Here is a 123,043-nt window from a genome sequence, read left to right on the forward strand (position 1 = left end):
TAAAATCTTTATAAATAAATCAAAAATTTTATATAGAAATGTTATACATTCGTACAGTGCAGTATATAAGTTTATAATTAAAACTTTTAATCGATTCTGTAGATAAACAAAACACTAAATTTTGCTGGAAATCTATTTAAAAGATTCCAGTTTAAAACAGAAATAAATATTTGTTAATATGACATAAAAGTTCGACGATATCTGTAGAACTATATTTATTAGCAGAAGGTTAGGAGTTTATCGAGGGATGACTAACTGCCGTGACGGATAATAGTACAAAGTTTACAATAGTTGAAGTTTTATGGGAAAGAGGGCGCCATTGATTCGAATTTATGCAACTTTCGTTACGAGGGAGGCGTGTTTGTTCACACACGCAACTATCTGGATATAATGTAAATGGAAGAAGATAATTTACCATCTTCGTCGTTAATTTTACCGGCTCCCAAGAGAAAGATAAATAAGAAAATATGGCCTTACTTCATTATTGTGATTTACATCTTGATCATTATACTGTCTCTCGCCCAGACGTTACATGTGGATAGTCTGCAAAAGAAAAATCAAGGAAATTGCCCACTATTCGGCCATCCCGAAGTGGAAAAGCTGAAAAATGATTCCTTCCGTTTTAATACAGACGAAAACGGAGAATTCAAATGGGGATCGGTCAGTTATTGCAAATTTTCCTTTTTTACGGCCGCATTTTCCACCTTAATGGCTTTTATATGGTGCTGGTTTTTCTTTTATTCTCAATGCGATCACGCTTTAGGAGAGGAAAACTTTGGCAGGTAAGATGTCAATCTCTGAAAATTTTACTCAATAATACGAAGAAAACGAACGGTCGTTCCGATAATAACTGTATCGCGTGATAATGCTTATCGTTCACCTGTTAGATTTTAAGATTTCCATGTTTTTCCTCCAACAACGATTTACATTTAACGAATTATTTAAAAAGTGTGTAGGGATTTTTTAAAAATGTTTTTAATATAAAAATAACTGCAATAACTTTAAAAATAACCAATGTGATAAACATTGATTCGTTCTGAAATATAAAACTTTCAATATAAAAAGTTTTGTTCTATGAAAAACTTTTCAAATTTTTTATATTGTTATATTACAAAAAGATAAGATTGTTTTCATTTTTAGAAAAATTTTATTTTTGTTTTTACAAAATAATAATAATAATATTGAATGATGTTGCTGTTTTATACAAGTTTAATTGCAACGTCACAGTTGTTTTTAAAATTCATTTAATATTGTGCAGAGTCATAATTCTACATTTTTCCTATGATTAGAACAATTAAATATAAAAAGTCACTTGTTCCGTGATAATTTAAATGGATATTATATATACAGTATTTGATGTTTAAAAAACGATTTTAAAACTTGTATAAATTTATACTTTATATTGATGGTATAAATTAAATTATAGCCAGACCTTAAATTATTTTATTATAATTATTTATTTGTCTCCTATTGATTTTTCTTATCAAGAAGAGTTCCGAGTTTCTATTTAGACGGAATCAATTGTTATCTACGGAAGGACATTGAATAAAAATGATAATTCCGAACTTCATACACTACATTAAACCTGTTTTGAGGGAAAAAAACAATTATTGTTTGTAATTTCACGCATTTTTGATTTCGTAACAATACACAGTCAAACGTTCGTTTCTCGTTTCGTATTATAAATTTACTTCATTAAAAACTTCATATAATATTTTTATTAAATAATATAAATATATGCGATATAAAAATAAGTCAACTTCCGGGAAACGATTAACTATCGCTAGATTAAAACAACTACACAAGCAGAAAGTGTTTCAAATATAGTAGCATCGTCGTCATTTAAGACAAAGCGCAACAGCCCTGTTCCAAATTAGAAATGTAGTTTGCTTGGAATGAGACTTGCACCGTTTTTATGACGTCTCGTTCACGTTAATCAACGAAGTATTTTCGATATTATACGGCTTTTGCTAAAAGCTTCCGACATTTTACATTAAAAAAAAAATATTGCACGTACGATTAAAATTATTATTAAATTATTACGTACAGTACATTAAAATTATTATTATACGATGATTAATCTACGTATTAAATTATTCACGTTGTTATATAAATAAAACATTTGACAAAATTTATATAAATGCACATCAAAATGATGTAAATAATTCTGTAGATGTTCGATCGTAATTCTGTAAAAGGCCATAAGACTGTGTTGTTGATTCGAGAAACATCTGTGATAATTTTTTTCTTACTCTCTTTTTTAATGCCCTGTTAATACATCTCGGATTACACATAAATGTTTTTATTGATAATCTCTTAAAGTCAAATTATTGTTTATAGCTTCGCAGTGCCAGAAAATTTAAATATACTTCTATTGACTGAAGTTTCCTCCTAGAAAATCCACAGGTTCTAATTATTTAATCGTTAAGATAATGATGATGATGATAATACAGATTCGTTTAGTTTTTTTTATAAGGAAAAAGTAGTATTTTTCTTTTTTCTTTTATGGAAACCTTTAACAAAATATAAACCGCAAAAACTTTAAAAAAACTCAAGGCTAATTGGATAAAATGTCACGTCGGATAGAGTATTAAGTAAAAAAGTGTTGATAAAGCTATCGTTCTAAATAGATTCTGTATATTAAGAAAATACGCGAGGAATTTCCTCTACTAACGAATGATTATATTTCAGGGATAATGAGCAGCGATGCCTATTGTTGCCGGCCAACATATCTGCCCTCGTCATGTCTTTTTTATGTCTGGCACAAACTGCCGTTATCGTACGGGGAATTACGCAGTTTTGCGACCGTCTATCCGAGACTCCTGTTAAAAGGCAAATACAACCTTATATCATTACAATTATAACGAAAAAAAGACGAATTCCTTTAATTTATGGATTGCTTCTTTCTACAGTTGTCAAAGTGCCAGTGACTTCACCTGGGAGCATGTCCAAAATGGATTTTTTACAACTTTTCCATTTTTATTGGTAAGCGAATTTTTATTTTTAATTATTTAAAATAGAAAGTTGTCTGAAGAGAAAAGATAAATTAAATAAAACGTAATAAGACAATTTGATGTAGTGGCATGATTATATATATATAAAAAAATTCTCTTCCATATTTAAATTTTAATAATGAATAAAAAATTGTAGTATTCTCGAATTCGTATTAGAAGAATGTGGAGGTGTAATGTATGAATTTACATATTTAAATACTGATTAAATCGAAATAAAAATAATGTAGTTTTTCATTTTAAAAATCAATATATTAATATATATATTCTATTATTTATTTAACAATATATTTTTTCCTCTTATTTTCAAATGAACAACTACATTTTCCCTCCAAAAATTTCTTTCAGTGTCAGATTTTCTCCAGAATTACCGATAAATATTTCAATAATAATTGAGATTTTTTATTCAAATTTTTTAAAGAAAACATTTATTAATTATATAAAACGCGTATTGCTTATAATGATTTTCTTTTCTTTGTTCGAAAATTTTAAGAAATGGAACGATTTTGAAGCTGGACTTTTTGTTAATTTTAATAAGGTATAATTTATTTCTGAATATGCAGGGTGTTAAAAAAGCACTCGGCATTTATATGGTAGTTAGCATGCACATACTGAAAAACTTCAGTAAATACATGTCGAAACTCAATCATTTCTGAGATATTAACAATTTTGTATGTGATTGTTTAGTATCACGACTGATTTATTGGTGTGTAAAAAGACAGGATAATGTTGTTAAATCTTTACCTCGATACTTACAGGTGTTGCACATGGTCTCCTCCTATTTCGATACAAGCTTTGCTTTTAGAGTGGAAAATTCCAAGCCTTTATCGCATTATTTATGACAGAAACGATTTAGTTTTCGACTTAGGTTATATTTACTCAGTATGAAGTGTACTATTTACCATACAAATGCTGAATACTTCTTTTTAATTCATGTAGAATAATAATTACTTTAGGTAATTGATGGTTAGAAGTTACTTTCCTAAATAAACAAAGATTCAATATTTAATACTACCGAGACAAAAACTACTATTGGGCCTTATAATACAGAAATAATAATCGATAAATAAAATAATTATAATTAAAAGTCATTTCTAAGAATTATTCTCTTAAAAAATACCATTTAAGAAGTATTAATTGTATTAATAAACTAATTTATTTTTATTTCATTTGTGTTTTCTTTAAAAATGTTCGATAAACGTGAAAAATTACGAAAGTTGAAATGAAGTTAACGGTTTATTTATCATTTTGGTTTATTTTATCGTTTATCTATATATATAAAAACGAATGTATGTCTGTGTGTGTGTGTGTGTGTGTGTGTTTGTCCTTTATGCATTACCACACCATTTATCCGATTGCCATGAAACTTTGGGAAGTTGTTTAATACATTCCCGCGAAGGTTTGTGGCATATGTGAAGATCACCATTTCCCCCCTTTCAAAAATATATTTATATATGGATTAAGGCTTTTATGTCCAACAGATGGCGCTAACTTCAGACGACCTAAGTTTGCTTTTCTGTGAGGCATTATGCTTTTCTGTGAGAATGGACCTAAGCAGATCATTTTCTACCTATCTATATAAATAAAATACAACGTTTGTTTGTTCCTACCGATTCCTTTGAAATTTTGACACAACGTTGCATTCGAATATGCACGTGTTTTTATATAATATACATGTCGAAATTCTCCCTACGGGGGGAGATGGAAGGGATTAAGGCTTACCGTGAAGAACTCGGCTTCTATTTATACTATTTTACATGCGGTTTTTTGCGTTTTTAATTGCGTTTTAATAGGTGACGTCAACAGAATATACACTAAAAAGGGATTTTTCGATATTCCCCAGCGAGGAAAGGGACAGGATTAAGGCTTACTGTGAAGAACTCGGCTTCTATTTATACTATTTTACATGCGGTTTTTTGCGTTTTTAATTGCGTTTTAATAGGTGACGTCAACAGAATATACACTAAAAAGGGATTTTTTGAAATTCCCCCCACGGGAGAAGTGTTACACATTTATAATAGATATATTTTGAGCCACAACAACGCGTGGCCGGGTCAGCTAGTACTGTATAATTTCGACTGTACAATTTATTAAACTGAAGTATATGATTAGCCTATATGGATTTATTTCTTTTCTCTTTGAAATCTTCGTCACTCCAAGACGTTATAACGAGTGTGATTACGGAACGTTACAATCGATAAACTACGCCAGAATGATTTATATTATTGCTTATTCTGTATAAAAACTGACTCGGTGAATAAATAAACCCATAAACAAGCTTAATTATATATACGTATAAGTCTACATATGTTATTGCTATAATTAGAATATAATTACCTCGTTTATAATCGCATTGCCGTGCTTAATATATATGCATAAAGATGAATATAAATTAAATTTTTAACAATATACAGAACAACGACCCCTGAAATGATCGGTATTTCAGGATATTTTAATATATATACATTTTTTTTTCAATTGTTTAAAAGTAGATCACTTAATAGTGGAGAGAATAAAATTATATATAAAATGATTTTATTTGGCTTTTAAAAATAAAATTGTGTGTGTTATAGGTTTACATCAGAATATGTTGTTTAAACATAAAGGTTTAATAAATATGGAATGTGGAATTCATTTGGCAGGACACACAACACATGAAATTGTTTGGGTATCAACTTACAAACGGCTGTTTATTTCTAGTCACGATTCTGAAATATTTAATCGTTTTATTGACATTAAAATTCTCAAATTTCAAAATGCCTTTTTCTATTTTTTTTTTTTAAAAAAAAGCTAATTTAAAGTTTTATTTAAAAAAGCAGATAATAAAAACACATAATTTGCTCGTATATGCATCTTTTTGAGACACGTATGTAAATCTACTTAGATAAAAATCCTCCTTAAATTCTTTTGTTCGAGTTAATAGTATAAACGTAGAGATCATATTGATTTTTCTAACACGCAAGCCTTAATAAAAATGTTATGTTGAAAGGAATTTTATTGAAATCGCCACTTTTACGAACGGAAAAATGAAATCGGAATTTTTCAAAATTTAGAAACAAAACGATGAGGTTTTATATATAATATAATATGGAGAAGTTTGAGATAAAATAAGTAACTTACTTTTATGACACTAAAAGTCAGTCAATATATTTAAAAATTATTCTAAAAAAATCCTCTTTTTGTGTCTTTTTCCCATACAGAGCGAATTGTTAATTAGTAATTTTCGTTCCTTCTTCAATATTATTAATATTAATAAATAAGTATTTAGTATCATTAATCGTTATCAATTTCTTCCGAATATTCCGAATGGAAAAATTGTTTTTAGTTTTATGTTGAATTAACTAATAATTCTCGTTTACTTGATAATAGCAATTATAAGAATTTTTTAAATTATCCTTGGAATTATTCGTATATTTTATTATGTTATAATAATATAAAAAAGGTAACCGCTTAAACTTGCCTTGGGAGTATTTTGTATGATTAAATTGGGGGTTTTCAACCTTTTTCATGTAAAATTATATATAACTTATATAGGCATATATTATGTATAATAAATATTATATATATACATTATTTCTTAAATAATTTTTTTGAAAGTTTTGAAAATGACAGTGGAAATATTTTCAAGAATTTTTAAATGATTGTATTTACTAAATAATTAAACATTAAAATATTACATAAAATATTTGCTCATCGATCCTTTTTCAAACCATCATCGACCCCATTGGGAAACTATTATCTAGATTCAAACTTGTGTAAAATATGTAAATGAAAACTTAATTTCAAATGTGTGTGTTTTCATACATCATAAACGATTTCCCTGCCAACGTTAAAAATGATATCAGATTTTATATATTGCGGCCGAGGCGGTTAAAGCATTAGCCTACCTCTTTGGAGGTCCGAGAATGAATCTCGTCGGGTCGAAGAGCCCCAGAGATTTTTCGGAATTGGTCTGTCCGGGTATGTTGGGCCCCACCCCACCTGGTAGCTCCTGTAAGCCTGGCCAAATCCATGATATGGTAATTAAAAGGCACTCGTAGTGCCCACAGGACGGAAAGAGTAAAAAATCCAGCAACGAGTTGCTTAGCTTTTTCGGCAATATTTGGTGGCGCCATCTGTTACGATATTTTTAACTACTATAAAATGACAAACAGTTGAAGTTTGAGGATGGGATGGGTTTTATAACAAGAAAAAATTGTAAATACGAATAACGAGTAAAATCGTCATTAAGTCCGACCCTCCGACCCTACAGGAGATACACACGACCCCCATTATCTCCCCACCTCGTCGACCTTTAACCACCAAAATTTGACAGCATCAATCCCCCTAATAAACAAACCAACCTACAAAATTTGAGAACTTTTCGAAAGCACAGGAGTTGTTAAGCTTCAAACAAGGTGAACAAAATCGTGTCCATGCACACACACACCTACCTCCTTATATACCAGGCATGGGCAAATGCAGCTCTTTTTCAGTTACATGCGGCTCTTGCTAAAAGTGTTAATTTCTGTTTTTTATTATTATGTTTACAATTTTATTTTTATAATTTTGTGAAAATATGTTTATTAAAAAAATTCAATATTTGTTTTATATTATATTTATATTATATAATAAAATCGCGCGCATTACCATACTATCCGCCACGACAGTTCAGAACTGCGGCTCCCATGCATTTTGCAAAACCTACATTGCGGCTCCCACTGAACTCTTGCTTGCCCAACTCTGTTATATACAGAAAAAACAGAATTTTTTTGCATTTCTCGACGTCCGTTACAAGGTCCCATGAGTGCAAAAATGTAGAAATCTGGGGTGGGGTCATTTTTTGACCGATTGCCTGCCTGACATATAACAGCCGGGAAAGTAAAAAATAACTCGCTGTTGGTACTACTGACATCAAAATACAGGAAAAAGTAATGCGCTATAAAATTTAAAATATTTTATTTAATTATTTTATTGTACCTGATATCTCTAGTACTGACATCAAATGTAAATATAATCTATAAAATAATATGTAAGGATGCGAATGTGGTAATTTCCAACCTCTATCTTATCTCACCCAACTCTCTATTGAACGAATTTGAAAGTACTGCGTTTCCTTGAATTCTATGTAATTCTGATATAGATTACGAAGTTTCAACATTTTACGTCGAATAAAGCTAAAAATACAGTCACTCGAAAAATGTAAAAGCCATCCTGTATCATTATCTTCTGTCAAACTAGAGTAGAGTTTCTCCTTAGATTTGAAAGAAAGTTTTACATAAAATGGGATATGCCATTAGTTGGATTAATTTGCTGTTCGTCACGTAGAACTACCCTATATTAGATGAATACGAACATAAGATTACTAAGCCTATAAAATTGTAAGATAATCAATAGACGTCTAGTAATTGTCTCAAAAAATAGTTCATAAAAATTTTATCTCGTATTTTTGTTTTTTTTTATAGAAAGAAATAACTATACTGTATTTAAAATTACAAAAAATTAAAAGAAACAAGCAATTATTTTATTGTGACATCGTCACAATGCCGGGCTGCAGGTTTTAATCATATTCTTAATTTATTTAAAAATATATGTTCACCACCTCAAATTAGTAGTATCATACTTTTCCTGTTAACACAGAATCGTGCCAGTTATTAGCTACTTCCTTCCAGGGGAAACTTTTTGAATTAAAATAACATGACTTCCGGTCTAAATCCAAAGTTCGTATATAGTTAACCTGGGCTTCCTTCCTTGAGGTTTCCGTATCTGGTTTCGAATTTCATTTATCTAACACCATTCTCGAGATTAAGGAAAGACGGACAGACAGACAGACGACAGTGGGAATTTATAGGTCTACAATTTTTTCAAATTGCAGCCCAATAAGATGTGTAAATTTATTCACAGAAATCAGCTGTTATGAATTGTTATATGGATCGACCATACGTCGATCCATATATCAATTCTCCTGTGATACAGAAGAAAACATCAAATGATTAGAAGAATCATTTACGAAAGAATTATTGATGAAAAAGTTCTGAAAATTTTGCAAGTTATAATTAACTTCTCTTGTCTTCTCTTGTGTTGTAGAGGTGAAGATTATGGCAAAGGTTCGTTACTTTTCAACTACGATTTCCCAATACCTATCGTCTATCGATATCAATGTATGACGATGATGCACTGGATTGGCAAAGGCTCCCAGTTTGTTGCATATATATGACTAAAGGACTCAGCAAAGCTTGAGTAAATATATTGGCCAATATTAACTGACAAAAAGCTCATCAATTAACCAAATAGCTAAAAATGAACCGCTTCCCACAATATAGGAGTACTACTGTCCTGAAAGGAGCCGTACCCGTATATAGCAGCAGCAAGACTTCGATGGGGCGAGAAACCTCCAAGAAACAACGGCCTTAGAAGTTTGTCTTCCGAGATCCATCGTTCTTTGGAGATTTCTTGTTCTAAGTTCCGGGTAAAACCTTTCAATACGTGTGAGTCGAATTGTGTAGGTTAGCGGGTTAGCCTACCCTCTTAACTTCTCGTAGGAAAGCGAAATCTCTTATTTTATGGAGGTTGAAAGTTAGACTATTAGAAATATACTGACACTATTCTTAAGAGTATTTTCGTCATTATTCTAAATTAATTTTTTTCAGAAACGTTTTTGATGCCAGTTAAGGTAATGGCTCTGTTATTTGACGGCCGGATGGTCGAGCGGTTAAGATGGCAGCCTACCGCTCTGGAGGACCCGGATCAAATCCGAACGGGTCGAAAAATCCCCAGGAATTTTTCGGGGATGGTCCGTCCGGATATGTCGGGCCCCGTCCCTTATCACCCAGCCGCCCCATTGTGGCCTGGCCGAACTCATAATGAGCTTGCTAAAAGAGGCCCTCTTAGTGTTCACAGGGGGGAAAGAGTTTAAAAAAAGAAGGCTCTGTTTATTTTCGACGGAAAGTATGTATCGCAGTTTAAATTTCCCGTTGTATTATACAGTCAAACCTATTTTTGTGCGGTCTTTTTCTGTGCGATTTTTATTTGTGCGATTTGTTTTGTGCAGTTTTTTTGTGCGGTATATGAAAATTTCAATCAAATTGGAACATAATTGACTCCTGTAAAATTTTTAAAAACTCTATTGGTTGTTTTCTATGACATCAGCAGGTTTTTTTCATTTTTTATTCAGTAAAATTTTTTTCTCATACGTTTATTTCGGTTCCCTCTTATTTTAATAGCATAAAAACCATAAATATTATGTTATATTTGAACAGATGCGGTAAGTTAGCTCCCCTCCAGCTTTAGACTGCAGGTGTGAAATTTCATGCCTTGTTAAATGAAATAACACTTCCTGCAGCTATATTTATCAAATAAAATCATTATTTAACGATTATTTTTAACTTTTTAATGTTAGATTCGTATTTAAGTGGAAATAATTAATTAATATAAAAATTAAAATTCTTAGAGGATTTTTTCCCCATTAGGTGTTGCAGAAAAAGGCCCAAGGAGTTAAAAAAGCAATTCCTAGTTATTTCGTACGGTTTCGAGTTATTTTCTACGTGAGACTTTTTTTATGCGGTCCCTATTCACCGCATAAAAAAAATATTTTTTAAATTGTGTTGCGAAAACTATTTTTTATAGCCACTCGTGAAGTTTCGCGCGATTTTTTTTTATGCATTTTCTTTTATGCGGTCCCTATCCCCCGCATAAAAACAGGTTTGACTGTAATTAGTTGTTTGATTAATCAATGTAATGAAGACTTACTAAATTATTCTATTTTTTATTTTCTAGCTTTTGCAGGGATTTGTCTCTGGAGAAATATCAAAGTATGAATTTAGATGTTATTAATATATCGTCTATTTAAATGTTTTTACTCGTCTGTAATTCTTGTAGACATTTTATTTAAAATTGCTCGAATGAAAGGTGTTGAATGTATCAGTCAGCATTAAAATGAGTAAACCCGATCCATTTCGTATTCTAGTGAAAATTTTTGTGTAATCAACGGCTATCCTTTCGAACACACGCTTATTTGTATAGTGCAGCTGTGTCTCGATTTTCAGGAATTCAGAAAGTTTTTAAAACCTATATTCGGTATATCTTAGGCCTTCGAATTATCACTAAAGTTTCGGTTCTTTAAAGAAAATTTTCAATGTAATAACTGATGCTGTGTTTGCTTTCATTTCCTGTAATATATTGAAGATTGCTACTTATGCAGCTTATAGAAACATCGTTCTAGTTTTTAACTTTTCATTTTGTAGTTCGCTTATATAGTTATACTAGCGACAGATTAAACGGCAGCCGAGCAGAGTTGGATTTGATTACATTGGATTGATAAATTAAGGAAACACAACACTTGGGCGATCTGCCAAGGAGGGTGCCTCCCGGGAGGACTTCCTATGGGAAACTGGCCCTACTTAAGTGTTAGACACGTGAAGAAAACAGAAAATTCTGCTGTATGATGTAGGTCTAATAAACCTGAATTTTGAGTTTGAGTTAGGGTTACTCATTATCTGGAATCTGTCTTATTCACGTTTCCGGACTCGTGCTAATTGTTAGGCCTATCATTTACGGACTAATTTAAAATACTTTATTATGGCTTAGGTATAAAAGTCGACAAGTCATCAATTTATTATGTTATTTTAATTATTTTTAAATAAATGATTAAAAACTGATTAAATATTAAAGTTTATTAAGATTTGGGTTCCAACTTTTTACATACATGACTCCAAAGTAAAGTATACAGTATGGTACTCCCATCAATAGCCAGTAACAGTGGCGGATCCAGAAAAAATGACATCATAGTAGTACAAATAATTACATTACTACTTTGTATCCCCCGAAAATGTTCATATCTCTACATGGACTAATTGCCATTTCTAAGAACTAAAAACAAATCTTTAAATTATATTAAACAAAAACATTTTTGAGTATATTAAATTAATTGGTATAGGTCGAAACTCGTATTGTCCGAAAAACAACAGAGGGGCGCGTCATGGTCAGTGATGTAAATGAACCAATACTGCTTTTTCGTGAACATTACGTAACATTACCACTTATTAAAAAATATACCGTATTAAATTTTTAATCTTACTTGTAAATCTGATATTTTTAATGGATTAAATAAATAATTTTATCGATTACTAGCTGACCCGGCCACACGTTGTTGTGGCTCAAAATGTATCTATTATAAATGTGTAACACTTCCCCCGTGGGGGAAATTTCAAAAAATCCCTTTTTAGTGTATATTCTGTTGACGTCACCTATTAAAACGCAATTAAAAACGCAAAAAAACGCATGTAAAATAGTATAAATAGAAGCCGAGTTCTTCACGGTAAGCCTTAATTCTGTCCCTTTCCCCGCTGGGGAATATCGAAAAATCCCTTTTTAGTGTATATTCTGTTGACGTCACCTATTAAAACGCAATTAAAAACGCAAAAAACCGCATGTAAAATAGTATAAATAGAAGCCGAGTTCTTCACGGTAAGCCTTAATTCTGTCCCTTTCCCCGCTGGGGAATATCGAAAAATCCCTTTTTAGTGTATATTCTGTTGACGTCACCTATTAAAACGCAATTAAAAACGCAAAAAACCGCAGTTAAACCCACATAAATAGAAGCCGAGTTCTTCACGGTAAGCCTTAATTCTGTCCCTTTCCCCGCTGGGGAATATCGAAAAATCCCTTTTTAGTGTATATTTTGTTGACGTCACCTATTAAAACGCAATTAAAAACGCAAAAAACCGCATGTAAAATAGTATAAATAGAAGCCGAGTTCTTCACGGTAAGCCTTAATTCTGTCCCTTTCCCCGCTGGGGAATATCGAAAAATCCCTTTTTAGTGTATATTCTGTTGACGTCACCTATTAAAACGCAATTAAAAACGCAAAAAACCGCATGTAAAATAGTATAAATAGAAGCCGAGTTCTTCACGGTAAGCCTTAATCCCGTCCATCTCCCCCCGTAGGGGGAATTTCGACATGTATATTATATAAAAACACGTGCATATTCGAATGCAACGTTGTGTCAAAATTTCAAAGGAATCGGTAGGAACAAACAAACGTTGTATTTTATTTATATAGATAGGTAGAAAATGATCTGCTTAGGTCCATTCTTACAGAAAAGCATAATGCTTCACAGAAAAGCAAACTTTAGGTCGTCGGAAGTTAGCGCCATCTGTTGGACATAAAAGCCTTAATCCATATATAAATATATTTTTGAAAGGGGGGAAATGGTGATCTTCACATATGCCACAAACCTTCGCGGGAATGTATTAAACAACTTCCCAAAGTTTCATGGCAATCGGATAAATAGTGTGGTAATGCATGAAGGACAAACACACACACACACACACACACACACAGACATACATTCGTTTTTATATATATAGATTAAGTTTGAACTTAGATACAAATTTATTTTTTCCCTAATTCTTGAATTCAGCAAAACTTTCGCAATTCTATGTCATGCTCTCCTGACCCTGATGTAGATCGCGATTAGAAACGTGACTAAAACAACGTTAATTGTGAGTATGGTTTGTATACCATTGTTTCGTCAGAAGGGCACGTTAGAATGTTTTCTTCTGACAAAATATCAAAATAAACAATAAATGAATTCGTTATTAAATTTTACACTTTAATTTACGGGTTAAATTGTTTATAATTATTTTTCATGCTAATTTCTTTTTTTAAATTATATATATATATATATTCAAATGCGTAAAATTTTATATCTATGGGCATATTCCTGGTAAAGCGGCCTTAATACAGCTGGACAAGCCAGCCAACGACAGAGCCCGTTTCATTTGAAACGGATTATGTCATTGGTTTGCTTATCAGCTGTATTAAAGCCGCCTTACCAGGCAATGGCCAGTTACTTCCGATGAGTCACATAAGTTTAATATTAAATTAATAGAAAGGAATATGTAGTATCTAAAATATAAATATATTGTAAATTGAATTAAACCCGATGGAAATTACAGTAAAAATTGAAAAATCTGAACCAAAAATTCAAGTTACTAATTCGAAAACGAAGTCTTGTTTTTGGTGTCAAAGCGTCATCAAATCTTGGATGATTGAAATTACGCTCGAATTTGATATGAAATTTTTTGTGTAGTGATAATGATAGCTAATTTGTGAATTATGCATTAGAAGTTAATGAGATTGTGAGCCAAACAAACGGCCACTTTATTACTTTTTTTTTTTATCAATAATTGAATAGTGAATGATTATAATATTACATCAAAATTCATTTTCGTAATTAAATATCTCGTTAGATTATTAGAATATTAAAGACATAGCTTGAATCAACTGCAATCTCCTCATTATTCTGAATTACAAAAGAAGAATTTTTAGTGAGATAAACCTATGTTTATAAAAAGTTTACTTGTAACGTAACATTACAATTTTCGTATTATAGATTCAGTCAAACCTTCGAAAAACGGCCAAGGACGGAAACACAAAAAATGATCGTGGTCGTTATTGGAAGTTCGACTGTAACTATTCATTTGAATACTTTTTAAAAACACTGAGGTATTTTAATTATTATTAGAAAATTTTGTAAACTAATGAATAAATTAATTTTCCCAATCATTTCTTCCGGAATTATGAATAATAATGATTAAAAAAAAGGATTTAGACAGATTGTCCGATGAAACTTAATTATAAACAGTATACAATATCGAATCTCTTAGTTTTAAATAAATTTTAATTAAAATTCATGATATTTTTATTATATTTTAGGATTGCAAAATATCGGTTTACAATTTACAATACCGGTAATGACAAATATGTGTACATTGAAATGAAGTTTTCTATCATCATTTAATTAAAAATTATTGCTCTCGACAGTAAAACTTGGTTATTTATTTATATATTGTTCGAAAATTTCATATTAAATAATTACACTTTTTATCAAAGTAATATTTCCATCGAATAATTGTAATTAAAGGTGATCAGTGACATTTCTTATTCTTTGTGTTGTATGGAACCTGGTTAAAAATGTATATGTTACAGTCAAAACCCGTTTTTAGTTAGAACGCGTTTTAACTAGTTGAAACTAGTTTATACTGGATATCTTTGTTAAAACCCGTTTTGGCTAGTTAAAACTAGTTTTAACTCAAATTCATTTTTGACTAGCAGTAAATTCTAGTTTTAACTAGACAAAACGGGTTTTAACAAAGACATCCAGTATAAACTAGTTAAAATGCATCCTAACTAAAAACTGGTTTTGACTGCAACATACAGAGTGACTCGGGGTAAGATGGTAAGCGTGGGAAGATGCCTACTTTTTGATATTTTCAAACGGTGACGTCAGATATTGTCACGTGTTTGTATGATGAATCGTTGGGCCAATATTGAGTGCGGAGAGCTGTAGTTGGTTACCGTTCATTTTCTACATCCGAGAAGAATAAAAGCAAGATAAGAACAAAGTTTTTGTTGTGAAATGTTCTAGAATCATTTTAAAACTAAAAGTTAAAATAAAATTTATTAAAAATTGCGGAATTAATGTGTGATGTAGTTAAGGTTCTAAAGTTTCCATTGCGATCCCGATCAGACAGGCTAGAACACGTACAACGTAGGCATCTTACCGTGACAAATGGAAAAGATGCCACATTTTTCATGGGGTAACATGCCTATTTTTTGTTAATTGAATTCCAATACGCCTATTTTTAATAAATTTTTGTTTTCTCGTTTTATTGCAGGGTATGCATAGAAATTATATAAGGACTTCTCAAAAAGGTTTTTGGACTGAAAAGAGCTTTCAGCTAGCTATAGAGCATGTTAGAACGGGCGGGAACTTAACAACATTTATACTGTGCTGTTATACTTACTATGAAGTACTTTGTACTACATATGCAATAAATTAAATTTGGTTAAGATATTCGAAAATTAATTTTATGCAATTATATTTGTTATCTTACCCTAATGGCATTTGGCATCTCACCCGGATACTTAGGGTGAGATGCCTAAAATGCCAGACAGTAAAAAAGTCGTCATTGCAAACACAATATACAATTATTTTTCATATACTCCAAAGTTTTATTTGAAAAACATGCTCAAGAATATGATATTTTTGTTAGAGGCCTCCAAAACCCAAATTATCGCTATAATTTCCTTCATAAGCATAAAGTTATGTATAGTGATTCGGGGGGAAGATGCCTAACTTTATTTCCCCCAAACATATTTATGTAGCTAAAATTTTAGTTTTATCTAAAATCAAAACATGTACAGCAGTAAATTAACTAGACAAAACCAAAACCAGCAGGACGGGTAACTTAACTAGACAAAACGGGTTTTGTCTAGTTAATTTACTGCTAAACCCGTTTTGTCTAGTTAAAACTAGAATTTACTGTTAGTCAAAAATGAATTTGAGTTAAAACGGGTTTTAACAAAGACTTCTAGTATAATCTAGTTTCAACTAGTTAAAACGCGTTCTAACTAAAAACGGATTTTGACTGTAACATAGAATTCCATAATTAAATTAGTTAAATGTATAATTAAACTCAAGGAATGCTATTTCGTTCCATTTGTCATCTGATCTTTTTTCGTTCTCTTCTTTTCCGTCTCTCATCCCAAGCTACGTTATATATAGGCTATGGTTATATGTAATTTTTCTTTAAATTTTCGAGAAACAAAGAAAATAAATTTTTTTGATATGTTTAAACAATAAATGAATTCGTTATTAATAAATTAAAGTTTTACATTTTAATTTACAGGTTAAATTGTTTATAATTATAAACCTGTAACATTGCAGTTTTGTCCGAAATTATTCCAATAATTTGGGAAAGTGAATGAGTTTGAATATCATTTAGGATTAAACAATATATGTTATTTAATGTAAATCCATTGTTCTTTCGAATGGCGCAAAATTTTAAAAAAATTATTTCATAATTGTAAGAAAAATCTGAATTTATAAATTACGTAGCATTAGGATAGTATTGACTGTTTTGTTTGAAGCCCGTAAGACAATGAAATGAGCTGTCATTGCATATCTTGCTTATCCAGTCGTTTTAAAAGCCGTTTTAACCGGGTAAACGTGCCCATAGTAAACTTAATATTTACTATTTTGTCTTTTCTTTATTTGAGGAAATCACAGCTTTAATTCTCCTCGGAGTATATATATATTTTTAACTTCTGCTCTGTCCCACATGACCTGGATTCTATCCCAAAGATTCAACATCCCACTAGGTAGTGTTTCATATTGATGGAGTCTTTCTTCTGTTCACTGTAACTAACAGACGTTCAATAGATTAATGTCGACAGACTGAGAAGACCAGTGTTGAAATCTTACACTTTCAGCCAATCTTGGACACTTTTTGCAGTAGGCCCTATGTTTTAGATCGTTATCACGTTAAAATATAATCTGCGACCGATCAAGTTTCTACCACTTTGTTTCCAGCAGCCCATCCTTGAGAATGGATAGATAAAGATCCATTTTGCCATCAATTTTGCACATAAAACCAGAACCCTTGGCTGTCACGAAGTCTAAATTACAGTTCAGAGAATACGTTCTGATCATTCACCAGAACTTTTTAAATCTCCAAGTGGTCGGTTAGGCAACTTTCCTTTCCCGGCAAAAAGATAATGTGTAAAGAAAATTACTTCATGTAAACTGAAGTCAGCTGTGGTTGTTAATTAAGAAAACCATAGAAAAAATTATGATATCAAAATAGAAGCGATCAATAAGAAAAATCGAAAGCCACTGATGTAGCCCTAATATGTATTTTGTCGTTGTTTGGTACTGAGTGAACCACAGTGGCCAGTACTGGGAAATTACCATGTTATAATTTTCTCACTTCTTAATACTTTTTAAAATTTCCTATTTCTTCTTATTACGTGACGTACAGTACACAAATATGATAAGAGATGTAGTAATGTAATAAAATGTTAATTTACTCCGTCCAAAAGCCGGTACAAAGGGCAAAACTTTAAACACTGCACGGATGCAATACAAAATGCACATTCAAATACAACACAAATATATTCTTCCAGATTGCCGTAATTTACAAGTCAGAACTTGGTTGGCTTGCATGCCTTACTTGAACGTTTATACAGTATAAACAATATACAGTTTCGTTCGAGAGTAAAAAGAAAAATAAACAACATACACATATTGAATATGTTTTCCTTTATTTTCTTTTTACTCTTTTCTGTTAATCGAAAGAATAGGAGAGATTAAAAACCTAACAATTTTCTGTTAGATTAAAACCAAACAAAAAAATCTTTTAACTGCGAGGGACAGTATGCATATATAAGATACATATACAGTAGGACACGGTATACGAGGTTTCGAGTTTACGCTATTGGCAATTCGAAAAAATGGAAAAATATGTAGAATAAAAATTCTCAATTGCGCGATAAATCCACGCCATTTTTTAAGATGCATGAAGTCTCGCAGAATCTCTCTTAGTCACGCTCATCCTCGTTCTGGAAAAGCGTTACCGTGACTCATTTCTTTGTTTCGCAATAAAACACTAGGACTTGCATCTATCTTTGTTCTCGCTTGTGTCCGTGTGATATCAGTGTTTCTTTGTGTCATATATGCTAAATACTTTGCACATTTGGCCTCAAAACGCAAAGGTTTTTTCGTTTACCTTTGCGTTTTTCTCTGCTTCAGTGATGCTATTAGCTGATAAGCCAAAGAAAAGCCGAAAAGTTCCTACTTAGAGGAAAAAAAAAATTAAAATTTTACATTTAGTAGGAAAAAGTCTGCTTCGAACATTTTTTTAAAGCATTGTTTTTTTACGATTTGCAGTATCGTGTTATAGTAAAGTCTCGCTTATGTGACCACCTAATAAATTCCCCTTGTAAAGCTACATAAGTTTTAATATTAATCAGGCTCCATGTTGATGGCCACTGGTCACCTCGCTTAAATGATCAAGACAAAGGCGCCCTAAAGTGACATTTAGTTCTATTTACGTGGCCAACAGAACAGGAAAATCCCGCGTTCCTAAATTCAACTTGTTAAAGCATTTTAAACAGAATTTACAGCATTCTAATTAGTTGTGTGTGTCAATTTTTTCATAACCCTCGTTTGTTTAGTTATGGCAACGCAACACTGGGGCGATCTGCCTGGGGGATGCCTTCCGGGAGGTCTTATTAAGGGAAACTGGCCCCTATTTAGTCGTTACAGACGTGGAAAAAACCCGCAAAACTCCACGTGGCCAGCCCGTCCGAGCGAGGCGCAAACCCACGACCGAACTCCCAGTGTTCAGGGAACGAAGACCGCTTGGCCACTGGTGGGCCCATAACCCTCATTTAAGTGGCCACCTAAGTAAGGTGACCACATAAGTGAGATTTTACTGTATTTATTATTTTTATAAATAAGGCAAATAACATATGATAAGTATTTCCTAAACTAACAAACCTAATGAGGTTTGCTATATTAAGTTATAATAAAACAGCGAAGTTATCCATTTTAAAATCACGTCCATATTAGCATCAAAGGTTTTTCTCTACATAATGTCAATTATCGGCGGATTTTATGAAAATTAAAACAAGAATGATTGTTGATATAGTTTTAATTTTGGACTTTGTCACTTTCAATTTAAATGTATTTAAGAATTTTAAGTAAGACTTACTCCTTGTAAGTTCGTATTAGGTTTACTCCTTTGTTTCCAGTGTAATAGTAACTAAATTTAAGAATTCTGACGACTAATATTACATTTTTCGTTTCGAAACTTACAATAAAAGTGTAATATTCCGGAAACTGAAAACTGATATTCTGCCAATAAATATGATTGCAAAGCATTTTCGTACTATAAATGTATTCCTACACAACGCAAACAAATCTTATATGAATTTTAAAATTGATCATTTTTTTCTCAAATATAAACCTACAGTTATCGGCTTTCATTAATTTAAACTTTGAATTTTATGCTTAGATGCTTTCATTAAATTTAACATTGTCAATCCATCACAGTGGTTCGGAGACAGCTCTACATTATTTTACATCATAAACTAACAATATCTAATTGTAGTCACAGAATTGTCTGTAAATTATAATATATAATTTCAACGGTAAAATTGTTTAATTTTGGAACCCCTGGGCATGCAAGGCCGGATTACCCACGTGATCTGTGGATACTGGCCTATCATCAGTATTTACTTTTTAATTTGAATATTCATTATATTTAATTTTATGTTTTAAATAACTATTTAGTATTTAAGTTTTAATATAAAAATTTCTTGAATTCATAGTAATTATTATTAATTTAATTTTTAAAATATTTTTGAAAGGCCGAAAGTTGGCTTGCTACTATATGTTGGGCCATTTTGTTAATTTCCTTTTACCGTTCGATGTATAATTGGTCCCGAAAAGTAAGTTTATTTTTAATTTTTAAAAATAAATTTCATTTGTAATTGTGTTTTATTTCATTACAGCGAAAACAAAGAACAAAATACGTATGAAAACGAGGTGTAATAATTGTGTTAAAGGAAAAGCACAGACTTAAACAAATTTTAACTATAATATATTGTGATCATTATTTATAAACGGAAAAATTTCATGAGCACGTCTCAATATTTTTAAGAAGTGAACAATAATCTGCAATTACACTACATTTTTTTCAACATGATTCTCTTAACTACACGTATTTTATTTTATATAAATTTCAACACTAACATTGTATCAGTTTATTGTTACAATGTCGATAATAAATTATATTAATTTTGTAAAAAAGAGAGCTTCGTGTTTACGTGACGTTTTATTGTATTTAGTCTCCACTTATTTATAATTTGTGTTAAATAGCAATGGCATTTGTAAGTTTATTTCATGTGTTTGTATGTGTGAACGAAACTGTAAAAAATTCTAATCTTTGTAAGAGACTTGGAAAACTGAGCAAAGTCAAAAGAAACATACTTTGAATGTATGAAATACATGACATACTTTCTATTTAAAGTTTTTTGGCAGAAAGTATCTAATTCCTTACATTTACATTATCCAAATTTAAGTCAAATACTAAACCAAAATTTGACTTAAATCAGAATCATGATTTCAGAAAAAGCAAAATTTAGAATTCAATAATATAACCAAATATAACTCAATGATGATCTTCAGTGTATACACTTATAAACAGTAACATAAACATATAATTTATTCTGATATTTAACTATAGAATAAAATGGGTGGACATTCATTTGTTTATAATAATAAATTTTCTATAAAAACCTACCAGTATACACTTGATACAGTTTCTATTCTCTCTTATGAACAAAAAAACGATTTAATGATTTAAATCCTTTTATATTTATCTGAGCTATTTTTAAATGAAAATGAAAATTCAAAGACCATACAGTATACAAAATATTCTGAAATAATATTTTTCTTCAAAAAATGCTATGGTCTAATAATTTAATAAATTATTTTAAAATTGTGTTTATTACAAACATAACATGATATTTAGCATGTAAGCATTAAATTTGTATGGAAAAAACTTTATAGCAAGAAAAATGTGCTTCTCAATTTTGCTCTAAAAAATTAACCCACAAAAATTATAATTCAAAGAATTAGTTTTTGTATGATTTCATACATTACTTTCATTCTTGGATATCCTATAAGTTTGTGGTCACTTACAGCTTACATTATAACCATGTCAAATTTTTCAAGTATTTGGTGGAATTTTGACAGGCCAGTACACTAGGAACTTGTTCCTGATGGCCAGACTGTAAACGGTACAAGCAACATGACAATGCCCCAGCACACATTCCAAGAACAGTCTGAGTCAAGTTGACAAAGCTCAATGGCTTTGAAGTCCTGCCAAATCCAGCATAAAGCCCTGACCTTGCACTGTCAGATTTCCATCTTTCCCAATCATTAGCTCATTTCCTGAAAGGACTGTGCTTTGATTCAGTGGAGGATATTGAAAATGGGATGAGTTTTCGTGGCATCAAAACCAGCAGAATGGTACTGTAGGGGGATCCAAAAATTGGCAGAAAGATAGACTAAAACAATATATAGTAATAAATAAATGAAAGATTTTATTCAAAGAATAATTATTTTTTGTATATAAAAATTTGTTTGACATGTAAGTGATCATGAACTTATGGAACACCCTGACACTGTTGAGCCTCTGATTACAAGTGAGGCTTCAGCAAGCATTGGAAACCTCACTTATGATTTTTCAAGCATGGATGCATCCGAAAAATCTTATTATAGTCTAGATTAGTGCACTGAAAAATAATTTTTTTTGCATATAGCTTGTGTTTACTACAGTTAGTGATTTTTCTGTTTTGTGTGGCTTTTATCTCATTTTACTTAAATTTAACCCAGCTATGGAATCTGAGAAAGATGCAAATGCAATGGTATCAAGCATAAACATCAATCACACATTTAATGTATGTTTAATTCAAGTTTATGGCATTCCTTAGTGGTTTAGAAACATGGAAGGCATATTTTAAGTGGTCCAGAATGTGGTGGTGGTGTTATTACAAGAACTTGGTCAGTTAAGGCTTTGGAATCAAAGTTCTAGAAAATGGGTGGTAAACCTCTTATTTTATGTACTGTACAGTCAAGATCATTTCAAAGTTGACATAGCCTGTTTTTTGAACTTGATAAGATGACGATAAACATCTTATCAATATGTAAAAATTGAATTAACATTAATTTTACTTTTCAGACTTAATTTTTTATTAAATTCAATACATAATATTTTCTTCAAAAGTTTTTTTTTTACAAATTGTAAATTTGTGTTGTATGTCAAAACCATTTCAAAGTTAACATGAAATAAAACATTGAGAAAGAGTCAAATCAGAACTGTTTAGACCACATTTGGCCTGAATTACATGAAGAAGTCGACTTTGCATACTGTTAAATTAATTTATCAATGATATCCTGTCCAATTTCTGACCAAACCTTTATCATAATACAAAGAAGAATTATTTAAGATTTTCTATGGCTAAGGGGAATATAGCTGTCTAATTCGTCCCATAGGTGTTATATTAAATTTAAGTCTGGTGGCTGCAGTGGCCATTCAAAAACTTTGAAATCATTTTTATTGAAATATTTTCTGAGAAGCAATGCTGTATGTTTGGGATCATTGTCTTGTTGAAAGACATATTCACTTTCATCCCCATTTTTCTTGCTGATGCCACTAAATTGTCTTCGAGTATCTGTTTTTAATCTACTGCTTTCATGTGAACATGAATTTGAACAATATTGCCCATTCCAAACCCTGAAATATACCCCCAAACCATTATACAAGGTGAGTGTTTTATTGTTCATACAGTTTTATTTTTATCAAATACAGTGGTGCTTCATATAACGTACTTAATCCGTTTCAGGTGCACGTCCGTTATACGAAACGTATTTTCCCATAGAAATACCTGTTAAAACATCTAATTCATTCTGCAGCATAAAATAACCATACTGTATCATAAAAAAAATGAAAATGGAGCAGTCACCAATTATGCTGGGTAATCAGATGTGAGGAGGAGGTGAAGGAACACTTTCGTCACACACTTTTTACACATTGCAGCAGGTCTCTTTTTATTGTTTTTTAATCAGAGTCAGATTCAGGAGAGGCTACCGGGGCTTGCAGGGTCAACTCCTCTTGTTCCATCCTTTGTTTTTTGGCAGCTGGCTTCTTGAAAAACATATCCAAGGTGGTCTGTTTCTCTCTCTTCTTCAGCACCTGTTTTCCAAAATACCTACATCAAGAAGTTATTCTGAGAAGCCAAGAAGGGTAAAACATCTAAAAATAGTTGATTGTCAATCGCAACGGCAAGAGTGGAAAAATCATTCGCACTTGATCGCAGAAAGTCCATTGCTTGAGTCACATAATGGTCAAACAAAGTCCGTTGTTTGCAGCGTCCGTTATTCAAGGCGTATGTTATACGAGACACCACTGTACTTGATTTTTCTTTCCCCAAACAAATTTTTGTCATTTAGCATCCTCCAACTCTCATTTTGACTCATCACTCCAAATAACATGCTTCCAAAACTTTAGCTTTTGCCAAAAAATTTGTGGACAAGCCCTTAGTCTTTTCTTCTGATTAACTGCGGAGATCATTGGTTTTCTACGAGCCACTCTTCCATGGAGACCCTTTTTATTTAGTCTTCTCTTAATAGTTGAAACACTGGCTACAAGAGTAAGCTGTTCTTTTATTTCTTTAGCTGTTATAAAAAAAGGTTTTGGTGGCCCCATGGTAAATCATTGCATCTTCTCTTGATGTTGTAGCCTTAGAGCAGTGTCCTTGTGGTAAATTTCTCACTGTATTGTTATCTAAATATTTGACCATTATTTTCCCAACACCTTCTCGTGATATTTGATGCTTTTTTGCAATAATAGCAAGAGAACTGCCATTTTGATGCTCATATACAATCTGCACTCTTTCTTGGAGATTCAGTTCTCTCTTCTTTGGCATACTTTATTATTGACAATTCTGGAATTAAATTTTGTGTTATACTCAAATTCAAATTAATTTCTTACTGTACAATGTTTTCTTTGCTGTCAACTTTCAATTGATATAACAATACTTCACTTGTTGCTCTTCAATTGTTTATTGGTGAAACAAACAAACAAATCAGTTATCTATTGTTTTATGCAAATTAGCAAGGTTATTGCAATATGCAAAGTAGTTAACAGACCAAAAATGCATTTTTTTTCCTTAAAATGTTAAAAAAAAACAATTTTTTCAGTTGTCAACTTTGAAATGATCTTGATTGTAAATGCTATTCAACATTTAACTGTTAAACACACACTCACACATTTTGTGTATGTAATCTTCATGCTTTATTTTATTATTATTATTTATTTTTCAAAATATTTTCATTGATACATTAAGAAACTAATTTATTTTATCAAAATCATCAGTTCTTATTGGACATTTTCCTCAAGATAAAAAAGTTTATAACAATAGGATTCTTTTTTGAAACTTCCAATACATCTGAGTTATATAAACACCTTTCCATTCGATTTATAATAATTAATTTAATCTTCAAAATAACTGGAGTAAAAGGTAGTACAATGGCATTCAGACTTAAGATATGATAGTAAAAATAGCATAAAAAACACACACACACTGCATTCAATCCTGCAAGTTAGGCTATCTAAAACAAATAGTAAAATTTGTGATATGTTTAGATTGGAATCCATTCTACTGATAGAAGCCGGGTTTACTTTAATTATAACAACATATATTTTTAAATTCTTTAAAAATACTTCTTACTGAACAAAACACTAGGTTCCACATTCCTTGTATTTTTCTGGAAGCAACATTTGATTGGATTAAATTTTAAAAACAGATAAAGTTTATTGTTTTATTATATCTGAATTATTTAAGGACAACAATGAAAATTAATTTACCAAACAGATGATGCTATGTTTATACATTATATGTAATAGTTATTGTATTTACACATTATGGCTAATTGAACATGCATTTTAGCATTAATCATATATTTCAACTGATATGATGATCAATATTTTTAATATGAAATCAATGACTAAAGCAAAAATATTCAGATTCTAACGCAACAACCTAGTCAGATAACAATAAGCATAATAAGTATTAAGCAAGAATAATATATTTTTTTTATCCATAAAATTCCATCACAATGTAATTTTAACTATTTTAGTTCCTATATTAAATAGATAAAATATAATGCCAAAAAGTCTGATATTAAGCAAGTTTTCTTAAGTATTTTCATTATATTCAGCCCAATTTTGTTATAAAGTTATAAACTAAGTTTAAACTATTTTTTGAGAACTATTTTGAATATATTACTTGACTTGTTATTTAACACTTAAATTATCCAGATACCTTAAAAATTTCAGTTTAAAGAGAATATATAATGTTTTTTTTATCTGTTTTGATTTTATAATAAAATGAAATATTTAAAACAGATCAAATTCATAAATAAATTATTTTTAAAATTTTTAATTATCTATACAGCAAATTACAAAATATTTGAAAAATCACATTGATTCCAATATCTATAATAAAGAATGAAAAACTTATTTCAGAAAATCATCATCATTTATAAAAATATTAAGTTACATGAAAATGATAATTTGAATATTCTTTGATCAGAATTGTAAATTATTTTAAAAATAAATATGCATAATCAATTTTTTCCTTCAAATTTCAAATGTATATTGTATATAAATGTATGTGTATATGCTTTTTTTTTTGTAAAAGAATTTCTTTAGATCATTTATAGTTAGATAAAGGTGTATTTTTTTTCCAGAAAAGTCATTCATATATAAAATTGCATCTCATTATTTTAAGGTACCTTTAATTTTCAACGAAGATCTGGTGTTTCTTGCATTGATTTTTTTATCCGCAATAGTATAGTGGTATACCACTGATCCAATCTGGATATTGAATCGTAATCTTTCACTGCATCTGTAAATCCATCTAGATCTTGTTCTTCCAATTTCTGTATGAGTGTCTAATAAAATTTTAAAAATGGAAGTTTAATTTACACATTAGTAAAAAACTAAGTATGTAATAAGAATATTTTTATACCGTTAACAATTTGCATTCTCTGGAATCAATAAATGAAGGGCACATCTCCTTATATTTATTAAGAGCGTGCTGTTAAATAAAAATATAAAATTGATATTTTATTAATTTTAAAACTGAATTTATAATGAATGCTATACACAATATTCAGTTTGAAAACAAAACAAGTATAGCTGACCCTCATAGTTACAAATAGTCATGATACTAAAAATCTGCGTGTTAAAAATAATTTGTTACATCAAGTCACATCATCATTTGCATTAAAAAAATTATAATAAAAGATTAGAAAATACATATATTTGGTTTTACAAATATTTATTATTAGCCAAAGTATGGTAAACATTTAACTGCTATTTCTACTTAAATTTTTGCCATTTGCACCTGTTTTCAATATGCTCAAAACTGGTTACTTGCACAATTTCTGGATTCTTTAATTGTTAATAATGTACTTTTCACAAGCCCCTATTTTGTTGCCATTTCTGCATTTTATAATTTGACATCCATTCTGTTCAGCATTTCTAACATTTTATTCCAAACTCATTTGACGAATTTTACAATTCATTCTAAAATGTAAGATAAAACAAGTCCTGTGATATAAATCTTAAATTATGTACAGAATATATTGCAATCAACATTGCAAAATGACTTTTAAGAAAAATTGTAAATGTTTTTTAATAGTAGTAAATTCACTCGAAAAGCAGACTGACATTAAAAAGAATAATCAAAACAAAAAGTTGTGCACTTTGAGTTTGGCAAGAAACTAAATTCAGCTAGAATGTATTATTACCAATGGCACTTACATCAAACCAAAACTTCTGAGGTAAAACTTGTTTTGTTATAAATTAATGCCTCAACCTACTCTAAGTCTTCTGATTAGAATTTTGTAGATTAAACAGTAAACCAAAAATTTATTATTAGTTTGTACATGTACATTTTGAAATAAAAATTTTCAAAATGCAAATCATCCTGTATGTTATTTATAAAAAAAAAAATCCTATTTAGAATATTTTATAATCAATCTGATCCAGATTATGTTACAACATTGTTTCTAGTTCAATAGATCCTACTGTATTGACTTTGCTCCAAATTAGAAATTACTTATTATTATTGTTGTAAAAATAAGTTAATGGGTCTTAGGTTAATTTATCGTGCAATAACTTGCTCAGGAATTTAATTAGTTAACAATTAGTGTTCTTTTATATTTCTCATTTTAATAATAATCATAAGAAAAGAATGTTAAGTAAAAAAATTTTTCACAGTAACTACAGAAGTCAGACAAAATTAAAAATAATACAGTAAGACCTTGCTTAACACTGTTTTGGTATTACGCGGTAGTATTGGAATTACCTGAGATCGCACGCAGTGTTGGGATCAAGGCGTAATATCAAATTTTAAAGCTTATTATCTGCGGCGGACATTCCGACAACTGATTGATAAAACAGATGGAGCAGATAAACAATCCATTAGAGATTTTTGGAAAAACTAGAATATCATGGATGCTGTAGACAACATCAATCTTTCCTGGAATGAGGTGACCGAGAAATGTTTTGAAAGGAGTATGGAAGAATGTATGGCCGGAGCTAAGCAAGGATGTTGACACAAGAGAATCCATTGTTGATGTCGACGAAATTGTCAAGCTAGCTAATGAAACAGGGTTGGATAATATAAATGTGCAGGATATTGAAGAATTATTGCAAGTTACAACTGGAGAAAGTTTTTCCAGCGACGATCTTAAAGAATTAGTAGAACAACAGGTGCATGAAGATGACGAAATTAGCATTTCTGAAGATGAGGAACAAAAGGAACTTTCAACAGATTTTCTAAAAAAAAGTTTAGCCAGTATAACGGAAATAATGGATCAGTTTATACAAAATGATTTCAATTTTGATAGAAGTTCAAAGGCAAGACGAAGTGTCATGGATGCGATGTCTTGCTATCGACAACTGCTTGCTGAACGAAACAGGAAAAGGCAAACGACGTTAGATGACTTCTTCACAAAGAAACAAAAGATGTCAAATGAGGAAGAACCTTCCTCATCACAAACATAACTTCTTTACTCAAACTTTTTTTTTATTTTCATGAATGTTTTATGAATAAATTTCGATATTAGCAATAAATAAGTCTATAATTAATGTAATAAAAAAGTATTTAGCAATAAATGTTACAAAATCAAACAAAAAAAAACTGATAAATTTTCCTACTCTCTGTTCTGTTTCACGTATACCGCTTATTTACATGTTAAGATGACTCCATTTAATGCTGTTTTGTTTAGCACACTGTCATCTAGGAACGCATCCCCCGCGTTAAGCGGGGTCTTACTGTAATTGCTAAGTTCAAATTAATTCTGATTAAAGAAAATAATACTATAGAATTCCAGAATATATCAATAATAAAGCAGGTAAACATTTCAAATAATTTTAAATAATACCTGTGCATTTAATAAATCAACACACAAATGACATAAGCAGGCACGAAATAAATACTCTTTTGCACTGTATTTCAATAATGGACTTTCTAGTGAACTGCTGGCAACCTGAAAATTCAAAAATATCATATACATACATATTTGATAACATAAAATTGTAAATTATTTTTAAATTACCTGTTCATAAATTTCAATAGCCTTTTCATACTGTTCTAATTGAGCAGCATACTTAGCCACATTTAATAAACACTTATTTGCAGAACTGTAATGATTTTAAAAATTTTTATAAACTTAAATTATCATAAATATTTTATACTGTTATGCTTAGGGTCTTAAGTAAACAAGAGATTTCAGAGTATAAATTATATAAAATCTTAAAATTATAATTCAAGATTAATTCATTATAAATTCCAAACAGAAATACAAGTTACTTTATCAAAAGCTTGTGATAATCATTTAACACAGAAATTTAGATTTAAAATTTTCCTATTAATTAAACAATAAAAGTTACCCTTTCTCCAAACTTATAAAGCATCTTTTCCCATGGCTGCCACTGCATTTTGCAGTGGCACTAGTAAAATATAAACAATATGGCTATGAATAGAAGATAATGCATGTGGATATCTTTTAAATTTTATTTTAAACAATGGTTCAATATTACTCTGTGCTCCAGTGCAAATATAAATAGGGAGATTATTATAATGAACAGAAAATTCTCTTTTACAAGCTTTTAGTAGAAAGCAAATTAAGAAAAGTATGAGTTTTGAAGTTAAAGATTGGAAAGAAGGTATAACAAGATGATTGTCTGCTCAGCAGTTGAATAAAAAGTTTCTCAGTTTAAGCTTTGACTTATTTGTCCTACTGTATATAAATGACACTTTAAAAAAGATATTACAGTGCTTTAGTTTTATTTCTATTTTCATCATTATTTAAAAATTTTAGTAATTCACAAACCTACTTCCAGCTTTTTATAAAGAAATGTTACTTTTATTCGAGCAGGTTTTTTACATTTTTTTTACAAAGGTAATATTGAAAGCTAAATGTGTGAAGCAGGTTGATTAATTTTTCAATAAATTCCACAACCTTATTTATTTTGATGATAGCAATTTATGTATCAAAACTTGAAAAGACAAAGGTAACATTCCTACATACCTAGAATGACATTTGAATTTAAGCATAATACTTGTGTTTCTTTGTAAGACAGTCTAATTAACAATAATTAACAAATTTTATTACATAGGATCAGGTTTACATGAATTCTTTATAATTCATCATATTAAGTAAAGTTACTTAACAGTTAAATAGATACCTTTTATTTTTGGAGATTTAAGTAGCTTGTTTAGTTAAGATTTACCCTAACAGACTTGCACCAGGTCTCCATAGACCTGATGTATTTTCAATTTAAAAATTTTTTATTTTCTACTTTTCTCAGGAGACAGACATTTTGTAATCTTCTATTGGGGAGATGAGTTATTGTTTAGTGCTATTATCATCTCAGTACTAGAGATGTAAACGTGTTCATACACGTGTTGACCAAAGATGAGTTATGTTACCCTTTGCATGTCATTATGTGATATTTGACTCAAAAAAATTTTATTAGATGAATTAGGTACAAGATTTAGTTATCAGTAATAATTCAAAAACATTTTCATAAATAATTTAAGAATGTTTATCACCTTTGTTTTTTCACCAAAGTGATGTTTCCTTTTCTTATATTACAATTTTCAAAGTTGTTTAATTCACATTTACTTTTACTGTAATGAAGAAAAATATGTTTCTTCTTTGAAATGAAATAATTTATTGATTTTATATCCCATTAATAAACCAATTTTAAACAAATTCAATTTTCAGATCATATATGCCCCAAAGTGAGTTCCACTGGAAAATAATTCAGTTGAGTCCACAAGAGTTAAGTAAATACCTACTTAATTTTTACTAAACCAGGCAATAAGGTAGTTACTTAAATAGCAAACCAAGCCTTTAGATTAATAAGAGACCAACAAATGAAAATTGATAAACCATTTAAGACCATTTTCATTGCCAGAACAGGTAAAAAGTAAAAAATTGTTATATCCATTTGTTACCAATTATCTAGGAGATAAATGTGTAATTCAATTCTCTATTGTAGTTTTAGTAAATGAAAGACTAACAAACTTATGGATTACTATATTGGCTGCCGACAAGATTCACTTGCATCAAGCAGCCATTGATAACTTATTAAGATAAGTAAAAATTATTATGAATGTCATTTGTCAAATGGCAATATGCAAAATCTGTGACAGAAAGCTTAAAATAATTAAATAAAAAATATAGCCCAAAATAGGAGCACCAGCGACAACAGGTGGCTTTACTTCATGGAGAATTATGGTATGCATCACATGCTTGCTTCAGTTAATATCTTAATTTTCTAGGCTTATATGCTATGGTAACTACAAAAAACCTTACACATTATAATATTTATTCTTATCTTTAGTATAGTCTTAAAAAGTTTTATCCACAATTTCATAAACAAGCAAATTTTAACTTCAACAAAATACTGTTATTTGAATAGCATCAACAGATAAACAATCCCTCTTTTCAATGTTCCTACTTTACTCACTAGGCAGCATTAGTGCTTCCTGTAGGTGACAATAGAATTAGTTATTTAATTCATAAGTAGGGTTTGGAATTTTGGACTAAACCTTTACTCCCAGCTAGGCAGCTTAATTTCATAACAGAAGCATCAAACACAAGGCAAGGGTCCTTCAAAACACTTTCAAAGTGTATAAAATTGGCTAATTTTGAATATTTTTGCTTTTTGTTCACTAATTTCAAAAATAAACTCTCAAAATCTTAAATTTTATGCTATGATTGGTTAGAAAAAAATTCTATTAATGTTAATTATAAAAAACAATATTACATGACCCCAACACACAAATTATTCCTGTAGTTAGGCCTATATTTGTGTTGCTGAGTAAAGTATTGAGACTATGGGGAGGGAGTTGTCATTAAGAGCACTATTATAGAAATGGATAGAAGAAGTACATGAAGGGCTGTAGAGAAAATGAAATGTTTCTCAACTGATAAAAAGATAATTTTTTGTAAAGCTTATTCACAAAAGGATCTGAATATCTATTTATTTACAAATAATGTAGTTATTCACATTAGAAGAGGTTAATGTCCAAATCTCAATATTTAACCTCATTTTAAGGGTATTTTAACAAAAATCAATGTTATTGTACATTCAGAAAATGATAACAACTTTGTAAGCTAATAAAGCCATTCAAGTGTTATCCAAAAAATGAATTTCAGAACTGCTTCTAATCATAGTATTACCATGGCAAAAATGTATGACAGCAAAGGATCATTTATTTCAAAGTAATTGTTTTATAATTCATTGTCTACTCTCATAATAAAACTATTGTTATATATTTTTTGGCTTTTATATATACATACACAAATATATAAAGATTTAGATACAGGTAAGATTATACAATATCAATACTGAATTAGTTAAAACAAATGTAATAATTAGTTACCTATTAGATTCTTCTCCACGAAAATAATCTGCAGCCTGTTCATAATGACAAATAGCCTAAAAATAATAAATATCATAAATGACAGGATTATATTATCAGAATATATTCAAACAACTGTTTAATGATAAAAAAAATCAATTTGACCACTAGTAAACTTTATGAATGTGTCATGCAGTATGAGTGCAAAACTTGATTTTTTTTCATTCACAGATAATACATTCATACAAAAATGTGTATAGATTCCACATCAACACCAATATCGGCCATTATACAGATCGATAAAATGACCATTAGCAGTCAATTTGACCATTTCATTTTTCTTAACTTAGAGTTAAGGGCATTATTCACTGTTGACATATCAAAATTTAAAGTGCTAGTGAAGTGTATTTTGTAAATATTTACTATATCCAACTATTGATATGTTTGTGCATGCTTTCCTTCTGTAATTCAATCTATAATAATCCCTTGTTATAATTTATAATAAACTTTGCTCTCCCTCTAGCAATTATTGGCAGAGAATGAAAACATGGAGTAGGGTAATATACAAGAAATCCTTCTTAATTCAAACTCAGAAAGTTCAAAATCCTATTAGTTTGAAATAAGGCTACTTTGAAATTCAAAGTGTAAATTCTGTTTGAACTGTGATATATATATATGTTAACTCCTCATACATTTAGATCAAAGTTTACATGCCTCCATACTTTAAAAAGAAAGACTACAAACAACTCTAATCTGGTCAACATGGCTTTGCTTTTTACATCAACACATTTTTGGGTGTCTCCTTACCCACTGACTACCCTTTTTCTCTTATCTCATAAAATATGGTTGGGTTTCAATTAACTATATATGAACTTCTGGTTTGCATTTGAAGGTCACATTATTTCAATTCAAAAATTTTCCCCTGAAAGGCATAGATGACATAGCTGGAATAGATATATAGATGACAGGCACAGATTATGTAGATGACAGGCACAACTCTGTCGCTAACAGGAAAAGTATGATGTACAGGCACAAGACACTACTAATTTGAGGTAGAGAGCATATATTTTTAAATAAAATAAAAATATGATTAACCTATCTGATGTTCAAATTCTTCTCTGTTGCCTGTGACGCCATGTTGAAATTTTGTTGATGTTAAGTCTAACGAAAAATACACATTTTAAAAAAGTAATCGTGGCTATTTTATCATCCAAAATTATTATTATTTTTTTAAGTTTTCACAAACAAAACAGATATATTAATATATATAAAAACCAAAAGAAAATTATATTTTGGAAGTTAGTTTTAATATAAAAATTATAACGACTAGCAACATCTAGTTCCAAAAACATCAGTTCCAAAAATATACCGATACCATAATAAGATATCTCGGGTCAACCAGTTGAGGTCAGAGGTCACGACCTGAGATATGTCGGGAATAACATGGGATAGGTTAAAAATTGCAGCCTGGCATTGTGACAATGTCACAATAAATAATTGCTTGTTTTATGTAATAAGATTGTACAGATTCATAGATTAATTTTTTTTTTCATTCCTAAACAATATTTGTCTAGAAAACAGTGGCTTATATATTATCTAAGATCTGCAAATTCTTATCTTTTTTACAGAAAATTTTTCAAGTAAATTAAATAATTATAAATTGGTTATTATTAGTTTTTTAAAACTGTGTTACAAATGAAAATATTTAACTTATACATTTTCAGCCTTCTGAATTCTTATAAACTATACAATTGATATAAAATTCTATAAGTTGATTATAACTAAAGATAACTTTTTTCATTGTTTTTGTAAAATTTCATTTGCATTTTATGAAATTAATTCTATGAAATGTTTTAATGATTAAGCATACTGCATAAATAAAAATAAAACAAAGTTTTAATGAACACTTCATAAATATATTTATAAAGTACTATTCTTTATATTTATATCTAATAAATAATTTTATACTAGTGATAGTAATTATAGACGAAAAGTCTTTGTTTTTCTTTTAAATGACAATAACAAGAAATTACTTTCAATTGAATAGAATCATTTAAGTTTGCATTTATTAACAAAATTCTATTTAGGTTTACTTAGGTAAGTAGAAATCAAATATTGTTTAAAAAATATTTAAAATTTTTTAAACTGAAACAGTATTTTTAAATATATTTTTTCATTGTTTTTGTCACAGTGAATTTCAACAAACAAACAAGTAAATAAATATACCTTTTCAATATCAGATAAATCCAATTCATATATTTCAGCAATAGTATTGTGATGCTTGGCAGCAATTGTAAATCTCCCCTTAAATAATTTTAATAAACAATAGCATATTTAAAAAATAATAATAAATTATCATCATCATCAAATTTCTAAAATAATAAAAATTAATTATAGTTACCATATCAGTATAGATTTCAATGGCTTTTAGAAAACAACTTATTGCCTCTGAAAAAAAGACAATTAAAAAGCTAATTATGCAATATGGGAAACAATTATGCTAAATCTATATAGTTCTTAAATATAAGATTAATACAGTGTATTTATGAAAAACAAAATTATGCAAGATAATTCAAGAATATGATATTCAATGAAAACTTAGCACTTACTTTCTATCTGAGTATCATCAATATCTCTAGAATTCAAATTTTTGTGCAGTATTGTAAAACAAATTCTGGATCATCTTGATATTTTTAATTGTTGTAATATGAATACAGAGTTATCAGAACTCTAACTCTTAGATACCTTGTTAAACAAACTCCATGTAAAGTCCAAAAACATTAAATTGGCCAATAAACAATGCATTCTACAATGCTGCACACAAATTTGAGTCTTGAAGAAAAACTGACTGCTCATGAAGAAAATTGGATTTATTTTTACTAAACATAGGCCTTTACTTGAATGTGTTTTAGATCATAATTATTTTATATGCAATGGCAATGTTTCTCTACAAATAAAAGGTATCTTTATGGGCACTTGTGTTGGTTCAAAACTAGCTGAACTATGCACGATAAAAACCAATGATATAATTAAAAATCTTTGCAGTAAAAATATTTAAAAATAGATACATTGATGACTTCTTTGTTATTTACAATAATGACTTAATAAATCCTCAAACAACACTTGACTGTGTCAATAACATCCAAAATAACATTCTTTGACACTGAAAAAAAATAAAGGCATTTTAAACTTTTTAAGTGTTATAATTCAACGATTTCACAATTTCACAACTTTTAGAAAATGCATTACACCTTGTGTTGCTAGAACAGTCATGAATTTCTACTCCAGTGCTTTTATGTATTGTATATTCAAAGAACATATTAATGTATACATTAACAAAATTAAATTACATACAAGCAATATTGTAGACCAGCATAGAGAAATTGAACATATATAGTGCACTTTCCAATTAAATGGCTATCCTAATAGAATAATCAATAAATGGTTTAATAACAACACTGCAAAACACAACTAATTTACATTTGAATGATAATGTAATCAAGTTAATAACTTGATTACATTACCACCATTTTTGAAAAAATACAAAAATTATTGAAACCATGTGGTAACATTGTTATTGTTTAATGTAGGAGCAAAGGCAATATCTTTTAAAAACTAAAGAATAATAATAAAAAAAAAATATTAAATAATAATTTGGTTTATAAGTTTGCTTGTAGTTGTCAACCAAAGTATTATTATGTAGGTGAGACTGATAGAACATTAAAAACTAAAATCAGAGAACATTTACAAGCAGTAAAGTATAATTATTCCAACTATGTAGTTGCCACACACACTGCAATCAAGAAGGTTGCGAGTTCTCACCCAACAGTGTTAAAATTCTTAAGGAAAAAAAAATCATCATCAAAAGAAAACTTTTCAAACATTTAGATATTATTAAAATTAATGAAAACAGAATGAATTTGAATACAGAACTTGTCATTAGTGAGATCTGAAAACCATTATTACAAAAATGAGAAGAGTATATTATATGCACTTCCACCAATTCCCATGGTTTAATAAGACAGTAAAACCTCACTAAGTGGGACACCTGTGATGAGGATCCAAAGTGTCCAAGTTAGTGGGGATGTCCAGGTTAGAGCTGACCATTCCTGCAAACATTTACACACCTACAAGTATATCACATTTACTGAACTTCTGTTTTGCTAAATATAATGAAAGAATGTTATCACAAAATTTAATGACTGAAAATGCATATTAATATAGTGCTGTACATGTTGCATAGTTCAATATAATATCATTAAACCAGCTTGTAAGTATTAGTTGTAATGTAAATTTTAAATAATGTAGTTGAGTACATTATTTAAGATCAAATTAACATCTAAAAAAAACAATCTGCTTTAAATCTGCAATAAATAGAGAAATACTTAAAGATATTCATTTGTACAGTAAACATGTGTTTACTTTTTGCCAAAGAATTCTGTTACATGGGACTTATGAAAATGGTGTGTCAGTCTGGACTTTGTCAGTTTCTTTTATATTTCTCCCCAAATCTCAAATACTAGGTTGACAATGTGCAAATGCATAATGTTCAAGTTCTGCAATATGTATGAGGGCAGACTGATAGTTTTATGCTTTCTGTTCCACTACTACTGATTCCACTTAAGCTGATGCATCATTTGATGTAACATCATTTCCACATGTTTTTGCAATAATATTTTTGAGAATACTCTCTGAATCATCACTGGAACATTCATGAACTTCTAATACATCATCAAAATATCTGATTTTCAGATTTTAAAGGTTAAGTGACTTAAGTGATCTTGGGACCTATTCTGAGTTGTATCGTTAAGCTAAAAACCTAAAAGCTAAAAATATGATAAAAACCAGTTTCTATCGGAACCACATAATTGGCATTTAATCAACTGTGAAAATGCTATTCTGAGCCATATGTTTTGTTCTTGGTTCCAATAGCCATGTGCAATGACTAAGCTTTTCTTATTGATCACTCTCAAGGTGCCGTTAGGAACGTAATGAAAGTAAAAAAAACATGGCAACTTTAGATGTAAGGATATTATTTCACAAGCAATTGGAGATAAAGAAAATTAGCATTGGATGTCCTGAATCTAGGTTTTTTGTCTTTGAGATGTTGCTTTTCAGCTGATTGATATATACTTTAAAGAACTTTGTTGTCTTTTGAAGCCATTACTATTACATTTATGCAATGAATTACAAGAAAAGCTAGAGCCAGGGCCAAATTTACAAGTAAGCTATGTAAGCTGTAGCTTAGGGCCTTGAGTTTAAAGAAGCTCAAAAATTTCTACAAAAAAGAAAATTGAAGTCAAATTTTGTAATAATTTGTTTTTTACAAACCAACAAAATATACTGTGCTTTACTTTTTATTTTGTGTAGTATTTAATTATATTATTAACCAATATTGTTTATATTATATTTCTAGTGATTTTTTCTTTTGAATATAAAATTTATTTGATTTTTATACGTAGCTTTTCTTATCTTTTAATAGCTTTTTTTCCATTGAAAAGTGACGAAAACAAAATTTTTAGTGTTTTCCTTTTTGAATCATACCTTATTTTCTAATATGTTGCAAATACATTTTTAACAATAAAACATTTATGATTAAAATTAATATGTTTATGTTAATTTTCTTTTTTGTATGAACGACTTCTAAAATTGTAAAGGGTTGGTAAGGGGCCTCACACAGTTTCAAGGGCCTCAAAAATGATTAAATTTGACCCTAGCTAGACCTGAAGTGTTTTAACTAATATCTCAAACTGACAAGTTGTAGTTCACTGGCTGCATTATCCCTTCTTTGATAACATTTTAACAAAAAATTAGGCTACAAAATACTAAAAACACTGTCTTCACTTGGAAAACAATGGGTTGCAGTCACATGGAAAAAATACAATGTTTAACTAAACTGTGATTGGTTAAAGCGTAACAGCTACCGATAGCATAGAACCCAGAAGCATCTCAAGCAAACCCCACTTAACGTGGAGCACAGAATAGCAATTTGTCTAATGTTCGTTAATTGCCTTTCGTTAAAGAGACTTATTGAATGTCCCACGAATAGCTCTCCTTGTACTGTAATAACCTGTATACTTTCTATAATGCAATGTTCTGGGGGCGTATCCCGACTGCCGATGCTGCTAGTAACTTTTGTTAAGCACTTCACTTGTGACTATAAGCCTGAAGTTACTAATTTGATAACATGCCGATTTTATTACTAAAGATAATGCAATGTTCTTTGAGTAAACAACTACATGGACACCATGATTTTACTCTTGAACTCCTTTTCTTCCAAATCACTTCCTTTTACAATAACAAAACTAGCATCCATTCTTGGGAACAATGAGAAGTTTTTGCAATTTTGTTCTCAATTGCATCCAAATACAGGTATCCCTCATACAACACACCATTTCTACAAAACAGTTTTGCTCTAGCACAGTTTGAAAATTGGGGAAATGCTCCATAGAAACATCACAATTTTTAAGGGCAAACACCATCATTTGATATTTTTTATTCAAGCAAGCATGCATGTTGTCTCATATGTCCCATGGATTTTAGAATACTAGGGGTGCCGGGATGTCCCCTAGTGGGCATTCTAGCAGCAGCGGTGTCATTCCATGGTATAAATAATAAATTCATATCAATAATAAAATCTTATTACAAATAAAAATATATATAGATACTTATAAATACTATAATAATACGTGATATATATAGATACTTGCAACATGGCAGCCGATGGTTTTTTTTTGTTTTGTTTATTGAGAACTACCCATTTTTGGTTTCTTAATATTTCATTATGTTATTCATTATTCATTATAATATTTGTTTAATAATAAATTCTTATTACAAATAACAATAATAATATAGTGAATTTATTGTTAATTTAAATAATAGCTAGGGACGAAATGCAAGAACACCCCTAGTGGCCATTCTAGGCATTCCATTACAGATTACAGATATACAACAGCACGATCAATGGTTTATATTATTAAACTGAAATTTTTTATGTCATTTCATGCCTTGAATCTGATTTTCTTTAATGAGAACTGATTGCACATTTTTTTCATCCTTTGTCCTAGCTTTCTATTCTAGCTTTCCTATAAACCAGGTGTCATTGACATTGGTGATAGTGGTCTAAATGAAGTCAAAGAACTGTTGCTGTGTTTAGTTTAAAAACTAAACACAGCAACTAAACACAGCATAAACTAAATTACAAGTTACTACATTAATATATTAAATTTTTAAAGATCTCTTAGGAAAATGCAAGCAAATGAAAATATCAGATTTTAAGAAATAAGTAGATAAAAATCATAATGTTGATACTTCAGATTAAGGTCAACGAAATGCTCAGATAATAATGATATTTTGCCAACAAGAAAATGTCCTCATTTAATAATGTTTAGCAGTGAATAAAAAAATTATTAATAATGTGCAATACTTTTGATTGTGGTTGTTAGTTAATTATTGAGTGCTTTAATAACCATGCTTCTCTTTATTATGAAAAGAGAATAGTATATTTTTATTAACTTTGGGAACCTAACTCCATGCTTTGTACTAGTCCATTGTTTCATGTAACACAGATTTGCATAACACAACATATTCTTGGAAGCTACCATTTTATATGAGGGATGTCTATATTCCAATCTTTAGTTGGAATCATTTTGAATTAGGCCTAGCAATAAAATTGTGTGTGTGTGTGTGTGTGTGTGTGTAAAAATGATTTTACTAACATAATGTAACTGCATGGCATTTATCTGATATAATTTAAATATAAAAAAGAAGATAATACTAAAGTCTGCCAAAATGAAAAATAATTTGCTACCATGCAAATCCATTTTACAAAAGTTTTACTATATTTAAAAAAATATACATGTTAAAAAATTATAAACATAGCATTATTATTAAAATATAATTATTTTGTAAATACAGTCGAGTCTGCATAAGTCGACACCCCAAGAGGAAGTGGAAATGTGTCGAGTTATCTGATGTGACGACTAAAGCGAAGTTGGAAAAAACCACAAAACTACAATTAATAAAATACAGTAGTGCATTATACAGTAGTATAGGCTTACAATACATTGTGTCCTCCATTTACAATTACTCTGTAGATGAAAAACTGAAAAATTCATTTAGTGTTGTTTGTTTTGAGCACTTAACTGTCTCGACTTTCTTTTTCAATGATCACGAATGCCTTGAAAACATCATCTTTGCAATTGTCACTTGTTGGCAAGTAATGTCTAAGAATTCTTAATGCCTCTAGCATGAGAAAATGCAAAATTGAATTCTGGTGTGACGTTAATGTAGATTGTATATTTTCTTTTTGTTTATCTGTTATTATTTTATACATAAAATGTTAAGGTATTTTTATTAATATATATATATATATATATATTATAATATTAATATATTATTATATTATTAAATATATGAATTATATATTATAAATAAATCGACTCCCCCTCATAAAAAAAAATGTGTTTGCACCATACGTGCGGAGTGAATTCATTTTTTCAGGAGGAGTGACAACTTATCGGAACGTGGGACAGCAAAAGTATGTCGACTTATCCAGTGGTGACGAGTTAAATAGTGTCAAGTAAACTGGAGTTTTTTAACATTAATGCTTATGTAAGTTGGCCGGGACCACAGAAAGCTGACTACTTAACCGATGGTGTCGACTTATGCAGACTCGACTGTATTAATAGATTAAAGTATTGAAAAATATAAATGAAATATTTTAAAAATGAGTTAAACTGATCAAAAATATTTTGATGAATAAGGCCGCGACTCCACTAGCCGTAAAACAGCCGTAAAACCCCTCGCCGTAAAAGCTTTTAATCACGTGACCTATTTGCGTTTGCGCTTGGATTGCGGTGGAGGTCTGGCTAGCGAAGCTTTTTACGGCGACAGTACTATTATGGTGTATACATGATATATCGATATAAAAACAAAAATTATATTCTACGAGTTTTTTCTGTACTATAATTACAAATGTAGTAAAAGTAATATCTTTACTTTCATATATTGACTTTTATTATTATATTATTAAGATAATATACAGCACTTATAAGCTAAGCTTTTTTATTATATACTCCTCTAAATTGAAGGATTTTCCTTTGGCCGTTCATATCGCGTGTTTTAGGCATCCATTATTATAATTGGGATACCTCTTGTCGTAGATACATGAATACTTTCGGATGTTTTCGATAAATCTTTCCAGATCTTCTAGAGTAGCCACGAGAGAACGTACACAAAAGCTCGTTTTCCGCTGTTTTCGCACTGTGTCACGATGACCTAGATTTCACTGACTTCTGATTGGTGGATGGTACCGGTTTATGGTTGTATTCACTTCGAAAGTTGAACACTGCTCAACTCACTTTTACGTTGGTTTTACGACCTGTTCAGGCATAAAATATCATGGTCACGTGATTAAAAGCTTTTACGGCGAGGGGTTTTACAGCCCTTTTACGGCTAGTGGAGTCGCGGCCTAAGATTACCGAAATAATAAAGAGAATATCCAATAACCAGACACTACTATAATTTACCTGATTTTACATTCAATTTTTATTTATTCTTTAATACTTTTTCAGTTTTACTCAAAAGAGGATGGTGTAAACATGATAACAATGTATCAATAAATTTACCATGTGCTTCAGATTTTCTGTAAGAATTCCCTGCATCTATGTAACAAGTTGCAGCATCATGACGACTTCCACTTTTTAAATGTAGGGCAGCAGCTTCACAAAAAGCATTTCCAGCAGCTAAAATAATTTAAAATCAATAACAATTCAATTTTAAACAATAACAACTCTTAAATTTTATCTGTACTGTTAAATTACACATATAGAATTATACAGAATATATGTAGAGATTCAATAAGTAAAAGAAAACTAAATTTCAATAGCAATGACAAATAATATGATATGAACCACTAGAGCAGTGATTTTCAAACAGGGCTTGCAACAATATTCTAGAGGTGCCACAAAATTTGGTTATATTATAACTATTACATAAAAAAACAACTACAGTAAACTTTAGTTTTCATTTTATGTAATAGAAAAATTAGGAATCATCATCATTTCATATTCACTAAGTTGTATAAAATTTAAAAAATGAAATCAAAGGTGATTGTATTAATGCAAGAAATTGCTAAATTTTTACCCTTAACATGGAAATTTTTATTGAGAAAACAGTTTGTTTGCATAAATATGTTTACATCATTAATTTTGTTATTTTTATTTTCTTTTAAGTGCTTATATATTTAAATAATATTTTATTCAATGTATTAGATACTCGATATTCTATGTGATCTGAAGATGGCTTATAAAGAAAATCAAAAATGTTTGTTTTAATCAAATACTTGTTGCAATAGTAAAGATTTTGTTGTTCTTATGATTGTTTTGTATTAAAAAATATAAAATATGAAGAAAGTCTACATTTTTTTGATAAAAATATAATAATAATTCACAAGTTTAAGGACACATTACTAATGAAATCACAACCAAATGTTCATCTCTCTTTTGTTACATTATTAAAACTATCTTAACAGAAAAATGATGTAAAAAATTGTTGTGTGTACATTAAATAATTTTGTTATTGTTGATTTTTAAAATTCATATTATGAACTATAATAGTTGGTAACAAGTAAAACATGTTTTCTTTTCTGTAATGTATTTTAATCTGATCATCAAGAATATTGTTATTAAATTAACATTAGTAGTAATTTATATTCACATATTTTAAATAATTTTTTTTACTGCATTAAAATAAATATTTGATGAAAAATATTATTTTCCAAAATAATCTTACACTTAAAACTCATTTCAATCCACAATAATATCCTCCAGATCATTAAATATTTTTTAAAATTAAAACTTTCATATTGGAAGTTCACTTTAAAATTAACCAGGATGATCACGAAATTTTTTAATTTTCTTTTTCTCAGTTATGAATGAATGCTCAATGATACTTAACTCAAAGACTTATATTCTTCTTTTGATATATCTTACTTAATAACAAAAATTAGTCAAATCCATGATTGAGAGAATTTATTCCTTTCTTAATGTAGGATAATTCTGCTAATAAATTTTTAAGTATAAAGTAACTTGAAAATGGATTTATTTCATCTTTTAAAAGTCAATTATGGTTAAAAAAATATTTACATTTTATTATGCCTAAAATATCTTCAAGAATATTTTAGAATATATATATTCTAAAATATTCTTGAAGATATTTTAGGCATAATATGTTAGAATATGTTGTATTATTTGTAGTCATAGTTGTGGGGTCAAGTGTAGGGGGAACAAGAGAAAAGAAAATTGAAGACAATAAAACAACACGTCATTTTACTTCTGGGTCCACACTCAAACTCAATCCTTTATTCTTTTTAGTGTTGCCAACCTCATTCCAAAAGGAACAAGATTACCAATGCAAATTATACAAAAATATACAGAAAATTTACAAAAATTTAAAATATGTTTTATTTATATATGAAATAAAACAGTAATAACACAAATAAAATGAAAAAAAGATTATTAAAAGAGGAGAGTAAAAGCTTGAAAACTGAATGGACTAATATATATCATCATATGATATGTAAACTACTTGCATAAAATGTTGCTTATTATTGGAAATTATATTTTTAATTCAAACTGATTTAAATGAATATCTGCTTTTGAAGTAATTGCTTCTTTTTCAACAATTGAAAATTACCAACATAAAACATTGTAATCTGCTATTTATTCCATCTTTTTACAATAGATTTATGGAAAAGCTATAAGTCATGAAAAATTATTTTTGTTGTAACTTTCAACACATCAGTATGAGGTTACTCATGTTGATATATTGAAAAGTTCAACAAAAAGCTTTAAAAATTTCTGAAACCTACATATTATACACTACAGCGAAACCCCCATTAATGGACATTCCCAAATAGCAAATATCTCTACTTAATGGACATTTTTACAATCCCCAGACCCTTCAAATAGGATATCTATTATATTCGCCTCTAATAGCAGACACTAAATAATAGACATTGCTGAATGTAACCAACCTTACAAAAATGCAATGTCCCACCTTCAATATTTTGAAAGAATTAATTATGTACAAAATAATTTTAAACAAAAACAAAGAATTGGTTCAAATACTCTTTCAGATGATGAATTTTGATCATAGACATCAAATAAAGACTGGCTTAAAATAGAAATAGAGAGGAGGACATGTTATAAAAAGTCAAACAATATTCTTTATCTGCTAGAGAAGTTTAATCTGGCTATGATGTCAATCACCATTCATGATTATACATTTTAAATGTTATTAAACTTATGTCTTATTGTTAAATTAAGCTTATGATACCAAAAAACTATAAACTTTTTCAAAGTTATTCATTCATTCGACAAGAACTGTAGTATAGTAGTAATGAAAAAGAAACTTAAGATCATAAATGATGTTGTAAATACGAAAAAACCAAATAGCTCCCCACACTTTAAAGTGGTTGGTAAATTGCTTTCGTAACACAACCTTTGAACTTTTACCAAAAGAAATGCTGTTGTGATAACCATATCTGTCATAACCAGCTTTGTGGTGGCCAAAGTATAATTTTTAATAAATTAGTTACTGAAGAAAGCAAAAATGTTCGAAAAGTTACACCTACTTGATAACTACAAAAAAGATAAATCCCTATATTGATTTTTATTAATCACTTAGATCATAAATGACATTATAAATGTAACAATTCCAAATATATTTCCCACCCATTAAATCCCCATTGAATAGCAAATCACCTTCATAACTTGACATTCGAACAAGATTTTTACAGCTAAAAAAATAAATAATATATTGTATATATATTTTAATTATATATGCAATGTACATTTTTTAGTATGTTCACATTCCTAATGCAAATTTTATGTTTTCATAATCCATTGCATTCTTCACTATATGATGACCAGGTTAAGATACAGTATAACCATCATCACATATCTCTAAATAGAGGACAAACTTCTTGATCCCAACCATGTCTGCTATTTGGAGATTATGCTGTATAAGGTATATCACATTTGGATATAAATTGTGGTCATAGATTTTGGATAATTAGAACCAAACCAATACTTACAACTGAAATCAAACCCAACGTATGTTATTAATCAAATTATACAGCCTGATTCTTATTGAGCTATATCATGGTCAAATTATTTGGTAATTTAATATTTAATTAGCTATAATAATCAAACAATACAGCCTGATAAAAATCTGGCTATGTTTTAATTATTAAAACTAATACTTTTATGTTTTATAAAATTACTATTATTATTAATAAACAACAAAACTAAAACATACAATTATTTATTGTTATATCATCACAATGCTCTCAATTTTAGAATTGTCTTGCCCATGTCTTACTTTTCTGGTTAACAATAGTCATGCCAGTCATATATCTAACTCTGTTCAGAAGAAAATTCTTGAATTGAAATAATGTGACTTCCAGTCCAAACCGGAAGTTCATATATAGTTAATTGGGTCTTCCCGCCTCTAAGCTTTCTGTAACTGGTCTTGACTTTCATCTATCTAACGCCCTTCTTGAGATTAAGGAAGGTCAGACAGACAGAGGCCAGTGGGAATACAGTAGAGAATCATTAATCCAAATCAATTGGGGACTGGGGTTGTTCAGATTAGTGATTTGTTCCGATTACCCATTATGTACAAAAAAATATATTAACCTGTCCGATGTTCAAATTTTTCTCCGTTGCATGTCGCTTCGTGTTGAATTTTCGTCGATTTTAAACCTAACGAAAATTTTTATAATAATAATCGAGGCTATCGTATCGTTAAAAATTATTTCTTCATTTTGTACAAACAAAATAAATATATTGAAGAATATAAAAACATAAAAATTATACTTAAGAAGTAAATCTAGTATCAAAAACGTTTGATTCGGCACGACACAGTCTGACTGAAAATCGTTCCGATTACCGGGGTTCCGATTAACGAGTCTCTACTGTATATGTCTACAATTCTTGAAAATTGCAGCCCAATATGCATCATATTATTTTGTTTAGAACAGCTTAATTATATTTTCAAAATCTATTAACAAGTGTCATTAAATTTAATGTAAAAAATGAAATATTTACTTTTAACTAAAAATTTATTGTATCATACCATTCCATTTTTTAGCCATTTTAAACATGTTTCCTGCACGGATGTATAATTCACATGCTTCTTCAACCTTTGTAGAACCACTGCAAAATAAGTAAAATAATCACTTTGTCAATTATCAAATCCACATTTTTTTATAATTAGATTAGTGTTGCAACAAATAGTATATTTGGCCTCAGGCCAAATAGCCAAATATTCGGACAACCTATTCAGCTTGATTAACGCACGTATGAAAACTGGCACGCAAACCGCATTATGGCAAGGGCCCCGCTCTGTATTGGCACGCCATCACTATGCTTCGCCAATTGTGTTAATTCTTGACAGTTGTAGCGGACAGACAAAAGCATCATGGCAGTATGTGATAAATGATAATATCAAATGTGGATAACAATGAAATGACTTACATGTGTAAATAACGGAAAAAGAACAGAGAAGGACCGTGAAGTGAAAATGTGAAAATAAATATGAAATTGAGTTGATAACATAATCAAACAAGTCGAGGCAGCTTATTGGTGCAAAATTCACGGCTGTCAATGCCAAATAATTGTTCTCATAGATTTTGGAAAGCTAAATGCTTGTAATGAAAGTCAATTAGTGTGGACAGGTGAAAGCCTGGGGCTGTTCAGGCTACCAAGCTGTCTCAAATCTGTGAAATCATAACTGTGACTTATACCGACATCCTATCTGTCTCTTTTCTCTGTTATCACCAGGCTATGAGTCACGTAATTGTAAAATGAGAAATCTACGACGGAAAAGTGATGAATCGAAAGTATCGTGCGCGCACATTATGATGCATGCATAGGCATACGTGGACTAGAGCGATAGAGGAAAGAGAAAGGGAAGAGCAAAGATGAGCACTTAAAAAGAAGGATAGGCAGGGTCAGACCCTCAGATATGTGACAATTCTCGAACAAATAGGTGTGTACATGTGCTGATCTTTGTAATTATAAATTGTGAATACATGTGACTAATATTAGTTTGTTTTTTATTTTGTGCAGGTTATAAGTTATAAATAAATATAAACAAACAACACTAACCTGATAACATTAAATCTAAATACCAAAATGATTAATTTACTGTGTTTTTGTTATTTCTTACTCCTGTTTTTAGGTATTCGGCCGAATAGTGATTAAATATTCGTTGCATCACTAAATTAGATACTTACAATTGACTTTAGATTATACAAAGAATAAAAATAAATAAAAGCTAATTCAAATTTTAAAAAATATCAATAAATAAATAAATAAAAATATATGGAGAAAATAAGATCTCATTAAAAAGAATAATACTTCAAATATAAAAAAAATAAAGTAAAAGGAATGCTTTAATGGAGTAGGAATTGTATTAAAAATGGCTCAAGCATTTTTAAAGTACAGTAAGACCCCACTTAATGTTTATTCAATATAATGTGGTCTGCTCAAAGCCTAAAAAAGAAAAAAAATTTTTTTTAGGCTCAAAATTTACGCCTATTTAAATTATCACAGCATTTTATTGATTCGTATATAATACAATTATTTATGAACATGAACCAATTAAAAAAAAGGTGGCAAAAAGGTGTACTTTTCTTTAAATCTATGTTTGTTTGGTGCAATTTTGGAAAAAATATAACATCATGGATACCATAGGCAATATCGGCTTTGTTTGGCAAGAATTAACTGATAAATGCACAAACGAAATGTGGAAGAAGTTACGGCTGAAGGTATCCAAGAATTCTCAACGAGAAGAGCCTATCGCTGTATCGTTAGGTTGACCAAACTCAACCTAATTGATACAGCAGGACTAGGAGATGTAGACGAGCAGGATATTGAGAAGTTACTGCAGGTTTCTGGTGAGAGCCTTACCAATGACGACCTTCAAGAACTGGCAAAGCAAGGAATTCATATAGAACTGGAAAATAGAGATTCTGAAAACAAAGAACCCAAAAAATTTCTCTATGGTTTCCTTAGTAAAAGTTTGGTAACAATAACCAAAATCATTGAACAAATTGTAGTGAACGATCCAGATTTTAAAAGGAGTGCAAAAGCAAAACAAGGCATTTTGAATGCAATCTTCTGCTACCGACATTTACTTAAGGAAAAAAGCAACAAATGAAACTTCATGACTTCATCGTAAAAAACAAGAATTTCAGAAAAGTCAGGACCTTCATCACAAAAAATGAACTTTACATTTCTGCGTGCATATGTTTATATGTTATTTAAAATATATTATTATACAAATTAATATAAAAATAACTTAAAATTAAAGTAAAATTTGTTTATTTTTGGTTGTGTGTTCCCCTATCCCTATTTATTCTATGTTAAAATAACCTTGTTTAATGTTGTTTCATTTAGCACTTTGTCATCTAGGAACGCATCTCCTACATTAAGTGGGGTCTTACTATATTAGGCTAATTACTTATCAAAATCACACTCAAAATAAAACAAAAAGTTATTTCAGAACAAAAAATTTCAAATCTGTTGCTCCTTTACAACAAAGCAATATTTATCATGATCAAATCATATATAGTAATCAAATATTAGATAAAAATAACCTAAGATTAACCTGACGTAAGACATAAGTTTTAAATTACAAATTCTAAAAATAAACATAAGATGATCTTCATTAATAGGGAAAACAATTTTTTAAAATCTTAAATTTAAAATATAACTATCCCCAAGCTGAAGAAAGAGATCATCATTATTCATGGAGATTCAAACTATCTTCTGTGATTTAAGCTTAAATTTATAAAATTTATTTAATTAGATGAAGCATGGTTACATAAAAAGTTCCTTAATTTAGAATATTCATGCTAAATCAAACTGGTCACAAGTAACAGAAAAATCACACACACACACAAAAAAAAAAAAACCAGTTAAAAGCAACTATTTTTACTTCCACATACATTTTCATTTATCTAGAATATCATCTTTTTATTTTAATTTATATATTCATTTTAAAATTTGTATTTGTTCTTTTGGTGGAAATGTTCTGCTTTAACTCATCGTAGACTGCATATCTTATTAAAACACTACACTCATGACACCTTATAAATTTGCAGCCGTGTTTATTCGGTACAAACGAACGTTTTCGGTCGTGTTTAACGACCTTCTTCAGGAAATATCCAAAAAAATTCGAACACAACGAAAATCTGCAAAAACGAACAAACTTCGGAACGTTTTTTAAAAATATTCTAAAGAGAATTGCGTGCGCCATCTCTACATCGATGCGTATTAAATAACACATTACATGAGAATAAAATAAAAATAAATAACAGACAATAAAAAGTAATATGCTCCTTGGAGACATTAAAAATAAAATACAAACATAAACTATGGTGCAAGCCGAACGGCGCACAGAACATAGGGAAGGAGAGGAGCTGTGCAGAGACAAAAAACTACGGTTTCTGTCCTTGTGTAGGCTTCCGCATATCCGCTTTTCTGAGGTTTACATGTCGCCTGAGCGCCAGGCTGCAGATATTTTACTAGCCTCTCTGAAGTTGATAGATTGTCCTTTTTGGCTTGCTTTGCAGATATGCCAAGCTTCTGTATAACGGAGGTGCTTTACGTTGCGAACTGTTTGTACTAATCTTGCTTGGGCCCATTCAGCTTGGACTTCTTGGGGATCTGCCAGGACGTAAGTCGCCAACGCTGTGCATGGTTGTTCGCTTCTTATATTTCTCTGATGTTCCGCCAGCCTTTCCTTGAGTGATCTTCTGGTGGCTCCGATGTAAAATAGCTTGTTTTGCCTCCGTGTGTCCGTAATAGGGATCCTGTAAACCCCCGGAAGGGAGTTAGTGTCCATGGCGTCTTTATCCGCTCTTAGCAGCTGGTATATAGTGGGATTCCGTTTATATATTATTCTTTTGTTTGTGGCCCTATATACTATATACTATATACTATATACCCCCCGGAATCCCAGAGAAATATAAAGAAATATAAGAAGCGAACAACCATGCACAGCGTTGGCGACTTACGTCCTGGCAGATCCCCAAGAAGTCCAAGCTGAATGGGCCCAAGCAAGATTAGTACAAACAGTTCGCAACGTAAAGCACCTCCGTTATACAGAAGCTTGGCATATCTGCAAAGCAAGCCAAAAAGGACAATCTATCAACTTCAGAGAGGCTAGTAAAATATCTGCAGCCTGGCGCTCAGGCGACATGTAAACCTCAGAAAAGCGGATATGCGGAAGCCTACACAAGGACAGAAACCGTAGTTTTTTGTCTCTGCACAGCTCCTCTCCTTCCCTATGTTCTGTGCGCCGTTCGGCTTGCACCATAGTTTATGTTTGTATTTTATTTTTAATGTCTCCAAGGCGCATATTACTTTTTATTGTCTGTTATTTATTTTTATTTTATTCTCATGTAATGTGTTATTTAATACGCATCGATGTAGAGATGGCGCACGCAATTCTCTTTAGAATATTTTTAAAAAACGTTCCGAAGTTTGTTCGTTTTTGCAGATTTTCGTTGTGTTCGAATTTTTTTGGATATTTCCTGAAGAAGGTCGTTAAACACGACCGAAAACGTTCGTTTGTACCGAATAAACACGGCTGCAAATTTATAAGGTGTCATGAGTGTAGTGTTTTAATGTTCTGCTTTGTTTAAAATTTGATGTTTAAAAGTGTTCTATTTGGTTATTCCATTACTTGATGATGTTCGTTCTAGATGAATAAAAACATTTGTGATGGTAAAAATAGTTGGTTTTAACTGGCTCTTTTGAGGTGTTTGTGTGAATTCCATGTTGCTAAATTTAAGAGTTTAGCTATTATCTTTAAATGATATAAATCAGCTCAGCAATGGCCAACCTTAAAATGGCTAAAGGCTAGAAATTAATGTTATAAAGGAGTAGAACTTTGAATTTGTAGGCCTTAGTTATCTTAGAAATAGAAATAAGAAAAAGTAACTGAAATTGTTATATTCAAAATTTTTTTGTAATAAACATAAAATAGTTTTAAAATATAACCAATTTATGTTTTTAAATGAAACTTTGTGGTTTCCAAAATTCAGAAGTTAAATCTAAAGAGCAACTACATCAAAACCAAAAGTCTCTTGATGCCTTCTTGCAACAGATAAGTGAATCAATTTGAAGATAGTTTTATCTCATGGAAAAAATACTCAAGCCGTAGACGCTTTCATTTCTTGATCAGTGCTACTACATAAATCAAATTGGAACTATTGGTTTGCAGCTAGGAGACAATTTTTACTTTTTTTAGTACAAATAGATGAATAAGTATATGAAGTTTATCACAAATATAGTATGCAATACTTACTGCCATATTCAAATTTCTCAGTAATAAAATTAATACACAAAGACTATTGAATGTATGCCTATAATTAAGTCATGTCTTATATATCCATTGAAAAAAAACAAATTCATGGATATTCACATGCATTAACTCTCTTTGTCTTCAATTATGGGATATCATGCTGGTTATTTATAATAGTAGAACTATTTGGTTATTGGAGAGATACTGCGCAGGCCATAAGTAATGGCTTGGTAAGCTGGATCTGGCTCACAAATCACTAATTGGCCATCATTACTATGTGCAATCATCAAAGTTATATCATCATCTTTAGGTAATAACTAATCGTGATAAGTTAACATTTTAATTAATCTTGTAACAAAAACTTTTAATTACAATAAAATAATAATAGGATCCTTTCCAATAATATGAATTGCTGCTGAAATTTAATATTTTAATTAGTTTTTTTTTTAATGTATTACCCTGAAGAGAGAGTTTAACAGATGATTGAGAAGAAATTCCATCATTTTAAAAATGAATAGTTTGAAAATGTGCTAAATATAGTATGATCATAATTTACATGGAGTTGCATTTCTTAAGTAAAGTGTGTGAACAAATATTCAAGCAAATTAAGACAATTAGCCCAATGAACCATGTTAAAATTCAAATGAATAGTTTTATGAATGCATAAGTAACAATTTTTCTGGTTTATTTTATGAAGATAAATTAAAATTTTTTTTTACAATAAGTGCAGTCAGTTGTTTGCTTCTGTAGCAGTTCCAAGAAGTTTAACGTAGTCATTACTAAACAAAAATATAAATATTAATGCTAACATACAAGATTATGCAATAAACAATGATCAATAAAAAATGAAAATGCTTTCCAAACAAAATGAAATAAAACGAGTGTATACACAAATATTGTGACATACTTAAGGGATCCAATCATACAAAGAGTCGCTCACTGTTTAAGAAGTTTCTTTATTGCCTTATGGTTTTAGTCAAATACACATTTTGGGCTCAAGCCCCTCATCAGTTTTACCTGATTTGATAACAGAATACATACTGATCAAATCAGGTCAAACTGATGAGGGACTTGAGCCCAAAATGCGTATTTGACTAAAACCACAAGGCAATAAGGAAACTTCTTAAACAGTGAGCAATTCTTTGTATGATTGTCACAATATTTGTGTATACACTCGTTTTATATACAGGGTAAGTCACAGAAATTTTAAAAAATTAATAACTCGCAAACTATTTACAATATGATGATGCGGTTTTCACAGAAATGGATACAAAGAAGCAGGATTTTTTTACGTGTAATAAAAATTTTAGTACCAAAATAGTTGCATTTCTTGCCATAGATGTCACTGTAAAAAACTAAAATCATTTGTAAATTTGTTAAAGAATAAAAAAATTAAAATGTTCTTAGTGTAAGTGCTAGTAACAACTTCACAAATTATGTAATCTTATCAGGCACCATCTATGGCAAGAAATGTAACTATTTTGGTACTAAAATTTTTATTATACATAAAATCATGCTTCTTTATAATCATTTCTGTGAAAACCGCATCTTACTGTAAATAGTTTGCGAGTTATTAATTTTTTAAAATTTCTGTGACTTTTGAATCACCCTGTATATAAAGTATATCAGGATCTTATTACTTATTATTGAAAATTAAAATAAAAAATTTCTACTGATTTGTTGTAATTTGCATTTTAATTATTGATAATTTATTTTTATAATTGTATAATGATTACTTTAATTTTTTTCTAATTTATTCAGTTTGTTTTGTTTCAAAAATCTTAGTACTAAATTGCACTTTGCTATAATAAATATTTCATTAGTTTCATTAATTTAAACAAACTTGATTTTGAAATAATGTTATCTTATAAGTCTTGATTGTAAATAATTTTTTATATGCAAAACTTAAAATAACATGCATGTTCATAAAGAATATAAAAATATTTACAATGAGTGATATTGGTTATGTTTTTTTATTATACTTTATACATAATATTATCTAGCCTGTAGTATAACTCAATTTACTGTTTTAAAAGAACAATGAATACTTTGTCATCCTATAATTTGGAAACCAAGTGCTCACCAAACCATTCAGCCACTCACTTCTCAAACAGACCACTCAGTGAGCTTTCTGCCACTTACTGAGTAAAGAATTCTTATGTGTAAGCCAATCAGATTATTTGATCATCAGAGAATCAAATTATACAACAACAGTTGATATAATATAATAATCTCATTTCTGATTTAACTATTGATTATATTTTTATCATCACTAACATTTATCTCAAATGTTTCTCATTCTAAAATGCAATTTGAAATTCAACATACAGTACTATACAAGTTAATTGTATCTGTACAATTATCGATTTTTCTCTTTAAACATTATAATGCTGGTACTATTGATTTATTCAAATCATTGTCCATTATAGGTTGTATTAATAAAATTCTATCTGAAAACCTCTCTTATCAATACAAATGTGGCAGTTAACATACTACCGAATGCCATTTTTATTATGGCATGACATACTACAAATGCTTGTCTCGATCAAACGTTCAAGAATACAGAACCAATCCCACCACCATACGGTTTCCGAATACACCCATTAATACGGGTCACATCTTTAGGTTAATAGAACTGCCATAACCATTTCTGCATTTCTATGATAGTATCACCATGATAACATAGAATACAGTTTTAAGCATATTTGGTTTATTTACAAATTGATAAATTACAAAGTTTGATTTGAAGTTTTATAAATTTGACTTAAAAGTTTGCCTTTTAAGTCAAATTTATAAACTGCTGGTTGACTGATTTTCGAACAGTTTCTGTTCTAATATTTAGTCACCGATGATAAATTAACTCGAGAAAAGCTTTTTCACAATTTGTTAATAAGATTAAGATGAATCTTATGTTCCCAAAATATGCTCACAAGAAATTTAAAGTTTAATTAAATATATATTTCTTAATCTTTATGGATTATAACAATTGAAAAACCAAATATAATTACTTTTATATTTATGAATCATTTCAAGTTGAATGAAAAATGGCTCAAACTGAAGCAATAATTCCACTGATGATTAATAGCATAAGTATGATTAAAGACTGTAAACTTTCCTTGAATAAATGCCGATTAAATTTACATTATATTGTATTGTATGGTGATTATATATGGAGCATTTGAGAGAATATAAAAATCGAGATAAAATTTAAAGGTCATACCCAAATAACGAACCAAAAAACGTTCGACTGGATTTTAACTTTTCTTCTGCTTCTCGAAGATATTGGAATGCTTTAGCTTCACTGTCGCTCATTTTAACTAATATTTAAAATAAGGAAAAACTACAAACAAGTATTCGCTCTTGGGAGTTTCAATCACATTCGTCGTTCATTTCTAATCACACTTTACAGCCCTCTAACGGCCGTTGAATTTTTTTTTTTTTTTTTTAATTAATTGTTATATGTGCGAAAATCCCTACATTTGTTATTATAAGTATCCTGTATAAAGTAACAATTAATAAGATATTTTTTCTTGTTTATATTTTACAAACAGTATTAGAGTATTTTTAATAACAACTCTCCAGTGTGGACAATAAGAGGGCCTTTTTTCATGCCCATCGTGGGTTTGACCAGGTCCACAATTAGCGAAAGAATCATTGGGCCGGAGGATGAGAAATAGGGAAGTCCGACATATTTAGGAGTGAAGACCTGTCAAAAATCCCTGAGATTTCCAGATTCCGGGACCATTAGAACTTTTTTTATATCTCTTTCCGCCCAGCGGCCGGATGGCCGAGCGGTCAAGGTGGTAGCCTACCGCTCTGGAGGACCCGGGATCGAATCCGAGCAGGTCGAGAAATCCCCAGGAATTTTTCGGGGGGTGGTCCGTTCGGATATGTCGGGCCCCGTCCCTCACCACCCGGTCGCCCCATTGTGGGCCTGCCCGAACCCATAATGGGCCTTCTAAAAGAGACCCTCTTAGTGCCCACAGGGCGGAAAGAGTTAAAAAAAAAAAAGTAATAATGTGACTGTTTAAATTTAAAAAACTATTATAAAGAAATCAATTAACCATCCATTAAATTCCATTTAATTAAATATTTAAAAAACATTTAAACTTGAAAAATCCGATCAAAAAAGTTACGTACGTACAAAGCGCCACCTGTCGCGGACACGCAAACTTTTGAGTTTTAAAATTTGTTTTCCGAACGAACGCCATTTTCAAATTTGTAAATTGGAATTTATATTTTCAGTTCGTAACTGGAAAATAAAGATTTAACTTTGAACTCGTATATAAACATGAGCGATCACTTAGAAGTTTCACTTTCTCCTCTAATTTTTAAAGGTGAGTGAAAATAAATAAAAAACAAAAATATAATTAAACTGTACATCCGCCATTGTTGCAGAATATTGGAAAGAAGTAATTAATTTTTCCAAAATTACAAATATGATAAAAACTGTGGTTTCAAACATAATCGTGGCATCTAAGCATAATAATTCTTGAAATATAATTAATTTTCTATTTAAAAATTAAATCATCAATGGATTTAAAGGCGAACTACCCGATGATTTATAAATAATTAAAATAAACATAGCTCATTTTAAAAATATACAATGAATTTCGCTTTATTTATTGGTCATTTTAAGAATTAACAAATAACGTCGAGAGATAAATAGTAAATTTCTTAATTATTGATTTTTTTAGTAAAGTCGAACGAAATCAGAATGAACATAACATTTTTTTTTTTTATTCAGGTCCGTATAATATTGGATCAGAAACTGAAATTCTGCTAAAGAATAAAGAAACTGAAACAGTATGTTTCAAAATCAAAGCAAGAGTTCCAAGCAAATGTGTACTTTCACCATCCTTTGGAAGCGTTGAATCTGGTGAAACAGTTTCCATTAAGAGTAAGCACTTACAATCGGCGTTTTTAGATGCTTTATTGTTTATATTTTAGTTTTATGGACCTTTTCATTCGTAAATAAGTAATTCTAAAATAATTCTTTTCAGTTAAACTCTTGCCAGATGAGTTCAACTCACTAGAAAAAAATGAAAAATAAATTCTTAATACAAACCATGCATCCTCCCATAAGTGGAATTGATCATGAAAAAATGGTATTCTTTCTACATATATATATATATATATATATATTCTTATTTTTATTTATTTTAAGTGAATACATCTAATAAACATTTTATTTTATATATGTAGTGGACAGAAGCGGATCCAACAAGCATCCGAGAAAAAAAGTTGCTATGTTTCTTTCCTGACACACCCAACTTGGTAACTTGTCAGAATCAAATTGATTTAAACTTCTTATATTGTCTGCTTAACTTTTTGTATAAATTTTTAGACTTCATCAACCCCTATTGCGGAAGGAATGTCAGATTTGCAATCGGTTTATACGTCCAGAATTATGGTTAGTTTGTTTTAAAATTATTTTTTAATTAATATAAAAGTGTTTGAATGTAGTTCCTGAATTATTTTTGCACATTTAGGAAGACGTGAATACGAGCATATCCGATGATACAGATACAGAAAGCACCTCTCTTGCATGCTCAATAAATCATGAAACTCAATCAGCGTCTCATTTTCGCTATGCAACGACCGTACTTTTATATATATTGATTTTCCTAAATGGAATTCTATTTGGAATTATAATTGAAAAAGTTAAACCGTTTAAAGACACTGTTTAAAACGTAATAATAGCGAAATAATTACAAATTGTTATTTTAATTAGAAACGTGTTTATATATAGAGTATATGTATGCCTCGTCAACATTTTTCTTGATTTTAACTGTTATATTTATACGTTTTAATGTAATATAACCTTAAATAATTGACGGCCGGATGGCCGAGCGGTAAAGGTGGCAGCCTACCGCTCTGGGGGACCCGGGATCGAATCCGAACGGGTCGAATAATCCCCAGGAATTTTTCGGGGGGTGGTCCGTTTGGATATGTCGGGCCCCGTCCCTCACCACCCGGTCGCCCCATTGTGGGCCTGCCCGAACTCATAATGGGCCTACTAAAAGAGGCCCTCTTAGTGCCCACAGGGCGGAAAGAGTTAAAAAAAAAAAACCTTAAATAATTTTTCATGTAATTAGAATTTTTAGAATTGTCAAACACAAATTCATGTTAATCCTTTTATGTTCTGAATATTGGATATTAAAAGTTCGACTAGCAATAATTTTGTTTCCTATAATTTTTGAAATTTGTTTTATATTATTAGATTCCAAGAATCGATCATAGATACCGTTGCAAAAGTACGGAATATCTACAGTCGATACTTACGAAGGATCCTACTTTTTTTTTACTTTTCGCTCTGTTGGGTACTGATTGCAGTGGTGCGTGTAGCTTTAGGGACCTGGTGAATTTGGATTAGGGGCCCCGTGTACAGTGACGGCTTCAGACATTTTTCTCCGGAGAAATTTTTTGGGGAGAATCTCCCGGTATCCTCTTGGATTCAAAACTGCCCATGCCAAAAACTAAACAATTGTAAATAAAATTTCATTAAAACAACACGATTAGATATGACATTTATAAACAATTATTATTAATCCATAAGAAAAGTACACAATACAATTATTTGAATTAATATGTACTGTACTTGTAAACTACAGTCATTTAATATAGCATAGAAAAAAAAACTGTTCGTGGAGACACTAGCAATTGCTCTTTTTATCCATAGGATAACGCGCCACTGCTTTTTATACAAAAAAGATAATTTTAAATTTCCGAAATTACCGGATCTCCCTCGCTTGGTGAGAAATCGAGAATTTTAAATGACTTTTACACTCCTATGTGTACACCATTTCAATCGAACGGAAATTACCAAACATTACGCAAATTTTAGGTTTTCGTCAGATCTGTGGAGTCCGACTCCTTTTTACTTTCCCAACTTGTTATGTATATAAAAACGGAAAAGTATTGAAATCGTTTCAAATTTGACACGCCGAGTTTTTTGCATATCTACACCTTTGGAGACCTCCTGAACCCAAAAAATGTCAAATAAAAGGGGAAAATTCGTATGTGTTTGTTGGCGTCTACGTTGTTTAATTCTTTATTCTCTGTTCTATATTAAACAATATCTCAGAATGGGTAAAATTTAAGAAACGAAATTTGGCACGCATTTATGCTATTAAATTTTGGTTCTTAATTAAAGGTCAACAGGGTGGAGATATAGAAGGGGTCACGTGTCATATCTCCAATGTGCTCGGACGTAATGACTATTTTACTCGTTATTAGCGTTCACAATTTTTTTTATAAAACTCGTCTCTACCCTCAAAATTAAGTTTTTCGTCATTTTATAATAGTACAGTAGTACATGGTTTAGATTTCTCGCCTGAGATGTTTTTCCCTAAGTCGTTCAAATTCTGCAGTATCATCATGATTCATTTTGTCCATAAGCAGTGGCGTCGAAAGATGTCGCCGACCCAAGGAAAAAATTTACATGGTCCTCGGGAATGATTGAAAACCGGGTCCATTATGTGGTTTTATGAGTGAAAATTTAGAAATTGTGAAAGCGCGAGTTAGTGCACGTGATGATGTGTCTTTACGAATTTTTTTCGAATGGTAGCCGTCGTTTATTTTTTTTCGTAGCTATTTTGAATGCTCTTTCAACAAATAATCCATTTTATGGTTAAATTTTACAAATGGGACCATTCTTTTGCCTTTAAAAGCTCATATTTTAGAATTATAGATTCCTCCATCACGATACTATCGATAGCGCGAGCGCTGCCATCTTTCTTTCTTTCACCGTCGTTCCTAAATGCCTACAAACAGCAGCGCACTCCTGTAGTAGCGGAGACGCGAGCGACCGCTATTAAAGAACGCACCCATGGAGCAGTCACCAATTATGCCGGAAAGTCCGTTGTTCGCAGCCAGTCCGTTGCTCGAGTCACGTAACGGCCAAACGGAAAGTCCGTTGTTCGCAGCGTCCATTATACGAGGCACCACTGTACTTAGCTTTAAAGATGTTAATGCGTGCCAATGTCTTAGACTTAGAATAATGATATTTAAAAAAATTAAACGAGTACGCTTTAATTCGAATAAATGTAAAAAAATCTGATTGAAAAAAAAGATGATCAGGTGATAAACAGAATGATTGAAAGAGACAGAAATCATATGATACATTAGGTGCCAGATGATTTCTCTTACGTGCCACTTTGGGCACGCGTGCCATAGGTTCGCCATCCCTGGTTTAGAGTAATAATACTCTACAAAATGTAAATATATTTTTAATAAACAATTGAATGGAAGGTTATTAAATCACACCCAGTATTATAACCAATCATTTTAATCTTTTGAAATCTTTACGTTTTAAACACTAATAACAAACTGTTAACATGATATAATAATATAGTAAAATAGTGAATGTTCAGAGATTGAAATTCGAAATATATATGAATTACAAGATGCTGGAAAGTTTCAGAGAAATAGTTACAATAATTAATCATTCTAAAACTGCTGTGGCCAATGTATAGAAAACAGGAAAATTATAAAAGTGAACAAAGGAAAAAATTAACTGACAGAGATAAACGAAAGGTTTTCTTCCTTACAAAATAACAACTAGCAGCTATTTATTAGACAGGTAGCTGCTAAGTTACCAAAATCTGTGTCCCATCAGAGGATGTGGTGATGTGTTCATAACAACAACATAAAATACTGAAAAATAAAAGTGGCACATAATTCGACACCCGTTCAAAAGTAACAAAGACTTCAACAGGCTAAATTTGTCCCAACCTGGGCCAAAGAGTGGGAAAAAGTTGTTTTCTCTGATAAAAAAAATAAAATTTAGATGGATCTGATAACCAGTTATGGTTATCTGATCAGAGGATATTATTGGCATGATGTGAAAAGAGAAGCCAAAGTTAGAAAGTGGAATCAGTTAGGAGATGGCACTGTAATGGTTTGGGATGTTTTTGGATTCAATAGGAAAACTGATATTGCCATTGTTGATGAAAAAATAGATTCTTCAAAGTATCAGGATATGTTAAAAAATAATTTAATTGCATTTGGACCTTTAATTGATGGAAGTAATTTGATATTTCAATGAGATAATTAATAAAAACAAAAAAAGTATGGGCTTTCTAGAAATCCAGATCTTAATCCAACAGAAAATTTATGGTGCATAACAACAAAAATACTTTATGGTCAAAACAAGCATTATCATCAAGTAAACCATTTAAAATTAGCAATTAAGAATGCTTGAGAAAATACTGAAGTGAAACTGAAAAAATCAATTCAAACCATGTCTGATGGTGTGTTTGATGTTATTCAAATGAAAGGAAGTACAACTAAATAGTAAATATGAATTTTGCCAAAAATACAGTGTCCTTATAATTATGTTACATTTAAAAATGCAGTTAATTTCAAAAACTGTTTAAAATTATTTTAATCATCAAACATTAATGAAAATGATTTTTAACATTATGTGTTTATTATTATGTATCTAAAATTTCAAAAGAATATTACAAATTGACATTGAATAATTAAAATTAAATTGTTGTCCTCATATTCTGTTAAAAGATCGAAAACAAAAGCCAATAACTATAAAAGCATCTGTTTATACTTATTATTTTAAGCTTGCCTTTGTCCCTGTTGTCGTCCCCTAATTTGTTTTCGTAATTCAGCAACTGTTACATTCTTTAAGTCCATGTTTTTAAAAATAGATTAAAACTTCCTGTTCAGTTTCCATTGTTTACTCACTACCAGAAGATAAGTATACATCAAGCTGACACTAGTGCTGCAAGTGATGAGATTTTAAACATTGCATACCCCCATTTGAGTTGGAGAGCATATATTTAAAATTAAAAATTGCCACTTGGCATTGTGACGACGTCACAATAAACAATTGCTCTTTTTTTGCTTTACTGTGGCTTTCTTAGTATTTTTGAAAAGCAATCTTCTGAAGTGACTTTACGCAAACGATCAAATTTTTGGTCTCCATTTTCATATTTACTCGTTCCTGAAAACTCAAATGGGAAAATCAAAAAACAAACTGATAAGTTAATTGTCAATAGTCAGACTTTCAGCACAGTTAATAATTTATCTTGTTACCACTGTTTTTCTTTTGAGCGGTATTATCTGCACACTGATGAGGATAATACCTTTAATATTGCTGTATCTTATTTCAGGTATAAATAAATCAGCTTTACTTTGAGCCATTCTTTTTTGAACAACCCTGTATATTAAATAAAACTGAACAAAAAACAAGTAAGAAATGCTTAAAAAATAAATTGTCATTTTTAATACAAGGATTATATTTATTTTTGTAATTATGGGAATTGTGTAATTAAATTAGAACCCCAATTATTCGATATAATGTGGACCGATGACTGTGGACTCCGATAACTGAAAACTCTGATGGCGATAGCCATGGCCATTTCAGAATAAAAATTATGAATATATGAGATTTGTACGATATCACTTTTAAACCTCTTTTTATACTTTAGTATATTTAATCATATACAACATTTTTACATCATTTATTATAAACTAATAATTTATATACAAATTTTAAAAATAAAAATGTATATTATCTAGTTGCATTTAAATATGAATGGTTTGTCTCACACTGAAGCTAAACGATAAAAAGTAACAAACAAATCACTTTGTAATAAATGTCAACATTTTAAACTTTTTAAAAGTTTGTGTCTTTTGTTATATAGCAGTTCTTTCCTTCTTTACTACAATATTCCAGTCACCAGCATAATTTTTCATGGGCAATCTGTCCTGGTATATTACCATCTCACCACTTGGTCTCTCCATTGTGGATCTGGCTAAACTCACAATGGGCTTGGAAAAAAAGGCACACAGTGTGTAAAGTGTTTAAGAAAAAGTCACTCAATCCATACAGTATTTACATATTTGTGCATTCATAGCAGAGCTCATAAATTATAAGAAAAGTAGTGTATTATTCACTTAATTTGTCTTGGATAATGCAGAATCTTGGTTGATCAGGACTTGGATAATCGGAGTTCTACTGTACTGTACTTGCATTTTCGTATATTATATTTTTCCTTCTATTTCTGAATTATATTCTTTTATAACTGAATGAAATAAAACTGAATTGACACATTTTCATTTAGTGAGTTTTTACGGCTGTAATTTTCATACTATAACATAAAATAGTAATTCACTCACCAGTAATTACTATATATTTCTGCAGACAAACTATTTATATAATATGCAACTTTTTCATTAAATATGATGAATGCCTTTATTCTTCATAAATTTTTTAATGGTATTATAAACTTTAACACCTTTATATTGAAAATAATTTTGGTATCAACTTAAACAGATTGTTTATTTGGAAGTTTAATTGGAATATTCTTTATCAGATCTTTTTGTGTCATCATACTTTGCTGAAATACAAAATATTAAAGTGTAAGAAAAGCAGAAATATTTTAAATTATAGAGCTAATTAGGTTATAAAAATTCTAATAATTGTAAAAAATCATTATTATATAATATAATCAAAAAAATTATTTATTTATTTATTAATTATTTAAATTATTAAAATATTAATACCAACTGAAGCAAGATGATTCAGCATCTAAAATGAAAACAATTTAAGTTTTCTCATTTAAAACAGTTTTTTTATTTAAGAAGACAGTTAAATTTATTTATTGTAACATTTTCTTCCTCTTTAACTTATTATTGTATTGAAATTAAAAAACATTACTTATGCCTTTTTTGTAGTTTCAAAAAATTTCTTTTTTAATATTTATTTTCTTAAACTGAGTCATCTTGCCACTACTATTTCTGAATGATAAAAAAAGATGTCTCTCAACTTCCTTTTAGAAAGTTTAAGACCACTCTTGTATTAAATATAACATTAAAATTGTAATATATCAGTAAGATTTATCATTGTTTAATGCTAGTACTCACTTTCCTGAAATATTTGCCTAGCATCACTCAAAATTTTCTTAATGTGGTGGAAACAGCAAGAGCAGTACTTTCATGAAAACAGGGCTGTGAAGTTGGTATACAAAACAGCCAACCTTAACTCTAGTTCCTCAATTTTAAAATTTTTATTCTACTTTGGTTTCTTCATAACATTTAGTATGTTTATCATTAGTACAAATTGATACTACTGATAAACATACTAAAATGGTGCATTGTACCATAAGATATATCACCACTATCTGTGAACTATCAGGCTACTTTTTAGACTTATAGCTTGTAAGTGTAAGTTTAAATTTATATTGAGGGTGAAATTGAAGTTGTTACATTTTTACAGAGTCCATCTTCATCCAAACTGCTTTGATTCTGAATCCATAACCCTGAATGATAGACTACATAATATAAATTAAAGAGAAAAATTAAAGTTATTATGCAACATAATTTCACTTTCTGTATCAAAAAGTTTCTGTAAGAGTAAAAATTTCTGAATGCAGAGTGAGATCACACTCAATTATTATTAAGTACTAAATATGCATTTACTTTCCCTGACAATAGTATGCTTCCATTGCATCAATGAAAGTTTTCTATTTTCAAGTACTGCATGTACATGTATTTTAAAAAAGTTAATGCTAGTATTAAACAAATGGTACATCTGGCTGATATATTGTAATTAGAATATAGTAGAGCATCAATTATCCAAAATAACTAAAGTTGGATAATATTGGATAACCAATCATCTTTAGTAGGGAAAGAATGAAAAGATGAATATCTTAAATAAAGTAAAGCTATTCATTTTAATTCTAGTACGATCAGCAAACTATAGAAAACAGGAAGCACAAGCTGTAAAAATGGCATTGTACATTATGCAAGAAGCTTCAAACTCTATGATTAAATGTTGGATCAGTGCTCCCTAAAGATAGTGTTAGTTGTACTTGGGGCTAACTTGGCCTTGAAAATGAGGTTGCATGGGACAACAGACAAATATAGGTCATTAGTTTCTTTTGTATTTGCAGAATGGCTGAAAGCCATGAATTTTCTGTTGTTTTGTTTATAATGGAATTTGGGGCCTCCAATTAGGAAGAAAGGCAACCCAGAGGAAAAAGGGTCATGTGCCCCAAGTGCCCTAAGGTAAGGGCACTCCTGAGTACAATAGTAAAAGAGGTTAAGGAGTAGAAATTTAATATACATGAATGGTAAGAAATGAGCAAATATTTCTTGTGATATCATCACAATGCCAGGCTGCAATTTTTAATCATTTTTAATTTATTTAATTTAAAATATATGCTCTTCACCTCAAATTAGTAGTGTCTTGTCCCTGTACATCATATTTTTCCTGTTAGCAATAGAGTCATGTCAGTCATCTATCTAACTCCTTTCAGGGAAGAATTTTTGAATTGAAATAATGTGACTTCTGGTTTGTATCAGAAATTTATATATAGTTAATCAGGGCCTCGTGCCCCTACACTTTCCATATCTGGTCTTGGCTTTCATCTATCTAACTCCGTTCTTGAGAATAAGAAAGGACAGTCAGTCAGTCAGATGACAGTAGAAATTTATAGGTTTACAATTTTTTCAAATTCCAGTCCAATAATAAAAGAATTGTCTAACAAAGACTAGTCTTTCATTTCAATCTATCAGATGCTGATAAAACTGAGTTTAAAGTAAAAAATATATAATAGTAAAATTAATATTAAATAAAATACAGTATTCATATAAAAATTATGTACTTTTCAATAGTTCTTTTTGAAAAAGTCATTTATTTTGCTTTGTTTTATGTAGTTTTATTCATTTTAACTTTTAAATCCCTGGCTTAACAATTAAGCAAGATTGCCACGAAAACTGAAAAATTGCTTCAGATTGCATTTCTACGTCAACACTGTTTCTAATGAATAAAAAGCTTCACTGTTCATGAACACAGTGAAGTATTCAATGCAATAGAAGCTACAAGTCAGTAATCACGCTTTTCTATTTGTACTGTAATAAATGAAAGCTGACACTAGTGTTGATAATGTGACAGCTCAATAGCAAGCCTTGACAATAGCAAGATTGCAGACAGTTTTTATGTAATAAAAACTTCATAATTTTTGGAATTATTACTCTTTGAAGTCCATTTTGGTTAATCAACTTTTTGGATAATTGACACTTTACTATATTTTATTGCAGTTAATTCTTAAGAAGTTGAGAAGTACACATTATCAATACAATAAAATCCAAAAACAAACATACTTTGTAAAATTAATACGAAAAGTTGAGCTGTTTATAATATAGAGTATGAATAAGATCTCAGTTACAGTCTTTACAATTTAGTTAAAAACTGTTTAATAAGTAACTGTTTAACTGTTTAATAAGTAACTGTTTAACTGCATAACCCCATTTTTATCTAAATTGAGATATGGAATAATAATACAATTCCATATTAAAATACACTAACAATTATTATGGAGTATATTAGATGCCACATTGTTCTCCAAAATATAGCAAATTTATCATTCACTGAATCATATGGCACTTTATATTTAACAGTTTGTATAATTTCATTAATTAATATTTTTAATAATTTGAAGTCGTAATAGTGAAACTGATATTTATTGACATAGTTTAATAAATATTGATATAATTTTATTACAGTAAACTCTTGTCAATTTGAACTCCAAGGGATACAAAAATGATACTTTGAACTCCAAGGGATAGAAAATTATACTTGTGCCTTGTAGCACAAGGCACAAGTATCATTTCTTGAACAAGCATGGAACTAGGAACATGCTTTATTCCAATCAGTTCTCATACTTTTCGATTAATAAGTTCAATAGATATTTTTGTATGTGCCAAATCAATATTTGAATAAACCTTATATGTTATTTTATTTTAATTAGATGTGAAAATAAAACATCTTGCTATTTCTCAAATTATTACAGTAGAAAATTAAATAACATTTAATTTTCTACTGTATGTTATAAATGTTATGATTATCATGTATAATAGTTTAAAAAAAATACCATTTCTTTATCTTGTAATAAAAGAGATTTCAAATTGAGATATCCAACTGGTGCAAATGCATCATCAGAATGTAAGATCATTTCAGTTTCTTTTCTGGTAATAAAAAAAAAAATAAAAAAATTTTGAGCTAGGTTTTTAAATTAATTTCAGTAAGACAGCAAATAAACAACCTGAAATGATACAAAGTTAAAATTTTAAATATAATAGATTTGATGCTAACAATTATAATGGAGAATAAAGAGAATAGGAAAACAAATTATATAACTGAAATCTCATATCATTTTTTTGTCAAATGACTTGAAAAGAACTATGGATATGGGAAACGATAAATTCAGGGGTCTATATAAACTAAAAATGCAAAAAACAGTCAGTTAAATTTACCTGTATATATTAATTCAATCAAAAAATGTACATTAATGATATTTTTTCCACTGTCAAGTTCAATCTGCATTACTTCTTTTTTAAGAAGTCACTAATCTTTTTTAGCAGCAGTTTTTCTTCTCAAACTGAACAATAAACTTCCAATAGTCATGATGTTCATTTGGTCTCTTTCAGTGATGTCATGAACATACAAAAACTCTCTCATGGACTTTAAGACATGAGAGAGTTTTTGTATGTTATGAAATACTACAGTAAAACTTGATACTGGTTTGGGATTGGCTTCATTCTCATCATATCCAGCTCATTATATGATAGGTAAGATATGAAAAAGGTCACAGGTAACTGTAAACAGTTCAAACTGTTACTTGCTACACCACATTTCAAAAACATCAACTGCTGATACTACCACCAATGCAATATTTGTCATTTGTGTGTGTGTATGGTGTTGCTGTTTCTTAAAAATGACCATCCAAGATTAACATTCAAAATATACTAGATTCAAAATTATATAATGATCGAGATTGAAATACGATCGAAAAATGTCATTTTTCAATCATTGTATTTTTCTTCTGTTAATTCCAGGCCTAGTACTTGAAAGAACCCTAATTTTGTGTAACACTGCTTTTTTTTTTTTTTGGATTTAGTTTTGATCATGTGGTACATTACAAAAGAATCCTATCCAATTTTTTCTATAAGTAACAAAAAGGCTGATATATAGTTGTTCAAGGTTGTAGGGTGTGCAGGGAGTTTAAGTTTTACACTATACTGTTATATTTGACAATGTTTTGCTTTATTAATACTTGTTTGTTTTATTTAAATTTTACTTCAGTTTTATTTTATTTGATTTAATATATTTTTTTGCTTATTTCTTATTTTGACTTATTTAATTTACTTTGTTTTTGCTCTATTTATTAATTTTAGTATATTTATAATTTTCTGATAATTTTGAAGTTTAAAAAGCATTTGAATGTAATGGTATTATATTCACAGTGTTTGTTCTAAAGCAATTCAAAGAATTTTCCAGCAGAAGATGTTTTTAAGAGAATAAAAATGTTTCTAAATAAAATATTTGTTTTGGCTCCTAAATTTAGCATTTTTTTCTAGTAATTTAAACATCATATCAGATATATTTTCTAACTTTTTATAAAAATATAAAACTTTTGTACTAATTATTTTAAAATATTTTGTAGAGTTGTAAAAATGGTGATATGAAATTTATAAAAAGAACAAACTAAAAAACTTGCCATAGGAACTTGATAACAAATAAATATATTTTTTAAAAGCATTTGAAACATTAAAAACTATTAATTATATGATAAAAATTTAACAGTTTTAATAAAAATTGTTTGATGAATGACAGACTTTCCTTTACAAAGTCTACAATTTGAATCTTAATCTAAAATTTTAGTGAATGCTTAATCTCCTTAATCTAATTCTGTCATTAATGGATTTAGCTCAATTTCAAAATCTCCAATTCTATGCAAAGTATGAATAATTGAATGAGATTAAATCTTCTAATGTTGTTATGATTTAAGAAGGATAATACTTCATGATAATAAAAATAAAATTTAAAATATAATTAGATCAGATACTTAAGGAATGTATAACTGAATAAATACATTGAAATGACAAATATTTTTACAGGTAATTTCATTTTTACAGACAATGATTTACTGTATATAAAGAGCGAATAAAAAAGTGTTGTAAATGATAAAGTAAAAATTACTGAAAGTATGGAAAAGTATTATGGTAAAGAAAAAATTAGAAAAATAACTTTAATCAAATAATGTATGAAAGAAATGAAATGGAATAAAATAATATATTAAGAAAAAGAAAAGTAAAAATCTTTCTTTTGCATTTTATTTGCTATAGACTTAATACATTTTTTTGACTATTTGTAAACTGTTGTACAAATAGTAATCTATAATATCAGGAGTAATCTGATATAGAAATTAATTTAATTTTGTTTTTTTGTAAAATTTTAAAAAAAGTTTTACAAATGTTATAATATTCTAGATATAAAATTTATCATTTAATGTTTCTTGTAATTAAAAAAACCCTTTAAGTTTTTACTGTGAAAATTACTTAATAAATATTATTGTTTTTCTTTTGTGGAAATTTGTAAGATGCTGTTTTAATTAATTATATAGTATTTTATTAACCTAAAATTTCATAAAACTACACAGGAAAAAAAGTCATGTTTCAAGACAAAAAAAACAAAACTGAAAAAATATTGTACTCTTTGTACAGAACTGATTTTTTTTTTTTTTTTTTAGTTTTAAGTTTAATTTAGATAATTTGTTATTAATTCAAAATTCATTACTATTGTTAAAAATTGAAATTAGAATAATAATTCCAGACTTAGTGGCTCTACAGAAAGTCAACTTTGGTTTTGCTTTTTGGCATTATGATGAAAAACTTAAGATATAAGTTTCTTAATGTATAACTACAAGATAGTGTTATATAAACTGTGCTTATTGCCTGCTACAGTATTATATTTAATAGTAATTGTCAATAGTAATCTATGCTGTTAACAACAATGACCAATTGTTGACTTACAAAAATCGTTTTAATGTATTAGTTTTGACCACCATAACTTGGGGGAAAATATATATTTTTTTTCAGACTACAAATTAAGCTTTCTATAATGCTGAGAATAACAACTTAAAATTGATCCATCGGTATATAAATGTTATCATCATTAAATACTTACATAACAATTTTTTTTTTAAATAAAGGACAATCCAAGGTAAATGTTTCATATTCACCACCTTCTCCACAAACATTTAATCCATATTTTTCTTCCTTAAATTATTTAGATTTTATAATTAATGATAAACATTAAATAATTTTGCAATCAAATAATTTTTAAAAGCACAGTTTTAATAATAAAATAAATATGATAATGCATACCATTTTGACCATGTGATCATAAATTTCATGAAGACTTTTACCAAGATGCTGTTCAGGCTTTAGGCCTAAAAATAATTTATTTATTAATGTCATAAAAATATTAAAATACAAACAAAAAATAAAAGCAATATTTATTTCAGTAAATATAACTGTATATGATAACAAAAGTATCAACTAAATACATATATACACAGAAGAATCTAATAACATGAGAAACTTATTGCATTGTAAATTTACATTTAAATGTTTTTGGTTTATATTAAAAAATTAAAAACATTTATATGTTCTTAATATACTGTATATGGATACAGACTTACTAAAACCCTTAAAATAAAAGAAAAAAACTTAAATTTCTTATTTAGTATTCAAATAAATTAATAATCTATTGTTCTCACAGAACTAATTCAAACTATAAAATACTGTTTCCACATTATCTTATTTCAAAGAAAAGATTATTATTGTCTTGATATTAAAATACTGACAAATTTTCCATAACTAAAAAAAAAAAATTATGGAAAATTTTGCAATGTTTTAATGCCACGACAAATGAATAATAATAATGGATTCACAAATGGATAATTTAAATTCGTAAAAATAATATTAATTCCAATTATGAGAATTTGAATAATTATTATATTTTATAACTTGTAAGTCAACATATATTCATGAGTTATATTTTACAAATTTTAAACAACTTATATGAGGCATCATATGAAAATTTATTATATAGACTTATAGAATAAATTCTGACTTTGTATATTTTGAAATAGTTTAATATATAATTTGATATAAGCTAATTCTAATAAAATTTATTGCCTCAGCTCAATGTCATTATTTATTTAGTTTTAGAATTCTCTATAGCTGAACTAGTCATTGATCAAGTAACAGTAATTGTAAATTTAGTTTTGGACTTATTATAGAAATTTTATTTGCTTTAAAATAAACTGTTTTTATTGTGAAAGTTAATATAAAGTAAAACTAAATATTTTATTAATCAAGAAAGTACATTTTTTTTTCAAATTATAAAAATTCTTTATATATTCTTATGATATTGTAAGTTTAAAACTTATTTAAAATTATAACAATTTTCAAAATAAAAAATTGAAGCATTTTTATTACCCAAGGCTGCCACTTTTATAATTACAGCATCAACTTTGCAAGCAATCATTTCTTTCAGTAATTCTTTTTGATCTCGGTGCCATAAATATGCTAACATTTTCAATCCTAATCTGTTGCATCTAAATAAATAAATAAATACTCATTGTATAATTATTATATATATTTAATATATATTTTGAACTCTTCAAAATTTATTTTTTCCATGTTATGAATTATATTAAACCTCAATTTATTTGACTGAATCTAATTAAAAGTTTTTCTGCATTTTCCAAAAATTTTTTCTTTCTAACAGTCTGGGAAGCTGTCATATGCAGTAGAAACTACTTATTATAATTGTTATAACATTTATAGGTCATTTAATTTTATAAAAATTAACACCTTCCAAAAGATAAAAGTTAAAATCTAAAAAGAATGAATAAAGTTCACCAAAAAACTTTAAAATCTAACATATAAAGAAGAAAATTTGTTGGTTTGTTCTTTATACATTTTGGCACAGTTTGAGCAAATGCAATGAAACTTTCCAGAGACCATCCAGGAGAGGTCAATGACTACTTTTGGTCTAATTAACTTCAACCCCCTGCTTAGAACAGGCTGTCCTTTCTACCTGACCAGCAGGATGGTGGCATTCAAACAGGAAAATTATTTAATATAAAGTTACTAGTAAGAACAAAACATGATTTTAGGTGTTTTCAAGGGTGCCAAGTTTAAATATTTGGTTCATGTTTTAATGATATGTTAAGAGTTAACATTAGAAAAAATTTGATGTCTTAGATTTAGGTTCTTGTGCAGGCAAAAGTCAACACTATTTTCTGTTGAAAAACATCAATCCCTGTTTATCTGACCAATGAAATTGCACCATTCTGTACCACCCAAGTAGTGCAACAAATATGATAAACTAAAATAACCAAACTCCTAATATGGTTTTCATTTTAATGTTTGTTGTTCTTACTTTTTTGCTCAGGAAGTGCCAGACATATCTATTAGTGTACTAATAAAACTTTGTTTATTGTAATCAGTTTCAACTGTAGTTATCAATTGTTATATCAATTTAGATGTTCTTATTTGATTTATAAAAGTTCACACAGATGTTTCGTTTTTTTGAACATTTGTATCTGTAAACTGATGTTGGCCTAAACTAAAGGTAGTTTTAAACTCTTTTCGTGATATCAACCTCAACATGTGGCTGATAATATGCAATTGTTAATCACAGTCTTATTCATTGCTTTAATCATTAATAATTTTAATTGCTATTTGCTCTCAATACAATAGTTTAAGTTGCAGGCATTTCTTACTTCAATTGTGATTTGCTGCCGTTAAAGGTAGTATTAAAAAAATAACAAGCAAATGTACTAGATGAATTACTATTAATTAAGAGTAAAAATTATAATTTAAAATATGTAACTTTGGAAGATTTATTAACCCTTTTTTTAACATGTTATTTCAATGCCAGAGAATTTCTAATTGCAGTCTTATTTACTTACTCCACTTAGCGTTATCAATTTGTTGTTATTATCAGTATTAAGTAGCAAAGTGATTACAATAAATATTATATCTACTGCATCAATAAAAATGGAAATGTTTTCTTTCATAGTTAGAAAATAATTGAGAAAATAAATGAAAATCAATAAAATTTTTTACTAAAAAGGTATCTAAAATATTTTACTAAATTTTATTTTTATCAGAAAATAATAACTCCATATTATTTGCCATCTTTGTTAACATATATAAACTTTAAATGCTTTAAATTTTTATTCAAAAATATTTCATTATGATTTGTCATCAACTGTAGTTCAATGAACTCTAAACACAAAATATTTTCCATTTATGTGTAATATCGTAATTATGGATGATTTAAATTTATAAAAGTTTTTTAAATATACATTTTAAATTAAGAATAAAAAATAAAACAACAACAGTATTTAAAAGTTTCAAAATAAATACAAATCAGTAACTGATTGCACAAAGTGAACAATAGAAAATATGCTATACGTGAATATTAAATAAAAACAAAAATAACCATTAAACTAAAAATAAGAATTAAAATGATAAAAATATCATATATATCAAAAAGTTCTACATCCTTAATACATTATTTGATTAGGTTTCTTTTATATCTTTTCATATTTTCAGTAATTTCTGTTTCTCTACCATTTACATTTTTTTTGTATATGATAAATCATCATATTTTTTAGAAAGAATAAATCATTTGTCAATAAGTTTTTGACATTTTAACTTATTTATTCCACCATCTTTTTAAATGCAACACAAAAATAAAATACTATCAGAATATTTCTGCACTATTTCTAAATTAAGTATTAACTTTGCACTTTGTTCTAGAAATAGGTAATGTCACCATCTTATACATAATTTAATAATTAGAAATAATTCTAATTATGATGACAAGATGTCTACAAGATGCCTAATTAATGTCTTTTAATTAAGACAGTGAGATCACTTATTTTTAGATCAAATTACATATTGACTTCGAGCATAAAAAGAATCACGCAGTGTTTAAGTGTTTGATTTGTACCTTTTCAGTTTTATTTATTTAAATCCTAAGTTATATATTATGCAATATAGATAAAAGCTATTTTAATATAATTTATTCTATATTATTATTAAATTGAATGATAATAAATTTATGATTATATTTAACAAATTTAAAAATAATAAGAAAAATACATTTATATTTATTTTTACTTAAACATTTTTCAAAGCTGAAAACCATTTAAATAAGATATGACATAAACTATCTTCATTTTTTTAGCCTGCCTAACAGTAAAACCTAGCAAAATACTTTGTTGAAGCTCTCCACTTTCACTGTAAAAGTGTCATCTTTCATTGTCTCTTTGAACACCATCAAAAAATAACAATTTCACGGCACAGATGACCTTTATTTGGAGGCTACATCCTCACCTCAACATGCAAAATATTAAAAGTTCCCTCTGGTGGCAGCATATACACTCATAAAAATTCTCTGTGGTTGTCTCCATTGTGAAATTGTTATTTCCTGATGGTGTTCGAAGGGACAATGAAAGAGGACACTTTTACAGTTCATCCAATGAAAATTTCATTTGTAAAACTTTTTCAAAGTTTATAAAAACACTTAAAAAAAATTATTATGTTTTTAGAGAAATCTTTATCTATATGCTTTGAGTAATTTATAATTACATGGAGCAATAAGATGATACTTATCAGAAAAGTATTAAATTTTAGCTTATATTAAATAATGGATGTATTTAGAGTTGAAGAAAAGCTTGTCATTAATAACAACAAATAACAATTGTCCCGACACATAATTATCTTTCATTTTGTACTTTCTCATATTCTGTTCATTGTCCAATCAGATTTGTCATCCAACTTTCATAAATTATTTATCATCAATTTTAGAACAACTATATATACATACATATACACTTGCACAAACACATTATCTTATTTATATGTAATAATAATAAAAATTTTAAATTATTCAAATAAAATAATACATACACATTCTGAGCTCTAACTCTCTGATAATCAGAAAATATTGCTCCAACAGAAACTCCTTCTATGTGAACTTTTTCCTAATTAGAAAATTAAAAATTTATCAATAATGCTTTAAATAGTGAAATAAAAATACAAGTATAAAATTTGAACGAATCTTTTACATTTCAATAAATCACTTAATTAATTTCTTCAAACTTGAAATATCAAAAAACAGCCAATAATATGAAAATGAAGAGTCCGAAATAATATTATCAATGTAGGCTCTGCTGCAGACTGTACCTTTACCATCGGTAAAGGTACAATCTGCAACAGATTGGTGAGAATTCTGATCCAAAATGCATTTAAGTAAAATATCTGAGAATTAATCATCATCTGAGTAATAGCCTACTTGAACTCTGGTGAGTATCGGATCTGAAGGAAATAACTTCAGTTTATTTGTTCAAAAAACCCCTTTTAAGTGGCTATAAAAGTGACCGATCATATCCGGCAAATATTGATAATTTTAGCTTCGTGTGAAAACAATTTATTTTAAAAATTAATTAAATAAATCTTCAAAAGGAAATTTAATATTAATATAATTATTTGTAATTATATATTTCGATATAAATAATCGGATATTGTTAATTATATGTTTATATAAATTATTATATTATCATATACAGGTCGGCCTCCTACAACACGGTACTTTTATAATGCGTTTTCGCTCCAATGCAGTTGGAAAAATGTGGAAATTTTCTTACAACGCGGTTTAGGAAATGTGTGGTGGCTCCCCCTAGTCCCCAGATGGATAATGTTCTAAATGCTTCCTGGAAAGCTTTATTACTGGAAATGGTCAATCAGGAAAATGTTGTTGAGCCAATTCAGCATGAATATAACAACATGAAACAGGAGCCTTGCACATGAAACAGGAGGTGATGGATTCACTGAAATAACTGTTGATGATATGCTAGAATTAGTTACGGAAAATGAAATAAACGAAGCAGATTTGATGACACATTACCAATTGAAGATAATTCTGAAGATCTTTTCAATGAAGAAACCAAAAATTTCACTCTGAAATGTATAGAAAAATGTTTGGACATGGCAAAACAGATGGAATCTTACTTTTTAGATAACGATCCTCTGCCAGAGAGAGCGGAAATATTTAAAAATTGCTTCAAAATTGCTTATCTGCCTATCAAGAAATTTATAAAGATTTTGCAAAGCAAGAGCAAATTTTTTAAAACCTACAACTGACAAATTTTTTAAAACCTAAACTTACCAGATGTGCAGTGGAACTTGTCAATGAAACAAGCCCAGATCTTGAAATAAGGCCAGTCAAACGTTCTCAAACAACTATAATAAGTGACTATGAGGAATGAATTTGTAAGCATAACACTATGTTTCTTTTTGATTTTGACTTGAAATCATAATCTTTTTAGTTTTTATATGATGTTGAATTTTATTTAAGTTTTTTATGAAATTTTTTAATGTAAATTAAAAAAATGATGAAAATGTTACACCATAAAAGGCAGTTTCTCTCTTTAGAACCAAATCCCGGTTTTTGTATTAAGTTGGTGTCTCCTATAACACGATTTCCCACAATGCGGTATTTTCAAGGAACATATCTACCACGTTGTAGGAGGCCTACCTGTAATATGTTTTTGTAACAATTTAAATTTTCTGAAATTTATAACTTATTTTAATTTATTTTTCTTTCTTTTTTCTTCTGATAATATCAATTCTAGTAATTCACAATATTTTTTAAAAATAGAAATCACTAAACTACAAATTATTATTAGAAAGTCAATACTTCTCTCTCTCCTTTTTTTTTTATATTTTTAAATATACAACTTCATTGTATATATTGTGAGGTTGGCCCCATCACAACACCAAGGAATTTGTGTGGGTCAGATAATTGGAAAATGTAATGACTTTTGTGGATGTATAACATGTTCAAGAATCAAATATAAACAAAAAAATTGTTTTTGGTGAATTGCTTTTTGTCCTTATGTTACAATATGAAACCATGAGCACTAAGTTTTGGCTCTATAGAAGACTTATCACACATTATTGGATCACATTATGGATAGACTTATCACACATTATTGATGTTGTTGGAATAATCATGGTAGTAGGTAGAAACAGGTTTATTGTGACGACCGTCAGCAGCGCCGCTAGCTGTTTAGCACCCGTGTGCAATACCGATTATGCCGTCCCTGTTTAACTACGACTACCTACGCTGAGCTTGCCAGCAATACCAATTTGCTGCCCCTGGATGTGCTGCCCATGTGCAGTGCACACCTTGCATGCCCACTTACGGTGGGCCTGACGACCATATGCATTTTGGATAGGTTGTCTATCCCTCTTCAGCTGTATTTGTTACAATTTGATGGATGTACAGCTGTATATCCATCAAAACATTCTATTTTGTTGCTGATGCATGCATGATTTCATTTTTAGAATTTTTCACAGTCATTACATTGTTTTCCATATAAATAGCAACAAGAGATTAAAATTGTTGCTAATAAAATTAATTGTGAAGTAAATAGTTTTTGCAGACAGTCAGCTCATAAAAACAATGTTTCTACAACAGAAGCAATGCTAGTAGCATTGCTTCTGTAGTGGAGAACATGTAAAATTAATTTCATTAGCAACAATTTTAACTTCTGGCTGCTATTTGTCTAAAAAACATAATATAACAACTGTGAAAAATCCAAAAATGAAGTCATCCATGCATCAGCAACAAAATAGAATGTTCCTTTTATATGTCTGTATATCCATCAAATTGTCTGAAATGCATACAGTCATCATAATAAACCTGTATCTACCTACTTCTTTGTGATTACTCCAAAAAAACTTGTTTAGAAAAAAAGTTTTGTTGTGTCACATGGAACTTTGAACTGCAAAAAAAAAAAAAATAATAAATACATCAGTAATTGGGCTCTATTAACTGTGTTGAAACAATAAGTGTAATTATACGGACAGATGAAAAACTTCCCTGAGAAAAAGAGGTTGATCTCTAGATAGCTCCTGTAAACTCGCAATGACAGTTTGAGAATCCAATCAAAATGAGAGATGTATTAATTGTTGATTAAAAAGGTTAATGGATGATATTCAAGAGGAGGATCTTTGAAAAATCTGATCAAATGTAGAGAAAAAAAAAAAAAGAGTTGCATCTGAACTGTCAGAAAAGAGACATCTCCATCCTTGCTGCTCCCAATGAACATCATAAAGATTTAACTTCAAGTGATCAAATCAAGATGAGTTTTGTTCTCAATGATTAAATCAAATCCTATCATCATTCATTGAATCATCTAACAGAACAAGAAGCCTATTTCAAATCATTAAAAGAAAGTGGATAAAAGTTGTTCCCACTTCAAGTTCCCAATGATCTTTCAAATTGATCAAATATGCAATTGAAACATTTTTTTTAGAATCCTCCAAAAAACTACTCATCCACCTTCAGAACTCACACACATTCTCTCTCTATCTGGGGAAAATACACAATCAGCAATTTATTTGCACATTATGCACTGGGAAGGATACAATGTAAGAAAAATATATAGAATTTCTTTTAAAATAAACTTGTCTTTTGAAGGCTAGCTTCGTGTCTCTTCCTTTCTCTAATGGTCATATACTTGCCCACAAAAAAAAAGTAAAAATTTGTCAAACATGTTTAGAGTTGTCAGTTCTTTCCAAGAAAAACTGACTGGTGTCAGACATCCAAAAGATTTAAACAATCATTTATCCAATCATGGTGTGGAGAGAAGGAGGTCCACAATATTAACATAATAAAATATTTAATATCTCTAATAAAATTTGATAAACAAGAATTGTGAATTAAAATACAATCTTTTAATTTATATTCTCATCATCTAACAACATTTTAACATTAAGAAATAAATAACATTGTCATTGTATAATACTATTTAGTATTAAAATTAATTAATTCTGATTTTAACTGTTAACTCTTAATTTATAAGTGCATGCAGACATCATTTTATGGATAGTTTTTATGGAAACTACTGTATATTGAAAATTTTTGAATAATGAAAAAATATATAGTGGAACCTCGCTTAACGAGCATAATTCGTTCCAGAGTCTTACTCGTAATGCGAAACACTCGTTAGGCAAAACAATTTTTCCCATAGAAATTAATGTAAAATACGATAATGCGTTCCACGCCGAAAAAATGCTCAAATGTCTTATGTCTAACGTTTATTCAAAAAAAAATTGTACAATATACACCATTAAGGAGTGTGAATCATCATCATCTTTTCTTCTCACGCAGAATGAACCATCCTGCATGAGAATTCGATTTGCAGAAACAAAAAGAATATCACAGCTAATATGTTTGATAGACACTCCAAACAATATGCCAAATTCTTGGGTTATGTAAAGGCTATAATTAAATATTAGAAATTAATTAATTTGACTAGAGGTAAACAGTTAAGTTTCCATCTCGTATTAAATTTAATAATTATAAATAGTTAATTTTTAATTCAGACATTTTTAAAATTTAATTTGAAATCGGTCATTAAATTTAATAACCTAAGAATTTGGCATATCGTTTGACATGTTTATTATATAACGGGATATGGTTGTTGATGTTTATAAGTAATATGCGTGAACACAAGTTTGGAAAAATATGTGATCACAAGCGACACAAAGATGCTAGCAAAACGTGTGCTAAACAGACTGAAGGAGCATGCTGCATGTGCACAATTCGAGACTTCCCCTCTCCTCATAACTCATTATGCGAAATATCAGTCGTTAAGCAAGGCAAATTTTTACAATTTGTTTTGCTCATTATGCGAAATACTTATTGTGCGAGGTGCTCCTTAAGCGAGGTTCCAGTGTACTCTCACTAGAGTGCATAAGTGTTATTAATTAGTTTTTACCAGAAATGAAATTGTGATGAAAATCTTTATTTATATTTCAAGTTATATTATCTTGTCTTTTTGTTCAAAAATTAATAGAATGTTAAGTTTTCCTAGTTTTTCAAATCTAAAATATTAGAACTTAAGGATAATTATTGAATTGTTTGTTGTATTTAATAAAGTAATGGTGTGAAAATTCAAACCCGCCGGAACCAAACCACTGGCAATAAAATGTTTTATTGTTTGGTTCCCACGGAGAAAACATGAATCATGAGGAACAACATTCGAATAATGCTGGTTGGTGAGCACGAGAAACGTGACCGAGACGATAAAAGGGCGACGAGAGAGGAAAAGGGGGTCGGTTACGTAGTGTCCATTGGATGGTGTGTGCGCGTCCCGACGTCTAACAAAAGGATACCCGAGGATATCTCAATCCTGTAACAAGACCGAGTCAGACCACGAGATATGACTCTCCAAATTTGTGTAAACTCTCCCTCCGCGTGGCTAAACCGTAGGTGATGGTAGCTCGCCCCTATTGTAACTGTAGCTTTAGTTTTATTAAGTTGTTGTTGTTGTTTTTATACGTTGTTAATGTCCTTTATTCGAGTATCGCCGCTGCTCTACCGTCAGACCCATCCACTTCCACACTCTCACTCACGTAATGCGCAACGCGTAACAAAACCGAGCCGCCATCTTGACGTGGGCAGGTCTCACGGACCTGCTAGCTGAGAAAAAGGAGGTGCGACTTCGTCCACCTCCCGGCGCACCCACAAACAGTTAATAATCTGCATTAGTAACTTAATACAATAAATTAATATTTTTATTGTATTTATTATAAATCTTAAAAATGTTCTTAAATTTATCTTACTTTTATATTTTTTAGCAATTTGTAAAGATCTTCAACTTCATCTCCTTCTGTTGGTTGATATTCACTTTCTTGATTAAGAGGAGTTCCATCTATAACTTGTCTGAAGAGAGGAAGGTCAATAGCTTCAGCATACAGGTCTATGGCATGATGACCCACAGACTGATAACATGTAACTATCTAATTCATCTATAATATGTGATGTCAAAATATTAATATATACTACAAAGTTAATTTTCAAACTTCCATGTTTATTTTAACAAAAAAAATTTAATAATGGCAATAAAATTTAATGTAGAAATTAAAAATTTTTGGATATTAATATTTACCTATTTTCAGGAATACAGGTTAAATGAAGAATATATAAATTGAATGCTTATTTAAATATAAAAACAAATAAATAAAAATCATTAGAAGAGTAGTAATCTTTTTATCTTTCCTCTTGAAACAGATTGTTAATATTCAATAATCACTTCCTAATTACATGAGCATTTATTTATTGTGACATTAAAAATTGCAGCCTGGCATTGTGTCAATCATATTTTTAAAATTTATTTAATTTAAAATATATGCTCTCTGTCTCAAATTAGTGTCTTGCCCATGTATAGTACAGTCAAACCTGTTTTTATGCGGGGGATAGGGACCGCATTAAAAAAGACGCATTAAAAAAAAAAAAAAAAAAAAAAAAAAAAAAAAAAAAAAAAAAAAAAATTGCACGAAACTTCACGAATGGCTGTAAAAAATAGTTTTCGCAACCCAATTAAAAAAATATTTTTTTTATGCGGTCAACAGGGACCGCATAAAAAAAGTCTCACATAGAAAATAACTCAAAACCGTACGAAATAGAATTTATTGACAACAGATGTCAGCACTTGACTGCATCGTCTGGTCTATCGTCTGTTTTACATATTTTTGTCCAGGTGGTGTTTTGTTGACTTAAATAGTAAATTATTTCATTTTTCGCATATTCATGCAATAATATTACTATAATAAGTGCATTTATGCTATAATAAGTTTATTTAGCTATAATAAGTCAACGTGAGACATGACGAATCGCACGAGACTAGTCGCCAACTATACCGCACAAATAAAAAATCGCACAAAAAAAACCGCATAAATTAAAAATTCGCATTAAAAAAATCGCACAAATAAAAATCGCATAAAAACAGGTTTGACTGTACATCATATTTTTCCAGAGTCATGCCAGTCATCTATCTAACACCTTTCAGGAGAAAATGTTTGAATTGAAATAACATGACTTCTGATGCAAACTGGAAATTCATATATAGTTAATTGGGGCCTCCTGCCCCTGAAGGTTTCTGTATCTGGTCTTGATGTTTATTTAACTCTGTTCTCGAGATTAAGGAAAGAGAGACAGATGGATGATGGTAGGAATTTATTAGGTCTATAATTTTTTCAAATTGCAGTCCAAAAATAAATCAAATTAAATAAATTGATATCAAATAATTCATCATTTCATATGGACAATATAATATATATATATATATATTATATTATCCATATGAAACTCTTACACATACAGTTTTGATTACATCTGTTTGAAGATAACAGATTTGATCAAAAACAATATTCATTAATAATTCATTTATTATAATAGCTAATATTAACAATATATTTTAAGTAATCTAAAACATATATAGTTAATCATACAATAAAAAAGGATTAATTAAGATGTAATGCATAACCTTAAATTATGAAGAAAAAACTTTAAGGGTGATTTTTTTTCCCCTTGCAAAAAATGTCAATAATAATGTAATTTCTACTACATTGAATAAAGATTTTATTTATATTTTACTAAATAATAAAGCTATCAGAGTATAAATCAATAGTCTCTCTTTTCTTCTTTTTCAAGTTAATTGTTACTGAGTAACAGACTTAATTCAAATATGATATTATCATGCTAATACTGAATATCTTACTCAACAAGCTAGCACACATTTTTTTAAATGATGTAACAATATACTTTCTAATTAATTCATTTGACATTCGAATATTGCTATGGCTAATATTAGGTTGAATGTCAAACGATTACTAATCCAGATCAGTCTTAATCAAGGATCATTTTTAATTGGCAATACTTATATCAATTTTTCAAAGGAGTGCTATTGGTGTAAAACTAAGGATTTTACTTTATTTCATATCCTCATATTATGCCCTGCTATTGAAGAATACCATCGAATATTTCAATTGAGTGAAAACTGTTTAATATAAATCAAGAAGCAAATTTCAGGTCTAAACTCAACAATCTATCAATACACAATATGTATAAGATTTATAACTTTTTTACTTATATTACCAATGTGTTAACTAATTGTCACATCGATTAATTATACACTGTATAATCGCTGTTCTGTATCAATCAATTACTTGATATTCATAATAACTAAATATCAAATAAAGCCAAATATTTATTTAAGGCAGTAACCTTATGGTTAATTTTATATTGTTTCTGATCCCTGTAACAAGGTAACTTTAGTACAATAAAGTTGTTTGATGATATTAATTCATTTGACTAATTACTTTTCTAAATAACAAAGTAAACATACAAAACCTTACAGAAGATGCTGAAGGTATGCATCTATGCACCTTTGTGTATGCATAACCTTGTTTAGACAGACATAATTTGTGTATATTTCTGAGAATGGTCACATACTCTTTTCCTTTTAAATATTCCCTATAAAATTTACATACAGCATACATAATAGCCTATATATTGTGTGTATACAGGATTACTACTTAAAATCAACCTGACTGAGAAAAAGAAAACATTAATGATGTAAATTTTATGGCTGATATTTAAAAGTGTTTGAGACCAATCCCAGAAATACACGCAAACCAAAGGAAAGCATTTAGAGAATCAATGAGGCTATAATCATCAGTATTTTGCATAATGTCAGTTTACACAAGATTATGCATACACAAAGGTGCATAGATGCACAAAGACACCACTTTCAGCATCTGTAAGTTTCTGCACATTTAAATAATGTTATAATAAAGTTTCTAACGAGTGTCCTTTACCTAAAATAATTTGGTTTGTGTTGCTTCTCGAATGTGGGATCAATTTTACCGTAATGTGATAAACGTAAGCAACATTACTTACTTTTGCACCGTTGTAGGTAACGACACATTAGCGAGGTTGAGGCCGAAGTTTTAAACGCAAAAACGTGTACGTCGGACGTTCAGCGCCGCTTTCCTTTAAGCCTAGAAGTTTGATAATGATGTTTGGAAAGTCAGTGGAATCATGCTTGACATTCCAAACGCCATTGTCAAACTTCTAGGCTTACCGGAAAGCGGCGCTGAACGTCCGACGTACACGTTTTCGCGTTTAAAACTTCGGCCTCAACCTCGCTAGTAATACACGACAGGTAATAAATGAGTTAGGCTTATTTATTGAATAGATCATTGACAGCTACAAATTAATCTTTTCTTATTTATAATATATTAAGAACCTATTAAATTCAATAATAATTATCATCACCTTTTACTTTCGGCTTCAAATTAGCTAAGGCGACAATTTCGTGTCCGTCGGCGACACATTGCATCATATTATAACAACTATCTTTTCCTCCACTATGAAATTTCATCCATAAAATAAAACGATTTTTATCAATGAAATGCAATTCTACATATTTATTATTATTATTTTTTAACAAAGCCACATTACCTTATTAAAGCAACGACTTTCATTTTTTCTAATTTCAAACTTTGATTTTATATAATTAATCGAACTACAAACGATTGAAAAACCTTTTAAATACGGACCACGTGTTTATGCCACATAGGAGCTATCACGTGACCACATTTTAGCGGATGCGCAGGCGCAGAGATTTATCCACATTTTAGACGTCATAATAGGAAAGGTGAGATACGAAATTAACAATTTTTATGGAATTTTGTTAACAGAACTTGTTCATTTCAAACGTAAATTAGTTAATTTTTGCTCGTGATATAATAGTACACGAGGTCTATTACAATAAAGACACAAATTTACCAAGTTCAGCTCAATAATTAACATTGTTGATTCAAATTATGCAGGTTTATGGCCTGACACATAAATAAAAGCAACACAAATAAACAATATAACATGAACGTATTATATTTGTTACAATAAATTGATCTGATGACGTTAAGCAATTGTTCTATATGATAACTTGATGTTGATGTAAAATGATTAGATATTAAATACCATATAGTAATTAATGTATTGAATTAATTACTACATGGCACAAATAGTTATATAATGTTCTGTCTGGATAATAATAATATTATTATTTATTTCAGGTACTTAACATATTCTTTTCCACAGATATGTCATGGTTGTCAGGTATCGTTGGAAAAGCTGAAGATTTATTGAATCAGGTCGATCAGACTGCTGCTCAAGCACTACATAAAAGTCAGACTCAGAGCGAAAATCGTATCGGAGAGACTTTTGTTAATTTGAATAGCGTTTCGCATTTTCCTCAGACGATTGGTAGAAAGGAAAATTATCAAATGAGGTCGGACTATGCGTCGGCTGAAGTAAATAAACAAATACCTTCTTTTTCCCAGAAAGTTGCCGCTACGACAAAACTTTTCTCATCGCCTACAAAACAGACGGTTGGAAAAAGTAAAGTTGCCGACGATGACGAAAAATTGTTAGAATTTTTGAATAGTAACGAGACCGTTTCTGTTACTAAGAAGCCGTTAACTCCCAAGAACGTTTCTTCGCCTTCATTTAATGTTGCATTGGAGAAAAAACCCGAAATTAATCTTAATTTAGTTAAAATGGAGAAAATTGATGAAACTTATCAAACTTCTGGTATTTATGAACTTTTTAGTGTTATTTCATTTTTTCTTACTCTTTTAAATTTATTAATATAATTTTTTTATTTTATTGATTTTATTTAATTAACTTATTGAGTTATGATGTTAATGTCAAGTAAAGATTGCAATGTACAATGTAATGATTAGTATTGTTCTATAATTTGCATAAGTATACCACAAAACAACAAATTTCCATTTTTCTTATTTTCAGATGTGCTCATGAAAATAGTATAGCTATATTAGTTTCACATTTCTGGGCTTGTTTGTATTTAATTTATCTAAGAGACTTAAAAATATTCATTTGATTTAATAATTACTTTACCAGCATTTTGATAACAACTTAGATTTAATAAACTTTTTGTATTTTTTCCATCTTCATTATAATATTACTCAATCTCTTAGCAATATCACAATATTGACAATATTTTGGCATGATAATTTATAATGAATAGAAATTTCTTTTCTATAAGAAATTTTGATTCTGTTTGCCAAAAATTTACATTTGAATGGATTTTTGCACTGTTTGTAACTGCAAATTTACTATTTACTACATCACGACACACTGAAAAATTCGGCTGGTTACATTTAACGTTATTATTTCTGGCATGATATGTTTAGAACGTGTAATTAAACAGTTAAAAATTTTTTTCTTGTTTTACTGTTCTGAATTATCAAGTTGTTTTTATGTTAAATATAAAAAGTAATATGCATCATTATTTAATTACATAAAATTTTGTTTACCATGTTCTATTTTCAAAATCTTTTGCCTGAAGACAACAAATAAACTTTGTTGAAAGTACTAATATATACCATATATGCTTATTATAAAGTCAAGCTTGATGCCAAAAGTTACTTGAAATGAAAAGTTATAACAACACTTTACTCGTGTTCTTACACTTTGTTTGAAACTTACAATACATATGAAACAATTTTTAAGTATGTTACCATGTACCTGTTTGATGAGTACTTCCATCAGTGGCATAGCTAGGGGGGGTGTGGTAGATGCGGTCCACACCAGGCCCCTGGAAAGCGATAGACTTATGGGAGCCCCAAAATCACAAGAAAAAAGACCTGAAAAATTCTTCAAAGCAATCAGAACAAAGCAAAATTTGGCATTTGGATGCTCAAGCTGGGGCCCCTATTACACAGGAAAACCAACTCAACTGTAATCTAGTTATACACTATATAAACCACTACACAAAAATATTTTGGTCTGTTTACGTAAACAAAACAAAAAGATACCTAACGCATCATTCATCAAACAAAAGAAATTGAACATCTAAACGCAATGGTTTTAACGAAATAAATAAATTCAAAAGCCAAAATTTATAGAAAAAATTACTTGTTCTTGTTTGGATGTTCTTGATTACCATTACAGAAAAAGGACACACCTGCCGAAAAATTTTTTTGGGGCCCACAAATCTGGTTCTGCACCGGGCCCGGAGAACCGTAGCTATGCCACTAACTTCCATATATGTATACAGGGTGGGCCAACGAAAACGAAATGACAGAGTGTTCGTGTTTGTCCAAGCAAATCGCTCGGACAGGTTGATTTTATTCTCGAGGGACATCTTATGCAATAAAGTTTTTGCGAATCTGAATATTAACTAAACAAACATTTTTTTTCGAAATAAATGTTTGTTTAGTTAATACAAAATAAATGAGTTTTTAAAATTTTTTGTCGTCTGTTGTATTCAGAATTGCAAAAACTTTATTGCAAAAGATGTCCCCTCGAGAATAAAATCGACCTGTTCGAGCGATTTGCTTGGACAAACACGAACACTCTGCCGTTTCATTTTCGTTGGACCCACCCTGTATATGTGATACCTGTGGTGGGCTCTACAGAGTGAGCATGTATGTATATATATCTATATATATATATATATATATATATATATGTTCTTCAAGTTTGCCTTGTAGTATGCTCATATATTTATGGACAAATGTGAAACTTTACAGACAGCTAATGATATCTATTGACAGATTAGAAAATTTTTCTGCACATGGTTTTTGTAAGTTTTGTGTGATTATGCATAGAATTTTCTAGCATAAAGACAAACATGATATCTAGTAGTCATTCACACTCACTGCATTTTCCTGAATTGTCTGAGTTATTCAACACAATTGAATTGGAAGAAGAAAATATTGTCTAGTTTACTAAAAATATAAAGTAGAAGACAAGAGATTAAATTTTTCCATAAATGTTACATTTTTTAAAACCTAACTCACTCTGGGATGAAAGGGGTAAACCCATTCATCAAATAATCAATAATAGTTAGTCAAACTGTAGCATGAATAATCCAGAATTTGATTATTTAATTCATTAGATGTAATTATATTTATAAAATAGGTGATGATGATGATAAATGCTAAAATATAGTTATAAAAAACTAAATAGAAAACAATTTTAATATCATTAATATCCAATATAACGTGAGTTAAAGTGTCAATCAATTTTGCTATTAAAATTAAATTAAATTTACTTTAATACCATCTTCTACCTTGAAAGTTATTAATAATAATTTAAATTTTATATGAATATTACTTTAATTAATATAAAACAAATTTCTACAGTATAGAGTTTAAAAAATGAAGCAAACAAAGCAAATGATAGTGGTGTTATCTTTAGTTTTAATTTAGTTATCCCTGTAGCAGAAAGTAATGCTGTTATATGTAAACATGGAGAAATATTACAGTCAAGCTAGTACTATTATTTAAATGTATATCATTATTTAATTCATCAATATTCATTTTATAGTAATAAAAAAAAAGCAATGAGTTAGTATACAATGAACTCAACAGTTAGTTTCTAAATAGTTATTTGAAATGGTATATGCAGAGGGGAGAATTAAGCAGAAATTTATCAGCTTTCAAGATTCAAGTTCAGGTAGAAATGTTTAATAATAATAATGATCATAGTGTGGATTTATGTACAAAAAGTGAATGGAAGCGATCTAAATTCAAGATGTATGTACTGTATATGCTTTGATGGCTTTGGGTAAAATTGCAAAGGCAATTGAATTAGTGAATATGCTTGTGATAAACAAGGACTTTCCATGTTTTCTAAAGATGCTCTTGGTGACCTCTAAAGTCATCAAGAACATCTTTCTCATCAAACATGCTTTTCCTTTATTTTCTAAAGGATTTTATAAAACAAAGGAAAAGCATGATTGATAAGTTCTTATTTTCAGTTTAAATTCAGTTATCACATAACTGACATCTGCTTTCAAATTTTCTTTTAAACAGAGATAACTCAAGTTATCTGCATAAATTGCAGTATGCAGAATCTTTTCACACTCAAGTAAATAGAAATTCTTCTTTTCTAATAGTGTTAATCTTATTATTATTATAATATATTTAAAGTTAAATTTTGTAAGCTTTGCTTTACTGAAGACTTAAAATTAAATAATGTGTAGTAGAATCCATGTATTGTAATCACTTTGGAACCTGTCTTGTCTATAATAAATGATTAATAGGACAGAATAAATAAATAAAATTACAACTAATGGAAATTGTGATGAACAAATAATGAAACGATAAGACTGATAACAAGTGTACATTATCAGCTATATTTTGAAGCTAATAGATATGTTTAAGCTATTTTTTGCTTTGTCTGAAAATAATGGTAACTATAATCACAATTCTGATTACAATAAGTAAAGTTTTATAAGTATATTTTGATTTTATTTTAATATATTTTTTATATTTATTTTTATAGTTTTTGAATTGTAGATCACCTTTAAAAATTTAGATGTATATACTTAAACCTGTTTAGTTAAATAGTATAGATCTTTAATTTTGTATTATGATTTTGTTTTATGGTATATATAAAGTTAGCTAAACAATTAAACTTGTTAATATTTTTTATTAAACTCTATTCAATTCAAATTATGATTAATGATAGAATCTATCTTGCAAAGATTTGCCCAATTGTTAATTATAATTTTAAATTGAATATAATCCAATTAAAAACGTAACGAGCTCAGTTGTTATAAGCACTTAGTAAAAAAAGAAATGGATTGCTTATGTTGTTATATATATAAAGTGTTTTTGAATATGAAATCATGAATCACTGTAAATACTAATAAAAACCAAAACTTATATCTGTGAAAATGAATATAAAAATGCTTTATATTGCTATATTATTTCTTTGAAAATGAATAAAATGTAAATACCAAATTTTAAGTACAGTAGCGTCTGCTTATTATAATTACAGATATTGTTATCTGTTGTTTTTTAATGTTACAGAATTAGTATGTCAAAAATGTGCTGTATAAGTTAAAATGCACTTATAAAACTCGCTTATTGTAATCAGAATTTGTTTATTGTTAGTTTTTCTTCAAGTAAATAGAAATTTTTTTTTTGGCCACATTTGTCAGTTTTAACAAGTGTTTAAACTTTAAACATTAAATGTTAATTGTTTTAATCATTATTTTCTCACAGCACAGTAGTTTAAATTGCTGACATTTCTTACTTCAGTTATAGACTGAGTGAATTAGTTATTTAATAATATATCGATGTTGTTCAAATAATAATTGCCCTCAAATAGTAACTGCAGAGAAAATTTCAGTTTATAATAGTAACCACAGCTATTATTTGTATAAAAACAGTAATTATAATTAATAAATCTTTAAGGTTATATATGTTTTAATATTTTATGATGTTCTTTTAATGCCAGAGTCTGCAAAACCAGAATTTTTACTAATTATACACCTAATTACTTACCCGACATACCGTTATCAGTATATGAAAATATAAAGTGATTACAATAAACAGATATATTGAAAAATTGGGATAAACCAATCAAAATGTACATATAGGAAAGGAATAGCTTTAATAATAGGGCTCTCTCTTTTTTAAAACTTTTATATGAGATTAGAATTTAAAACATTAATTGAATCATGATAATGGATTTCTATAAGATCTAAATTCTCATTACATTAGAAATAGTAGCCTATTTAGTTTGAATAAAATTTTAGTTTAGTTTTGTTATATTTTTAAAAAAAATTAAAATAATAAGTTTAAAAAAGTATTTATTTACTTTGCTTTCTACATAATTGTATAGACGATATCTTATTTTACCTTTCTTTTTACTTATAAATCTATAAATAATTTATTTTTTATAATTATGATTTACAGATAACTTCCATGATACAAAACAAACTAAAATGAATGAAAGTGAAAATATTTCTCTTATTGCTGAAAAGGAGAGGAATTTGATGGTTGAAGATAAAAATACTGAGGAACATAATTTAGAAATTCTCTATGAAGAGAAAATTTCAGAAATCAAGACAATAAAGCAACTTCCTGAATCCAATATGATAAATACTGTAGATGACAATTTGAAAAAAGAAAATGAACTATTACGAAAGGAAATAGTTTCTCTTAATCAAGAAACAACAAGTTTATTGCATAGAAATAAAGACATTGAGGCAGGTTAGAAAAAATAAATTTTGTGATTTAATTTTAAAGTTCTATTTGTCATAACATGATTTTAAAATTAGGTAATAAAATTTATTATACTAAATTAATTTTATCACTATTAATATTTATATAATATGCATTTATGTAATTAATTAAAATTTAGTTTTTCTTTCATTTCATTACATAAATTTATTTATTTTCAGAAAGAGTAAAAAGAAAAGAGTAATGCCAAAATTTAGTTTGAAAATTATTTCATATTATTTTTATAATAAAATTGAATTATAAATACAAACATTGCTGGATTAATATTAAAAAGATTTTGTTTCTATTATAATAAAAATCAAAACATTTATAAAAGCGTCAAATCAAATATGAAAAGTGAATTGGCTATGACTAATCTTTTATAATTATCTGATTTTTTAAATTATTGGAAGAATAATTAAATTTTTATTGTTTTCTTTTATATAAATTAATTTTAAAATAGATATTGAACAAGTATATGATATAAATCAAGTAAATTATTCTATTATTTATATGAATACAAAGACATTTGTTAAGAAAGTTCCTCAAATGCAACTTCACTTGAAACTGTTTTTCTCAGAAAAAAATCATTTTAGAAATTTTACACATTTTCAGGCCATATGCCTATCATTGGAATTGATTAGAGAATTAAAGATTGAGAAAAAACATCAGATTATTACTAACTGCATCCCATAATTGGACAAACATAAGTAAACACAACAGAGAAATATTCTTGTGGCTGTTTTAGTTGCAACATAAGTGTGAAAATTAATGTGCCATAATTACAATCAAGCCCGCATAAGTTGTCATAGGTATAACTTGACACCGTCAGTTAAATTGTCAGTTTTCTGTGATCCTGGTCGACTTACATAGGCATTAATGTTAAAAAAAACTCTGGTTTATTTGACACCATTTAACTCATCACCACTGGATAATTCAACATACTTTTGCTGTCCCATACTCATTTAGATGTCTGATAAATCGACTCCCCTCCTGAAAAAAATGAGTTCACACCACACTGTGCAGTGTAAACTCATTTTTTTCAGGAGGGGAGTCAATTTATTTATTAATATATACATATTAATAAAAAAATGCCTTAACATTTTATGTATTTTTATATATAAAATTATAACAGATAAACAAAAAGAAAATATACAATCTATATCAATGTCACAGCAGAATCCGATTTTGCATTTTCTCACATCATGCGTTATTTGCAGCACATTTTTCACATTTCTGTTAGAAATGAGTGTCCAAAAGCTAACAACTCTTATGCTGAAGGAAAAATACAAACTTGTGTTTGAATTTGAATGTAAGAAAACTTTGCAAGTTGAATTTGCAAAACAAAAAACCTCCCGAAAACAATATTGGTGTGAATTCCAAAGAAAAAAAAAGGAAATTAAGAAACTTTTTTTTGGGTCTTTGTCGTGGCTGTCTTGAAAACGCCAGAGAAAGTCGCCATACAAAGATGTTGAAGATGCTCTGGTACATTGGCTAAAGCAAATTCATTCATCGAATCGTCCTGTTTCAGGACCAATACTGAAACAAAAAATGATGGAAATCGCTGAGGTACTTGGAGACCAACTTTAGTGCCAGTGATGGATGGTCAGAGAGGTAGTACATTGCACTACTGTATTTTCCTAATTGTAGTTTTGTGTTTTTTTTAACTTTGCTTTAGTCATCATATCAGATAACTTGACACATTTCCACTTCCCTTGGGATGTTGACTTATGTGGACTCAACTGTAATTGATATGTTTGGTAGTTAGATAGCATTAGTCTACTATAGTTGCTAGTACTATTTAGTTTCTCTCTCCTTATAGTCCTATCTCTTTCATTTAGTTATTTCATATCATTATATTTATTATAATACTTTTGTGTGTGCTACAAAATATACACACTAATGACACCAAAACTTAAAATAAAAATAAAATGCTGTTTTTTGGGATTAAAGTTGACTATGTGTGTGGTTAACTTTCTTGTTTGTGTTACTGGAAGTAGCCATAAGGACACTTATTTACATTCATCTTGGTGGGAACATGTTTAGTTAGTAGTAATCTTGTATCTTTTCTTGATGTCTGCTTCTGTAATTTATTCTTGATTATGGATAGATCGGCTGAAAATGCTTGAGTTTTTTTAAAAAAAATTTGTTTTAAGGAAAATAGTTTGAATTGAATACAAAAAGTTATGTAAAAGAAATCATGAGATATTCTAATTTGTTTAGAAACTCACTCCTCCTTCAAAATAAGCCTTTTCTCGGAAGTTGTATAGATTGCACTCTATGGAATTTTGGGACTTTGAGTATATATCTTAACTCGGGACTGAGACGAGTTCAATGATATCCTACTTTTGGACCGGAGACCAAAAATAAGAAAGTTATGATATTTACAATTTCTTGCCTTTCACAATGCATTCTATGCCATTTTAGAGTTTTCCACTAGGTGGTGCTGCTTGTAGTTCAGTATACATTTCTTTTTTTTCTTCTGTTCAAGAACTATTGTGAATCAATAACTAGTGATGTTAAACACTGGGTGGCCTGCTGGCAGTTCCCCTCCAGGAAGAGTCCATCAGGAGCACAAACAGTCAAATGCCACCTAATGGAAAACTCTAAAATGGCAAAGAATGCATTGTGAAAGGCAAGAAATTGTAAATATCATAACTTTCTTATTTTTTGTCTCCGGTCAAAAAGTAGGGTATCGTTGAACTCGTCTCGGTTCCCTGAGTTCAGATATATACTCAAAGTCCCAAAATTACATAGGGTGCAATCTATACAACAGCCCTTTTCTCATTTTTATAATAATTAATAATAATATAAAAATTATTTTTTAATAAAAGCTCATAAAAGATAGTGCTACGTATAACTTTGACTCTAAATTATGAGCGCCAAGAAAGTTGTACAGTACAAGTGCCCTTGCCAGCATTTCATCTTTATACATCATTAGAGAAAATTTACATAAGAAAATATTTCTATTATTAAATCATTTTATCTTGGATTGTATATCATTTCCTAATTGTATGTATTTATTTATGTATGCATGTATGTATATGTATGTAAGTTTATTTCAGAAATGAAACGAATGCAAAAGAAATTAGATCATTGGAATTGTCAAGTATCTGACAGTGATCGATTAATTCGAGAATTGCAGGAAAGAGAAGCTGATTTAACTGCAAGTTTAAATGCAAAAGATTCTCAATTAGCAGTGTTACGTGTACGATTACAAGAAGCAGATCAAGAACTTAAAGTGAAAAGATCATTAGTAGAAAAGTTACATACAGAAAATGAAAGGTTTGACTACTAATCTCAACATTATATTTGTTTCATTATAATGAACTAATTAATATACTAAATTAATATTTATGGTAAAACGTTTGCTAATTTTTTTGTAATTTTTCTAATATGTTTTGTAAATTCATTTTTTCAAAAATGTATATAAAATATGTAGTAGGTTTTGAATGACATACATATATTAACTTTATGTAAACAAATGTAAATTCAAAATTTTATAAATTTAAATAATCCAATTTAATGATACATTTTTCACATTTAGATTATTACAAGATCATAATAATTCAAGTGGATTGCATAATCAGATGTTGGAGTCTGTAAAAGAGAAATTGCAAGAAACTGAAATGTCTCTTCAACGTGAAAAGGATGCTTATAAATTAGCTCAGGTATTATTTTATTACAATTTAGTTTATTGTACTGTACATTTTAATTTACATAATGATAATTGATAACTGAATATATAGAGAAATTTTTGAATTCAATTAGGTTTAATGTATCAAAATATATTTTTATATATTAGGCTGAAAATATGCATAGAATAAGTCAGTTGGAGGATGAAAAACAAAAACTTGCAGAAAGTTTGACTGCAACACAAAAAATGATGGCAGAAGAAAAAGGTTGTATCAAATTAAACATACATCTATGAATAATATGTGAAAGGAATAAAACAGAAAAAATATATATTTTTTTTAAAATATGATTTTTTGTTTTTATTTATATATTTGATAAATTAATTGAACAATAACTGCATATTTTAAGTTTATTTTATAATTTAGTAGAATAAAATAAACCTTTAAATACATTTTTATTTGTTATGCTTTTTTGATTTAATTTAATATGATTAATTGCAAAAATATTAAAAAATAAAATCTGTAAATCACACTTAATAAGTCATTATGATGATTTTCTTGTTTATAAAATCATCATTATAGTTTGTTTTATTTGTGTATTAAAAAAGAGAGGATAAATTAATATTTTCCCTGTTTTAAATATTTTTTACTCATTATAATTATTAAAATTTCTTATTTCACTGTTATATCTAAGTTTTGAATGTTTGATTTTTAAATTTGTAAAATTAAGAAAATAAGAAGCTACCCAACATCTCTGTTTATTTTTATTTATTTTTATCAACACTAATGTTTTCAACCTTATTTAAATGTCTTTTTCACTCTAACAGAACCTGTAATGCAGATCTTTAAATACTTCCAGATGACTTTTAAATAAAGTTGAAAATGTTAGAGTTGATAAAAATGAACTAATGGGGTAAAAGTGTTGTGTAACTTTTATAACTACAGATCCAGTTATTTTAAATAAGAAATAAGTTTTATTAAAAAAGAAAATGCAGTCAAATGTTGGTTTTCAAACAATTCATTCCTAAAAGTTGTTCAAAAACCAATTTGTTCTAAAATCTAAACAAAATTTTTTGTTAGAAACAATATAAAGTGAATTAATCCATTCTTGACCCCCAAAATAAAGCCTGTCTTTTTTTTTTTAGCTGTATTTCATGTATAAAAATGCAATATAATATAATATATTAATATATTTTTGTTATTTAGTTTGACTTAAGTATATTTAAACACAAATTCTTGGATACCATTTATATTATGTGAATGTCAATTATTGCAGTTTTTATTAATTAATTTGATTTTGATTTGACTGTGTTGTGTACCAAAAAACGGAAGTAGTATCTTTCCTGCATGTGCATTGAAATCTAATTTAAATAGCAATGTTGTCAATTTGTGTTGTGACTTGAGGTGATCTCAGTGCTACTAACTTCTGAATCAGTAGTCCTGTCATTGATTGATTGGGCCATTGACTTTCTTTAACCAAAGGAAGTATAGGAAGCTGACTGTCTGTGTGTCTAATCTGTGGCTGGCTCTTACCAAGTAGTTTCTTTGGCAACCAAATTATTGTATGGCAACTGGTGCAATTATAAGTTTGAAATTCTGTTTGTGAACTGAATTGTTTGAAAAATGAGGCATTTGATACTCAAAGTTTGACTGTATTAATTTTTGCTGGAGAATTATTTGATAGTTAAGTTTTCAACAAAATTTTGATTTTTTGGTTTTGAGTTAAGAATAAGTTCAAAGAATTAGTAACTTAATCTAATTCCTTTTTTTATATCTGAAAAAGTAAATTGACAAACATTATATTCTATTATTTAAACAGTTCATTTATACCATTATCAAAATTATTTATTTTTATAAAATTTTTATTAATCTGTAGCTCATAATAAAGAATTGTCAAGTCAATACAAATTTGCTTCTTTGAATCTGGAAACATTAAAAAGAGAATTTTCTGATTATAAACAGAAAGCTCAACGCATTTTACAGGTATTTACTTTCTAATTTATGTACAGTACATAGATAGATTTATTACAACTTTTTGATATTTAATTTACTTCATTTTCATGATAAATATGACCTATATAATACACTGTATATTAATTATGTTTTAGTTTTGTAATATTGATTATAATACATTTGTTTCTGTGATCATTATGTACAGTATAAAGAAAAACTAATGATTACATATTTAGAAATTTAACATGCTTTTTTACTGAATTATTACATTTAATTACAAATAATAGCTTTTAAAGTTTTGTGATATTTATTTAAAATATTACATGTTTAATATTTAAAATATAGACAATTTTATCTTTGTTACATTTACTAAATACTGTATTATGTAATTAAAAATGAGTTAGAGGTTAATACTACTGAGATTAATGGTTTAAGTATATTTCATGGAAAATTAAGACAACTTAATATTTATATTAGGATTGCGTATTATTGATATTTTAGAATTCACATACAGTAGCAACTCAATTTAACATTTTTCAATGAATTGGTGAAAAAATATATTAAATCACAGGATATGTAAAATCTGAACATTATTAAAAACATGCAGAATGTACAAATACATGTGTAGCTACATTCCAAATGAATAAAGAAAAGAAAAAAAAAAAAGAAGACATATATTACTAATGCTGTTGAAAGCTTTTATTTCATACAATATAACAGAGGTGGGCAAGCAAGAGTTCAGTGGGAGCCAAAATGTAGGTTTTGCAAAATGCATGGGAGCTGCAGTTCTGTACTGTCGTGACGAATAGTATGGTAAGGCTGGGAAGGATAGCACTTTCAGCAAGAGCTGCATGTAACTCAAAAAGAGCCGCATTTGCCCATGCCTGCAATATAAGGTACAATAATTGGTGCCTCTATACATGTTTTATACATATTTAATAAACTGTTAAGCTGTCTTTTGAATGTAACCATTATTGTGCATTAAGTATTTTCTTTTGCATTTTGCACTTGTTGCCATAATGTCTGGCAACAAGTGGGTTTGTATTAATAGTTGTACAGGAATACTGTATCTGGACTGCAAAATCTGTAGTGAACTTTGAAAACTAACGTGATATCACTTTATTTGTTATACCAATCTCTGAGTCCAGCAAGGGTAGCCAAGATGCCAAAACTAAAGAATGAGGTGTCCTCTTACTGTCACAAAATGGTAAACTATCATGATAATTTGTTAAACTTTTATCCATCTGAACATGAAATACAATACATTTTTTTTTTTTTTTTAAATGTTATTTGAGGTGAAAAATTGAAAGATATTAAATGTTGTAATATCAATATTGAGGTTTATGAAGATTTGAAGGGACCAGTGAAAAAATATGTTAAATCAGAAAATATTAAATTGAGTTTCTACTGTACTTAGTTTTTTAAAATAGAAGTAGTATATGTCAACTCAAGTTTTAATAAACAATATGCAGTATAGTTTTAATAATAATTGCAAAATGTTTATACTTTCAGTAATTATGGAATTAATACATAAAGAAATTTAAATCTTGTAAGAAAACACTTTTTTAATGAATTATTTAAACAATAGGTGGAGTGAAAGCCTCTTAGCTTAATGAAAAAGACTTCAGTAAGATTAAAAATTTTATTTGATTGGAATTTATTTGATTTGTCGTGTAACTAAATCGCCTAATGTATAGACAAGATAAAATTTAAATTTTATATTCATTAAATTGATGTGAAATGAAAGTAAATAATTAAAATTTTTGAATTCAAATAATTGAAAAATTAATAATATAACATATTAGATTTATTAAATGTGTTTATGTTGCAGTTTTGTATTTTTTAATGTAATTGTTTTTATTGCAATAGAAAATAGTAAATAAGTTCATAAATATTTAAATTAGTAAAACAGTAATATAATCATCATAAAAATAACTAGAGGTATAACTTTTTTGTTTGTTTTGCCAACAATGTAATATTATTTCATAGCTTGTGGTTTTATAGATAATATTGAAAGACACTATTGAAAGTTTGTTTTACATATATTATGATTGTTTCATAATAACTTGAACAAAGTTTATTTATATCTGACAAACTAAAAATATTAGTATATTTAATTATTATAATAGTACATAATTATATAATGAATGTTATTATTAAAGATTATTTATTAAAACATTTTTAAATTATCCTTATTTATATTTAAAATAACAATAATACAACAATAATAACAAATAAAAAGAGGTATGTACTTTGTTGTTAAAATGTGATTATATAATATAAAAATTTATATTTCTTTTAGTCAAAAGAAAAAGTGATTTCTAGTTTAAAAGATTCTCAGCTGATGTATCGAGAACCTGGTGATGGTTCTGAAACTATAATAGATTCTCCAGCATTAAATGTTGAATTAGAAGAATTGAGACAGGAATGTGAAACTCTTAGGGAGGAATTGCAACGAGCTAATAAGAATGTAGAAAATTTTCAATCAGAATTACAAGAAACTGAAAGAATAGCTCAAAGTGATATAAATGAGTATCAAGACCAATTAAAAAATATGGAAGAACAGTTTGTGCAAGAACAGCAGCAGAGATTATCTCTAGAACAAGAATGTTTACAACAAAAAGAGGTATGTACATGTGTACATGCGTGTGTTCCTCCCTTTTGATTTACTCTTATAAATATACAGGATGTGGCGTAGAGTGGATAATCCATTACCTGCAGATAGGAGACATCATGACTGTTCAGAAAATTAAACATTGTGTTTAGTAAAAGTGTCAGAGTTTTCGAGTTATTGGACATTTTCTACTTTTTTGGAAAATGGACTCCCTCGTTCACATTTTTTAATGTCACTGTCACAAGTCGAGAATTTTTTCCAGTCTGTTTTTTGAATACTAGTCTTGGATACATGTTCTATCAAACATAAACTGCCATTTTAGTGTCATAGACTTGGTGTTTTTTAGAACAAAAAATAATTCAAAATTTTTGTTTGGTTTTTTTTTGGTGTAAAAAAAAAGTACTGTAACCTGCATGACAAACTAACTAATAATTAGGCAAATCACTAGGCAAAATCAAGTCCGAAGTCACAGCCAATTATTATTTGTGTCATCAGGTAAACAAGTTCAAATCACTAAGCAAATTCAAGTCTGGGGTTAAAGCACAAATTCATAAATAATAGCTAGTCCAAAGCAGAGTAAAAAATGTTGTTGCACAGAGGTAGTATGATGACACACTGGCGTCACTCAAGTCAAAATTAGCACCAGTGTGTCATCTCAGTACAATAGGCAAATTATTAGTTAGTTTGTCGCACAGGTTACAGTACTTTTTTTACATTTTTCAATGTCACATTGAAAAATGTGAACGAGGGAGTCCATTTTCCAAAAAAATAGAAAATGTCCAATAACTCAAACTATGACACTTTTACTAAACACAATGTTTAATTTTCTGAACAGTCGTGATGTCAGATCTGCAGGTAACAGATTATCCACTCTTTATGCCACACCCTGTATATAAAAGTGAGTCTCAAAAGTCCTTTGCACTCTTCTCATTTCAAAAGTATTGAAGATATATTAATTTAGTTAATATAGTTGCTTAGGAAATTATGCATGGAGAATCAGATGGGATTTTTTGTTGACCTTCAAAATGATTTTAAAAGTCACTTATGTTGTAACTTTTTAACAAGCAGAGTAAAAATTCCAATGATGAATATTTCCTTACCTGTTGGGATTACTGGCTATATTTCAGTTAGATAATTCTAGAAAATTCCATAATCCTGTTTGCAGGTGTATAGGTATTCTACCAGTAATTCAATGATCCAAAATGTAGGGTTTAATTATACTTACTTTGCTGATTACATACATTAATAGATGCATTTTGGACTGACTTACATTTTACATCTCCTCATAATAACTAAAAGTATTAAGAGCTAGGTGTAAGTACAAAATTAATTTAAAAATAAATAATAATAAAAACAGACATAATAGTAATCTCTTACTTTATATTAAATCAATAGTCTCCTTAAATATGAAAGTACAAGAACATAACTTGGAATATTTCCACAATAAGATTGGTACAAAAATTAAAAAGGAAAAAAACAGATAATGCAGGTATCATTTACAGTTTACAATGTACATGCCAACCTCCATATTATTATATAGGAGAGACAAGCAGAACGCTGGGTAAAAGATTAAAAGAACACGATGCCGCTCTACATCTTAAACATAACCACGGTATCATCAGAACAGACAGGTTGCACAATAGATAAAAATCAGATTAAAATTTTACACTATGAAAATGACATATACAAAAGAAAATTTAAAGAACACATAGCAGTTAAGAAAAGTTTACATAAAGGAATCTCTTAAACATGTGTGAAGGAATACAATTCACTAAGGAGTGGTATAACATCGTTTCTGGATTGGGGGTAATTCAGGGAACAGTAAATCAGTTGACTACAAGGTAATTATACTTTAGAGCAACACGAAGTTTAAGGACTAACAGCTTATTATGATAGCATATATGACAATTCTGTATATATATTAATTATTCACAATGGAAAGAATTCTATTTTCTACAGTTACTGGTTAGCATTTTGTTTATTTCCAAGCCAAATATTTATATAAAACAAACAATAGATATATTAATTGTTTTATCAGCAAACAATGTATTGGTTTTGGCAAAATTTTCAAAATTAAGTTTCAACAGCATATATATCAGATAACACATATCATAATAATTTTCAGGTTTTGTAGTCTGAAAAATTTTCTAATTTCAATTAGTTAAGTTATATCATTGTTTTTAAATAGCTATGTAAATTATATAAGTAAATTAATGTTTACTTTTTATTAAAAATTAGTTGCGAAAGTAAATTAATAAAATTCTTAAATATATTAATTAAAGTTAGAAAAAATCAGGGATTTTTATTAGTGTTTGGAAAAAGTTGTGGAAAGTCAAAAAATTTGTCAAATATTGTCAAAAAGTTAGGAAATTTGTCTCCTTGGCTGCCTTGTTGATTTTTTTTTTGCTGATAATATGCTTGACTAAATGTATGACCATCTGCAGGCAACAAGAAGTTTTGTAGTGCAATACAACTTATGAAAAGGGGTACAGAATATTTCCAGGATCCAAAATTTCTCCCAAACATACATATAAATGTCTCCAAAAATTTTCAAAGTACAAAAAATGATTAATAATTTTAATTTAAATGGTATTATGAGTGTTTATCATTTTTCATTTTAATAATTTTGATTGTATTAATATAACAAAACAATTTGTGATTTTTTTCCAGTTTATTAATATTAAATTATATTAATAATTTTATAAAGTTTAGGAAATTTATTAAGAGATAAATTTAATAAATATATATTTTTGTACATGGATTACACAGTATTTGTTAATGAATAATAAACAAACAATTGCTTTTTTCTTTTTTCAAAGCTATATAGATTTATGGTTGTGGATTAATAACAGAATAAACTACTTTAATTTAATAAAACATTTTATTTTTAGTTTTAATAATTTGGCAATTATAAATATATAACTGTTAATTAGAAAAAATAACTAACTAAAAAGTTAGGGAAGCAATAGCATATGTGCATAGTAAGTCAAATGCTGTTTTACTTTGTTAATGTGCCATATTGTAAGGGACATGAGTCAGAGAATTTGTACAAAGTTGATCAGGATAAGTTGTGGAATTTAAAACAAAAATTTGAGTAGAAACCCTGTAAACAATGTTTTCACTGATGTTTGAAAAAATATTATTTAAAAGACTTAAAAATATATATATTATAGAAATAACTTGATACTTCAAATAGAGCATTGCATTTTTTAAAATAATCCCAATTAGTATGGAATTTAAAATGAATAAATGTGCTTTCTATTTTTTTTTTATCTTTGCTACATAATTGATATAATTATAAACAGTATATATAAAATCAAGATATTGAGGAAAAAACAAGGAATTTTAATCTTAAACTCAAAACTAATGAAAATTCTACTTAAAATTAATACTGTTTTAAGAGTTATTTTGAATATTTTTAGTTTCTGTACTTTTTATTTTTATTATATTTATTTATTGGTTCTATACTATATTATTATTATTTATTAATAAAAATGTAAAATTTAAATGTTGTTAAAGTATGCTTTAAGAGTTGTAATAATAACTGTACAGTCACTTGATTATGATTTCAGTTTCAATATTTAGTATATTAATAGCATAATAAAATCTTTAATCCTAAAATAACTGCATCATTTTATTATGAAGAAGTATTATGTGGTTTCTTTTTTTAAGGAAATAAAATACATTCAAGAAGATTTAACCAGGACAAAAACTAATTTGCAATCTCGAATTCAAGATCGAGAAGCTGAAATAGAAAAGCTTCGAAAACAGGTAAAGAAAAATCCTAAGCCTAAATCATAAGTAATTTAATTGTTTTTTTACATTTATCATTCAGATATAAATTAATATTATTTTTAAAATTAAATACTGATTTCAATAATCTTTTACATATTATAATAATGATTATATTTTGTAAAGAATGTAGTTATTAATGTATTTTTTTAAAATGAATTATAGCAATTTGAATATATTATTACAGTAGAGCGTCATTTATCCAAATCAATTGGGGACTGGGGTTGTGGATGGCAAACCCTGCACATAAAAATATTAGGGCTTTGAAGAGGGCATGGGTGATTATGTGAAAATAGGCTAGTTTTCATAGTCTTAGGGCAAGGGCTAATGTCGGATAACTTATTTTTTGGATAACCGATTATGCATGAAAAAATATATTAACTTATCCCACGTTGAAATTTTTCTCTGTTGCGTGTCGCTTCGTGTTGAATTTTCATCGATTTTAAGCTAACGAAAATTTTTGTAATAATAATAGTTAAAAATTATTTCTTTATTTTGTACAAACAAAATAAATATATTGAAAAATATAAAAACAAAAAAAGAATTATAGTTTAGAAGTTAATCTAGTATAAAAAACATTTGATTCAGCACGACACAGTCCGACTGGAAAGCTTTCGGTTAACCGATGTTTTGGTTGATCGGCATTCGGATAAATGATGCTCTACTGTACTTTATTTTGATATTTTTATAATTATTATTGAATATTTAAAATTAAAGTTTTATATAACATTGAAATAATTCTAAAATTGAATTTGTTCCTGAAATATATTCAAACAACATTTATTTGCAAAACTTTATATTTCTGTATTTGATATTAAAAGTAAAATTTACATTGAAATATGTAGATGTAGTACATTATTTTAAATATTTAGAAAAGATGTTAATACTTATCTCTTATTTTGTTGAAAATTTTTTCATTTGTAATAATTGAAGAAATATTAGTAAAAGTTGTCTTTTATAAATTGAGATGTCATATTTGATTAAAATATTTTCATATTTAATATTAACCTTTTTTATTTTTTATACATTTGCTCAAAAGATCAAAATTTGCAGATTTAATCATGCCATTTTTGAATTTTTAAAATCAAAATAGTAATTAAAAATGGTTAATTATATTATTATTATTATAGTTGACAGCAAAATCTCTGAGTGTCTCCAGTCAGTCAGAATTAGAAACACGATTGCATGCATTAACAGAAAGTTTGATTCAAAAACAAACAGTAGTTGAAGCATTAAGTACAGAAAAAAATTCATTAGTGCTCCAATTGGAACGATTAGAGGTAATAACTTAATTTTACTTTTATATTTTTATTAAAATAATTCAATTTGAACAAATATTTCTTTTACTGTCAGAAGTTATAATTAAAAAGGTTTATTTTAAATGTTCAAATGTGAAAAACTTAGTTTATTGAATTAATTGCATTTTTAAATAATTGCAGAATATGCTTATTGCTATCATTGTATGATGATATATATTTCATTTCATACAATAATTTGAATAAATACTAAATGGAAAAAATTCAAAATATCATAATTGATATTGTTTTATCTATTAAACTATTTTTATAAGTTATATTAGAAAATGTATCTGACTTAATATCTTTACTATTTAGGTTTTATTGAATAAATAGTAATTACATGTTAATAATACTTAGATTAACCAGAACTTATTTAACTAACTAACTTGTTATTTAATCTTTCTATTAAAGATAATTTATTTCGTTTAAAAATAAAAGTATTATTTATTTTTTTCTGTTTAATATTCGTTGTCAACTATCTTATTTAATTTGTTAATTCAAGTTTTATATATAGTAATGTATATGATGATGGAGAAAATATTTTTGATGTATTACTATTATAATGTTAAACTTTTAAAGGATTTCAAGGTCATGTTCAGTCTAGACAGAAGAATTTGAATAAAATGAATGGCAATTAATTACATGAATATGCTTTTTAGATTTTTTAATTAAAACAAGTATTTTTTTTTAATCTAAAAAATTTCAATACAGAATATTTCGAAGTTTAATTAAAACTATTATATTTGTTTAGATTTACATAATCATAACATTACTAGTTTCAAATATACTGTCGTCCATGCAACAAAAGAGTAGACACAAATCAGCTTGAGCTGGATCTATTCATGCGAAAGGGATGGGAGGAGATGTGTGGAACTTGATACATGGATCACAGTAATAAAATTTGTAAAACAAAAAGTAAAACGAAAAATGATTTATTTCAAATTATTTCAAAAATGTAAAAAAAGAAAACAGCCAAAAGAGATAAGATCCATCTGTCAACTTCCACATATCTCTTAAGGAAATATGTGGAAGACAGATGGATCTTACCTCTTTTTGGCTCATTTTGTGATCATCTTGACAGATGGATCACAAAATGCTTAAATAACTATTCATACATTTGCATATTAATGCAAGCGCATTAGCAGTTATGCCATCAAATTCCATGTAAAAGCTAATCTAGACCTGCCCATTTAATAATTAATAAAAATTTTCATTAAATAGAAAATTTCTGTTTATAGTTTAAATTTATAACTTAATGTAATTTTAGCCTAATTTTATCTGTTACATGAATAATTTTGTTATAATTTAAGTTTAATTAAATCAATTGTTTTTTGGTCTCTTATAGCAAGTCACAACTTTATATTTTATATTTTATTTAATATTTGATAAGAATTAGATTGAACAGTTTGTTTTAATAAGAATTCAATATATTAAAATTTTTAAATCCAGCAACAACTGAGAGAACTTCATGATAGTGGATCACGTCGCCAAAACACTGTTGTTGGTATAGGAGCAGCAGAATTATGTAAGTGTGATATATTATTGTTCTTTTTTCCTCATAATAAAATTTTACATATCTTAAAAAAACAAAAATATTTAATGACAAACACATTGAATTGAAGATTAATTGTTATTATCTTTGCTTGCTTTTTTTAACACAATGAATTTTTTTATATGAAAGTAATATACAAAGATTATTTCTATGATTAAACCAATTTTATTATTTGAGTTTTCACTCTCTTATCAATGAATCAAAAATAAACTTAATGTCAGTGACTGAAAATGAAATGGTTGGCATAAAATACATTTTACATAATATAAATCTTGTGAAAGTTTTGTAAAATTAACAAGAAGATAATGTACAAAGATTGATTGAAATGCAATTGGCAAAAGAATGATAATAGGAAAAATAAAATGAGTTCACCATGGAGAAGGAATAAATAATAGAATGATTTAAATGAGTATTTTCTGGTTTAGTCTGCAGTTAAAAGAACACACAATTTTCTGGGATAATAATTTATTGTGTTTAGTTTATTCCAGAATATAATTATAGGATACAGTAAATTTCTGTTTGAAATAAAATTTCAAACAGAAAAATGCCAAACATTTAATTATTAGAGAGTTAAATTTAAAACATAATCTACTAATTATTGTTCAAATTCTACTACTAACTATTTTTATATCTTAAAAATTTCATATTTTTAACTGTTTTTGTGTTTAATCTAAAACTTTTTAAAATAATGTTAATATTTATTGCATTAGGGTAAAAATGTGTAGATTCTACTTCCAAAATTATTAAATGAAATCAACATATTCATTATTCCCAATACAGTAGAGCGTCGTTTATCCGAATCAATTGGGGACTGGGGTGGTTCGGATAACCGATTATGTAGGAAAAAATATATTATCCTATCCGATATTGAAATTTTTCTTTATTGCGTGTCGCTTCGTGTTGAATTTTCGTTTGATTCAGCACGACACAGTGCGACTGGAAAGCTTCCGGTTAACCGGCTTTCAGATAAACGACGCTCTACTGTATTTTGAAATAAAGTAATTGTTATTTATTTTTGTTTAAATTATAATTTAAATGCAATAAAATTTTCTCTGTCACGAGTATATTTTACTATTCATGTTAATAATACATTTAATAATAATAAAAAGTTAATTTGGTTGTACAATATTACATGTGTTAATAATACATAAGTAATATTGTTACTTATGTAACAATTATCATTATGTGTTAATTTTACAATCAAATTAACATACTATACTTCACTAAATAATAGTAAATAAATTTGACTGTAATAATATATGTTTTTATATTATTATACTGTATAGCAAATGGAATAATAATAATTATAAAAATGATGGATTTATTGCAGCTCATTTGATATATTTTGTGATATAGTTTATTAGTATGTAATATAACAAAATTGATTATTATGCTAATTAATTATTAACATTCATACAGAAAATGTCAATTTAAAAAAAAACTGCTTGAGGTGGATCTGTAATTCAGATGATGTGAATGTTGTTTTAGATTCTTTTTATGACTGAAGATGATGGAATGAATTTTTAATAATTAGTTGTTTAGCTGATAAGAAACATTGAAATTTATACTGATAAATATTCTTTTTTAGCATATATTTCCTTGTAATTTTATAAAATCTTTAGAATATGCAGTAATTTGTATGCATCATTTTTTCACAGTATTAATTGAAATTTATAAATTGTACTGAAATTAAAATAAACAATCTTCAATAACAGATTCAAAACTAGTATTTTGTTTGGTTAAATAAAGATTTCAAAGAAAAACAGGGTGAGAGAGAGAATACTGTTAAGGAGGTTTCTTAGTAGAAAATTGAAATTTAATGATGATAAACTCAAAAGAATAATAAAAACAAGAAATAAGTTTATTCAAAACAATCATAGAAAACAAAAACGTTTTTACACTCAATTCAGAATTGGAACAAGAAAAATTTCAGAATTATTGTGCATTTAACATAAAAGGATAAAATAGGTAAGGCAGTTATTGTAGTGTATTCACTATATTTTTAAATCCAGTTTTACTAAATTTTTAAAAATTTAATAAACTTGGAAAATAAATAAATTAATAAGTGTAGAAATGATTTTCAATAGTTGATTGGATCAATTTGACTGTGTTCTACACTCAAAAGGACACTAAACTTGTGGCTATCTTAAATTATTTTTTTAAAATATGCCAATAAAAAGTTTTTCAGCTAGTTATAATAAAAGTATTAAATTAATTTAAATAATTCACATTTAAATCAATTATATACTATTTATTTTTGAAGGAACTGTTAGAACAGCACTTAAGACTACATTTGTTATTTTCTGAATGATATTTGCACTTTTTATTGATTCATTATCTCTTACAATTGCAGCTTACAAAGTTCTGTTTACTCTGACAAAAATCTGCAAGGTGATAAAAATTTCCATTTAAAACCACAATTTTATTATTCAGGTTTCTTCTTTTGATAATATCTTGACTTCAGTTAATGCAGATGCAACATCTATGCACACAGATACCACATATGTAGAATTTATAGAAAGGATTTTCTTACATTTTTGAGCTTCTGGAGTGTCAAAACATTGAGAAATGAAAAACACTGGGAGTTACAATTTGACTGATCACCATACTTTTCCTAAATTATATTTCATTCTATAACAACCAAGAAATATTAATTAACAGGTTAAGTCGCACAAAAATATCTCCAATCAGATCCTGTTTGCTAAGACTACTACTAAGATTAATTGAAATAATAAAATTTCTATTTTATAGCAGCTAAAAATTGTTTACATAAAATTCTTACTTTGTACATTTTCATCAATGATTATGATAATTCAAATCATTCACTTAGTATCATCTGAATAATGGAGACATTTCAATAATAGGATAGTCTTTATATATCTAAACCTTTCAAAAGTAATATCTCTCAATTCATAATTATTAAACAATTTAATAAGTTTAATTATTTTGCAATTGAAAAAAGTGAAAAATGTAGATTATGAATTTTTTTAAACCCATACTTTCTGCTTGTAATTGACTTTAATTACAAGCAGAATAATAAGGTTAAAATTTTCTAAACTTTTTAGATATTTTTTGTTTATATTTCAAAATATATATACATAATACATTGACAAATAAATGAATATAATAAATATAAGAAATACAATAAATAAGTTTATTATATATTTTTTTTTTTTGTTGTTGTTGTTAATAGCACATGAAAAGTATCAGTCTAAAAATAATTATTTCCTTGAATCACCATATGATGGACCAATTGCTAGAAAAGTGAAAACTGTTTATGGTGTTATAGATTCTTTCAGGTAATAAATTTGTAAATTTTCAATTTTTAAAATAATATATATATTATTACTAAATTTTATTATACCCACTTAGTTCTTCACTTTCTTCACTGTTCTGATCCAAAGAATACTTCAGAGAAATTTCATTTTAAAAAAAAGCTTGTCCTTGATGGTCAAAGTTTGTTCAAAAGAATATTAAAATTGATTTTAAAATTAATAAGTAAAAACATTGAAAATTCTGATTATTATGAGAGGAAATGTTACTCATAAAAGTTCATAAATTGTGGTATCATTTTTGAGATGAAAATTCAAACAATATTTTTTTAATGAAATTTTATAAATGATTTTTAAAAGTGTAGTTGTTTAGTTTTATAATTTTATCTAATTGTTTTTAATATGTATAATTTGTGAAGAATGTGTTATTTTTTGTTTTTGAAAATATATTAAAATAAATGAGTTGTATATGGTATCTATTATACATACTCATGAATGTTATTTTAATAATTAAATTTTATGATGATTATTTTTATTAACAAAAATATTAGAAAGTTTCACATATCAAATATTCAATAAGAATAATTTCAAATTAAAATTTCTCTTCTACTTTCTTAAACTGCACTGGAGAACACCAGGATGTGTAAAATACTGCACTCTTAGAACCTATAACCGGTGTGATATAAAAAAATAAAAATTAAAGGATATTAATCACCACAAACGTTTTCGAACTGCTGGGAGTTCTTCTTCAGATGTGAGACTGAATTACTAATGGGACAGAGCAAATCGTTAAAGGAAAAAAAGAGAAACAATAATAAGGTGTTACATGAGACGCGTGCGTGTTTGTCTTGTTGACCCAACATGACCTTAAAGGTCGGAGTCTATCAACGTCTGCCAAGCTATCGATAGAGTCAATTCATCCTTAAAATTGATGCAGTTGTCATTGAGGGACGATTTGTAGATTTAAATGGCCTCCAGTCACTTAAGGTGTTCATTGTGTGACGTAGTGCGAAGGAATTTCGCCTGGTGGAAGGCCGCCACAATGTCCGGATCGGCGGTGTAGGCGGCGAGGGTGGAAGTAATTCTCTGATGACGTATGTTCGCTATATGTTCCTGGAGTCTGACTTCCAAGGAGCGTTTTGTGGATCCAATATAAATGAGGTCCCTATCAAATCTGTTGTCCTTATTGGGAATGCTATAAATACCAGGACCCCTAAACAGAACAGAATCCCTGGTATTTATAGCATTCCCATTAAGGACAACAGATTTGATAGGGACCTCATTTATATTGGATCCACAAAACACTCCTTGGAAGTCAGACTCCAGGAACATATAGCGGACATATGTCACCAGAGAATTACTTCCGCCTACGCCGCCGATCCAGACATTGTGGCGGCCTTACACCAGGCAAAACTCCTTCGCACTACGTCACACAACGAACACCTTAAGTGGCTGGAGGCCATTCAAATCTACAAATCGTCTTTCAATGACAACTGCATCAATTTTAAGAATGAATTGACTCTATCGACAGCTTGGCAGACATTGATAGACTCCGACCTTTAAGATCATGTTGGCTGAACAAGATGAACACACACACGTCTCATGTAACAACTTATTATTGTTTCTCTTTTTTTCCTTTAATGATTCGCTCTGTTCCATTAGTAATTCAGTCTCACATCTGAAGAAGAACTCCCAGCAGTTCGAAAACGTTTGTGGTGATTAACATCCTTTAATTTTTATTTTTTTATATCACACTGGTTATAGGTTCTAAGAGTGCAGTACTTTCTTAAATCAGATTTTAATATTTTTGTTTGATTTCATAAGCTGATCATTAGACTTGACTGATATTTTTTTTTTTTTTTTTTTTTTTTTGTAAATAGTGTTTAATGGTTTTAAATTTAGCAATGCTTTTCCGTTTTTGAAATATTACTTTTTAAACAAAATTTCAAATATGACATAAATATTATAAACAGTACATGTTAATTTTATGAAATAAGTTTTAAAATATTTTGTAAAGCATTTAAATAATGTTTTTATTTAGTTTAATTAATTTTGCAAATGTCTTCATGTAATTTTTATTAGTATATCTGTTGGTAGAATAATGACGAGACTCTCTGATCTTTGTTTTATATTTTATTCTATAACATTAAGACTTACTTGACTATATACACTATAGTATACTACAGGACAAGACAAATGCACAAGTCTACACATTGGTAGCCATACACAAAAAAGTGGTCTGACTGGTTTCTTTTGTCCCCTTATCCCTTTATATTTTTGGGGTTTTACATGGTGTTTCCACTTTATATTCTGCACATAACATATTTATTTTTTTTTCACTAACAGTATCTAAGATTCTGTACAGTAATAAAGTTTTGTATAGTAACTTTTTTGAAAAATCTTTAAATTTTATTAAAATGTGAGCATTTATCTAATAACATTACATATCAATTTATCAGCTATGAGCTATGAAATTTTATTAGAAAGTTCTGATGTTATTCAACCTGCTATGTGGTAAAATTTTGTTTTGCCATCATATTCAAATCTTTCATTTTTCATAGGGATTATAGACCAAAGTATCATTCTATAACCCTCACCCTTGTTAATCCAATTGTACTGAAAGTAAATGAGAACCACCATAAAGACTATAGCATAGATACTGGCATCTTAATAAACCAATCAGCTAAAAGCTGTAGTTATAGACTTCTTTTATATTTAATCTATTTATATTTTATTTGTACGTAATGAATTTCAATGGCATTAGAATGTGTTCTAATAGAAGTATATCAAGTATATTTGATTTCATATTTTTGCTGTTATGTATTTTAAAGAAATAATAGAAAAAATATGCTAAGTTTATCTATTTATTCTTTTTATTGTTTGATTCTTAATGTGTTGATTTTTACAACAAAAGAAAGAATAAATTATCACTATAATTCTTAAAATTATCAATGAAAAATATAGTATTGCATTCAAAAAAGAACTTTAATATAATATAAAATTGTACATTAGTTATCTTGAAATAGGAAATATTAATTAAATATTTATATAAGAAATTATATATTTTTAAAAGCAAAAATTTTTAATTTGTCTAAATTCTTTGTATGTATTTATAGTATTCGTCTGGGTATTTTTTTAAGACGATATCCTATAGCAAGAATTTTTGTGATTTTATACATGGTAAGTTTTTAAATGTGTTTTAATAATTCTTAAATTTTTTAATATTTATATATAACATATTTAATCTCTTTCAGTTCCTACTCCATTTGTGGGTGATGATAGTTTTATTAACATACACTCCAGAAATCCACAGATCTCAGCATAACTCAAATCAAAGATAATTATTACAGACTTTAAAATTATGTAGTTATTTATAGTTTAAAACATCTTAAATATTCTTTAAGAAATCTAAATTATATGCAAAAGTTTGTTGTCAGTGTAAATGAAACAATAAATTCAATAATAATTTTAATATTTCTCTTAATATAATTCAAGTATAATTTTATATCAGTCAAGAATTTGTACATTTTTGAAGTACAAGAATTGTAAAATTTCTCATTTAAAATAAATCATATCATATTTTATTTTATTATTAAGTTTTTATATAAAATAATTGTTGCTCTGAATATATCTTATTTAAGAAAATATATTAAATACCATAATTTAGATATATCATAATGCCCTGCATATACTCCAAAGAAAATTACTGGAATAAAAATAAAGTCATACAATGTACACTGCCATATATTCTGCAGTTCCAAAGTTGCTGTTGAAGACATGCAGGACTCCTTGTCCTACTTTTGAGTATGAAATTCTGGATAAATATATTTTTATTAATTTTGGTCATTATTTTAGACTGGATCAAAATTCTACAGGTGTTTTTCATCTTAGTTTGTTGTTGTACACATATTACACAAATACATCAGTTGGACAGTGTTATATGTATACCAGAAATTTTAAAGTCAGCCAAATTAGTTTGCAGGGTTATATTGAAAGAATGCATCCAGAATTGCTACCAAAATTTGTCTACACCCAATGGAAGGAGTCTGACTTGAGAACATTCACAAAAAAAAAAGATGGTTGGACAAAACAGATGACCTAAAACTATTAAGAATATTCAACTGGAGAATCATTACAGTAGACAGAAAAAGTTGGGCAACTATTGTGTCTGTAGTATAGAACCTCAAAGGTCAGTGCTAGCAAGATGATAATAGGATTTTTCTTGTAATTCATGAAGAAATTGTCACAGGCGTGTACTTGGAAGTGTTTATGGTGCTGCAGCACTGCTTTGATACCAAAGCAGCCAGTTTTGTTATTTTAAAATAAAAATAAATATAATAATGCATGACTTCAATTAGGCAAGATTGGGTAACTAAAGAAATTCTAAGATAATTATGTAACATTCTTGAAAACCAATAAGGGGCACCACCTGCTCAGTGTAATCTACCTTGTGCAGTACCCAATAATCTTAAAATCCTGAATATGCCACTGAATTGTCATTCTATTGACAAGTCATGGCTCCTTGGTTTATTTTTGATGTGATAAACAGCACTTCATTCATTCATGTACAAATAACAAGCTGACTGCTGCTTTAATTTGACAAACATCAATTGATTTTTATTTCTCTGTTCCAGGACTTATAGGAAATTCTGCATTCTTCTTCTTTTATTCACTTAATTTTGCTTTCAAGAGTAAAATTTGACAACAGGAAATTAACCAGGCACTTATTATTGTGTAGAAAATAATTAGGGGAATTACAACTGGTCACTTAAAAGGGATACGAGACCACCTGGAGAAAAATTGGAACTTTTACTTATGGGAATTGTTTACTCATTTCTGTTAGTTTTTTTTTCTTTAAAAGCTTTAATTTTTTGTTATTCTGCGTGTTTATAACTGCACATTAGAGTAGACATCATGGTGTACTTAGAAAGCACTGTTTGGATAGATTAGGAAAAGAATAAGAGAAGTTAAAACAAAACCACATTCTGTAGTAAATACTGTGTAATTTTCATGTGGGGCCCTACATATACATTTATCCCATGAATAAAAGAGAAAAATGTTAATACATTATGTAAAATGTATATAATTAAAGCACAGTATAAAAGCAATTATATATATATATAAAACACGTATTGTTATAAATAAAATAAAATTATTTTGATCAACGTCAGTAATTTAATATATATCGACAAAATTTAAGTAAATTAAGAGTTCTACAATAGTAGATCGATGTCATAATTTTTATAATTTCTAATGCTGGTTATTCTCTCATCTGTGAAGATAAGGTGTGGATTACATCTACATTACTAGAGATGCGTGAGCTTCCGATTGAGACCCGAGATCACGTGTTGTAATTTTAACGAGGTCCGATCGAGAAGCCGAACATTGACTTTAACGCTAGTGGAAATGACAAAATAAAGTGGAACGGGAAAACGGAATATTTCTGGAGGAAAAAAAAATGTTGCGCCAAAGTAGTTAAAATTCTTAAGTGTCGGAAAGGAAAACGCAACGAGCTAGAATGCCAGCAAAAGTTTCAAAGTTCTTGGAGAACTTTGAAACTTTTGCTGCATTGCTCGGTCGAAGACGAGGTGTGCCAAATTCTATATCGACAATTGACTTCACACGGCTCAAATATTTAATATTAAATGAAATTTCGTTAGATTCGAAATTATTTAGATTAACTGACTTTATCTGTCGCTTTTAAAAACATAAGCTTTTGTTTATATAGTAAAGATTATGTAAAAGTACTTTTTGCATTTTATTTATTACTAGCAGATGAGCCCGGCGGTGCTTGGGAAAAAAATAACAAGAAAGATTAAGATTATTAGATTATTTCGTACTTCTAACCCTTATATTATATTATAGTGTTTGATTTATATTTACAAAGGCTATCTTACGTAAGGGTTTATCACACCTAGTGACCAATCTAACACATTTTAAAAATTCTTTATTCCTCTACAGTAGGCTACACAATTTTTAAAATGTGTTAGATTGGTCATTCCGTGTGATAAACCCTTACGTAAGATAGTCTTTGTAAATATAAATCAAATACTATAAGAAACATTAAAACGAAAACCATATAAAGAGTTCGGTTATTTCAGCGTACCATTGTCACTTTTATCGCGACACTCGAACGGTACGAAATGGCATAAATTCAATGGTCAGGTAGACAGGATTTCAGAATTTATCTTAAATTTTTCAGATATAATATTTTCTAATATTAATTCCTGTACCATTCATAGCCGAAAAGCAAACGGTTATCTGCCAATCAATCAAATTTCGCAAAAAAACGGGCCAAATATTTAAACTTGGCACCCTAGAAAACCACTTAAAATGTATTTTGTGCTCGCCGGTGATCTTGTATTATGTAATTTTCCTATTTGAATGCCATCATACCGCTGGTCCGACAGAAAGAAGAGACTGTTGCCGAAGGTGGTTGAAGTAATTCGACCAAAAGTAGTCCTTCTCCCGAGAGTCTGGTCAACGACGACTAATTAATACTGATATACTATTAATATTTGAAAAGTGATCCGTGTTAAAGATGATGTGATGGCCCCGCATGTTGATCGAAGTTGTTAACCTTAATGTCCTAAAGACTTATTCCTTAATCTCGAGAAAAGAGTTAGATAGATGAAAGTCGAGACCAGATTTGGAATGCTTAGGGCGACAGGCCAAGATTAACTATAAACGAACTTCCGGTTTGGAACGGAAGTAACGTTATTTCATTTCAAATTTCCCTTCCAATAAAGTTAGATGACCCACACGACTCTATTGCTAACAGGAAAAGTATGATGTACACCACCACTAAAAGTATTGAGAATATTGTGACGAAAAGTTGCAGCCAGGCATTATGATGATGTCACAATAAATAATCGCTCGTTAGAATTCGTTTGGTTTGTGGCCGCCACGCCAGCGCCAGAGATCCCGAACACTGCCTGGCAACACTTGCCAACGAGATGTTGGCTGGCAACTTGTAAGAAAAAAAGGCGCGAAAGTTCGCGGGTTTTTGCCTGGATGTTGGCCGAGGATGTCGGTGACAGTTCTCACCTTTTTAATAAAGTTTTTTGTTACAGTTCGTGTTTGTCTGCTTAGTTCTAAAGATCAGTAGGATCGAATGACAAAGTGGTGACCCGAACGTGATCCGATTAACGAACTACCTGGACTTTCGACTGAATTGGATAGTGAACAACTCTGTGTCTATGAAGGAACATTTTTAACAGGACATGCAGGTATGATCAGTTTCTGAATCGTAAATTCAATAAGACGACTAAGAGTGCGTGACTCGGGCTAAGCCTAATCAAAGACTATCCCGCTTTCCTTGTACCCGCATAGTTAGGCGCCCGAAATGGCGGAACAGAACGAGTTGGAAATCGGACGTGTACAGGCAAAAATGCCTATCTTCACTAAAACCAACATCAAATTATTTTTTGTGCAGCTAGACGCAGCTTTTGCCATTAATCGGATTACAAGTGAGAACACTAAGTACAACTATTTAATCAATTCCCTGGACGCGGAGATTCTATCTAACGTCAGTGACTTAGTATTTGACCGTCCAGCCGAGGCTCCGTTTACTAAACTCAAAGATCGACTCCTCGAAATTTTTCAGAACTCCGCTGCTAAAGAGGCTAAAATTCTGCTTGAAGATCTGGCGTTAGGGGATCAGAAACCCAGCGTTTTACTCCGTAAAATGAGGGAGCTTTCAGCGGGCAAGATTACCGAAGAATTTCTTAGAAACTTGTGGCTCCAACGTCTCCCCAAAAATATTCAGACAGTTCTGGCTGTTAGCGGTGATGAACTAGACAAGCTAGCCATCCTTGCTGACAAGGTTGCTGAACTTACAGAACCAACCCAACTGGCCAGCATCAACTTAGAAGCCGGAAATCCCGTAATCAAAAATCTCGAAATGCAGATTTTAGAACTCACAACGAAGGTTGCAGAACTTAATGTATCGCGTACTGCTCGTCCCTGTTATCGTAGTAGAGAGAGAAACCGACATGATCCGAATTCGAGGTATCGCATTAGTTCACGCCCTCGAGGAAGAAGCCTCAATCGTCAGGGATATTGTTACTACCATGATAAGTTTGGATCAGCTGCTAGGAAATGTCGTTCGCCGTGTTCCTTCGACCGAACTGCTGATCAGGGAAACGAGCGCAGCCAGCCGCAGTAACGGCCTGTGGGTCCAGCCTGGCTCCTAAATATAGCCGTCTGTTTGTGTATGACAACAAAACTGGCCTAAATTTCTTAATTTATTCTGGAGCAGATTTATCGATCATTCCCAATCGCACTAAGAATCAGCCTACAAAGGTTGAATTGTATGCTGTCAACGACTCTAAAATCTCGACGTATGGAACAAAGGTGCTAGAACTTGACCTGAACTTAAGACGTTCTTTCAGATGGGAATTTACCATAGCTGATGTGCAGAAGCCTATAATCGGTGCAGACTTTTTGGCCAACTTTGGACTCATTCTCGACATCAGAAACAGATTATTGGTCGACCCCCTGACTTCCCTTACTACACGAGGAAGATATTATACAGGACCACCTACTTCAGTCAAAACTATAATCAGCAATTCCCCAATGCAGGATATTCTCAAGGACTTTCCACATCTCACTCGTCCTCGACCGTTTTCAGATAAAGTCAGGCACAGTACTTTTGCTGCCCCACATGTATCATTCTTAGGATATATGGTGTCTTCCCATGGCGTTATGCCACTTCCAGAACGTGTATCTGCCATAACTCAACAGAAGCGACCACAGACACTCAAACAACTGAGAAGGTTCTTAGGCATCTTGAACTTCTATCGTAGGTTTCTACCCCATGCGGCCCATCACCAAGCTCCTTTACACGATCTACTTAAAGGAGCAAAGAAAAACGACCAGCGCGAGATTAAATGGACTGACAATTCGATTCAGGCATTTGAGTCATGTAAGTCACAATTAGCAGATGCCACCTTACTGCATCATCCTTCACCAAGTGCTACCCTTGCACTTCACGTCGATGCATCCGATTCTGCTGTGGGCGCTGCCCTTCATCAAGTTACAGCACAAGGTCTCCAGCCACTAGCGTTCTTTTCCCGCAAACTGAGTAACTCTCAGCGTCAGTATTCTGCATACGACCGAGAACTTTTGGCTGTGTATCTTAACATTTCCGGTTTATGCTGGAAGCACGACAGTTCACCATTTACACAGACCATAAACCATTAACGTTTGCCTTCCAGCAACGACACGATAAGTGTACACCCCGTCAGTTGAGACATCTTGATTTTATAGGACAATTCTCAACAGACATCAGACACATAAAAGGGATCGATAACGTTCCAGCTGATGCTCTTTCCCGTATTGAATCAATTAGTAGCCCATCTATAGATTATAGCAAAATTGCAAAAGACCAACAGCAAGATCCTGAGCTCCAGTCTCTCCTGACTTCAAGTGACTCATCACTTGTACTTAAGAAGTTTAAACTTCCTGATAGTGATGTCGAAATTTACTGTGATGTATCGACAGGTCGCATTCGTCCATACATTCCGCCTAGTTATCGTCGCACTGCTTTCAACACTGTCCATAACCTGTCCCATCCAGGTGTAAGGAGCTCAACAAGATTGGTAAAAGCAAAATTTGTTTGGCCATCCATCAGTAAAGACTGCCAGACATGGTCTCGCACCTGCATTTCTTGTCAACGGTCGAAGATCCAGAGACATGTCGCTAGCCCTTTGGGAACCTTTCCTATTCCAGACGCTAGATTTTTAAATATTCATATTGACATTGTTGGTCCATTGCCACCTTCCAACGGCTCAACATATTGCCTCACAATCATCGATAGATTTTCTCGTTGGCCTGAAGCAATCCCGTTGCCAGATATAGCAGCTGAAACAGTAGCTTCAGCCCTGTACTCAGGCTGGATATCTCGCTTTGGAGTGCCTGCCCAAATAACATCTGACCAAGGACGGCAATTCGAATCTAGCTTATTTAAATCCCTCACTCAACTTTTTGGTACCCAAAGAGTTAGGACAACAGCATACCATCCAATTGCAAATGGCATTGTTGAACGCTTTCATCGTTCACTTAAAACTGCCATCAAGTGTCACTCTACTGAAAGATGGACGGAAGTGCTACCTACAGTCTTGTTAGGATTGCGAACTGCGCTCCGTGAAGACACCAATACTACCGCGGCTGAGATGCTCTATGGCACCAGCCTCCGACTGCCTGGAGAGTTTTTCGTTCCAGGTTCTCAGGACGTCAATCCATGTTCTTTCGTCGAAAAACTCAGGACGATGATGGCAAACTTAAAACCAGTGCCTGTGGTGCACCACTCCTACCGCAACCCATTTATCCACAAAGAACTGCAGTCATGTTCCCACGTATTTCTTCGCAATGATGCTGTACGGAAGCCCTTGCAGCCTCCATACGATGGACCCTACGAAGTCGTGTCGCGTGGTAGCAAGACATTCACTCTATGCATAAAAGGAAAAGAAACTGTAGTTTCTATTGATCGACTGAAACCGGCTTTTATTCTCGCAGCGAGTGAGTCGGACCAGTTACCCCCAACGTCTCCAATGCCAAGACCAGCGCCAACTAAACGTACCACAGACAATCCAGCCCCAACGCGACAAACTACCACACGCTCTGGCCGACATGTAACCTTTCCTGCTCGTTTCGTGTCGCAGACACTGGTGGGGAGTAGTTGTGGCCGCCACGCCAGCGCCAGAGATCCCGAACACTGCCTGGCAACACTTGCCAACGAGATGTTGGCTGGCAACTTGTAAGAAAAAGAGGCGCGAAAGTTTGCGGGTTTTTGCCTGGATGTTGGCCGAGGATGTCGGTGACAGTTCTCACCTTTTTAATAAAGTTTTTTGTTACTGTTCGTGTTTGTCTGCTTAGTTCTAAAGATCAGTAGGATCGAATGACAAAGGTTTATTTGGTTAAGGCGACGGAACACGTGGGCATTCTGCCAAGGAGGATGCATCTCGGGAAGACTTATGTAAAGCTGTTTCCTATTTAGGTGTTACTAACGTGAAGAAAATCCGGAAAACTCCATGTAGCTAGTCCGTTAGCCATGCGCGAATCCACGACCGACTACCGATATTCGGTGGTTTTATCCACTCGGTTACTGGAAGGTACTGTACTTATTGGACTGCAATTTGAAAAAATTGTAGACAAATTCCCACTGTCGCCCGTCGCTGTCCTTCCTTAATCTCGAGAATGGAGTTAGATAGACGAAAGTTGGGACCAGACATGGAAATCGTAAAAGGACCAGATTACCTATTTATGAACTTCCGATTTGTACCGGAAGTCACGTTATTTCAATACAAAAATTTTCCCCCGGACAGAGTTAGATATTAACCGGCACCACTCTATTGCTAACAGGAAAAGTACGATGTACAGGGGCAAAACACTACTACACGCAGGCAAGTGCTACGTGCTACCTGTCTCAGTAATGGCGCATCTATTTCGTGCTATATCATCGTCGCAGTAATTCAGTGATATAATATATATTTTTTAAAATTGTATTTCCTTTTTTTGTAAGAATTATATTTAGTTAATTATTTTGTTATCTTTTTTGCCAATAGATAGCGCTATGTGTAACTCGGGAAATCGAATGTAAATAAAAATTAATTGATTTATAAAAATGCAATCGATATTTTGGGATGGAACATGATCCAAGTTAGAAGATTTTGAACGTAACTACCGAGTTTCGTAGCAATTGGTCGAACGGCCTAGGAGTTTATAGCGAACCAACAAACATCCTCATATATACATATATATATAATAAGTGTATGTATGTATATATATATATAGATGATACAAAATTTGTAATTTGTAAAATAGTGTTTTGTTATATAAAGATGATAAACTTCCATTATCAAACTGTTTAAAATACATAAATATTTTATGTTTCTAGATTTACATCCTCTGCAAGAAACTGCCCTGAGAACATTTATGTATAGTAAAGTACTTTAAAAAAAAATCTACATACATAGTGGAAGACAATTTTTCAACAGAGCATACATCTGACAAGTTATATGAAATGTTTGTCAAGAAATTTTAGTGACCGTATTTATTTTAATGACTTCATTACTTTTTATACTCTTATACCTACTCACAAATTTCTGTAATTTCATTGAATAATATTTCAACATCAGTAATTAACACAATTTGATTTATTAATATTTGTTGTTAAAAGCATGTGAAAAGAAATTTGTTTAAATGACTTGCAGAATGGGATTTATGTTACAGCCATTATTTCTTCTTATTGACGGAAAAATGTTTTCTAAACAGTCTTGTTAATTTTTGGTATGTTATGTAAAGTATTGTTTTTATTTTTAAATTGCTTCTGGAACATTTTCTTCATTAGATAACTACATTTGAAAAAAATCCAGCAAGAAGTTGCTTAACTTTTCCGGCATCGTTTGAAACTGCGTGTGTGGCGGCATCTGTTGATATTTTCTTATTAACTTTTTTTTATATTTTTAATTATTATAAATGGCAAAAAACTTAATTTTGAAGATATAGATGGATTTTATTTTCAAAAAATTGTAAATGCTAATAACGGGTAAAATCATCATTAAGTCCGACCCTACTGGAGATATACACGGTCCCCTTTATCTCCCACCCCCGCGACCTTTAATCACCAAAATTTAACAGCATCGATCACCCTAATAAACAAATCTCGCTGCAAAATTTCAGAAATTTTTGACAAAATGCACGGGAGTTATTAAGCTTCAAACAGGGTGAACAAAATCGTGGCTCCCACACTAACATCCATACATACAGGAAAAAAATTCCCGAAATTTTTTGCATTTCTCGACGTTTCAAGGTCCCCTGATTCTAAAAATGCAAAAATTTTGGTCGATCGCCATACTTTTCCTCATTACATCGTTTATTACTTATTAAAGTAATAAACAAACAGTTTTCCTCAACTGTTGTTTTCTTGGTGTATTTGAAGACACCATTTGTTCTGTCTGTATATCTAGTTAATTTTAATTTCTGATCAGATGAGCAACCTGGTTCATCAGTAATAGCAAAAACCGTGGTTCTCAATCTTTTTGAAGTCGGGAAACATAAACTTTGACATTTTTTCTCCGCGGAACGCTTAAAACACGCCAGCTTTAAAGCAGGTGTAACAAACCTTTTTGAAATCAAGAGCGCGCTCGATCTAGTATATGACGTTATTGGCATTTTCTGATTACATTCCCATACAAAAATTATTTTACATTTTATTGGTTTTTTCTTTTGCAACAATTTTTAATTGTATATTTGATTTTTTCATGAAACACTTGAAGCGGCTTCACGGAGCACCCGAGTTCCGCGGACCACGGATTGAGAACCACGGAGTTAAAGGCTCATCAACTAAAATTGTATTTTTGGCTTTATCAGATGTTTCATTACAGTTTTTCATTCTTACAACCACAAAAAAATTCATAGTTTAACATAATTTGACGTTGAATAATGTTATTTTTTAATAAACAAATATAAATGAATCGTACAGATGTAGAATTAATTTCTGGCTTTAATTTAAAGATGTATTTATTAGTATTTTAATAATACTAAACTTTTCAGCTAAATTATTTTTCATAATCTATTTATATAAAATTTATTTATGTTAATAAATTCTAGGTCCGGTCCAAAGTCGATTATTCCCTCATAACGGGCGAATAGGCTACTTTTCGCCTATATCTCGAAGTATTTTAATAGAGTGAATCTGTACGTAAACCATTGAATCTGTTGAATGGGCCACATTATCGCTCTGGACGATTAGGAATCGAATCCTTGCGAGCAACTGCAGGAATTCGAATATATCGGTCTCCTGTCCTCACCTAAGATGCATTTGATTATAAACTCTCCCAGTTCTTACAAAGCGGGAAGAATTAAAAATGCATACATATCATTTTATATTTTTTTTCATCAATTGGTTTTATCAAAATATTCTGTAAAGATATAAAAATATTTTTAATTTTGTAATTTTACGTGTTTTCAATTTTAAAAAAATCCAGCTTTATCACTGGATCGCACATTCAACTTCTTTGTGGAGGCATTTGATTTAAATAAAGAATTTTTGTTTTTTAAAAATTTACAAAGGATTGTATAACAAATCTGATAAATCCCAATTACCACTGTTTGAGGTTTTTCTGTTAAAAAAAAAGAAAAAAAAACTAATTACCTAACGTTACAGGTTTGTACGTCACACCATGTTAAAATTATATCAATATAATACTAGTAGCCCGGGACGACCTTAGTGGGCGTTCTTTACAAATTCCCATGAGGTACAGTACGTTTGATTCACTTAATATATGAAAGTTTAATGCGCTTAATTTTTAAAAGTTTGATGCATATTATTTTAAGGTTTAAAGCACGTAATATTTAAAAGTTTGATGCGCTTAATATATATAAAT

The 123,043-nt window shown here is 29.3% G+C and overlaps 5 protein-coding genes across 7 annotated transcripts; 3 read left to right on the forward strand and 2 right to left on the reverse strand.

Annotated features, from left to right (window-relative positions):
* Positions 1 to 328: 328 nt before the first annotated feature.
* Positions 329 to 20,650, forward strand: LOC136982390 (uncharacterized). Its single transcript, XM_067278882.1, has 5 exons — positions 329 to 782; positions 2,692 to 2,832; positions 2,913 to 2,985; positions 20,209 to 20,289; positions 20,353 to 20,650. The coding sequence occupies exons 1-5, from the start codon at positions 397 to 399 to the stop codon at positions 20,377 to 20,379; spliced, it is 708 nt and encodes a 235-aa protein (XP_067134983.1). The 5' UTR covers positions 329 to 396; the 3' UTR covers positions 20,380 to 20,650.
* Positions 20,651 to 25,828: 5,178 nt separating this feature from the next.
* Positions 25,829 to 55,147, reverse strand: LOC136982386 (alpha-soluble NSF attachment protein-like). 2 transcript variants are annotated; one of them, XM_067278879.1, is made up of 11 exons: positions 54,962 to 55,147; positions 46,501 to 46,580; positions 41,988 to 42,104; positions 34,760 to 34,806; positions 34,585 to 34,662; positions 32,380 to 32,435; positions 29,039 to 29,123; positions 28,865 to 28,969; positions 26,440 to 26,508; positions 26,204 to 26,362; positions 25,829 to 25,904 (listed from the first exon to the last, which is right to left on the reverse strand). In XM_067278879.1, exons 1-10 carry the CDS (start codon positions 55,051 to 55,053, stop codon positions 26,213 to 26,215), a joined length of 879 nt encoding a protein of 292 aa, XP_067134980.1. In that variant the 5' UTR covers positions 55,054 to 55,147; the 3' UTR covers positions 25,829 to 25,904; positions 26,204 to 26,212. The 2 variants fall into 2 exon arrangements, with proteins under 2 accessions (XP_067134980.1, XP_067134979.1); XM_067278878.1 differs by having other exon boundaries at positions 25,829 to 26,362.
* A 799-nt stretch (positions 55,148 to 55,946) lies between these two features.
* On the forward strand, positions 55,947 to 57,155 carry LOC136982414 (vesicle-associated membrane protein-associated protein A-like). Of its 2 annotated transcripts, none has more exons than XM_067278905.1 (5): positions 55,947 to 56,078; positions 56,489 to 56,641; positions 56,745 to 56,849; positions 56,947 to 57,018; positions 57,089 to 57,155. In XM_067278905.1, the coding sequence occupies exons 1-3, from the start codon at positions 56,033 to 56,035 to the stop codon at positions 56,792 to 56,794; spliced, it is 249 nt and encodes an 82-aa protein (XP_067135006.1). In that variant the 5' UTR covers positions 55,947 to 56,032; the 3' UTR covers positions 56,795 to 56,849; positions 56,947 to 57,018; positions 57,089 to 57,155. The 2 variants fall into 2 exon arrangements, with proteins under 2 accessions (XP_067135006.1, XP_067135007.1); XM_067278906.1 differs by having other exon boundaries at positions 56,760 to 56,849.
* A 5,051-nt stretch (positions 57,156 to 62,206) lies between these two features.
* LOC136982387 (diphthine--ammonia ligase) lies at positions 62,207 to 84,089 on the reverse strand. The gene is given in 10 exon segments (XM_067278880.1): positions 62,207 to 63,101; positions 66,639 to 66,732; positions 69,734 to 69,825; positions 69,934 to 69,998; positions 71,053 to 71,171; positions 74,545 to 74,618; positions 80,272 to 80,436; positions 80,438 to 80,457; positions 83,768 to 83,859; positions 83,954 to 84,089. Coding segments are annotated over 10 exon segments (816 nt in total). The 5' UTR covers positions 83,977 to 84,089; the 3' UTR covers positions 62,207 to 63,029.
* Positions 84,015 to 112,237, forward strand: LOC136982371 (golgin subfamily A member 5-like). The gene is made up of 14 exons (XM_067278853.1): positions 84,015 to 84,149; positions 84,571 to 85,087; positions 90,232 to 90,528; positions 93,603 to 93,822; positions 94,085 to 94,208; positions 94,343 to 94,439; positions 96,049 to 96,155; positions 98,428 to 98,751; positions 102,412 to 102,510; positions 103,662 to 103,811; positions 105,279 to 105,354; positions 108,575 to 108,680; positions 111,770 to 111,833; positions 111,908 to 112,237. Exons 2-14 carry the CDS (start codon positions 84,598 to 84,600, stop codon positions 111,992 to 111,994), a joined length of 2,241 nt encoding a protein of 746 aa, XP_067134954.1. The 5' UTR covers positions 84,015 to 84,149; positions 84,571 to 84,597; the 3' UTR covers positions 111,995 to 112,237.
* Positions 112,238 to 123,043: the final 10,806 nt, after the last annotated feature.

This window comes from Centruroides vittatus, unplaced genomic scaffold, assembly GCF_030686945.1.
Source record: "Centruroides vittatus isolate TY-2023 unplaced genomic scaffold, ASM3068694v2 contig_824, whole genome shotgun sequence".
Lineage (NCBI taxonomy): Eukaryota > Metazoa > Arthropoda > Arachnida > Scorpiones > Buthidae > Centruroides > Centruroides vittatus.

Excerpts from the sequence above, each read along its gene's own strand:
- LOC136982414 (XM_067278905.1), top strand. The coding sequence starts at position 56,033 with ATGAGCGATCACTTAGAAGTTTCACTTTCTCCTCTAATTTTTAAAG. Across the intron at positions 56,079-56,488 it reads TTCTCCTCTAATTTTTAAAG|GTCCGTATAATATTGGATCA; the intron begins GTGAGTGAAAAT and ends TTTTTTATTCAG. Across the intron at positions 56,642-56,744 it reads TGAAACAGTTTCCATTAAGA|TTAAACTCTTGCCAGATGAG; the intron begins GTAAGCACTTAC and ends AATTCTTTTCAG.
- LOC136982390 (XM_067278882.1), top strand. The coding sequence starts at position 397 with ATGGAAGAAGATAATTTACCATCTTCGTCGTTAATTTTACCGGCTCCC. Across the intron at positions 783-2,691 it reads GGAGAGGAAAACTTTGGCAG|GGATAATGAGCAGCGATGCC; the intron begins GTAAGATGTCAA and ends ATTATATTTCAG. Across the intron at positions 2,986-20,208 it reads CAACTTTTCCATTTTTATTG|GCCGAAAGTTGGCTTGCTAC; the intron begins GTAAGCGAATTT and ends TATTTTTGAAAG.
- LOC136982371 (XM_067278853.1), top strand. The coding sequence starts at position 84,598 with ATGTCATGGTTGTCAGGTATCGTTGGAAAAGCTGAAGATTTATTGAAT. Across the intron at positions 90,529-93,602 it reads AAATAAAGACATTGAGGCAG|AAATGAAACGAATGCAAAAG; the intron begins GTTAGAAAAAAT and ends AGTTTATTTCAG. Across the intron at positions 94,209-94,342 it reads ATGCTTATAAATTAGCTCAG|GCTGAAAATATGCATAGAAT; the intron begins GTATTATTTTAT and ends TTTATATATTAG.
- LOC136982386 (XM_067278879.1), bottom strand. The coding sequence starts at position 55,053 with ATGAGCGACAGTGAAGCTAAAGCATTCCAATATCTTCGAGAAGCAGAA. Across the intron at positions 29,124-32,379 it reads CGTGGAGAAGAATCTAATAG|TTCTGCAAATAAGTGTTTAT; the intron begins GTAACTAATTAT and ends AAATCATTACAG. Across the intron at positions 26,509-28,864 it reads TTGATTTATTAAATGCACAG|CACGCTCTTAATAAATATAA; the intron begins GTATTATTTAAA and ends TTTATTTAACAG.